This window comes from Gymnoscopelus braueri (assembly GCF_963280865.1).
Source record: "Gymnoscopelus braueri genome assembly, chromosome: 19".
Classification (NCBI taxonomy): domain Eukaryota; kingdom Metazoa; phylum Chordata; class Actinopteri; order Myctophiformes; family Myctophidae; genus Gymnoscopelus; species Gymnoscopelus braueri.
The window spans coordinates 26,774,267-26,899,308 of record NC_137621.1 but is presented as its reverse complement, the minus strand read 5'-3'; the positions used below and the strand labels follow the sequence as shown (position 1 = coordinate 26,899,308).

The following is a 125,042-nucleotide window of genomic DNA, read 5'->3' as shown; positions in this document are numbered from 1 at the left end:
GTGGCAGCTGGGAGATCAGGCAGGGTAGGGCCAGCCCTGCAGTAGCCAGTGAACCCATCAAAGGGAATATCCTGCAGTAACCCCTCCGAAAGCAGGGGACAGCAAAGAGAAAGGGGGAGGAGAAGGAGGTGGTTGAGGGATGATGTCATTTGCCAGAGCATAATCTCATTAAAGTTGTGGTGTCATGACGTAGCAGCATCATTCGATGGCATGGACCAACCATGTTCCAGTGTAGCCACTGGCATGACATGCAACCCCATTGCAAGAGTGATGTACTAGACAAAGGACACAAAGACAGGGCAGCTTTTGTTATTACAATATCCCACGGTTAGGGGTTTGATGTCCTTCAATTGTCTTCCAATGCTATTCGATAATATGGCCACTTCAACATAATATGGCTATTACATGTATGCCGCATGTTAACACACCTTCATGAGCACCATCTGGCTTCTGGCTAGCCTTCCTATGTTTTACATCATGGGATTAAGCAGGTGGACCCTATAGTCTAACAGTATCGTCTCTTTAGGTCAGTTTAATCTTTACTACAGTCTGCCTAATTCCTTCTTTCCCATCTAGTGAGAATAAGGCAACGGCTTCCAGTTCATCCATGTGTGCTGTGTCTAGCCTACTGAACAGTATGACTACAAGTGGCCATTCTTCTCATTTCAACACACTGGCTGCCAAGTTGCTGGCTGCCTTTGAATAGACTGTGGCACAAAAAAACCATGGTAACTGGAGTGGAATTTATTTGGCCTTTGTCCACTGCATTAATTTGAAACAAAATGTGTCTGTGCGTTCCACTAAAAGTATCCCAAAATGACCACTACACTTATTATGCAGCAAAAGCATACCCAGGAAGTGTACAGAAAGGCCACACGATTCATCATTATGTCAATTTATCATGTCAGGAATATGTATTTTGATATTTGTAAGAACGCAACCAAACTAGAGTAGCCGACATTTCAAAAGGTAGAAAGATGAGCTCTCATCATCCCATTAAGGGCTGTTACATTTTTGTATGTCTCCTCAATGTATTGTTACAGTATGTCATTATGGTGCGAGTGCACTTCCCAGGAACGCAACAGGCTTGTACTCTCAGTGTGAAATCTGTGTCAACGGGTCAAGCTGACCTGTAGTAACCTCTCTTTCTGGCCCCATTAGGGAAATGCCAATCTTTATCCCTCTCAACTCAATTATGCCTCTCTCTCCCCCTCTCTCTCTCTCTCTCTCTCTCTCTCTCTCTCTCTCTCTCTCTCTCTCTCTCTCTCTCTCTCTCTCTCTCTCTCTCTCTCTCTCTCTTTCTCTCTCACTCACTCACACACACACACACACACACACACACACACACACACACACACACACACACACACACACACACACACACACACACACACACACACACACACACAAGCAGAAAAACGTTACTTTTCATTTCCAGTCTATAGTCTTTGGGTAACAATGTCATCATGAACCCTGATCATGAATGTACAGATTCAGACAGTCTGTCAGGGAGAGTGTTGTGTGCTGTAGATGTTCATATTTTGACCCTTCAACCTCAAATATAGTATACATCTCATTGATGTGAAAGGCCTGGTGACACAAGATAAATGGAGATGCTTCACAATCTGATGATTGGGGATTTGAATCTTAGACTTTTATTTTGTGAGGTTGTCACATGCTAACTCCAGAAGCCAGGATGCTATTAGGTTGATTGAGAACATGCAGGCTCAGGAATCCTCTTTGATCGTTTGTTGTCTCCGCCAGGCAGAAAGGCGTGGCGAGAGTATGTTTTACCCCCTGTCCGTCCGTCCGCCCGTGTGTGTGTCCGTGTGTGCGTCTGTCTGCGAGCGGCTAATCTCCGACACCGTTGGCCCGCTCGCTCCGAAACTGTGCACACACACTCCCTGGATGGCAATTCAGAACCTCTGCCCCAAATTTTCACATAGCCCTGTTATAGCGCCACCAGGAGGCCGATTTGTGCAAACCCCATTTACTCCTACAGATTTTATCCAAACGTCATGCAAATCGGTACACAGTATCTCTATAGTCATGTGATGAACGCGGATCTGTCCGATTTTCCATATTCCTTCCTCATTGGCTAAGGTTGGCTTCCAAAGTTTGCAGGATTGGTCCGTTTTGAACAAAATTCCTCAAATCATGAACGCAGCTTGCGATTTCCGTGAAATTTCACACGCACATTCCACTAGGCCGAGGAAGAAATGGCACCCTTTTCACATTGGCTTGTTATAGCGCCACCAGCAGGTCTAATTTAGCAAAACACATTTTTGGAACAAAAGCCTCAAATCATGAATGCAGTGTCTGATTGCCGTGAAAGGCCTAAGAAGAAATGACACCCTTTTCACATTGGCCTATTATAGCGCCACCAGGAGGCCACAATAACAAATCTGATTAATATAAATCAGGGAAAAAATGCCTGAAAAAAATAATGTGGAAATAACTTATCTGCAAGCTAACAGCACGTCTAAATGCGACGTGTTATGAGCTTGTAGATAAGCTATTTTCACTATATTAGATCTACTATGTTAATTATATTTGAAATACAGCTTGAGTGGAATTCACAATTCGTGTATTGTTTTCCCCCTTCCTATAAATGTAGTGGAGTCAAAAGCACAATATTTGTCTTGTAATGAATGTAATGGAGTGAAAGTCATAAGTTAATAATTTAAAAAAGGTAAAGTACACATACTCATAAGTTGTGTCAAAAGTTGTGTTTTAAACTTTCAAAAGTATTAAGAAATTGTCAAAGAAATTTTAAGATTCTTCAACATATAGAATATGTAGGATTTGAACACAGAACCTTTGGATCATGTAGAGAGTGTTTTTACACAGTGAGCTATTGAACTTGTTATTCATCAGATGCCAAAAGGATTCATTAAAAAAAAGCCAGAGGCTTGGTTCCATTGTGCAACAAACAACAATATAGGCTATATACAAAATTGAATAAAATCAACTGCATATCTTGATATATTTTGTTTGTATCGTTTGTTGTCAGTTAAAGCAGGAGAAAAACTCATTTGGAGCAGGCAGCATGGTAGGTCACTGTGTTTAGATACTGCCTGTATGAGCCAAATGTCATTGGTTCAAATCCAACTGCTTCTTTGCTATGAAGCATATTTTGAACACTAACACTATGAAGCATTTTTTAACACTAACATCCAGAAACTACACTAAAAGCACTGAAAGAAACATGTGTAAATGTGTGGAGGTGCCGTAGATATTAGTCTGGAATCTCTGTGTGGATTTTCCGAGGGGGCAAATAGAAAAAATGCCTTTGGTGATAAACCCGCCCCATATTTACATTCTGGGCCCTGATTGGTCCCTCACAACTTCGGAGGGAGAGAAATCAGATCTCTATTGAGAGGGGCCAGACCTAATGTGCCAAGGGCAAAACAAATTAAGATTAGTCTGGAACCAGGCTCGTTGTGACCTCATGCAAATGAGTTCATTACGTTGATTGAAAGCAGCCGACTGGGATCAATTCACTGCGGGTTGATTGAGATGTAAACTGTGTGTGTGTGTGTGTGTGTGTGTGTGTGTGTGTGTGTGTGTGTGTGTGTGTGTGTGTGTGTGTGTGTGTGTGTGTGTGTGTGTGTGTGTGTGTGTGTGTGTGTGACTCTGAAGCCAGGAGATGCAAATGGTGCAGGCCGGGGTGGGGGTGGACTGCTCCACTCCTTGTACTCTCTATTCAAAGATGACTTTTAGATGTTTGTCATTACGCACAAACCGTAAGAAGATTTATACATAATTAAAAAAAATCACAACCCATTATCCTCAACTTATGGTGCTTAATTTAAAATGTATGTGACCCCCTTATTCAACCAATTCAACCATAATACAATGTTGAGTTAATGACATATTTTCAACATTTAAGGTTGATCCACCATCAATCTTCTGAGGAATGCTCATTCCTTTCTCTGACTGTCACTGTCAAATAAAGCAGAAAATGCCCCAAGAGAAGTCTTAAAAAAAAAAATGAAATATTTCCTGACTTTGGCCCTAATCCTTAAATGAAGAGCATGTAAGACAATTTGTATCCCTCAGAACACAATGGAGGATTTGAACCCACAACCGTTGGCTCATACAGACAGTGTCTTAACACAGTGACCTACCACACTGCCTGCTTGGAAGTCGTTTTTGTCCTGCTTTAACTCACAACAAACAACGATACAAACAAAATATATGAAGATATGCAGTTTTAAAAAAAAAATATATTGTTGTTTTATAGTTAAAGGTGGGGGGTTATAAGAACTCTTCCCAGCTAAAGTTTTACAGGAAGAAATTCCAAGTGAACATGATGCCAATGCCTGAACTCTTTTGTAAAATGCAATGTCACCCTCTCGGGTATCCAGCAATACAGCAATACAGCAGAAGGACGACAGTCCTGGGACAGCAGCAATGATAACTTAAAATGTCTTTCTGTAAAAATTTAGCTGGGAAGAGTTCTTTCAGACATAGCCCCCCACCTTCAACTATCAGGAAACAGGGGAGGGACGCAGTCCCCCCGATGGTCCTCCGTGTACATTGATGGCATGGGACTTGAACCTGCGAACTGTCTGTAGCAGAGGCAACCGATCAAGCACACCAAACCACTGCGCCAACACACCTTTGGGCCCAACAGGTGTCTCCCAGTGCTTTTGACTTGCTTTTTTGTATTTTGGCCTTGAAAATGTCAAAGTACTACAATATTGAAATATGGGATGACTGGGATTTGAACATAGAACCTATGTGCTGAGAGTCTGATCTTTAGACCACTACATCATATCTCAGCCACTCTCACTATGTCTCTTTGTGGCTTTGTTTTGCTTTTTTGTATTTTGGCCTTGAAAATGTCAAAGTACTACAACATCGAAATATGGGACGACTAGGATTTGAACATGGAACCTCTGTGCTGAGAGTCTGATCTTTAGACCACTACACCATCTCTCAGCCACTCATATTATGTCTCTTCGTGCTTTTGACATACTTTTTTGTATTTTGGCCTTGAAAATTTCAAAGTACTACAACATTGAAATATAGGACGACTAGGATTTGAACATGGAATCTCTGTGCCGAGAGTCTGATCTTTAGACCAATACACCATCTCTCAGCCACTCACATGTCTCTTTGTGCTTTTGACATACTTTTTTGTATTTTGGCCTTGAAAATTTCAAAGTTCCACAACATTGAAATACGGACGAATGGGATTTGAACATGGAATCTCTGTGCCGAGAGTCTACTCTTTAGACCACTACACCATCTCTCAGCCACTCCCATCATATGTCTCTTTGTAATCTTGAAGTGCTCTTTTGTATGTTAGCCTTCAGTTAGGAAAGTAATGCTTTTTTAAATATTTTTCTATTCTATACTTGCACTAGATGCACCCAGATTTCTGTTTATGCTATGGTGTTCATGTCTGTTGTTGTCCTGTACTGTTTGTATGTATGTTTTAAACCACTACCTCTGCTGTAAACCTAATTGCGCTCTTGGGACATTAATAAAGACCTTGAACCTTGAACCTTGAACCTTGAAAGATTGGTATTTGAACCTCTGTACTGGGAGTCAGGGCATCTCTACACCATCACTACACTTGAGTATGTGTACTTTACCTTTTTTGTAAGTATAGGACTAGTAGCCTGCCAAAGTTTGTACCCTTTTCCCTTTAAATGTCCATTGCCATTGACAATGCATTGGGCGCTTAAAGTTAAATATTTCAATATTTATATAATCATATTTCATTTCATTACTTTTTTCCTTTAAATGTCCATTGTCATTGACGTTAAATATTTCAATATGTCTGAGTCATAGTGTCGGAGGCTTTGTCGGAGTACCCGTTGTACCATCTGTCTGTGTCCCTTTGTTTCTGTCAACCAATAAAGAACACCACAACATTGCGCCAAGGCAGCTTTGGGCCCTCAGCATGTGTCTTCTAATGCTTTTGAGTTATTCTTTTGTATTTTAGCCTCGAAAATTCCAAAGTATTCCAACATTGAACTATAGGAGGACAGGGATTTGATCTTGGAACCTCTGTGCTGAAAGTCAGATCATTAGACCACTACACCATCACTCAGGGACTCTCAGCAGAGGTATCTTAGTACTGTTGAAGCATTCTTTTGTATGTTAGCCTTTAGTTAGTAAAGTTGAAATAGTCCAGCATTGAACTATAGGAGGACTGGGACTTGAACATGGAATGGCTGTGCTGAGAGTCTGTTCATTAGACCACTACAACATCACTCAGCAGATGTCTTCTAAAATTCTTGAAGCGTTCTTTTGTAAGTTAACCTTCAGTTAGTAAAGTTTAATTACTTCGGCATTTAAAGCTGCATTATTATAACTACTATTCTATGGCTTTAAAGCGAGCCCACATTGTTTCTTTAGGAACAATATTTTCTAGGTTGAGTTCAAACACCACTCTGTATCCATACATACAAACTACATTTGATTTGAAAGATATAAAGGTAATGTGTTCTTTTTTGTCTCCCCTTCTGTCTTTCATCCTTTTTTTTTCTCTATGTTTGTATGTCTCTAACTCATTGGTGATCACGTATTATCGTGTGTCAGAAAATGTGTTTATGTCAATGTCATTTTATGTGTCTACATTTTTTCTCTATCTATATGTGTTTGTCTATGTCTCTTGCCCAGGTCCTTGCTATGCTGTAAACAATTACTGTTGGGGCAATTGACAGCCAGGGAGAGAGACAACATTTATAATATACAATTATATCATCCAATAAAATATCATCTCTGTTTACATCCTCTCCTGTTGTTCCTACATCTGTCTCATTGCTGATCACATGTTCTATTTAAATGAACAGATCTGCATTGTTGTAGAGTAGAGAGAGAGAGAGAGAGAGAGAGAGAGAGAGAGAGAGAGAGAGAGAGAGAGAGAGAGAGAGAGAGAGAGAGAGAGAGAGAGAGAGAGAGAGAGAGAGAGAGAGAGAGAGAGAGAGAGAGAGAGAAAGTGATCTTAGACAGACCGTTCACAGAATACATACATACCAATGAGGGGAGGCCCGGCATCAAATATTTTTGCGTTTCATTACACTTTTTTCATTAACTCTGCAGTCAAATGAGGCGTGGTTTCTGCAGTTTGTGTAGTTGCACAATTTGATTGGGATGATGATGGATTTTGGCTAGATTTGTAAGTGCTGAATGGGGTCAGAGCTAGATTCCTGAATGGGCATGCCGGTCCCAGGGGCCCAGGGGCCCAAAGGTCATGGGGTCCTCTGGAAAATTGGGCCAACATGAGAGACTGGGGGGCAGACTGGAAACAAAAACCTGCCTGGGAATTCCAATTACAGTGGTCCTCATACAGTATGTGTGATTGTTATACTGTATATAAAAATACAAAAGTAATGAAACATCAATCAGTATATCAGTCAGTCTATCAATTAATTACAAACTAAAGGGCCCCAGCATGACATTCTACAGTACCAGACCAGACCACTACGGTCTAGTATCTGCACAGGCTTATGGAATTAATACATATTTGGACATCTTATTCCCCTATATGGGAGGAAACTGATGACAAAAAGATTAAAGTGACTAAGTTACAGAAGCAGTCAACTTTATCATCAACAGGCCTGGAATGTCATCATTTTAGGGGCAAGGCCACTTGGCCTTTGATGTTGTCACAAAGGCCGAATGCCAGGGCAGCAAGGCCATCAAATAAGTCCACAGAAATAATCATGTTAAATTAAGGTTTATGAAGGAATACATCGTTTTTATACATAGTATAACAGTTAAATAAATACATGCAAAAGCAATATTAATGTATTTACAAATATTTGTACAAAAGTCAAAGGTTCATACACGCTCAGCCCTGGACTCATCAAAGTCACTGGACTCATTTAAAGATGCGGGCATGGGGAGTCATGGGGAGTTAAGATATCAACAAAATGCACTGATGTCCAGAACCATATTAAAAGGAAAGAGGCAGAGGAAAAAACGAGGGCACTGAGGCAGTGTGGGTGGGCATGAAGGCCACTGTGGCCTTAGGGCATATCATGTTTTCAACGGCATAAGGCCAAACTAAGTGGCCTTCATGAATTTCCTGCCCTGTCTCACGCTAAACAAAAATGGTTCTTTGGCTTGTAATCTTAGGGGAAATCTTTTGATGCTATATAGCACCCATGAAATAGTGCTAATGATATAACCATTAGAGGTGTCTAACTGAGCTGAAGAACCAATATTTTTTTGGGTGTGTGAATGGACAAAAAAGCCACATTGTGTGAGTCTCTGTGTGCGAAAAAAGAAGAAGAAATCGATTAGATGTTTTCTAAATATAAGCAACATAATACACAATAAAAAATAAAGCTAACATTTTAATTGGGTGTGTGGGCGGTAAGGGACCTGGATATTGGGTAGGGGGCACTTAATTGCCCCAAAAAGAATGAGAATTCATTATAAAACATACAATGGACACTAATAAGTACATATTTTAAGTTATGTATAGTAAAATAGTACATATATTAAAGGTAGGAGAAATTATATTTTTGGTTAAAACAAAAAGTTTTTTTGTTAAAAGGTTAAAGCGCTAGTTTCTGATAGTAATCATTGCTATGCAGTGGTTGTTCATTAACAGGAGTCTCCCCATCTCCCCAGTTCTTCAATTAACAGAAAATACATTTTCAGGCGGGTTGCAAAATTTCAGCCAATCAGGAGAGAGTAGCCATTTATCAACTTCATTTTTATAGTTTTCCAGTTCTAATTTTGTCTGCTCATTTCTTTGTGTCATCTCTTCCAATTTCACTTGTTTAATCTGTATTCTGTCTGAGTTCTCTGTTATGATTGATAAAAATTGGCATCCTGACCTGAAAATGCATTTTCTGATTAATAAAGAGCTGGAGAGAGAGACTCCTGTTACTGAACAAACACTCTATAGCAATGAGTACTATCAGAATATAGAGCTATTTAACACTTATTTTAACCAAAGAAAATCACTTACCCTACATTTAAGTATTCAAACTGTAAATCACAAAATGTTCTCATTTGTTATTAATTTCATAAGAGGGAGCTTACGAATGTAGAAACAGACACCATATAAGCTACATATTGAAACGTAAATCACGAAATATTCTCATTTGTTATTCATGTTATAACTGCAACTTAACATTTAATCGTAAGATTGTATCCTTGTTCTTATTTTTAAATTAAGTAAAAATGAAAACAAGGAAATAATCTCCAGCCAATTATGTGTGGTTCTGTACCAGAATCTGAAATATTATTGGAAATAGTTTGCATGTACATAAGCTCTAACAATGCCTGCCAGACTGAGGATATGAATACTGTATTGTTACTCAATATTGCCATCAACTGAGAACATGTAACTGTACTACACTTTCTTTCTGGTGTATTTCATAGACACATACGGTATATAACTGATGCATACAAGAAGAATGCAGAAGCATCACTTGCATTCATGTTTATTAATGCCAAAGCACTATTCATACACAAAAAACACTAGTCAAAAATAGCATGGTACATAGTGGGAATTTGATTTGATTACAGTTGAGGACAACAATTTCATTGGTATTTTGTTCAGGGATAAAAAATTAAAAAAATCATTACAGCAATTATGCTTTATGTGTTGGCATCCATTTGACTATTTACACAGTTGCTATGCCAAGTGTATGCTATGGATATTTATACAATTGTAATAATTATTATATTCATCAGTAGCACCTTTTATATCAGAAATATCATCTTCTTGGACAATAGTCGTGCTCAGACTTTCAACTAACACATTTGGTGTTGGTTGCCCAACATGTTTGAGCTTCAGATGGAAAACAAAATATATCCCTGACATCACAATGTTTGATGGCAGAAAACAAAAACACACGTCATGCATAGTAGTTTCAAGCTCAATCAGAGGTCAGACAGACATACAGAGCTTTGACCATAACAATGATCTAAAAATGCTTTCACTGTATGTTTTCCTCGTTAAGGTCACACTGTAGTTAGAATTAAATCAGTGAATATGTCAAAACTCATAATTCAGCCACATGAACACAAAATGTGTTTTGTTACGACAACACAACACAGATAATCAATAATTAAATACAGATTTTATGATTATACTTATTTTGGGACCACCACTTTTAAATAACTAAATCTGGGACAGTGGAACATTAATGTTAACAATCATTATCCACAAAAACCCAGTAGTCGATAATGAAATTACATTTGTTTCTCTTTTTTCCCCCATTGTGACTGTAGCCACAGATCCATTTCAAAATCAATACACCATACAGGTTGGTTATTGAGGAATATAGGGGTCGTTCACCCATTTCACTCAATATATCTATTGCAAACGTAAATTGATTATTTATATGCCAGCAGAGTCGGCTTTAATGCACAATGCTACAAGCTGTTATAACTGTCCTCTACACAGCATATGGAGAAAATTGTAAAGAGCCATATGTAAACAACAGCTGGTGCTACAGACTGAGAAATATGAATGCATATCCCAGATTATTCAGAACTGTCACCTCTTACTATACATAATGATTAAATGACATGCAGAGACCTTTACACTGTTGTGTAAATGTTTTAACATTCATTGTGCTTCGACATCAATATTCAGTCTGTCAAATAAACATTGACAATAGTTGACCACTGTCCACATACTTCTGAATTATCACAGTATTCACAACCTATCTGAAACGACTTTCCCATCTTTTTAGTATTTAGATACACAATTAAGTTCCATGATTATTTTGTCTTTACTTGTATAGTTATAATATATAAGAATATTATATGTTTTTCTAAATAGATATTAATTTTTATACACAGACATTGAATAGTCAAACAAATGTATTTCCTTGACTATTCTTTGAATAGACATACTAACAAATTGCTTCATTAGTAGTAGGTAGTCATTAGTAGTAGGTAGTCAGAAAAAGGTATTCCGTCTTCTTCACTATAATTGAAAAATATTTCTTGGGAACAACATTTTGATACACAGACCCTCATCAGGTTGGTGAAATTCTGTGTACCGAAACGTTCTCAATAAATATTTCCTTTTATTCTACGATAAATTCTACGCCCATGGTCTTCGACGCATCTGTCGATCTACAGGTGCGCTGTTCTGTTCTTTTATAATGTTCTATTCTCTTATAGAAAAGTATTCTTAAATGTACAGATTTGTTTTTGCATTGTGCACATAGACAAATAACCCATGGCTAATGTCCTCAACGAAAACATCTTTGGTCTATCAATGAATAGCTGTTAGCCACAGCAAATATCCATTTTGATTGACAATATTATCAGATGTGCCCTACTTTGCATGTTTCAGTTCCTAAAACACTGTTGATTACAGAATCATAATACAGTGCAAAATAAAGGACTCCATGTGATGTCACATACGTGACATGACCAAAATGGGTTACATCAAATTCAAATAATTTCGGTAAAGCAATTGGCACAGGTTGTAGGAAACCATTTTAAAACAAGTTATGTCTTTTGCGATACGAAGTTAATTTGATGCTTGAAGTTACCCACTAAAAAAATACCTCATTCTGAGAGATCAGACACCATGATGCTTAAAATTAGCACCCTTACCAGAATGAGGAGCTGGTAACTTGAAGAAATGGTACAGACTCATAAGACTTCAACACACCATCTCCTAATCTCTCACACAGAGTGAGGTAGTCAGGTAGTACTGGTCTTGTGTTGTTTGGGAGCTCTCATAGACAGTGCTAGGTCATTCCTTTCAACTTGTAAAACAATAAAATAAAGAAAACGTTGGTACTGTAAGAGGAGGAACAACTTTTTAAAATGACAATGAGTTTTCCTTTGACCAACAGCTCTAATTCCCTGTATTTACAAATACAGACAAAAACAGAAAAATGAATGAATTAAAAGTCGTAGAAATTTACAAAATAACGTTAACAGTAACAATGGAATTATCAGTTATCATTATGAATGCTTAATTTTAACTGAAGGCCATTGAAAGCAGGTATGAAAGCATACTGTAGGTAGTGTGATTCAAGTCTCAGTAAAGTAAAAAGCTAAAAAGACACAAGGTACCACTCTAAACCACCTTTCAAGTAAATCAAAAGTTGGAGGATTCCCATCCTCTACCAACCTTTGTGGTAAAATCTGTCAATTTTTGTATCCCTTCTACAAAATAATGGATGCTATCCTGTTTGTTGGTTGAAATTATGTTCAGATATCAAGAAGATGAATGAATTATGAATGAATTATTATATGCAAGTATACATAGATCCTCATAAATAAATGAAGAAGAAAAAAAAGACAGACATGAAATATAAATTGTTCCATTCAAATACTGATATGCCTGCATAGCATGCATATAAACTTTTTCTCACAACACAAATAAAAAAAAAAGTAAAAATGGAAAGGAATGACACTGGCTGTCTGTTTTAGCTACGAGAGCTCAACCAATGTTGGAAAAAATCAATAACGTGACTGCATACCAAGGTCACCTGTCACACTCCGTCGTCCGGGACAACTGTGGGACAGTAGGCTATACTTCAGCAGCAGACGTCATGACTAGGCCTTGTTGACAGTAATAATCAGACTCAACACTAAAGGTTTCGTCTCAACTTGTCCTGTGGTTCCTCCAGACTGTGTTCTTGTGTGGCCTCACTGTAGCGGTGAGAAAGAGTAGAAGGGAAACTGGCCATCATCCTCGTCCACGAAGAAGCACTGGAAATAGGGCATGTCATCTGTGGAAAGAGCCAGCAGTTAGAGTACTGGTTATAGACATTACTGTGTGTGTGTGTGTGTGTGTGTGTGTGTGTGTGTGTGTGTGTGTGTGTGTGTGTGTGTGTGTGTGTGTGTGTGTGTGTGTGTGTGTGTGTGTGTGTGTCAGTGTGTGTGTGTGTGTGTGTGTGTGTGTGTGTGTGTGTGTGTGTGTGTGTGTGTGTGTGTGTGTGTGTGTGTGTGTGTGTGTGTGTGTGTGTGTGTGTGTGTACACATGAGACTGCAGATTTCTGTGTAAATATTTTCCATGATCAAAAGAAATGTACCTTCCATGATATAGGGGTCTGGTGGAGGTACTGTTGTTAAAAGAAAGAAAGGTTAACAGAAATATTGATATTAAGAGAAGGAAATGTGCCACTTTGTCATTGGGGATTTTTCAAAGAAAGGGTAATTACTTCTTACCTTCTGGTTTCTCTTCTTTAGTTGTTTTCTTTGCAACAGCTTTTTCTGTAACAAACATGGATTTAAATAAAAAAATGTATGTTGGACTCTAGGGCATTTTATAAAATCAATGTCGATATTACTGATTAATTCAGTTTATTATTCAAGGTTCTTTTTCCAGGTGCTTGTTTCTCTTTGAGACCTCTCTCCTCTTAAACAAATCTCCAAACAGTATTATGCCATTTCTCACTTCAAATCTGAATGCAAACTGTGCTTTTCTTTGCTGAAGCAGGTTTAGAAAAGTCTGTTTTGTGTCTTGCACAAGTCTGTTTTCCCTTTTTCTTTTTCTTACCAATTACATGATGAATGAATGAACATTGGATTTGACTTAGGGCTAATCGTTTTATATTATGCAAAACACATGCCTCAGGTATTAGTAGTTGCATGTTGAGACACATTTAGCAGCTAAAAATTTGACAGGACAACATGATGTATTATGTTGGGTTTTATGACAGAGAATGATGAACTGTGATAGTGTTCTTCAATGGTGCTAATTAATTTGGCCGTGACAAAAACCCTGTCCTTTAAAAAAGGGGGAGGAAATATGATTGGCATGACAGAAAAACACCCTACGGTACCTTTCTTCACATAAGTTGTTTTGACTTTCTCTTTTGCAGAATCTGTTGCAGAGTCTGTTATATTGTTAAAATGTTGATGAATTTCAGCAGCAATTAAAGATCATAAACACTTTTTTCAATCTGTGGCTTAAAAAGGCATACCAGGTGTTCATGAAGACTGCTTTGTACAGGTATTATTGCTTACACGGTTTAGTTAATAATAACACAAAATGTTATATTTAAAATCCATTATTAATAGCTCGCCTTTGGGAATGGATTTTTCCGCACATATGCACAGCTCCACAGCTCAGAAACATGATGATAGCAATGATATGCTTTCAAATAAGCAATGCGCAATTTAGGCCATGAGTGACAATGACTATATATTCTGAGCTTAAAGCAGTTTGCAGGCCAAAAAGCAGAGAGCCAAAACCAGTTAATCGGCATTGGAAAATCTAGCTCTTTCACAGTGGCCAAACACATCTGTACCTCTCAGAGTCACTGGTTTGGGCAAGTCTTTATAGCGGTCTGTGCAAGAAATAGTTCAGATTACTACAACATCTGCACATATTAGAATTCTGTTCATCAGCTAGATTGAGATCATTTGCTATTATTTGCATTTTTCTTTTGCATCATTGATGCAAATAAAAAATACCCAACTGACATTTTGTTAAGTAAAATAAGAAGCAGAATACTGAATAATGGATGTGCAGTATTCCATTACTTTTGTACCTTTCATCTTTTTTCTTTCCGGTGCTTTCGTTTTTGGCTTTTCAGCTTCTGTACAAATACATGTATGGATGTATGAAGCCAATTCTTTTACATTTACCAAACAGGCCTTGAACGTTTATCTCTATGAATAGCAGCAGAAGTCATTTACCTTTCTTCTCGGCAGATGGCTTGGCCTCTTTTGAAGCTTCTGGCTCTAAATGATGAACGAAAAATATCAAATATTACATACTCACAAATAAAAATAAGCTAATGATTATGTGAAACATACTATTTTAAACTGTATGCTTTTACCCTTTTTCAAAGCCACAGGTTTGTCCTTCTCTTTGAGCACCTCAGTTACTCGGGGGGGGCCATAGCTGAGTGGTTAGTGAGGTTCGATTCCAGGCCAGACCAGCATATGTGTCGATGACATGAAATTTGTCCCTGAGCAAGACTCTTAACCCCTAATTGCTCACAGGTTCTCATTGGAAACAAGACCGCAAGGACTTTCATGAACAACCTGTTAAAAGGAATTATCCTTATCCTTACTCAAACACAGTAGCAAATATAATACATTGAGCCATTCACTTGAGACATACCAACATGAAAAATCCTACTTTTCTTTGCTGTTTTTATTTTTGAATGTCTCTGTTATCTGTAAGCTTAGGCTCTGAAATAATCACACAAGTAAAGGAGAACATTTTCAACAAATGTCTCGCATCAGTGATGGCAAGTGAGGTCACCCGCACTACGGCCCCTATCCAGCATTATGTCATTCTACAGAGCACTGAGATGCATTGCTTTATCTGTAGTTAAGCAACAAGTTAGTTACTACTCCAACCAGGGATGAGCTGTAGGGGGTGCTATGGGGGTCGGCGACCCCTTAGTTCTGGCGCTATGGGGGCTGGGAGCTCCACATGCACGCGCGAGCACGCACCGTCAGCTGCGGTCTTTAACACCTTAAAGTTTAAACAATAGCCTCTCAAGGTTCGCGCCGTCAGCGGCGAGCCGTTCTCAATAGCGTCTACCTGGCTGCTTTGCATAACATTAGGCTACTCGAGAAAAGCCATGGACTTGAATTGAATGTGTACATTCCTCTCACAATGAGAGACAACAGTCTCTGCACTGCAGAGTCAGAGTGTGAAGGGGATCGCTTAGAAGAGGACCCAGTTCTCTGAGACAAGACAAAGACAAGTTGTCTGATTATTTTAAGTACTTATGTGTGGGTGAGTCTATGTAAAGGGCTTTTATATAAAACTAAAAGGAAAATAAAATAATTAATTAATTGAAACAAAAATAAAAACAACAAATTAAAATGAAAGAATAGCTTGATTATCAATAAAAGAGAAACAATTGTAAGAATCAGTAACATCCTACAGAAACAAACCTTTTGTTGGAGTCACTGGTTTGACCTTCTCCTTAGGAAGCTCAGGCTCTAAAGACATAAAATAAACAAATCGTCAGTTAATATGACAACAATCCTAGTCATTGCATTAGATCATATGAAAGGCATGTACTGTATATCTTCAACATTTTATAATCTAGGATGTCTAAGCAAATTACTACATCAGGCATGTCTTCTCAGTAATGTTGACAGTTTGTGTCATTACTGCATAGTGCATTTGTACAATTTTACAAATTAGCACTAAATATCACACGTGTCATGTACTTTACCCTTATTTTCAACAGCTGCTTTAGGCTTTTCCTTGGAAACCACAGGTGCTAGAATATTATATTAATGAGTGACAAATGTCTTGCATTGGTGATGAGAAGGGAGGCCATCCGCACTACGGCCCCTATCCAGCATTATGTAATTCTACAGAGCACTGAGATGCATTGTTTTATCTCTAGTTAAGCAACAAGTTAGTTACTACTCCAACAGATATGCTCGCATCAGATATGCTTTCTTACTAATGTTATCACACTTTGCATGATTTGCAAATTAACAATGCAACTAAATAATAAGATATAATTACATTAAAAATCACATGTTGAATACAGTATTTCAACAAGCACTGAGCTGATTGGCTATGTGCACATGCGTGCACGTGCGCGTGCACGTGACGTCAGAAAATATAGCCTCTAGTTCAAAAATCCACAGCTCATCACTGACTCCAACAGATATGCTTGCATCAGATATGCTTTCTTACTAATGTTATCACACTTTGCATGACCGTTTGAGTCATTATCATGTAGTGCATTTATACAATATTGCAAATTAGCAATATTACACTTATGTCATTACCTTTTTTCTTTTCAACAGCTGCTTTAGGCTTTTCCTTGGAAACTACAGGTGCTAGAATATTATATTAATGGTTGTTTAACTCCAACGCATAAAGGAAAATGTTGGAAAAAATGCTTGATTAACAATAAAAGAGAAACAATTGTAAGAATCAGTAACATCCTACAGAAACAAACCTTTTGTTGGAGTCACTGGTCTGACCTTCTCCTTAAGAAGCTCAGGCTCTAAAGACATAAAATAAACAAATCGTCAGTTAATTTGACAACAATCCTAGTCATTGCATTAGATAATATGAAAGGCATGTACTGTATATCTTCAACATTTTATAATCTAGGATGTCTGCAGAAAAACAATACAAGTGTTTCCACAATAATGCATCAAGCATCAGACATCACTTTTTAAAATTATATTAAGAAAAACAATACTTAAAGTAAATAAATGAAACCTGCTACAAAATATTTTTTAGCCAAGGGTTTTGTTGCCAACACAGTGTAGCATATATGCAATATACATGACATAATGACATGTACAATAGGTAGGATTTAGGCTTTTAGCATATCACAACTAGCTAATTGTTAGGAAACAAGCTAATTACTACATCAGGCATGTCTTCTCAGTAATGTTGACAGTTTGTGTCATTACTGCATAGTGCATTTGTACAATTTTACAAATTAGCACTAAATATCACACGTGTCATATACTTTACCCTTCTTTTCAACAGCTGCTTTAGGCTTTTCCTTGGAAACCACAGGTGCTAGAATATTATATTAATGAGTGTGTAAACCTGATTGCATACAGTTAAGTAATGATGTCAGATACACCTGATTAACAAGGAAAAATAAAAACATTTGTAAGAATCACATCCTGCTGAAACAAACCTTTAGCTGGAGTCACTGGTTTGACCTTCTCCTTAGGAAGCTCAGGCTCTAAAGATATAAAATAAACAAATCGTCAGTTAATTTGCCAACAGATAATATGAAAGCATGTACTGTATATCTTCAACATTTTATAATCTAGGATGTCTGCAGAAAAATTATACAAGTTTTTCCACAATAATGCATCAAGCATAAGACATCACTCCTTGCATCCAATGTGCAGGTTTTTTCAATTATATTAAGAAAATAAATACTAAAGTAAATAACTGAAACCTGCAAAAAAATATTTTTGAGACAAGGGTTTTGTTGCCAACACAGTGTAGCATATATGCAATATACATGACATACATGACATATATACATAATAGGTAGGATTTAGGCTTTTAGCATATCATAACTAGCTAATTGTTAGGAAACAAGCTAATTACTACATCAGGCATGTCTTCTCAGTAATGTTGACAGTTTGTCATTACTGCATAGTGCATTTGTACAATTTTACAAATTAGCACTAAATATCACACGTGTCATATACTTTACCTTTCTTTTCAACAGCTGCTTTAGGCTTTTCCTTGGAAACCACAGGTGCTAGAATATTAAATTAATGAGTGTGTAAACCTGATTGCATACAGTTAAGTAATGATGTCAGATACACCTGATTAACAAGGAAAAATAAAAACATTTGTAAGAATCACATCCTGCTGAAACAAACCTTTAGCTGGAGTCACTGGTTTGACCTTCTCCTTAGGAAGCTCAGGCTCTAAAGATATAAAATAAACAAATCGTCTGTTAATTTGCCAACAGATAATATGAAAGGCATGTACTGTATATCTTCAACATTTTATAATCTAGGATGTCTGCAGAAAAATGATACAAGTTTTTCCACAATAATGCATCAAGCATAATACATCACTCCTTGCATCCAATGTGCAGGTTTTGTTCAATTATATTAAGAAAATAAATACTAAAGTAAATAACTGAAACCTGCAAAATAAATAATTGAGACAAGGGTTTTGTTGCCAACACAGTCTAGCATATATGCAATATACATGACATACATGACATATATACAATAGGTAGGATTTAGGCTTTTAGCATATCATAACTAGCTAATTGTTAGGAAACAAGCTAATTACTACATCAGGCATGTCTTCTCAGTAATGTTGACAGTTTGTCATTACTAAATAGTGCATTTGTACAATTTTACAAATTAGCACTAAATATCACACGTGTCATATACTTTACCTTTCTTTTCAACAGCTGCTTTAGGCTGTTCCTTGGAAACCACAGGTGCTAGAATATTAAATTAAGGAGTGTGTAAACCGGATTGCATACAGTTAAGTAATGATGTCAGATACACCTGATTAACAAGGAAAAATTAAAACATTTGTAAGAATCACATCCTGCTGAAACAAACCTTTAGCTGGAGTCACTGGTTTGACCTTCTCCTTAGGAAGCTCAGGCTCTAAAGACATAAAATAAACAAATCGTCAGTTAATTTGCCAACAGATAATATGAAAGGCATGTACTGTATATCTTCAACATTTTATAATCTAGGATGTCTGCAGAAAAATGATACAAGTTTTTCCACAATAATGCATCAAGCATAAGACATCACTCCTTGCATTCAATGTGCAGGTTTTGTTCAATTATATTAAGAAAATAAATACGTAAAGTAAATAACTGAAACCTGCAAAAAAATATTTTTGAGCCAAGGGTTTTGTTGCCAACACAGTGTAGCATATATGCAATATACATGACATACATGACATATATACATAATATATGTAGGATTTAGGCTTTTAGCATATCATAACTAGCTAATTGTTAGGAAACAAGCTAATTACTACATCAGGCATGTCTTCTCAGTAATGTTGACAGTTTGTCATTACTGCATAGAGCATTTGTCCAATTTTACAAATTAGCACTAAATATCACACGTGTCATATACTTTACCTTTCTTTTCAACAGCTGCTTTAGGCTTTTCCTTGGAAACCACAGGTGCTAGAATATTAAATTAATGAGTGTGTAAACCGGATTGCATACAGTTAAGTAATGATGTCAGATACACCTGATTAACAAGGAAAAATAAAAACATTTGTAAGAATCACATCCTGCTGAAACAAACCTTTAGCTGGAGTCACTGGTTTGACCTTCTCCTTAGGAAGCTCAGGCTCTAAAGATATAAAATAAACAAATCGTCTGTTAATTTGCCAACAGATAATATGAAAGGCATGTACTGTATATCTTCAACATTTTATAATCTAGGATGTCTGCAGAAAAATGATACAAGTTTTTCCACAATAATGCATCAAGCATAAGACATCACTCCTTGCATCCAATGTGCAGGTTTTGTTCAATTATATTAAGAAAATAAATACTAAAGTAAATAACTGAAACCTGCAAAATAAATAATTGAGACAAGGGTTTTGTTGCCAACACAGTCTAGCATATATGCAATATACATGACATACATGACATATATACAATAGGTAGGATTTAGGCTTTTAGCATATCATAACTAGCTAATTGTTAGGAAACAAGCTAATTACTACATCAGGCATGTCTTCTCAGTAATGTTGACAGTTTGTCATTACTAAATAGTGCATTTGTACAATTTTACAAATTAGCACTAAATATCACACGTGTCATATACTTTACCTTTCTTTTCAACAGCTGCTTTAGGCTGTTCCTTGGAAACCACAGGTGCTAGAATATTAAATTAATGAGTGTGTAAACCGGATTGCATACAATTAAGTAATGATGTCAGATACACCTGATTAACAAGGAAAGATAAAAACATTTGTAAGAATCACATCCTGCTGAAACAAACTTTTAGCTGGAGTCACTGGTTTGACCTTCTCCTTAGGAAGCTCAGGCTCTAAAGACATAAAATAAACAAATCGTCAGTTAATTTGCCAACAGATAATATGAAAGGCATGTACTGTATATCTTCAACATTTTATAATCTAGGATGTCTGCAGAAAAATGATACAAGTTTTTCCACAATAATGCATCAAGCATAAGACATCACTCCTTGCATTCAATGTGCAGGTTTTGTTCAATTATATTAAGAAAATAAATACGTAAAGTAAATAACTGAAACCTGCAAAAAAATATTTTTGAGCCAAGGGTTTTGTTGCCAACACAGTGTAGCATATATGCAATATACATGACATACATGACATATATACATAATATATGTAGGATTTAGGCTTTTAGCATATCATAACTAGCTAATTGTTAGGAAACAAGCTAATTACTACATCAGGCATGTCTTCTCAGTAATGTTGACAGTTTGTCATTACTGCATAGAGCATTTGTCCAATTTTACAAATTAGCACTAAATATCACACGTGTCATATACTTTACCTTTCTTTTCAACAGCTGCTTTAGGCTTTTCCTTGGAAACCACAGGTGCTAGAATATTAAATTAATGAGTGTGTAAACCGGATTGCATACAGTTAAGTAATGATGTCAGATACACCTGATTAACAAGGAAAAATAAAAACATTTGTAAGAATCACATCCTGCTGAAACAAACCTTTAGCTGGAGTCACTGGTTTGACCTTCTCCTTAGGAAGCTCAGGCTCTAAAGATATAAAATAAACAAATCGTCTGTTAATTTGCCAACAGATAATATGAAAGGCATGTACTGTATATCTTCAACATTTTATAATCTAGGATGTCTGCAGAAAAATGATACAAGTTTTTCCACAATAATGCATCAAGCATAAGACATCACTCCTTGCATCCAATGTGCAGGTTTTGTTCAATTATATTAAGAAAATAAATACTAAAGTAAATAACTGAAACCTGCAAAATAAATAATTGAGACAAGGGTTTTGTTGCCAACACAGTCTAGCATATATGCAATATACATGACATACATGACATATATACAATAGGTAGGATTTAGGCTTTTAGCATATCATAACTAGCTAATTGTTAGGAAACAAGCTAATTACTACATCAGGCATGTCTTCTCAGTAATGTTGACAGTTTGTCATTACTAAATAGTGCATTTGTACAATTTTACAAATTAGCACTAAATATCACACGTGTCATATACTTTACCTTTCTTTTCAACAGCTGCTTTAGGCTGTTCCTTGGAAACCACAGGTGCTAGAATATTAAATTAATGAGTGTGTAAACCGGATTGCATACAATTAAGTAATGATGTCAGATACACCTGATTAACAAGGAAAGATAAAAACATTTGTAAGAATCACATCCTGCTGAAACAAACTTTTAGCTGGAGTCACTGGTTTGACCTTCTCCTTAGGAAGCTCAGGCTCTAAAGACATAAAATAAACAAATCGTCAGTTAATTTGCCAACAGATAATATGAAAGGCATGTACTGTATATCTTCAACATTTTATAATCTAGGATGTCTGCAGAAAAATGATACAAGTTTTTCCACAATAATGCATCAAGCATAAGACATCACTCCTTGCATTCAATGTGCAGGTTTTGTTCAATTATATTAAGAAAATAAATACGTAAAGTAAATAACTGAAACCTGCAAAAAAATATTTTTGAGCCAAGGGTTTTGTTGCCAACACAGTGTAGCATATATGCAATATACATGACATACATGACATATATACATAATATATGTAGGATTTAGGCTTTTAGCATATCATAACTAGCTAATTGTTAGGAAACAAGCTAATTACTACATCAGGCATGTCTTCTCAGTAATGTTGACAGTTTGTCATTACTGCATAGAGCATTTGTCCAATTTTACAAATTAGCACTAAATATCACACGTGTCATATACTTTACCTTTCTTTTCAACAGCTGCTTTAGGCTTTTCCTTGGAAACCACAGGTGCTAGAATATTAAATTAATGAGTGTGTAAACCGGATTGCATACAGTTAAGTAATGATGTCAGATACACCTGATTAACAAGAAAAAATTAAAACATTTGTAAGAATCAACATCCTGCTGAAACAAACCTTTTGCTGGGGTCACTGGTTTGACCTTGTCCTTAGGAACCACAGGCTCTAAAGACATAAAATCAACAAATGCTCAGTTCATTTGCTGCAATAATAAGTCTAATCTGGTTTACTATAAATGGTACAGTATATCATGCTTACATGAGAGAAATCATAACTGGAATACTACTACATTGGTGTGCATGTAAACACTGTGAATTTGGTGTCACTATTACACAATAGCTACACATACCTTTTTTCAGTGGCACAACTTTGACCCTCTCCTTTGTTAGACTAGCATTTTTCGGTGGGACTTCAACCTCTGCAAAAACAGACAAAATTATCTCTTGTGCACTTGATGTTTCAGCAAAACAAATTACTTAAAAGTTACTGGATAAAGTTGCCTGTACCTTTAATCACTGGGGTTGGTTTTGTCTTCGCCACTGGTGCCACTAGATAATTGAATTTCAGGTTTATTGTTATTATTATGATAAATCATAGCCTGGTACAGTGAATTCTTGAAGCTGAATTGATTAATTACCTTTCTTTGCTGGAGTTGCCTTGAGCTTCCCTTTTGTGACTTCAGGTTCTAGAGCAAACATGAAATTATGTTTACCTCTGCTCAAGTTTGAAACTATGAATATACAAATATTGTGGGATATATATATATATATATATATATATATATATATATATATATATATTTATTAGTGCCATATACCTTTCTTCTTTTCAACAGCTGCTTTAGGCTTTTCCTTGGAAACCACAGGTGCTAGAATAGTATATGAATGATTGTGTAAACGTGTATGCATACAGTGAAGTAATTATGTCACATATTAGAGGAAAAAAACACCTGATTAACAATAAAATAAAAACAAACAAAAATAGAATAAGCAACATCCTCCAGAAACAAACCTTTTGCTGGAGTCACAGATTTGGGCTTCTCCTTAGGAACCTCAGGCTCTAAAATAATAACATCAACAAATGCTGAGCTCATTTGATGCAACAGTAAAGGTAATTAAATTCAGTTAACATGAAAGGCATTAATTCAAAAGTTCAACATTTTACAATATAGACTTTTTGAAGGAAGTTTGAAAACAATGGAAGTTTTTCACAATCATTTTAAGCATCACAGTTATATTCAATCTTTACATTTAATGTGTAGGTTTTGTGTAGTAAACTAACTTTGCAGTTGGATTTGCATAAGCATTGCATTGTTAGGAAACAGGTTACTAACTACATCGGGCATGTTGACAGTCATCACATTAGTACAATTTAATAAATTAGCGTTATAAATATCACACGTTTCATATACCTTTCTGCTTTTCAGCAGCTGCTTTAGGCTTTTCCTTGGAAACCACAGGTGCTAGAAGAATATTATATTAACGATTGTAACTCATGTAGAGAAGGATTGAAAAAAAAGCTTGCTTAACAATAAAAGAGAGATAAAATGTAGGAATCAATAACATCTTGCAGAATGTTGAAACAAACCTTTTGCAGGAGTCACTGGTTTGACCTTCTCCTTAGGAACCTCAGGCTCTAAAGACATGAAAACAACTAGTGGTCAGTTCATTTGCTGCAAAAAAACCCGTAATGTTTTGTTAATATGAAAGGCTTTCTGACAACGATGGCAGAATGTACAGTATGTATTAACAGGTTTATGTTTTAGTATTGACCTTTTATGGCAGGTGGCGGTTTGGCCTTCTCTTTTGGAGAAACAGGCACTGAAACAGAAATAATCACAGTGTAAATAACTATAAATAAATAAGATCAAACAATTGAAAGATTTTTGTGTAAATAACAAACAAGAATTCATTTGAGGTACAAAAGTACAACATAAATTAAATTCAACAGCATATATGTATTAGGAATGATGCCATACTCATTGTAAGTGTTTACATGATGCACACACTATTCAAGATAATTACTCTAATACCAGATAAGTTATTAGTTAGGAACTGTTTATCTTCATAGCTCAATCCACAAAAATATCAATGTATTACAGACCTTGGCAGTAATTGTGATATTCATCATATTACAGTAGCTAGCCGCCTATTTAAAATCATACTATCAGCAATTATGGCCAAACCGTACCCTGTAGGTTTGTCATTTTTGACAGACCGTTAAAAGTAAATGTTTGAACGAAACGAAGCCTACGCTGGAGAGCAGGCTTGAAATGTATGATGGAAATTGACGTTCTTCTGCGTTTTGCGCCATAAGGTCTTGTACCCATTTAAAAAAAAATATTTTTCTCAAATTTCATTGAATAACACTGCTCTCTGCTCCTGTCACATTTCAGCACACTTGGAGACGAGTTGACTACATGAAAATATATAAACCCAGCTACCTTGAAATAAATATCTAGAGCGACTTGCCAAAAGTCTTCCAGAACCACAAGGGTTTCAGAATTATCATGTGACTGCCAAGGTCTATACAGTACATGAAAGAAATGAATGGCTGTTACGTCATACTCAGGGGGTGGTAAACCCCACTGTGTTGGAGGAATATTATAAAAACAAGCAACGCTATATCAAAAAAAAATTATCAGTATTTAAATCCCTTCAGGGTGATTATCCACCTCCGCTCCGTGTCGGAGGATAATCACCCTTTCGGGATTTCATTTTCAATAATGACCACCGACCCATACATTATCCCTTGAATAACATTTGACCAATATTGGAATATCCCTGCAATGATAGCTGTGATAAAGCCCCTGCAATTGTATATAACACTTACATGAGCGAAATCATAACTGGAATACCACCCCACATATTAAAAGTACATTGGTGTGAATACAAACACTGTCACTATCATAAGGGCTATACCTTTTTTCAGTGGTCCAACTTTGACCCTCTCCTTTGTTAGACTAGCATTTTTCGGTGAGACTTCAGCCTCTGTGAAAAGAGATAAAACGATCACTCATCAAGGTATCAATTATCACTTGTCATGGTATTAATTATCACTTGATGATAAGCAAAACAAGGACTTAAAGTTACTGGATACAGTTGCCCTTACCTTTTATCACTGGGGTTGGCTTTGTCTTCACCACTGGTACCACTAGATAATTACATTTCAGTTTTATTATTGCACACATAAATCATAACCTGGTACAGTGAATTATTGGGCCTGAATAGATTAATTACCTTTTTTTGCTGGAGTTGGTTTGAGCTTCTCTTTTGTGACTTCAGGTTCTAGAGCAAACATTACATTATGATTACTTCTGCTCAAGGTTTAAACTATGAACATATATATGCACATTTTTGGTCCTTGAAATATGAATACAAAGTCAAGTTCTACCTTTCTTCACAGGGACTGCTTTCTCTTTTGGAGCCACAGTTCCTAAAACAACAACATATTCAATTGAGAATTAAATATTTAATTGGGAGAAAAAAAAATCTTTTGTTCAAAGGACTAGTTGCTATGTAACAAAAAGGCATGCAAAATGTAGTTGAAGAACCTTTCAACAGTAGCATAGCAATTAATTTATACTTTGCATAAATTAAGTAAATCAAGTTAAACTGCATAATTGTGGATATAAAAATGAAAATGAATACCCTTCTTCACAGGCACTTCTTTGATCTTCTCTTTCACCAGAGTGGCATTTTTGTGAGTCCCCTCTTGTTCTATGAACGTAAATAAAATCTAAAATCAAAGGTATGTAGTACCACATGTGTTGAGAATAGATAGACATTCACGCACTCTCACCTTTTTCAGAAATGCTTTAACTGACCAAAAACCCCAGTATTTCTTTGACCAGGTAGGATACAGAAGAGATGAACATACCCATATGACTAGACAAGCCAGTTCAGGTGATATGGTAACACTTAAACCAAGAACAGATCTTCTCAAAGCTTCTACTATCTATAGAGCTGTAATAGGATGGAACTCATTGCCTAAGTACATAATTAATACAAACACAAAATTCACCTTTAAGAAAAAGTTAAAAGAACATCTGATGAAAACATGCCTGTACTAATCCCCAGATGCACAAAGTTTAATGTGTAATAAGTGATTTTGTTTTATTTTAAATGTACTACTTGATTGTACTTTTTGTTTTTTATTTTCTTTTTTTATTTAGATTATAGTGATTGTAAAGTTGATGTAAGGAATGTCTCTGTTAAAATGTTTGTCTGTGTCGGATCCCAGGAAGACTAGCTTTTGTCATGGCAAAAGCTAATGGGGATCCTAATAAACAAAACAAAAACATGTATGTAGTATACAGCATACTGAGCTATATTTACTGTGCAGTGTGCACATAATGTTTTAGTCATGTATTATTTCACTATTGCTCTTATTGATGCTCTTTGAATGAATCATTTTACTTTTTGATTGTCATAATGGGCTGTATATTTATCATGTTAGATAATAAAGATCATTTACACTGTCTTACTTTTTTTCAAGGTGACTGGTTGGGTCTTTTCTTTGACAACAACGGCCTCTGTTTAATACACATTGATAATAATAACCTTTATTTGTAAAGCACTTTTGCTGCACAATATGGGAAGAAAATTGGTCAGCTAACATAAAATACAATAAATAAAATAAAATAAACAGGGCTTCAGTTATAACAATGCAACAAATGATTGAAAAACAAACAAAAAAACAGATAGGCGATAAAATACAATGCAGCAAGAATAAATTAATTATCAAATTAACCAAACATGCCAAGTTATGAAAAAGCTTTATGATAAAAAATTGTTTTAAGAGACAACACAGGCATGTCCTTCCAAAGTTGTGGAGTCATGAAGGTGTTTATTCTGCACATTCTCACTCTTACGTTGTAATTGATGAGTTGGGGCAACATTTGACCATGCGTCACCCGTCTGAGACAACGGAATCCCCTGTTGCGTCATTTTACAATGATATTGCTGTTCTCATTCCCAAGTCATAATAGGTTGTCGAGTCTGCTAAGAATACTTAAAACAAGTCAGCTGCGCCTTCAGAAGCGGACTTGAACCCCATGAGGCCCGTGAGGCCTGTAAGGCCATGTCGAGCGATGCACACTTCTGGACACAGCCACTTGCTTGCTTAACGGCCTCATGAACATACGACGTGACAGGGGGTCCCATTGCATCAAACGTCTTGACGAATGGTCAATCTGTGGTCAATCTGTCCCAACTAGTCACCCGTTTGACTGGGTCACCATTCGAATTTGGCTGGAAATAGGTTCAAGACCAATGACTTCTGTTTTGTCTGAATGAAAAAGTACTGTCCCAAGTACTATCTCAGTCAGCCCAAGATCACTTGGGCTGACTGAGACGTACAGCTGGATGTTATCGACGTATCAATGGAAGGAGATGTCATGTCACCTAATCAAGTGCTAAAACCAGAGTAAATATTTCTAAATAAGTCATGATTTTACAAAACTTTTACTTGATACAACCTTCACCAGTACATTAGAAATTAAGGGTAATTTTGAAATCTGATTTTAGATACTGAACACAAGCAGTCAGGCACACAGCCAGAACAGAGACAGTTGTTGATAATTGAGGGTTAACCTAACCGTATGATATTATGGCAATGACATTGCCCTTAGGTAACCTAACTACCTAAGGGCAATGTCATTGCCATAATATTATAAACTACAGTTATCTGTTTTTCTTTTTGGAGAAAACATGCATGGTGTTTTTTTAATATAATACCTTTCTTAGCAGGGGCTGGTTTTGCTTTCTCCTTTGAAACTTCTGTGTCAAGAAATGAGAAGAAGGAAAGGTATTCTGCCATTAGACCCCTTTTCTTCAAGTAAAATATTCAACTACAAGGCTTATTACATTTATTACCCTAACCCAAAAAGCTACTTTTTTTGTGTTATTGGTGGAAATTGGTAACCAAAATAGAACTTTTGACAAAAATAACTGTATAATAATAATTGTCATATGCAACACATCATCTTTCTTTTTTTATTATATCACAATCATAATGGCTGTACTACCTTTCTTAACAGGTGCAGGTTTTGCCTTTTCTTTTGAAACTTCAGGTTCTAAAGGGGAAATAATAGAGAATATATAAGCAACACATTACAGCAATAGTTGAAAAGATATTCAGGAAACGTGTTTGAAATAAGCATACCTTTCTTTGGAGTTGGTTTGGTCTTTTCCTTCAGTTTATCAGTGTCTGTCGAAAAACAATGGTAAAGTACATCTAATCTGAGGTACGTCACTTCACTAATAAGACATCCAGCAGGTGTCGTTGGGTCTTACATGTGAAGAGTTGTACCTCTTTCAGCACCATTCATTGTAATATGCTAACCAATACCTTTCAGTCCTTTCTATATTAGTATTACATTTTGGAACAACAAGACATATTTGTATACTATTACCTTGTGTCTAATAAAATATCATGTTTACTGTACTGGTAGTATTGTACCTTTCTTTTCAGGCTCAGGTTTAGCTTTCTCCTTGGGTTCTTTGGCCTCCTTGGGAGCTGCTACCGCTGAAAAACCAGCATGAAATCATTTTCTTGCCACTATACAACCTTTAGTATCGAATACTATTTATACTGTGACTATACCTTACAGGTCCTGGTGTATAACATTAATGTTATATCCAGGCTTATTCAGACAAGGAATTACCTTTTTTTGCAGGTTCTGGTTTAGCTTTCTCCTTAGGTACCTTTGGAGCCTCTGCCGTTTCTGGTGAGAAACAAAAATGCTCAACACATATAATCATCTGGAATATTAAATGACATGGTAGAATCCTTTTTCTTTCTTTTTTTTTTTTTTACAAGACAAACTAGAGTAAAAGCTATTGGTATCTATTACTTTGTAGCATTTAAAATGTAAATAATGTATATATGGCATTGTCAAATTATTGTCTCCGCCAGGCCGAAAGCAAAGTAACAGAAGTTATGAGCTTGTAGATCGGCAATTATCACTATTTTTGTATGCCACCATTGTACAACAAAGTATAAAACAGGGTTAAGTGGTTAATCTGATTAATCAATTTTGTCAATCATCAAAATCCCTTTTCATGTCGATCGTTGATATACAAGTAATGTAAAATAATTATGAATTGCTTCTCAATTATTTGATTAACCTACATGAGCAAGATTAAGTCAGTTCTAGATGTTGGTTTCGATATATTTTCAGTTAATTGCCCAGCCCTACGGTAAATATATATTTTTTCCTTTTACCTGTTTTTGTAACGTTAAGATGCGTCTTTTTCAGAACTGTAACAGCTTCTTTCTTTTCAGCTTTCACCTCCTTGAGAGGCTCTAAAACAAAAATACAGCATTGTTAAATCAATGACTTCCTGCTGTTTTGTTAGAAAAAAGAAACATCCCTTGCCAATGAAACTAAAACAATGTCTTTGCTTGCAGTATGTCAGAGGTCTTTACATTTCAAGTTACCCTGACCTGCTTTTTTGATGGTTGTTTTTTTCTCAGGAAGCTCAATTTTCTTTTCTTTCTTCACCTCTCCCACATGTTTCTTTTTGGCTTCCACTGTAAAGACAAACAGAATGGACACATTTTAAAGACTTCCATGACATTTTCCAAATGGCAATGGTTACCATCTGAGTTGTTTATTGTTTAAGTGATATTTCACTATAATATGCCTTTTTATTTGCATCTCTTTTCCAACCGTGTGGGGGGGGGGGAATAATTAATTTAAAATGATAGATGAATAAATATGAATATGAATAAATAAACTGCAAATGGCATTGTGATTTGATAACAACTATTTCCCGGGTCATCTAACCTTCTTTTGTAACATTACGATGAGGCCTTTTCAGGACAGAAACAACCTCAACTTTAACCACCGTGTCAGGCTTCTTTGGTACATCGTCTGAAGCAAAGGAAAGTAGGAAATTATTTAACAGTTCTTTTAGTTATAACAAGTGGATTTTATGTTTTTGGTCATCTGTTTCGAAATTACCAGTATAATAATTCCAATATATTTTGTGCAATGAAATAAAGTTAATCTTTAAATAAATATTCAATTATAGATTGATTTTGTTTCATTTCATTTTACCTGGTTTCTTCAAGATTTCAGCCTTCTTTAGTGGTTTTTGCTTTGCTTCATCCTTTTTGACCATCTTTTTGGGTTCCTCCTCAGCTTTTAAGGATAAGAGGATATAATGTTAATATAACAAATATAATATTATGACTTTAGTTAAAATGTCTCAGTCTAATGACACAAACACAATCACTTAAAGAAAGTGGCATTAAAACAGCAGTAAACAATTCAAATGGAATGCCAAATCGATGCCAGAATACCTGTCTTGGTGTCTTTCTTCTTCAGTGGTTCAGTTTTTGGTTCTTTCACTTCTTTCTCTTTAGGAGGCGGTGATGGTTCTTTCCTCTTCAGAGGTTCATCTTCCTTTTTCACTTCTTTTTCAACCTTGGAAGGCTTCTCTAGCTCTTTCTCCACTGCTTTGGGAGGCTTTGTTGGCTCTTTCTCCTCTTTAGAGGACTTCTTTGGTTCTTTCACTTCTTTTGCAGGCTTCTTAACTTCTTTCTCTTCCTTAGGTGTCTCTGTTGGTTCCTTCTCCTCTTTGGGATGTTTCTTCACCTCTTTCTCTTTAGGAGTCTTTGTTACCTCTTTGACGACCTTGGAAGGTTTCTCTTGCTTTTTCTCTTCCTTAGGAGGTTCCTTTGGTTCTGTATCTTCCTTAGAAGGCTTTGTTGGCTGTTTATTTTCTTTGGAAGGCTTTACTTCTTTTGAAGGCTTCTTGTGTTCTTCCTCTTCTTTTTTAGGTGTTTTGCCTTTCTTTTCTTCAGATGGCATTGTTCGTTCCATCTCTTCTTTGACAGGTTTCTTTACTTCTTTCTCCTTAGAAGGCTTTGTCATTTCTTTTACAACCTTGGAAGTCTTATCTGGTTCTTTCTCTTCTTTAGGAGATGCCTTTGGTTTTCTCTCTTCCTTAGAAGGCTTCATTGGTTCCTTCTCTACTTTCAATTGTTTCTTTACTTCTTTCTCCTCTTTAGAAGGCTTCTTTGCATCTATGTCAACCTTTGTGGAAGGCTTCGCTGGTTCTTTCCCTTCTTTAAGAGATTCCTTTGGTTCTTGGGGTTCCTTAGACAGCTTTGTAGGTTCCTTAGACAGCTTTGTAGGTTCCTTCTCTTCTTTGGAAGGTTTTTTCACTTCTTTCTCTTTAGAAAGCTTTGTTACTTCTTTTACAACCATGGAAGGCTTCTCTGGTTCTTTCACTTCTTTAGGAGATTGCTTTGGTTCTTTTTCATCCTTAGACAGCTTTGTTGGTTCTTTCACCTCTTTTGAGGTCTTCTTTACTTCTATTTCAACCCTTGAAGGCTTTTCTGGTTGTTTTTCATCTTTTGGAGGCTTTTTGGCTTCTTTCTCCTGTTTAGGAGGCTTTCCTGGCTCCTTATCTTCTTTGGGATGTTTCTTCACTTCCTCCTTTTTAGAAGGCTTTTTGTCTTCTTTTTCTATCTTGGAAGGCTTCTCTAATTCCTTCTCTTCTTTAGGAGTTTCCATTGGTTCTTTAACTTCCTTCGAAGGTTGTGTTGGTTCTTTCACTTCTTTTGGGATTTTCTTCACTTCTTTCTCTTCTTTAAAAGACTTCACTTCTTTTTCAACCTTGGAAGGTTTCTTTGGTTCTTTCTCGTCTTTAGACGGCTTTGTTGGTTCTTTCCTACCTTTTGAAGACTTCTTTACTTCTTTTTCTTGTTTGTAAGGTTTGTCCTCTATGGGCTTTTCCTCTAAAAAAATTAAATAAAATTCATTTAGTAGATTATTAAAACTTTTTCATGTCGATCTTTGATATATAAGACATTTTTAAAATATATAAAATGTGCATACATGTGCAAGATTAAGCCAAGTTATTGGTTTTGATATGTTTTCGGTTAATTGCCCAGCCCTACTGTAAAGGTATATTTTTTCTTTTACCTGTTTTTGTAATGTTAAGATGTGTCTTTTTCAGGACAGCAATAGCTTCTTTCTTTACAGCTTTCACCTCCTTGAGAGGCTCTAAAACAAAAATACAGCATTGTTAAATCAATGAATTCCCTTGCAAATGAAACTGAACCAAAGTCTTTGCTTGCATTATGTTAGAGGACTTTAAATCTGTAAGTTACCCTGACCTGCTTTTTTGATAGTTTTTTTCTCGGGAAGCTCAATTTTCTTTTCTTTCTTCACCTCTTCCACATGTTTCTTTTTGGCTTCCACTGTAAAGACAAACAAAATGGACACATTTTAAAGACTGTTATATTGTTCCATGAAATTGGCAAACCTACAGTCAACATCTCAGTAGTGTGTTGTTTAAGTGATATTTCACTATAATATGCCTTTTTATTTGCATCTCTAAAGGTTAAATTAATACATTATAATAATAACACTGAGGTATGTAACTTAAAGGTTTACTCAGGAATACACAACACTATCATCTTGTGGGAAAAAAAGATAACAATTAATTGAAAATAATAGATGAAAAAATAAACTGCAGCTGGCATTGTGATTTGATAACTATTTCCCGGGTTATCTAACCTGCTTTTGTAACATTAAGATGAGGCTTTTTCAGGTCAGAAACAACCTCAACTTTAACCACCGTGTCAGGCTTCTTTGGTACATCGTCTGAAACAAAGGAAATTAGGAAATTAATAAACAGTTATTTTAGTTATAAATCCGTTTAGAAATTACCAGTATAATAATTACAATATATTTTGTGCAATGAGAAAAAGTGAATCTTCAAATAGATATTAAATTATAGATTGATTTTGTTTCATTTATTTTACGTGGTTTCTCCACGATGTCAGCCTTCTTTAGTGGTTTTTGCTTCTTTGCTTCATCCTTTTTGACCATCTTCTTTTTGGGTTCCTCCTCAGCTTTTAAGGATAAGAGAATATAATATTCTAATATTAAGACTACTAAATTTACATTTCTCATTCTCCTTCAAATGACACAAACATAATCACTTAAAGCACAGAATGTCAACCAACCCGAACTGTGTAGCATGACTTTACAGGTAAATACAAAAGGTTTCTTTTTTGTTAATCCTAAATGACTGTCCTACCTATCTTTTTAGCCTCTTCAGCCTTTGTGGGCTCTTTCTCCTCCTTGGGAATCTTCTTAAGATCTCTCTCCTTTTTGGGTTCCTCTGCTAAACACATTGATTCAGCATTGTCAGTAAAGTGTTCGTGTGGCTAATGTTTTTATTTTATTTATTTTTTATCTTGTACAATACTGAAAAAAAGATTGGTACCTATCTTTGTAACGTGTGTTTTCTTCTGAGATTTAACCTCTTCTTTCTCTCCCTGTTTCTTCTCTTTGGGCTCCTTTTTGGGTTTTTCTAGAAAAATGAAAGAAACAATATCAAACCAAGCAACAATAGCAATTTGTGTATAACTTGAATTAACATCAGTATCACCACATTGCAATGCAACTGTTCAGTGAGATCAGTGTGTTATGGCAAGGCTTTACAATAGGGCAAGTATAAACTAAAGCTTTTAATGAAGCATTAATAGTCAATAGATGCTTTATAGAGCATTCTAACACAACACAAATGTGAAGAATAGTTCAATCATTTTATTAAATGTTTGTTGTTTACAAAAACCTTTCTGGTTCTTTTGATTTAGAATTGCTCTAGAATGCATTTGCCCTGCATTTAATAATGTATTATCCTGTAATAGATTACAAGCATGTATAGTCAATGTGTCACTTCCAAGGTTATTGGAAAAAAGTTGCATACATGGCACTTGCTTGAAAATGAAGAGATTTGTTCCAAAATGAGAATGCCTCCATTAAAGAGGAAACAATTACCAATTATTATAAAAATTATGCTGCTGACTAAAAGAACTGGCTGTGTGTGGTTCATTGTACCACAGTTAGTTCTAACTTCACATTTTGATTGGCTGAGAGGCATTATCGAGTCATATAACTAGCTCTCTGAACACATCCACCTTGTTTAAAGGAGAATTCCGGACAAATTAAGTGTTATCTTTGATGTCTCGTTACTCACCTACCGATGTTAAAAGTAGCGTTCTTTTTTTTCATATATTCCCCTGTCGTCATTTTTTAAACACCCTCCGTTGTTATAATGGGAGCCGCTGGGTTAGTGAAGTTCGTCTATTATAACCGATGCAATGTTATTTTTTTCTCTACTACGATTCATTGTAGAGTCTCATGATAGTCAAACATGCGCTGAAAATTCCTGCGAGCCTGCCGTTAATGGCGAACGATTTAACACTGGTTGCTTGTTTCTTCCAGAACCTGGCAACTCGTGTTGCCAGAATCTGGAAACAAGCAACCAGTGTTAAATCGTTCGCCATTGACGGCAGCCTCGCAGATAGTTTCAACGCATGTTTGACTATCATGAGACTCTACTATGAATACTAGTAGTGAAAAAAACAACTTTGCGTCGGTTATAATAGACGAACTTCACTAACCCAGCGGCTCCCATTATAACAACGGAGGGTGTTTAAAAAATGACGACAGGGGAATATATGAAAAAAAAGAACGCTACTTTTCACATCGGTAGGTGAGTAACGAGACATCAAAGATAACACTTAATTTGTCCGGAATTCTCCTTTAACTTACCTAGCAACATAGCAATCGTAAATGTTATTGGTGAAACTTTGGTATACTCACAATAATACACTCTACGGCATACTATACCAGGAAATATTGGCACTGGTGTGCTGATCTACAGCACCCAGCGTTCAGGCTTGTGGCTACTACTGCAGCGCACAGTACCGGTGCTAGAACCTCTAGTGTATTGCTGCATAGTGTTTAAGGAAACTATGGCTTCCCTATTATCTCAAACTATGAAATAGCGTCAATTGTGGGTAATGAAATTTGAATTTTACATTATATTTTGGGCACCATTTTGGAATGAAACCCTTCACAGAGCTGACATACAAGTTCACAACATATGGATGCACTGCTGGGGGAGCTCAGTAGGTTATTTTTCTAGCAGGAAACCTTTTTGTTTAATGTCAACAGTGTCTTCCTTCTTCAGCTTGTCAGCCTTTTCCTTCAGTTCTTTCTCTAATGGTTCTGCCTCCCTTTCTTCTTTAGAGGGTTTATGTGGCTTTGTTGGTTCCCTCTCTTCTTTGGGTGGTTTCTTCAATTCTTGCTCCTCAGAGGGTCTCTTTGGTTCTTTTTCCTTTTTAGGAGGTTTTGATGGTTTGATGAGAAGCTTTTTTACTTTATTCTCTTCAAGTGGCTTTGGTGCTTCCTTCTCATGTTTAGGAGGCTTCTTCTCCTCTTTCTCTTCTTTAGAAGTCTTTATTGGTTCTTTATCTTCTTTTGGGGGCTTTGCTGGTTCTTTCTCTTCTTTAGGTGGCTTTGATGGTTCCTTCTCTTCCTTAAGAGGCTTCCTCACCTCTTTCTCTTTAAGAAGCTCTGTTGGTTCTTTCACTTTAGAAGGTTTTGATGGTTCCTTTTCTTCTTCATGGGGCCTCTTGCCTTCTTCCTTTTTAGGTAATTTTACTGGTTCCTTCTCTTCTTTTAGAGGCTTTGTTGGCATTTTCTCCTCTTTAAGAGGCTTTGATGGTTCCTTCTCTTCTTTGGGAGGCTTCTTCACTTCTTTCTCTTCTTTAAAAGGCTTTGTTTGTTCTTTCTCTTTAGAAGGCTGTAATGGTTCGGTTTCTTTTTTGGGAGGCTTTTTGACTTCTTCCTTCTCTTTAGGTGGTTTTGCTGGTTCTTTCTCTTCTTTTGGAGGCTTGGTTGGTTCTTTTTGCTCTTTAAGAGACTTTGATGGTTCCTTCTCTTCTTTGGGAGGTTTCTTCACTTCTTTCTCTTCTTTAAGATGCTTTGTTGGTTCTTTGTCCTCTTTAAGAGGCTTTGATGGTTCCTTCTCTTCTTTGGGAGGCTTCTTCAATTCTTTCTCTTCTTGAATATGTTTTGTTGGTTCTTTTTTCTCTTTAGAAGGTTTTAGTGGTTCTTTTTTGTCTTTTGTAGGCTTTTTGACTTCTTCCTTGTCTTTCGGTAGTTTTGTTGGTTCTTCCTCCTCTTTAAGAGGCTTTAATGGTTCCTTCTCTTCTTTGGAAGGCTTCTTCATTACTTTCTCTTTAAGAGACTTTGCTGGTTCTTTCTCTTTAGATGGCTTTAATGGTTCTTTTTCTTCTTGAGGAAGCTTTTTGACTTCTTCCTTCTCTTTAGGTGGTTTTGCCGGTTCTTTCTCTTCTTTTGGAGGCTTTGTTGGTTCTTTCTCCTCTTTAAGAGCCTTTAATGGTTCCTTCTCTTCTTTTGGAGGCTTTGTTGGTTCTTTCTCCTCTTTAAGAGCCTTTAATGGTTCCTTCTCTTCTTTTGGAGGCTTTGTTGGTTCTTTCTCCTCTTTAAGAGCCTTTAATGGTTCCTTCTCTTCTTTGGAAGGCTTCTTCATTACTTTCTCTTTAAGAGACTTTGTTGGTTCTTTCTCTTTAGATGGCTTTAATGGTTCTTTTTCAACTTTAGGAGGCTTTTTGACCTCCTTCTCTTTAGGTGGTGCCTCCTCTTTCTCTTCTTTTGGAGGTCTTGTTGATTTTTTCTCCTCTTTAAGAGGCTTTAATGGTTTCTTCTCTTCTTTGGGAGGCGTTGTTAGTTCTTTCTCTTTAGAAGGCTTTAATGGTTCATTTTCTTCTTTGGGAGGCTTTTTGACTTCTTCCTTCTCTTGAGGTGGTTTTGCTGGTTCTTTCTCTTCTTTAAGAGGCTTCTTCAGTTCTTTCTCTTCTTTAAGAGGCTTTAATGGTTCCTTCTTTTCTTTCGGAGGCTTTGTTGGTTCTCTTTCCTCTTTAGAAGGCTTTATTGTTTCTTTCTCTTCTTTGGGAGACGTTTTGACTTTTTCTTCCCCTTTAAGTGGTTCTTTCACTGGTTTTGGAGACTTTTCAGGTTCTTCCTCTGCTTTGTGAGGCTTGGTTGGTTTTGTATCTTCTTTTGGGGGCTTTGTTGGCTCTTTCTCTTTTTGAGGTTTTGATGGTTCTTTGCCTTTTTTAGGAGGGGTCACTGGTTCTTTTTCTACTACTTTAGAAGGCTTGGATGGTTCTTTCTCTTCCTTTGGAGGCTTTTTGACTTCTTTATCTTTAGGTGGTTCCTTCTCTACTTTCTGGGGTTTCTTTGCCTCTTTACCTTCATCAAAAGGCTTTGTTGGTTCCTTTCCTTCAATAGAAGGCTTCTTAGATTCCTTTTCTGCTTTTGATGGCTTTGATGGTACTTCGTCGTGTGGAGGTTTCCCTGCCTCTTTGTCCTCTACAGAAGGTTCTTTTGGAGGCTCTTTCTCTTCTTTGGTTGGTATCTTCTCTTCCTTTTCCTTTTCAGAAGGCTCCTTCACCTGTTTCTCTTTAGGAGGCTTTGTTGGATCTTTTTCCTCTTTGGATGGCTTTGGTTCTTCTAAATACAATCACAAATTAGCAATTCTTTGTGCCTAAAATATATATCTTTGATATATTTGACGTCTTTCAGAGGTGTCTGAAAGCTACAGTACCAATTATAAGTTTTGGTGTAATAGTAATCAAGACCTTTATTTTAGTCTAATCAGAAAATTGTTTACAAAATGCTCTAAAGGGATATAAAAACTCATAACATATATTTTATATAAGATAAAAGTACTAATGTTTGTAAGCACAATAATCCAGTTAGAGGCAATCGTATCAGTGTAACAATACATCTTTACTGACATGAGCACTGGTCACATACTGTACAGTATATGAATGCATATAAATAGCACTGTGCCATAGTCATGAAGTTATAAACAGTGATGGAACAGTAACTAACTGTACATTCTGTAGGCATGTCATGACATTCATGATGTTAATGAAATATGAAACATGTATAACCAATGCCAGTGATATTTTCACAGTTGAATGTAATGTCATGCATTAATTTGATAACCAAGCCTTACCTTTGGGTTCTGGCTTCTCCTCATCTTTTTTCTCTGCCGTTTTCTCAGATTTCAGCTGGTCCTCCTTTTTCTCTTTTTTGTCTTCTGTGGCCTTGATGTCTGTAATAGACAATAAAGAAAATAAATCCTCAGCTATATTCAGGGCCGGATACAGAAATTATTAACTGGGGGGGCATTAATAAATGCTGGGGGGGCGGCTTCCTCGGCGCCGCGCGCAGCGCGGCGGCAACATTTTTTTTTGGGGGGCCCAAAACCATTTGGGGGGTTTTCGGGGGCCCCAAACGGTTTTGCTTAATTTTTCTGTGTGTGGGTTTTGCGAGCAGTCGGCCCGTCACAGTCCCCCCACCCCCCGCTTCGGAGAGACACTAAGCGGTGCGTGTTCAGGTGGGTCTAAAATGCTGCCCACGGTGCCCACTTACAGTCTATGGTGCCCACCCAATCAAAATAAATAAATGTTACATAAATATTTTATGATAAAAAAAAAAATTGGCAAAAAAATATTTTTTTTTTTTTTTTTTTTTTTACCCAAATTTTGATTGGGTGGGCAGGATGCACGTTTGGGTGGGCACTGCCCACCCCTGCCCCCCCCTAGAACCGGCCCTGGCTATATTTGAATTCACCAAAACAAATAAATGACAATTTGAAATTATGGAAATACTGTATGTACCGTAATTGGTTAAATAGGAGAGAGTTGTAAAATATTACCTTTGATAAGGGAATCTTTAACTTCTTGGTGTTGTACTTGATTCTCCTCTACGTCTTTGAGAACTATACAGTATGGCATATAGATAGTTTGAGTTTTTGTACTATTCCTACAATATACACAGCACACACAGTAAGTACATAGATAACATGTATAACCACATACTGTATGAAATGCATAAGCATTACAGACAAAGAAACATACCACACATACACTATAAATTAATATTATACTTATAAATAAAACACTTTTTTATAAAGTACAAAATTAATGCAAACATCTATTTGTTATAAAACCACCCCATCCCCTGCCAAAACATTCACTGTGAAGGCCTCAAAAGTACAGTTGTATGTACTATGTATACATGTTGATTCCAAAATCCTTCAGAGTCGTTTCCATGCCACTATGTAAGTCCTGCTGGCACTGCGACACAGTGCGACAGCTTCATCCAGCTGCCCTCTGCACAAATGGCCCAAGTATGTTGTCAAGTGCAATAGCAAAGCAAGTCTTTACTGGATTGTTGAAATATAGTGTGCACATTATAACATGTGCATTCTTGATGCAGTATCATCAGAATGCTCATTCTTTGTAGTCTTGAGAAAACAAACCTGTACTGTATCTATCTACAGTATCTTGTTGAGTATAAGCCTAATGCATGTAAACTGGGAAAGGCCAGACTGGAGTGGAGTGGATTAATAACTGAATTAGATACAGCTCTCCTAAAAAAGATAGAATGTATTTAGGGTGACACAGTGCACTTCATGCATGTGTGCTGAGATCTTATTTCCTCTCAGCTTTTCTCACCGAAGACGGGATGAGTTTCACCTCTAAATAAAATTGGCCAAGGCAAGACAAGTCTCTACTTGACCACATTGTGTCAATCTTAAATTTAGTGCTAAATCTTCCTGTTGTGTCCATTTAATTTATTTCGAGATTATCATAATAACCAGACAATTGAATTGCAAATACTGTATAATATACAGTATATAAATGAATATACGCATATTATGCCTATATTCAGTCAGTTTTAATCAAATTAAATTATGATATGACATTGGATACTCACCACATTATTTTTGTTACATGTTAAAAAGTGGTAAAATATATATATATATATTGAGCATGCTATATCGTGTCATATGAATGATACCTGAAGTCACTTCATAAGCAGCACTACTACTGCAGAGGGCTAATTGAAAAGCAGGCCACAGATCCTTAGAAACCAATGTTAACAATGGATTACAAAAAATGCATGCTTTCTCAGATTATTAACACACGTCATTCAAATACATTCAATATGACAAAAAACTATGAAACATGGAATATGGACTGTCAATAATATACCTTTCTCTAGCTGAATGTCTTGGTCATCTTTGGTCATGAGGTGATCTTCCTCTTTGAGGCTGGCCCTAGTTCCTATTCTCCTGAGCCTCTCATTGGGTATCCGAACCTTCCTCCGTCCCCTTGGTTCAGTTCTGCGGCTCTCATTGTTGTTGTTGTTTTTATCGTCATCATCGTCAAATATTTCAGAGTATTCATCATCTTCATCAGAAACATGAGGTAAGGTCGACAGATCATCCTCATCAGTTTCAGAGATGAAATCAACATGGTCAAGCTTTTCAGTCGTCAGGATTTCAAGATCAAGTTGCTTGACTCTGCTCTGCTTTTTGAGGCTATCCTCCTTGTACCTCTCCATTTTCTCCTCTGGCTTCTCTTCTTCCTTCATAGCCTCCTCCATCTTCTCTTTTTCTTTCTTATTTCTTTTTCCTTCTTCCTTCTCTGCCACCAGAGCCTGATCTTTTTCCATTCCTGCATCTTGAGCTTCTAGATCTTTGACTTCATCATCACTATCAAGATGTTGTTGTTGATCATCATCATCTCTGACCTTGACATCTTCTTTGATGGCAGTGACGGCATCAGATTCTGTCTCTTTGACCTCAAGAACACCGTGCTTTTCCTCCTCATCACTGTCACCTCCAATAAGATGCTTGGCCTCCTCCTCCTCTTCGTCATTAGCATGTTTTCCTCCATCAGTATGATCTCTATCAATGGCTTCAGCATGTTTTCTAGAAAGGTCATCTTCATCCCTCTCCCCTTCTTCCTGCTCTTCTTCTGTGATAGCCTTGTCCTTTTTCATCCCCCCTTCCTCTTCCACCTCCTCTACTGCCTCGTCTTCTGCCACAAACTCCAATGTTTTCACCTCCTCCATCGCTGTGGCAGACTCCTCTATTTTTATCTCCACCTTCTGTGCCACACCCTCCTCCCCCTCTTCAACGCCCTCCTCTTCTTTAACCTCTTCCTCCTTCTCCTTCTCCTCTTCTTCCACAATCTGCTCTTTTTTAACCTCCACTCTCTCCTCCTCCTCCACCTCTTTATGCTCCTGGCCCTCATCTTCTTGTGGTGGTTTGTCCTCTTTCGGCTCCTGGTCCTCCTCTTCCTGTTGTGGTCCGTTCTCCTCACTGTCAGGTATTTTGGAATGGTCCAGCAATGGTTCACGTTTGGTTTCTTCAACGATGGTGCGTTTAGCTAATGATGTGATGACAGCGACAAATTTAGAGCCTGCATTGTTTCTAGTGATCTAGCTGATTAATGACAATCATCACAGAGGAACAAATCATGTAAAAATCTTTTTTTCAAATACCATCGTCTTCTTCTGACTCTTTCACAGTGGCCTCGATGGGCACTTCACCCTCCTCCTCCTCCTTTGTGTCTGGGATGACACCATGCTCTGGATCAAGGTCGGCTTCCTCTTTGGCAGCATTTATGATCTCTGCAACTGCATTACCAAGCCAAGTCATCTCTTTTACAGGGTATTTACATCTTCAGCATTTGTCACAGAGTTGCAGTCATAAAAGCGTTTAAGGCAGTTGGGTTAAGAATTTCGGGATTGGGTGAAATGGCAACTGGATGAACAGTCATAACATTTGTGATGGTGTTAGCATGTGTTGCACACACACACACACACACACACACACACACACACACACACACACACACACACACACACACACACACACACACACACACACACACACACACACACACACACACACACACACACACCCACCCCACTGGATTAAAAGACAAATCTGTCTTATATCCCACAGTTCCCCCACTGACCCCAGTTATGCATTACATTACCCCCAGACCCCAGTTTAGTTCTTATAAACATTATGGATACTACTGTAACACTTGTAAAAAAACACATGTTTGATTCCATGCAACGACAAATCAAGTAAAATTAAGAAAAACACAATACATACAATACATTCAGTTAAAAAAAAAAGAAGTATACAACGGAGATGATTAAATTGTTCAATCACAGTCAGTCATACATAAGATGCTTGGACAATGCAGGAGGGGATGACAATGACTTCGGAAAGGAAGGAATGCACCTCAAAGAACCCACATAAAAGGTAATTTTTCATGCCCAAAACATCAAAAGAAACCTCACAAGTGGTATGGACATGAACAGTAATAAGTGAAACCATGAAAACATAATGTCAAAAGTTCTGAAATGCCATAACAAGTTCAATCTGATCAAAACAGTCACCAAAACCATATCCATATGGTTGCATAGACCAAGGGTTTTCAACTTTTTTTCATTTCATGGACCCCAAATTTGCTTTCAGTAGACCATTTGAAATGGTTCTCTGCTAGGGATCCATTGATAAGGGATGTTTTGGATTTAAATTAAAATTGTCTGAATGTCAAAATTGTACAAGAGAAACAGATTCACAGTGGTGATAGAGTGGTTGCTAGAATAGTCTTAATTATGTTTTTGTTATTTCAAGTGAATTTAATTGAATTATATCTAAATTTAACTACTCATTTGGCTGTGGACCCCCTGGAACACCCCTGGGGGTCCCAGGACCCACTTTGAAAACCCCTGGCATGAGACGTATTGTATAGAAAATATGCAGCATCAATGACACATTCCTGATCATGCAAGTTATCTATAGTTGTGTAACTTGTGTTTATTAAATAAGTGCAAATGTGAATTCATTCAATTGACATTTACATAAAGTTTGACAAATGATATTTTAGAGGTTGTTCTCAAACATTACACATGACACAAGCCCATCTTATGATCAAAATAATATGACAGAAAAGAGTGCTGAGACATGCATGAAAGGTCAGGAGAAGTAACAGTCAGTGTGTGACAAGTGAGTGTAATCAACAAGTCTATGCACACTAATGCTGGACAGCGATATTGTAACATACTTACGTTTTTCTATGGGTGGCAAGAATTCTCCTGAAAGTCAATAAAGAAACATGACAATCAATACAATACAATTTCACACGCAAATATGAAATTTGTGTGTGACATATGTAAAATAATACCTAGATGCTTACCTTTCCTTCTCACCAAGTTTAGGTCTGATAATGATGGAGCTGCAGCTTCATCTAAGCAACGAGAAGAGAAGAAAAAGTTTAACATTCTGTTTGTATTCATGCTAGAACATGAGCAGCCTTTACTGTACCATTGTCTTTAGAAAGAAACCTAAACCATGATTAAACATTCTCTACAGTACATATTTGTGCAGTGTATGCACCTTTTTCTCAATTAGGATTCTTAGAAATATCATATTAAATATTGAAGTGCAATTGATACTTTAGGACACCAGTTATGATAAACAAACCTTGATCACCGATGAGCATGCCTGCCATATAACCCAACACTTCCTTCTTGTCTGTCAACTCGACTACAGCATCTGTGACAATTTTCATGGGGTCAACCGTAACTTCTGGAATTAAAAAAACAGAACAATGTTAATAATAATAATTATGTTAAATAATGTTTGTAAATGAGTAAATGAGTAAACAAAGAAAAATCAATTTGCAATGATTCACAGCTAGCTGCCATGGTAAAAGAAGGGAATACAGTACCTTCTTCATCAAACAGCAGATCGGAGAAGTAGCCCACAAGCATGTTGATCTGTTCAGTGATGATTTCAATAACCCTACTGAGAACACCCATAGGATAGAATCCCAAAGCGTCCTGAAAACCTGATCAACACAAGAAGGCCATCATCAGCTTATACTGTTCACTCAGGAACACATCATATCTAATCATAGATTTAAGCATTTATTGCAACAAAGTACAGTACAGTACTTGGCATTGATGGCTCCACTCATAAGATGCTCCCTGAATTAACAAAGCAGTAAGCAACTAAAACAGGGAGCATGATGTAGAAACCCCCATGAGCATAAAGAGCAGGCCCAAAGCAAGACATTGCATTTCAGTTTAACCAAACCTAGCGTCCCTATTCTGGGACAAACATTCAGCGAAAACAGCTGATCTACAAGCTCACAAGGTGTCGCAACGTGATGCATTGTGAGCTTTTAGATCAGCTATTTTCGGCAAAGATATTTAGTGTAGAGCAAAAACTGAAGTAAAGAGCCCTGGTATAGAGCCCTATAGGGGACTCCGGTCAACTATGTGGTTAAACTTTGAGCCATGCAAGACTCTAAACTAAAATGGTCGAGGCAAAGCTTTGCGAGCAGCAGCAGCATGCGTGGCAGCTTTGGTGTAGCAGGGGAGATTAGCTTTCATCTGATTACAGCTGGGGTGTATGACTTCCATGTAACCATGTCCTGCATGAACTAATGTGCTGTTTCATTTCAATATTGGGTAGTCATGGTTGTGACACAGCCAGGCAGAGTTGGTATGTTGGGTACAAGCTATGTGTGATAAATTATCTACAGGTATGCACCACAAATTTAAACCTTGCGGTTTCAGGATGGTATTTAGAAATGTTGTGTCAAGGAAGGTACATGTACTGTAATCTTTCCTCCCAAAATGACAGATTGCTGTGTGAGCATTCTAGCCTGGCTCCAGACCATAGACCCCACCCACTCCACAGTCTGATAATCAGGCTATGAGCATTTAGCGTTGGTCATTTTAAAAAGCAAGCATAAGACCTTAAAGTTCATTCTTGTTATGCCACTTGGTTATGTGCGTAAGCCTACTAGTTAGCCTGTGACCGATATTAATGTTAAAGAGAATCTAGCATGTAACCACAGGAGCTAAGATCATGTTAAAGCTATGGGCATATACCTTTTAATGTATCCAGTACTGTGTCCAAGACAACACAGATCACATCCCGGATGTAGCCAACTATTGCACCCACATTGTCATTAGTAACACTGAAGATACTTCTGCCTATGACCACAGGGTCCATGAAGCTAATGTCAGTGGTTCCTGAGAGAATCAAATAGATTTAGTAAAAATCTACAGTATAATAAAGTGGTTAATTACACATCATGTTACACATTAAATCATACAACATAACCCATAATGGAAATAGCCTTCATTAGTGACTACTATAACCAAATATGAGATTTACATGAGACATTAGGACGAGTCACTGTCATCGTTATTGCATACATTACGCCAATCAATTTCAAACTTTTTCAAAGTCAACTTCTTATAGGCATAAGAAGTAATAGCTCTTGTTCAGCATTCGGAAATACATGACGCTAATAATGAGAAAATGAATCTGTTACTTAGTTTCACACAATAGTTATTAATAGAATTGAACAGAAACAGATTGTTACATATTAGACAAAGATTAAAAAAAAAGAAGAGTTGATACCTTTTTCTACACCCAGTATAGTATCCATGATGGAACACAGAACATCTTGGATGTAGCTCACGATTCCATTCACAAAGTCATTTGCTTGATTAAAGCCACTCCTGCCAACAACCACAGGGTCCATGAAGCTTATGTCAGTGGTTCCTGAGAAGAGTAGATGTAGTTAGGGCAAAATACAATTTGATTTAATAGGTAAACACATTGTAATGTATAAATAATAATTGTATGTCAGATATTACAGCCAAACTCAAAAGAAGATAATAACTACTGATGTTGTATTTTACTCAAAATAGCAATTTTCGTTTTAACCACATTAACCCTGTGTCCCTATGTTGGGCAGGTCATTATAGGCTAAAATTGTCAAAGATTTTCAGAACTTTTCAAAAATGTTCACAAATAGTGAACATACAATAGCAGATCATAAATAAAAACAGGGCTTAAGTGGTCAAACTTTTAACTTTTTACAGAATAAATGAACTATGGGAAATAAGAGTTAACATATGCAGATTTTCTTGACAGAATTTAACCACTTAAACCTTATACTGTATACTTTATTTACAGGGACCCCCAGGACTCTATCCTTGGCCGCCTAATTGATCCCCTCTACACCATATCTCTTGAAAATAGCTGATTTACAAGCTCACAAGCTCTACAAGTTGTGAGCTTGTAGAATTGCTATTTTTGCCGAATGTTCCCCTATGTATGACGTGCCCAGATGCTGTATAGGGATGCTGTATTTTTAAGCAGTTGTCAGTTATAGATTTCTGATTCTGATTCTTCTGATTAACTATATAATTAAAATGGTGTTTAGTTTGTGAGATAATATAACAGCATGGTGTCATTTCATCCAAGCGTGGCAGATTAATTAAGATGGAGTGGGAGTAAATACCTGTAGTAACACTCAGAAGGGTATCCAAGATGGCACAAAGCACACCCTGGACGAAGCCCCCCACAGCACCCACCACGTCATTAGCAACACTAAAGACATGTCTGCCATTGACCACAGGGTCAATGAATGAAAGGTCAATTTTTCCTGGGAAAAACAAAGACATATTTAGGACATCAAAACATAAATGTATGGATTATTGTATATTATTAACCACATGAACGAATGAATCTAAAAGCTCACAACGCATTGCAACGCAACACATTGTGAGCTTGTAGATTTGCTATTTTCACGGAAGAGATTTTGTGTCGAGGGAAAAAGGAGGGCACCACAGACCCCTCGGGTACCCCATTCAACAAAGCATACAAGGTTTAAGCAGTTAATATAGAAAGTGTTTATTTATTTCATGTAGTGTGTATGCTTGCTACTAGCAGACCACAACACGTTTTACCACTTCATTGTGGATTAAATAAATGGATCAAGAGAAGAGTAATCAGATAAATACTAAAGATTGGTAGATACCTTTTCTTATGTCCAAGCTCGTATCCAATATTGTTTCAAATACAGCACAAAGCTGGTCCCTGAAAGAGCCTAACAATTCAGTGATGAAGTCATCGGTAGAATGGAAGAGACTTCTGCCTATGACCACGGGGTCCACGTAGCTGAAATAGAAGTTTCCTGACAAAAACAAAACAGTGTGAAATTATGGTTGTATTATGAGTTTACACACAACAAATTCCCCAGTGATAATTTAAGTGTAAATGAATCAACCCTTTATGGGTCCATACCATATTTTTTAAATGTAAGTATTATTTGCTGCAGAAACTCCATACAAGGGGTGAAACAGTTTTTTTTTTTTATATTTAAATACAATAGCAAAAACAGCTAAAATAGCAGGTCTGCTAGCTCAAACAATACTCAGTTTTGGGAGCTTGTAGATCGGCTATTTTTACATGGCACCATTGTAACAAAGTATAAAACAGGGCTTAAGTGGTTAATCAGAGGAATGGATTTTGTTGATTTTTTTATAAATTCGATTTTTGTTTCTATTCAATTAATCAAAAAACGAATTGATAGATTAATTGCAAAGAAATTGCAGCCCTACTCCATACCTTCTTCATCTGAATAGTAGTCGACCAATCCATCTCGTACGTGTTTTATTTCATCAGCTGCGTAAGTGGCTGCAGCCATCGGGTCACTTAAACCTTGAAACTTTTGGTATAGTTCAGTTACATCATCAACAACATCATTTAGAGCTTGGACCGGATCCAAAATTATTTCCTGGATATCTGAGGGCAGCATAAGCAGACATATTAAAGGACTATGTAGACCTTAACTGTAAAGGACACATGACACAGATTAAAAATACAAAAATAGAAAATAAGAAGAGACGAAAATGAGAAGACTAACCTGGGACCCCTTTGTGTTCTACAAAATCAAACATCCATACACCAACAATGACCCAGGACAAGAGAGCAGCCAGTGCTACCATCAGCTCTACAGAGAGTTTCAACTTGCTGAGTAGCCCCAAACTGGAGGACTTTGGAGAGGATGTCGGAGGTGGTGCTGGTGCTCCATTGATCCCACTGGGTGCAGAAGTGGAAGGGGCTTTCACCCCTGTCCCTGGAAAAGTGGACAGAGATGGCTGAGTAACAGTACAGGTAACTGTAACAGTACAACATACACACACTGGTCCACGTATCCATGTTGACGAGCCTATGGCAAAATATTCATGCTGCAAAACAATATATCGTAAATGTACTGTATTGTGTAATAGCATGATAGGCTACAGTGGTTCTCAAACTTTTTCCATCCGAAATGGTTTCGTGCCAGGGACCCCCATACAAGATTTGTGTTGTTAAATAGCTCGCAACACGTCATTCTGAGCTTGTAGATCGGCTATTTTAAAATAGTCAATGTATATACGTAGGGTTTAAAGTGGTTAAACTGATTTTGATGTTACATTAACAAATTTTACTGGGGACCCCCTGAAACCCCCTCAAGGACCCCAGGGGGTTCCCACCCCTCTTTGAGAACCACTGTGTACCATTGTACCAATGTCTTTGACAAAATGGGCCTTTACTCATAGTAAATGAGAAATGACCTCATAGAAGATATTTGAAATTTTCTGTGTTTCACTCAAAGGTAATTTAAATCAAATGATTTAATATCTAAATATAGGCATACATTCACAATATCTAAAGCATCGCCGCTAACTGTAGTTCATGTTTTTACCCGATTATATTAAATGTAATTGTGATTCAGCTTTGATTTTCAGTGAACACCATATTGATGAAAGTACAAAGTACTGTATGCCGTTTCAAGTCATTGGTCAAGAGGTTACAATTAGTGTTAATCATGTGTGGAAAATTGTTATATTTCCACAATCATCATCTATAGACAGGTAACTAATCCATGGCAGCTGAGGGATATTTCCCTTGTGACTGAGGGATTTGAATATTACAATGGATCATCATCCTGTAAATCCATTGTATTCCATTTCATTGTATAACTTATAGGATGTACCATTCACACTTCATACATTCCCTCCTTGTGATAAGGATTCATATCCTTGATGTCAAGGGATTTTTAGAATAATTGTAAAGACAGAATAATAATCTGTAAAAATGCAAATGTATATTAATATCAAACATCACAGGGCAATATTAGATTGCAATACATAAACACCAAAAGACATAACAGCATTGCAGGTGTCATCTCACAGGACCATTCTAAGACACAAGTAACCCAATAACATATGCGCATGATTCTTGTTTATTTATTACACTGGAAAATGCTGATCATGGCATTTAGTGACGCTCATGCCATCATCAACGATGTTGTGGTGAGGCAGGAGTGAAGCAGTAGCCTACATGGTGCCAACTAAGAAGGAGTTTGTGACACCTGCAAATGAGTTTTGGGTGTTCCTGTGCGTCACATAAATAACTTCCTCACAAACAAACCACAGATGATAAAATACATTTAAAAAACAGGCAGACATTCCTAATATTCAGCTTAATTATTCCGTCTCCACAGATGGTGTCACTATTTTACCATAATGTGTGCTGTCACTGGAAGACAAATTATGTTTCAGTTACACAATATATTGAAATATTATTTTATGCCCTGTGGCTCTGTTAAATAAATAAATGAATCCTGAATTATAAAACTGATTTGTATTTTGGATTGTTTACATATATTACATAATACGCCAGATGGAGATTTAAATGCCATGGAAAGTTTTTGAGTGCTTGTAGAGCCCAGTGGTCTGTCCCAGTGGCAATCAGGTTACAGGAGACCAATGCTAATGCTCTGGCTACATGATATCCTGTATTTATAGCAACAAACTTTCACCACCTTTCACAAAGGGAGGGTATCTCAAACAACATGGACATTTATTTATTGGAATTCATTCAATAGTTTATGTTGGTGCATTAAGTTATTCCGTCCATCAATAACTGCTGTTAATCTCATAAAAAGTGAGCAAATAGACTGGTTGAATGTCCTACCTTCAGCCATGATGGTATGAAGACTTTATGTCAGGTATAATCCTTCTGCTTGGAGGCAATGCCGCAACATACAGAGGCTACTGTAGGAAATACACAAAGCCTTTGGAAGTCCAATCAGCATCCGCTACTTAGTAAAACAAGGACCTGTTCAATAAATTATTCCAATTCTTCTTGGCGAATGCAGTGAATTGTCTTCTTTCCCGACCCACATAATCCACAGGTTGAACTTCTCCCAGCAAACGTAGAAATTGGGAAATTAAACAAAGATCCTGTGTTCATAGGGTGCGGGTAATTTGGAGCTGCTGTTGCGGCATTGCCGGCGGGGGTCTGGGAATGGTGGGGCAACGAAGAGCAAAATAGCAGGGGAAAAGGCCAAGCGAAGCTAGAGCTGGGTATGGCAGAGGGGGATATAGACCAAGCTGATCCCACACAGTGTTTTTGGTGCCTCACATGGGTATAGGTCAGAGCCATGCGCAGGGAGGCTTCAAGGTAACCTTATCCTCCAGAACCTCTAGGTTATTCTTAGCTGGGATTTCTGCACACCAGCCACTCTGTCAGGCCCTTTTTTGGCGGTTGAGAGTGGGTGTGTTGAGATCACTTGGCCTTATGACGACCCCTATGGTGGTCCACTGTATTATTGAAGATGGGCTACCATTATGTAGAGGCCCCCCATGATAGAGAAAAGACACGTTTCCTCCCGTTATGCTTAATATCCACTGAAATCAGTCTCTTTGACCAATGTTTTGATGTAATCACTAAAGGTCACTTTGATAGATGCAAATTATGTGACATGACTTGTTATTTTGCCCTTTTCCAAGAGTCTGACTTGAAAACAACTGTTTCTCTTTAATTAAATGTGAGAAGGTGTTCTAATTTGTGGGTTCACATGACAGCTTCAAAATAAACACGCCTTCTAAAACTATAAATAACGTCGCTGGAGTTGAGCCAGATTCACGTCGGGGGGAGAAGCGAGGTACATTGAGTACCCTGAAACATTGCATTCTCTCCCTGGTACCCAACAATACCTTTGGTCCATTTGGTTTTATAGTATGTCACAAAATGTCTGTTCAGCTATAGGCTACAGATTAACTTAAAGGTAGGGTAAGTGATATCTTTTGGTTAAAACAAAAGGTTTTTGTCAAAAGGTTAAAGCACTATATTGTGATAGTATAGTAATCATTGATATAAAGTGTTTGTTCAGTAACAGGAGTCTCCCTGTCTCTCCAGATCTTTAATAAACAGAAAATACATTTTCAGGTAGGTGAAAAAATTCTCAGACAATCAGGAGAGAGTACCCATTTATCAGCTTCATTTTTATAGCGTTCCAGTTCCAATTGTATCTACTCATTTCTTTGTGTCATCACTTCCAATTTCACTTGTTTAATCTGTATCCTGACTGAGTTCTCTATCCTGATTGGATAAAAATTGGTATCCCGACCTGAAAATGATTTTTTTTGTTTAATAAAGAGGTGGAGAGACATGGAGACTCCAGTTACTGAACAAACACTCTATAGCAATGAGTACTACCAGAATATAGAGCTATTTAACACTTATTTTAACCAAAGAAAATCACTTACCTTACCTTTAAATAGTTGATTTTCTCTCAGGAAAATGTGTCAAACAATTACATGGCACCAGACATAATTACTTAATAACAGTATGTGTGAACTTGGGAGTGTAGTCAACTACAGCTTTAACAGTGCCTTCCCATACTACAAGCATGCATTGTACTCCAGGCATTGCAATGTTTTATCACCAATATAGATAAGTCAAATTTAATTAATTAGTATGATGATATTTTCTTTCAAATGTAAATAATACAATACTTACACCTGGACCCTGGAATGAGTATAGCAGTCAGATCCTCTGTAGAGGAAGGCCATATGATAGAAATCCAACTGACAGGAGCAACAAGACAGAAATAACAATAATGGGTCAATTAAGCAGGAGGTAAAGAGTGGGATAAATATGAATTAGGAGACCATGAGCTTCTGGCAGCCCGAGGTTGGGTTGGGAAGGGTCTTCCACTGATCATACATCTCTGATCATTCAGAGGATCGGTGGAGAAAGGCGTACAGTGTTGGATGATACGACCAGAAAATGTGATTGGGTCAAAACTGTTCAACATTTTAAATAAGGGTCATTTATGGTGTTTTGGGGTTGTGCATAATGTATGAAAACAGACATGGTAGTCAGTGGGGTAAAGGGATATAATAACATTAATAAGGTGTAACTGGAATAGACAGGCTATAGGAGACAAATCTATGGGCAGAGGTCTAGAGGTCAGACACCCTGTGATTGGCTGAGAATCACAGGGTCGGGAGGCAGATGGTGCTAGTTTTGGTTCATGTGACAACCTATTCTGCAGCGGCTTACCTTCTCGGACAACGCACTCGTCAATGGGCGAGGTCATCGGTTGTTCGGCGCGGGCAATCGCTCACCTAGTGGCTCGCTCATCCACGCCTCGCGAGCCTCAAGGCCTCACTGTCGGTGCACCTCCCATATCAAGGCAAGAGTTCCTCTTCTTCTGCCATCCTAGAAAAGAACATACTGCAAACTGCACACCTCGTAACTTGCTAAACATACTGTAGCTACTAGCTACAGATTGCATGCGGAAGCCACATCATTATTAGACCCTGTGTAGTTTTTGTTAAAAGACATCATTTGGTCCAATATGGTATGTCATTTGGTGCAGAATTCCTCTACTGTATGTACTGTACAATTCCTGGACCCCACATTGAGAACTTATACCCACTCGTATATATTTTTTTCTAAAATTCCCATACCATAATAGCTAATATATTTATTATTAAGCATTCACAAACTATTGCCTCTGTGAGCAAATAAATTGACAAAATCCATGAATGCCATTTTTGGTGTTTTATTTTTTTCCCAAAACACCATCTTCACCACCGTCTTGTGCAGCGTATGTACAGTGTAGGCCTGAGACAACAGGCTATATACCCTTCCATGAAGGGCCCTGGCAGCTCTACCCTAGGTGTTACCTGCTTGCTAGCTCCAACTACAAGCCTAACTGAACCCACAGCTTTTCCAACCTGCCATTTGATATCAAGTGGAACGTACCAATCAACATCAATTAGTAATTGGTGAAGCATTAACTCATATGAAGCTAACTCCTGGCCCATGAGTCATTTATCCAATTACATAACATTTTACCAACCAATTCAAAGACATTTCCGAGCACCCATTTACTCACAAGACAAGATTTCTCTTAAACATGAAACAGAACACCCCTCCTCCTCTACAGTACTTGGTACTTTCCCCTAATCTAACAGAGGATCACCATACTGCAGGAGAGACAGGTGACAAACAATTATGATTAACTTCAACACAGTTTCCAATAAATAGAAATGCATTGTAGTACAAATGATGATAAAACATAGGATGCAACTCTAATGTCCATGAACTAACACTTCAAAGCCGGCTTGATGTTATGTGGAAGCATAATGTGGTATGCATATGAGTTCCTCTTTAGTCTATAGGGCACGGGCTATCCCTGTGATAGCCTCTACTAATTTCATTGCTCATAATAATTCTTGAAAAAATTCTAGCGTTTTGGGGCGGAGTTTGTGTGTGTGTGTGCGTGCGTGCGTGTGTGCGTGCGTGCGTGTGTGTGTGTGTGTGTGTAATCAATGTCAAACTTTTTATAGACACTACTGTAGGCCAAGAAAGACACACCACATCCCCAACATTTTCAAATCAGCCTCATGGTGGTGCTACACCACTTTTTGCTACTACTACAGCTTTTGTCCAAAAAGCTCAAAAGAACTCACACAAATCGGTACACATTATTTCTGGACTGGAGTAATGTGATAAACATGTATCATTCAAAATTTTCATATTCCATTCTGATTGGCTTTAATTGCCTTCCAAAATTTGCAGATAGGGCCAAATGCCAAAAAAAACTGCTGACAGTTTACTCAGAGTTTAGTACATGAATCACTGACTCAGATAAGATGATGATGTCATTTTTTTTAGGTGCATAATGGGATGCCGCAAAAATCTGTTGTTTGTTTTCCACACACACCTTCTGTATCAGCTTTCACACCTGACCAAACCACACAAATATGGCTTTCTGTCACTCACACACCTGCATGCACAAAGACACACAAATAGATTTTATAGAATTATAAACAGACTCAAAGGCACATACAAGTAGTAACAGTTAAATACTCAATACCAAACAAGCACACATACATTTACATACACAAACCCAGACACTGTGGTCAGTGTATTGTAGGCTACACAGTAAAATACTCATGCTAATTTATCCATCTAGATCTAGGTGATTTGTACACTCAAATCAACAGTTTTTACAGTGTATTTGCAGCATTAGAGGCCACAGGTCTGATAATGAGGGTGAGCTCCATGGGTACAGGTGGGGCGATGTATCTCTCCTCTCCCAGTAGTCTGAGTAACAGATCCTCCCTGTCCTGGGGCCAGCGGTACACACGCGTGTTCTGGAGCCAGCCTGGAACGTGCCTCTGCAAGGGGTGAATGTGCAAGAGAAAGTAGACAGGGAACTGTAGACAGGGAGACAATTTTCTGGCACTGCACCATTTTTGGCTTCTCTCACCTGAGTTGCATTGAGGAAGAGAACAGGAACAAATCTGAAGTTCAAGCTCCCTTGTTGAATGAACTCATTCTGCATCTGGCCAAAATGCACAGTAAAATCCTCAGTGTTAATTATTTTAAATGGATCAATTAGCACTGTGCATTGTATATTCCAAAGCACACATTAACTGTCACCAAATCTGTTATCTGTAATTATATATATTATTGTTTCTTACCATCGAGTAGATGTATTTGGTGTGTAGACCATGTTTGTCCTGTCCAGATCCTTCAATGTCCAGCTTATACTGGGGACTGATGGCAAAGATAATCAGGACAGATTGCTGTAACAAAACAACAGGATCACACACCACAGAATATTTAACATTGAAACAAAGGTTTGGAAAACATTTAGGAAAAATAAACATCATCTGAAATTAATTCATTATGTATCCAGTGATTGCTAGGTGTTTATTTATTTGTGAGATATTTGTACACATTCAATCTTGTTTGACTGAAGCACTCTACATTACATATAGAGGTCCACTTTAACAAAACTGCTGACAACGATTAAGAAATAATAATTACCAAAAAAGGGTGCTCTGTGGAGCACATAACTCCACCAGGCCGATCTGTGCAGTATACTTACATCTTTTAGATAGCTGTCCATCCATTTGTTGACATCCATACGTCTAATGGCGTTATCGAATATGTCAATCTGTGGAAACAGACAGGCCCAGGGGCTTAAGTAGACTGTTACTGCTCCTCTTAAAATGTCAATGAATATAATATTTGTAGTATGTTGTAGTAACTCACTGCTGGTCGAAATCCTTGCTTTGAAAGAAATTCTGCAAAAGGAACCATTTCTGAGGCTATTTCCGTAGAATAGGTCACAAATATGTTTCCTAAAATAAATAGCATAAAGAATGAATCCAATATTTTGTCTTTCTCTCTCCAAATGTGTGACAACTAGTTTATGCAAGCCCAACCTTAATTTCAGAGATAACAAATATTCTAGGCATTAACTGTTTTATGGCACTCCCTACCACAGATTAAGCAGTCCTTGATATTAAGAGTTCAGTAAATGTCTCACAGGTACAAGAAGCTTTGAACTGAAGGATCTTTGGAAGGGTACAGTAAGCTCAATTTTCAGGTGTGGGCTAGATCAGGGTGTTTCAAACTGTCATGGATCCCCAAATGGACTTTGATTATGCCATGGGCCCCAATTTAAATTTATTTTGTCCAAGGGGACCTGATATGAAATGATGTTTTGGGGTAAATTATTGTACATGAGAAATAGATTTATAGCGTTGATATAAAAAAAAGGTACTGTAATAATTTTAACCACTTAGACCCTAGCATCCGTATTCTGCGGAAAACCTTTGCAGAAAATAGCAGATTTACAAGCTTGAGCTTGTCGAGCTATTTCCAGGGAAAATATTTAATTTTAATGGTATTAAGTTTACTAGTATAGAGCCCTGACTCCAGGTAAACCAAGTGCTTCAGGGTTTAAAAAATATATATATTATTTTTATTTCGAACATATAAACAATATAAATGAGAAAAAGACAAAGGAGAAAAAGGGGAAAATTAGATAAGAAAACAGTGCCAAAGTTATTTTAAGTGGTTAACTGAGTTATATTGACATTAGTCTCGCATAGCCAGACAACTATTCCACAATCTCTGGAACATCTGAAAATTATGGGAGGCAACAGTCTGGTAACGCCAGACTATATTGACATTAAACCACTACACTCATTTGGCTGGCAACTCCCTGGATCTCCCAAGGACCCCTGTAGTCCCTGGTCTGAATCCCATTTTAAAACCACTGGGCTAGGAGGCGGATTTGCGTGATTAGGGTAAAGCATTGAAAATCTCCAGACAAAAAGTGATAAAAGAGGGCAACTCACGGCATTCATCAGGTAGACTGATAGTTTTCCTCTTTTCATGTGGATCTGAATTAGCCCCTGCTCCTGGTGGGCCGGTCATACCTTGCATACACAGGTTCATCACACTAAACTGAGACACGCCCTCTACAGGGGCTACGGAGAACTGTGGCTCATTAACGGTAATGTTGAAAAGTTGGCTTGAGTTGTTGGCTCTAGGCAAGACTTCACTTATTAACTTGCTATGAGGTGGATCCCTGGAAGAGAGACGAAAAATATGAAATGGAAGAATCAACCAAGCTATTCCTTTGTTTTGAGTTCAGTACAGTTAAGGTAAAATGCAAATAAGGCTTGTGTTAGTGTTGTTTACATTCCAGTGTGTATTTACCAATTTTGCAAGTCAGGCCATGGCCTAGCATCTTGACAGGGAGTAGGGAAGTGATATGAATGGGGTGGGTTCCCATAGGCTGGATTAATGTAGCACATACAATCTCTGCACTGACCCTTCCCTGCAGAGTGGTAATACCTGACATCCCATTCCCTGCCATGAAGATAGTCTGTGGAAACAGTGTAAGAATGAATGTGTGCAAATTCTCAAGGTAGTCATTTCATGGTAAGTGAGTGAAGTGCTATTGACTAACTATTAATTAAGTGATTCATGAGTATTCTGTAACTGTTGCACTACAGTTTCACAGTCACCAGCATGGAGACTGTGTTTGCAATGAGTAGCTGTGCGAGTATATTGCCTATAGTGCCTCAGTCAGTCCCTGCAAAAACTTTCTTCTCCCTCAGTTCAACACTCTTTACTCATTTTCCATCTCTAAATAATCAAACACAAATTTTATTTAGGCTATTTTCCTTACTGTATGGGTGCATGTAGTGGTGGTGGGGAGGAGTGGGGCTGTATTGTTGCCATTCCAAATCAGATCTCAGTGGCAAGGGTGGCTCCAGTTCCTCCACCTCTCTCTCAAGCCTGAGTATTAAGAAATGGATAGATAAGCTTTGTATACAATATCTTTAAAATAAAAAATATACATACTTTTTATCTGTGTCATTCATCCTAAATAAAGTGTTCAGCTTATTCTGCTCATTTACTGCACCTAGTTGTGTCTCTCCTGGCCAGCTCTCTTGGGGTACACTGGTTTGGGCCACAATCACCACAGCTGCAATGCCCTCTCGTACCCTGCTCTCGTGGCCTTGCAGCAGCAAAAGCATGATGGTCTTTAGTGGGGTGTAGTTGAAAGTGTATTGAGTTAGGACTCATTCCTCCTGGTGGGGGTTTTCTGTGCTGTGCTGCTGGGTCTACATGCCACAGAGCATGAGTGAACGGGTTATGAAGTCCTCTGTCAATATGTGGCCCATGCTGAGCATGTTCACCTTTATTTCTACTTTGAGAAAAGTCTTCAACATCTCTCCACTGGCTTGGTACTGCTGCGTTATTATACAGACTAGTTTGTGAGATTTGGTTTACTGTCATTCCAAGGACTGCAGGTGGGACACCATTATAAGGCTTCTTTATGTTGTAACAAATGTCCAATTCTGGTGCTATGTCAGATTCCTCCATTCCAGTCAAGTTACTTCCTGAGGCCAGGCACCTTTGTATAAAGAAATAATACAATTACACATTGTCACTACATACATACATATATATATACACACACACAGTACATACATACACACACACACACACACACACACACACACACACACACACACACACACACACACACACACACACACACACACACACACACACACACACACACACACACACACACACACACACACACACACTTCAATTCAATTCAATTCAAAGGGCTTTATTGGCATGAGAAAACATACGTTTACATTGCCAAAGCAGACACCTCTCTCTCTCTCGCTCTCTCTCTCTCTCTCTCTCGCTCTCTCTCTCTCTCTCTCTCTCTCTCTATATATATATATATATATATAAAATAAATGTATTAAATACATTTTATTAGAAAATGTTTTGGTTTATAGATGATTGATTTAATTTACTGTAAATACATCATTCAGCATAACTTTCTGGAACTCAAGTGTATTCTCTAGATATGTAATTTAGATTTCTTAACTTGTCTTTGACATCTTTTGTTTGTACACTCAGTTGTAAGCCAGCCCAAAGTTTTGGTGAGCAATTTGTCTTGCTGCAAGACATTAAACAAAACAATGCAATAGATTCGTTTTCTCTTGAAAACTATGGATTTACAAACATTTCACATGAATATTTTGCATGAACATTCACAAGAACATACCTTACTGTAAATAAATATATTAATAGTAACAATAACCTACCTGTTGTTCCGTGTTGAATTCTTCTGAACTGATGTGGGTGGTTAGGCTTGCGCTGTAGCTTATGTTACAACCCGTTACCCACTGTATGCAAATTCTCCACTGGTTCTAGGCATCCAATCAGGGATGAGAGCACACTCCTTTCCAGGAGGTTTTGTAGGCCAGTGGTCAGTCAAGGTCAATACGCTATCTCACAAAACATATGCTAAAATGTGGAAGCAGTGTTCCATTGTGTTTTAATTTTTGAAGAGCAGACTTAAAGCTTAAAAAGGTTCATCACAGAGCTTACAGTTTCTGACACTGCCTGCTGTCAGTATGTGGGTCAAAGTTGAATTGTAATCAATCATCATACCGCGCACAAGTGAAGTGATTTGCATATATCCCTTGTACGGAAGTGATTTGCATGTATCCTGTGTTCGGTCATGCTGTCTTCTTTATGTCAAGTTTTAAGCCTGAGGCAACAACCTCAGGGACTGGTTCCACCCTCAAATTATCATAAACACAGCAAAGACATTTATCCTGACGATGGATTTACACTGACCATGAAATAATAATCAATATTTTTAGCACCTTTCAAAACTGGATTTAAAAGAATGCAGAAAACAATGCAGATAAATGAGTGTATACTACTTTCATACTAGTGAAAGACCAGTGCAGATAGATCAGAATCAGGAGAAATAGGGATTAAAAGCTAATAGAAGTGAGTTTTAAGGAGGGGTTTAAAACGGGAGACGGACTCAGCGAGCTTGATCTCCAGGGGCAGGGCATTCCAAAGAGTAGGGGCTCTGATAGCAAAGGCCTTGCCTCCTATTGTTTTTAACCGACATTTTGGAATGTCCAGGAGTGCGTTGTTCAAGGATCTCAGTCTACGTGCTGGCACAGTAGGTCCGAGATATAGGCTGGGGAAAGACCCAGCCTGGCCTTACATGAAGTGAGTTAGATTTTAAAATTAATCCTAAACTCAATTGGCAGCCAGTGCAGGGATGGTAAAATAGGTGTGATATCAATATATATTTTTAACCAGTTAAAAGATGGGCTGCAGCATTCTGAACCTATTGGAGACTGTGGATGGACTTTTTTGAGAGACAAGTGAACAAAGAGTTGCAGTTGTCTAGGCGCGAGAAGAAAAAAATCAAGGATTTATTTTCTCTTTTAATGTAATTCCATTTAGTACAGATAACGGGGCTGGTTGTCACACTGCTTATATCTTGCTTCCCACTGTTCAACAAAGTTCGTATCATAATTTTCTGTTTTGGGTGTCAGAGAAAATCTGTTTGGTTATTTCGTGAATAAGCCATGCATCATTAAATTGAGATGAGAGGGTTTTTAATGTCCTCATGTCTACTCCAGGTATAGTTAGTTTACATCCTTAAAGAAATCATATATAAATCAATACGTCCATACGGGACTTTAAGGCCTATTTGTGCACATTTATATAGTCCCAGAATTCAAGCAATTCAAGTAAGCTAATGTGGCACACCCCTGCAATCCCATTCAGGTAATCAATAATAATAATCATCCCTAAACCTGTAATCCCCTAGCATTCCCCCTGTTCATATCAAAAGGTACATTAAAAAGGTACTTCCATGCTATTAGGTTGTCTTTGAATTTAAAACTCTAAAGGGAGAGCTATAGTTTAGTCTCTTTGTGGGCATAAATACTGGTGTAATTGGGTATATCTGCCACAGTAAAGGTCAGGCTGAAATTTGGCAATGTGTATTTTGGTGTATTTTGATTTCATAGATAGATGATGAACCCTTGGCTAGTGTTCAGTACAAGAAAATTGTAGCTGGATTACATGTGCATTAAGCTGTTATTTATCTGTTCCTTTCTGTCTTTTTACATAGCAATATCATATGGGCTGGATCTTTGACAGAAATATATAAAGAGCCCAGACTACAGACTTCAGCTGACGTAATGCTCAAGAGTAGTCAGGCAGGTCAAACTGGAGCACAAAATAAAACAGCTGAAGTCTTTAACATAAACTACCACACTTTAGTGAGATATTGTCAGTTAGCTGAGCCAGTAGGGTGCATGAAGAGCACGATGGTGTTCGGCAAAGAACAGGAAAAGCAGCTGGCTGATGTGATCCATGCTTCTGATATCTACTTTGGCCATGTTGAGGTCTGTAAGCTGGCATGCACTTAAGCAATGAGCAATAAAGTTACTGTGCCATCGTGGCTGAGAAAGAGATGGTCGGAGGAGATTGGTTTGCTGGTTTCCTTAAGAGGCACCTGAGGTAACAAACCTGGCATGTGCTAGTGGTTTCAGTTTTGAAAATGTTGGATTGTTCTTTGACAACTTGGAAGAGGTAAGGGGCTGGGGTTTGATACTTCAGCAGAGGTGAAACCTCTCTTCTGTCTTGTGCTGTTTCTGTCACTGGGAACAGCATCCCACTGTTCTTCTCATTGTCTCCGCCAGGCAGAAGGCGTGGCCGAGACTATGCTTCCAAAGTTTGCAGGATTGGTCTGTTTTGAACAAAATGCCTCAAATCATGAATGTAGCGTGCGATTTCCGTGACATTTTGCACGCACATTCCCACTAGGCCGAGGAAGAAATGCCACCCTTTTCACATTGGCCTGTTATAGCGCCACCAGCAGATCGATTTTTGCAAAACACATGTTTTAAACAAAATGCCTCAAATCATGAACGTAGCGTCCAATTGCCGTGAAAGGCCGAGGAAGAAATGGCACCTTTTTCTCATTGGTCTATTATAGCGCCACCAGGAGGCCACAATAACCTACCTGACCTGGCGGAGACCTGTGCTCCGAGGAGCACTTTTTCTAGTTCCAAATGTCATGGACCATTTCCTGATTTTCGCCCCCACAGGCAGAAATTAAGTAGCTAATCCTAGTTGGTGGATGAAGGAGGAACAGCTCCTGGACTTTCCTGAAACAACAACATTGCATTGTGATGCTGTAAGTGGGAGGGAGAGCCTATCACAGCTCAGGATTTGTATCTGTGTTAAATGTGTTGATTGACTGGTATGTGTCACAGTCTAAGGGTGTGTGATTGATTGAGCTGCGCTGGACATTGTCCCTGTCTCTGTAGTCTCTAACCCAGAGTAACCCCAGGAGAGCTGGCCATAGAAGACTAAACCCAGAGTGGAGTCAAGACTGTACTTGATCGTCACACCCACAGATACCACATTGGCCACTGCTGTTCATCAGAGTGATATGAGTCATATGGGTAGGCTAGGGGCAAGCTGTGCCTCCTAATGCATGTATGTATCTCCACTATTAAAATCATCATCGCTGAATTTTCAACAGATTTTCAAGAGGTTTGATTTGTTGCAAATATCATGTAGTTACAGTATATTATACAGGATACTTGGTTAAAGGTAATGTGGGTTTTCATACCAAATGGTTATATAACAGAAAAATACCTGAGACGTGGTCTCAGGTATTTACATACAACTCAGGCATAATCATTTCTCACTTTCTCAGACCAGTTGTGTTACATGTATGAAATTGGCTATGCCAAGTTGCCAACACCAAATAGACCCAAAGACATGATGGGGGCAACCCCAGTCCAGTGTTGCCATGTCTGCTTACAGTATTATAAGTGACTTTGGGCTTGTTTTTCTATAAAGTCGCTTGTAAATATTGATATTGTGTTTGGGCTTGCTTCCTAAATGTTGAACATTTAGTTTAAACACTGGTTTAAACACTTTCATGTCAAGGATCCCCAAATTAATATGTATTTGTCCACGACTCCTCGATCTAAAAATATTTGGTGCCACCGTGCCAGGGACCAGATTTGTGTTGTTAAACTGTTGCGGTAGTAGTTACTACGTTGTTGACATTTTAATGAGCCTATTGTTGTTGTTCATTGCTTTAAACGTACTCTTACCTTTAAAGCGCACCACATCTGCTGCTAACTCTACTGTGCTGTAGTGTTTAGCCTACTGCTGACTTCCGGGAACTGAAAAGAAGTTCCATGATCCGGAAATTGCCGTGCAAATATTGGTCCAATGGATCATTCAGTTCCAGTTGTCGCCAGTGCGTGCCTATCCATGCCCTTCTACCCATGCTTCAATCACAACCGGCTACATGTTGCTTGTAGGCCTACAGTAGCCCATGGGGGAGAAAAAAACCCCGGCTACATGTTGATTGTAGGCCTACAGACTACAGTGTTATGACATTTGTGAGTTTCTTTTAGGGTTCTAGTTCACATCAGTTTTAGGATTTGATATAACACGCATGCTTGTGTGGAATAATTGCGAATCTTATAACCTGTCTTTCTTAATCTCTAATTTTGTTCAAATATCCTATCGAGCCTGAGGTCACTATTCAAAGTAATAGGGTGACAGAAAAGAACAGGGCGACCACGTCCATTGAGTTCAATGGAGAAGTGCCGCCATGTTCTAATGTTCCAACATAATCCTATCGCATTATGCAATTCCTATAAGAATCCTATAGGATTTTTTGACTAGACTAGGGTATATAAATGATCACACCCGACATGACATCAGCTTGTGATTGCAACTTCTTCCTGTTCGTGGATGATTCGGCTCTGCTGGTCTCGGACAGGGACAAGTTGCAGGTTGAAAAAGCCCTTAGCTCTGAACACCTGGAAGATCATAACACCTGGAAAAAACTGAATCCATTCTCTTTGGGTCTAAATTTACCCGCGGCAAGGCAGACGACTTCACAATCAAAGTGGGTGACAATGTTATTACAAGAAAAGAGGAAATTACCTACCTAGATTCCATTTTAAAGGCATATCTTTCCAGTGATAAAATGGCAACAAGAGTAATCAAAAAAGTCAACCAAATAATACGTTTTTTTTGTATAGGATCTCCTCTCTGGTCAGTAAGAATACTTGGACTAACAGGAGCACTCATCCAAGGTTACTTCGACTATGCACGCATTTTTTCACTCTTCATACCAGTAACCTGTAAGCTGATTGTATGACATTCTGTATAGTAGTGTGTACATCTGTCTGTCTCTTATATGTCATCATGATTTGTGTGCATGGGGTTCTCATCTTAAACAAGCTCAGTGCTTAATGAGTCTTCCAGTTTAGTAGACCTTGTATTGTGAATTTGTACTTCCATGTACTGTTATTCTCATGTCTTACTAAATAAAAGTACATCAATCAATCAATCAATCAATCAAACCTCATGGTATCACAACACCATAAAGGCCTTAAAAACAAGGCTCCAGACATCCCAAAACAAACTGGTAAGGCTACTTCTTGGCCTTACATCTACGACTCATCTAACCCTTGCTCACTTTGCTAGGGTCGGATGGTTCAGGGTTGAGGACAGAGTAGAGCAACTTGCAATGTGCCTGGTCTACAAGATACACTACACCGATAAGACACGCATGTACCTGTCAAAGTACTTCAAAAACGTAAATGAAGTCCACAATCATAACACCAGAGGTAGCACTAGGTAACACTAGAGGTAGCTCCACTGATCACATTCAACCCAGATTTGGCACTAAGGGTTTGAATTTGTTCTCCAAAATGTGGAATGCCCTACCAAAAGCTGTGAAGGAGTGTAAAACCCTACTCTCCTTCAAAACCGCTCTAAAAGAGTACCTACCAGGTGACTGCAATTCAAAACTGGCCCCTGTAAAAGCCAAAGCCTTCTTATAAAGTATTCAATCAATCAATCAATCACCCATTGTTGATACATCTGACGGCCTGACCATACATTGTTCCTCCATGTAAATGTGAATTGTTTTACTCCCCATTGACTAAAATGGGAACTTAATGAGATTGATTTTACGAGAGATTCAAATTAAGTAAAGTGTGACAACCAACCACAGTCTCCACCTAATTCAGGTAAACAGGTTGGTTGGGTCACAAAAATTATGATACTAAGATTGTTTATTTCAAAACCAGTCGTGTACAATTAACAGACAGACAATAAATAATGTAGAGACCAGAAGAAAAAAAATACATTTCCTGTATATGTACTGAATGAGGTTAAACAAATTGATACAAAACATAATTATTTCACTTTCTTTCCTCAACAAGTAACACAGACAAAACAAAAACAAAATAAAACTAAATACTGAGTCCTGTCCTGGAATGTACCATCTCATCCAGAGAGGAAATGTTCAGTACTTCAGGATAATAAGGGGTTGATAAGAGCCACACAGTTCCCTGGAAAAGCCACCATGTACTGTATGTTAAATAACATAAGCATGGCAGAGAATGTTGAGCAAATAAATATTGTGAAATAAACATGTATGTTCTAATTTTAAACATGTTATTTCTAAATACACATTATGGAGGGACAAATACAGGTATGCATCCTTCATTCCAGTCATGAAAATGGCAGTTAGTTTGTTTGGCCTTAGAAGTAAAAAGATGACCTGTATGTTCAAAGCATAATTCTTATTAAACACAGCCCGCTGCCATACAATAATGTAACATACATTTTAACATATCATTATAATAAGCAGTCAGCCTAACAACGGTTGCGGTTTCGTGGGGCTTGTCATCCCGCTTTACAACTTCAAGAAGCCATAATGAACTAAAAGTTATACTTTAAGCTGATTTTAAAAAAAAATCATTGGCTGAAGCACAAATACAATGAATGCACTTGGTTATCAGTGCAGATGCCATACAAGTCTGGTGAGGAATCCATGATGCAGTAGGCGTTTAGTTAAGTGTATAGAAAGCATGAAGGCATTCCTTTACATTGTAAGAATATTACATAAAAAGGCAAGAACGGGTGCTATAATACAGCTAGGTTCCTTGAGGATAGCAATATCATTATATTAACCTTGTAAAAAAGGTCAGTGGACTCCCAGAGAAATGTCTGAGATATTCTGGTCCACAATTTCTACTATTACCATTCCTACAATTATGTCACGATTTGTTACCAACTGTGAGCTTTCTACAAGCCTTAATTCTCAAATAATCTTGACCTTGGATTAAAAAAAATCCACACATTTCCAAAATATCAAAAGTAATATAAAACAAAACAAACTAAACAAAAAAAAAACAGGGATAAGTAAACAAGCAATTTGTATTTACACTACGTACAGTTTGCACAACACATTTCAACTCTTTCATCCACAGCAGTCATTTTAAATTCCTCTGTCATCATTAAAGCCTAATTTATACTTTGTGCGCTGGTGTTGTACACTGAAAATAGTAGATCTACAAGCTCACATGCCGCGCTGCGACAGGTTGTGAGCTTGTACATCGGCTATGTTCTGCACAGACACCAGAGTGCAACAAATTATAACAGGGCTTTAACCCATCCCACCTCCTTCCACAGACCATCCATTGAATTCACTATCAATGAAAATCATCAAGATGGTACTAATGAAGTACTCTGCGCCAACCGTTTAAGTAAACTGGGAGCAAAAACATCCCAAAGGAGAACTGGAAGTGTGGAAAATGACACAGAGTCTGTCTTCTTGCACAGCAGTCATCATCACGGTACCCCCCATACAAAGCATGGCAAGTCAATCAGTCCTTGAATCATCTCACCAATGCAGGATGACACTGAATTTGTGATGTATGGCCCCCTCTGGTGGCCTGCATATGAATAACAATAACAATAATAATCATAGAGATGCCAGCGGAGCTCAGAGATTGTCGCCTGGCTGGTACTGAGGCTCTGTGGCAGTGAAGTAGTCCTCTAAGAAGGCCTGCAGATATTCAAATGTGGGCCTCTCCTCTGGGTCTTTCTTCCAGCACTGTACCATCAGCTCATGAAGGGAAATAGGGCAGTCCTGAGGGCAGGGCATCCTGTATCCTCGCTCCACCTGCTCCAGCACTTCACGGTTGTTCATTCCTGTCCAGGTTAACAAAAACGTGAAGCAGTAAGATGGAAGGCAGATAACAGAGAAAAAGCTAACAGAAAAGACTTCTCCTCACAATGCATAATACATGCACACATTAGATAGCACAATGCAGCGTATTATACCAGTTATTCTTTCACAGGTTTTATTGAATTTGAATAAAAAGCTGTTAAGACTGTTGACAGTGGACACACACCCACATATTGACTTTTGGGGACATTGCTTTGACTGGAATACATTCAATATCTCCATACTTGAACCTTTGCCATAACTGATCTAACCCTAACAGATGCATAACGCCAAGTAAAATCAAAATGGGGCCACCACTTTATCCCCAATTAGAGAGACACACACACACACACACACACACACACACACACACACACACACACACACACACACACACACACACACACACACACACACACACACACACACACACACACACACACACACACACACACACACACACACACACACACACACACACACGTGTAGTGTGTTATTATTTGCAGTAATAAAGCCTTCTCACCTGGGTAGGGCACTCTGCCCTTGGTCACCAGCTCTGTCAGCAGGATACCAAATGACCACACATCAGACTTGATGGTGAACTTCCCGTACAGCGCTGCCTCAGGGGCAGTCCATTTAATGGGAAACTTTGCACCTGAGAACACATTTAGAATAATCACATGACCTTGTAAGCATATCGGGTTGAAGAATTGACAGCAGCGGGTCTGAAATGCTTATCCAGGCCAAAAACAGAAAGTCAAATAATTGCCTGGATAAGTAGGTCAGTCTCCACTGTGTCCTATGTTTCTTTGACATCTGCAATTTCATCAGCCCACTGACATGAGGAAATAATTACAACCCATGGGGGGAAAAGGAACAATTGCATTATCTTTTTCCTCCAACTCAGTTTGGACTCAGAGCAGGGCAAAGCAGTAAACATTTCAAATCCTAACAAAAGAGTGACTCAACATGTTGACAGAATAACAGAGTCTGGACGTTCTCCGGTGTACTCCTAACTTAGCCTCGCGTAGCCAGACTATGTCACTGCGTGGATAGGAGTCTGGTCTGGTGCCTCTATGAGGACTTTTTTTCCCCAAAGGGGCAGGATCAAAACAATGGCTCTGGACGCAATTGGTTAGACCTATAAGCAACTACCAATCACAGTCTCCTATATTTGAATACTGGACCCTGATTGGTCACCCCAGACCAATGGAGCAGGAAATGGATTCACAATAGAGCGGCACCAGACCCAAATCGCTGAGGGGAATTTTTTCTTTGCACTGGCAGAGTCGTCTGGTCCCAGGCTACTCCCAACTCATTGTCATGGGAGGACCAGTCCAATCACCTTCCTTCCTACAAGAAGATTTCAGTGTGCGTCTACGTATATATGAGTCTGTGTTCACTGTTCATGAATGAATGCATGTGTGTGATAATTGAATGAATGCATGTGTGTGATAATTGATTGTCATTTTAAGACTCTACCAACTTCTTCCTCGGCTGTTCAAATTGGCAGTAGAAATTGGCATCAATCAACATTCAACAGCACTGCCATTAACTCAGATAATTGACATACACTATGTCACAAGATGGCCTATATGCTGAGTTTTAAGTTATTGATACTCCCTGCACTGCACAAAGCTCTACAGACAGTACAGAGTTGAGATTTGTTAAAACACTAAGTAATTTAATCATGCAACAATCTGATTTCTTCTTGAAAGAAGAGGCGGAAAGTGTGCCAGTGAGGATACTGGATTCCAAGAATCAGAGGTGTTTTATATTCAAAGGTAAATTAAATTACCGGTTAAGGTGGACATTTTCTTCAGTAAATACAAAACAAACCCAGCGGAGTGTAATGACATCTATCATTCAGTCAAAACAATAAATGAAATAAAACTAGTCCATTACCTTGTCTTGCTGTGTATTCGTTGTCCTCTATCAGCCTGGCCAGACCAAAGTCAGCAATTTTACACACCAGACTGTCTCCTACCAGGATGTTGGCAGAACGCAGGTCTCTGTGGATGTAGTTCATCCTCTCAATGTATGCCATGCCTGCTGCCACCTAGATAATGGAGTTGGTATCATTTCAGCATAATTCACATAGATGAAAATATCAGGATTGGACACGACTGTAGATATGCATAGCTCAACTCAAAATGGCAGGCTCTTATGAAATGCATCTCTTGCCAGAGACACTGGACATTAATTTTCAGTGTTAAGGAACTTCAATGTACCTGAGCTGCCATGTCCACTAGATTTGGAAGCTTAAGACCCCGTCCTTCTCCGTCCTTCAGGAAATCAAGCAAACTCCCTAAGAAAGAAAATGGAGAAAATGAGAAAGGGGTTTACTCAACCAGATGGTCAAACCTCCTCTTCCACTGCCAGATTTTAACTCTGAATTCATCAAAGCTGACAGCAACTCTAATACATCCATGCAGCAACTACCTTGTAGCCAACATGACATCAATTCTGGGATGTCAACAATTACATTATAGCCTGGATATACATTTTTGAGTTATTGCTGTGGTAACTCTACCATATGTTTAAGATAGATGACTTCTGTCTTGACCACAATATGTGGGTGTGAATCACTACATAATGAATTGTGTTTCCATTAGTCATGCAGTAAGTGGGAATGAGCACCACAATGTAATGCAAAATGCAGTGTGTATACTCTGGTCGCATTCATGGCTATGTATGCATTGCTGTATTGCACATTATGCACAGAGTGAAATAGAGGCTGGCTTGCGAGACTACATTATGCATAATACTTGCCGTGAGTTAGTGTGTACGCTACATATACTGTATAACATGCAATATGCTTCCAATGTACTCTACCTTTGTTCATATACTCAGTGACGATATAGATGGGTTCTTCCGACACCACAGCGTATAGCTGGACCAGTTTATCATGTCGAAGTTTCTTCATAATCTGGGCCTCCTCCAGGAAGGACTCAGGAGACATGGTACCTGGTTTCAGTGTCTTCACTGCTACCTTGGTGGTGCCATTCCATGTGCCTGAAAACACCACAACAGGGCAGGAAGCTTTAGGGACAAATGCCCAAATTTAAGCTAGGCCTAATATTCCTATAGTAGTCCAACTAGAATAGACTAAAAGTCCCTATTGAGGACTGCAACAGGAATGTTGAAAAACTACAACACAGCTAAAATAGTCAATCTACAAGTTCACAATGCATTGCTCACAACACGTGGGTGACCTTGTAGATCTGCTAGTTTAGCCGTTTTTGAAAGATTTTGAGGATTTGTGAAAATGTCCTATAATGACATGCCCAAAATAGGGACACCAGGTTGAAAGAGATAAATATGAAAATAAGGTAGCCTATATACAATTTGTTTTAACCATAAAGCCAACCACTATAGCACATGTAACTAATAACCAACATGTAAATACATTTGACTTGCCAAAACCGATCAAAAAACGGTCTAATTTCTGACCACAAAAACATAAGCCAGTGATTTAATGTTGCATAGCTAGCCAGCCAGACCTCCGTCTCGTTATGTTCACGTCTCCATCTCGTCTCTGAGTTTGATGAGACGGAGGTCTGGTGATGCGAGGTAGCCAGTCATTTGATGTTTAGGTGGGATGGGAGCAGACAGATTTAAAACAAAACAAAATAGCGTTGCGGGCAGGAGTGATCAGAATCTCTGCAGGAGCGGGCAGGAGTGCAATGGAACGTCCGCAGGAGTGGTCAGTGGTCATGTGGTAGCGGAAGGGTGTGGGATAGAGAAGGAGGAAAAAAAAAAGAGAAAAAAAAGAGTCCTCTAGTCCCATATCGCTGAATGGTTGCACAGGTCTGATCCACGTGATGGAAACTATGTTCCTTCACCATATTGCAAAAGTTTATTTAAACTTATTTTGGTTAAATTCACAGACATGGGAACCACGACTTAACAGTTCCATTTGAAATCACATGGAAAAGTAAATCTATCCAAGAAACTGTCCCTTAAAAAAGTTCACAGTAGACCAGAAATGATTAAATTCTCCACACATCGGAAACGTAATTAAATTATGAAAAGCTGTGTTTGGATAAAAAAAATAAAAAAAGTTTCTGAATTGAATTATGATAAGCTGTGGTACAGAGAACATTAAACATAAAAATATTCCTACTTTATTCAACCCATATTAACAGTCATGACAGATCCAACATTTGAGACCCATGAGCCACCAGAACGGTTTTCCAATCAGAGTTGTAAAATCTTTATCAGGTCAAAATAAGCCTTGGATTAAGCAAAACATTTTTTTTAGACATATGAAGTCCACATTAGCCATTAGAAAGGTTAGATTAACATATAAACCTTTTAACCTACATTTCAAAACAAATAAATTGGGCCCACCCATTTTTATTCAGGCTCAGGCAAAACTTCTGGCTACCTACGCTACTGCCCCTCGCGATTCTCGGGATCCGCAAATCGGACCCAAAATCAGTGTGGCCAGCTTAAGACTTGCACGGAAGAAGGTTCTGATTCTTCCAGCAGATTTGTTTTCCAACATTGCTCACAACTGTCCATTCCCTAGTTGGTTCCAAAGCACCACTGATACATACCCATCCAAACCTCTCCAAACTGCCCATTGCCCAGACGCTTGATAAGCTGCAGCGACTCTCGCGGGATCTCCCACACGTCTTTGGTTTTGACAGACAGGTCAGCCAGACGTGGCATGCCTTTGTGGCATGGGACTAACAGCCTGCAACACAGTCCTGCAGCCCTGGCTAAATTGGAACACAAGGTTTGGATCAACTTGTAGTATGACGCAAGAGCAAAATAGCTGTGAATATGGTCAATTGCAGTGTCACAAAATAGTACAGTACTTGTTAAAGCTGCAATCCTTGATTTATGTCCTTCCCAGGATCCGAACTCGGAGACACAGTTTCTACCACTAAGCTAAGACACATGCCCGTTTGGGCAGAGGGAGATATTGTGATTTGAGCTTCAGGCAATACCACTTGTCAACCAGTAGTGGTCCTACCCAACCACATGGTCTACATTTTTAAATAGAAAAGCAGGAAGACCACCTCCAACCACTTTAGATGTGTTATATTGTATTAACATACACTCTACCAAACAGATTGGTCAACATTACCGTATATTTTATTCACTGAAAAGTTCTGGATTGCAGCTTTAAATGTTCTATGACATTCATTTTCACTTTTTTTTATGTTTTTTGGGGGGTTTTATGACCTAAAGTACCCCCAAAAAAATCTGAACTTTGAACATTCAGTGGATTTTCTGTGGTCTGGGGTTTTCTGAATAATTAGGCTGAAAAGTAATCTTGGCCCTTGGAGTGTGAAGTCATAGGCCATTAATCCCGCCCACTCTCCTCCTCGCCCCTCCCCTCCCCTATCCTTTCCTTTGGGGGGGGCGGAGCAGAGGCGATGATTGACAGGCAAAATCCCTCAACAGCGACACCCGCAGGCAAAGATTTATTTTTTCATTGCAGTTGACAAGGCTTTAGAAATGTGAGAGAAAAACACCTGCCATGGATCACTGGAGTGGAATTTTCAGTTAAAACTTTTTATACACGTTTGAAGGACCATGACAAAGACTTTTAATGTGTGGTAAAACTGCATGTCATGACACCTTTGAGTTATTCTAAAATTGATGATCTATTCTCTCTTTGAAATAAACACAATCTATCTGGACATGTTTCAGTAATAAGTACAACAGAACCAAAATTTTTTTTTTTGGGGGGGGGGGGGGGGGGGGTTTCTTTCCAAGCAGAAAATTATTGAGCAATCCTAACAATTGCTGTGGAATCTCACCGGAGTAGTGCTGTACAAGCTGCTGTAATGTCTCAAACTGTGCTCGGGTAGTGATGTAATAGCCTCCGCTGTCCAATTTGCGAATCTTGTAGTGTTTCACGTGGTCACCTTTGACATCATCCCAGTCCTGGATGGACAGGGAGAAGGCCCCTAACACATCAAAGAGACACATAATTACACTGAGAGGAAAAGAAACTCCCAAGTATTTATCATTTAAAAACATTGTTTTTAAAAAAGCAATCGACTTGCCAGTGTGTTAAGACACTAGTGTGTCTAAGTACCTTTGGTTGTTTCACTCTCACGAATGAGGAACGTGCCTCTGGGGTTCCCATTGGAGAGGAGTTGCCTCTCCGCATCCTTTCGGCCTAGTTTACCAAAATACCAGCTGCAGGAAGGGATGGGAATGATCAAACTTTGCTGTTTAGAGTGTTTTGGAAAATGTTGCTCTTTACTATTGTGCCACATTTTACAAGAGGCTGCACGACGGGTTCTCAAACATAATGACATCTTTGCCAGTGATCTTGAGAGCACAGAGCTTGTTGAAATTATTCTGAAGCTAGAAGCTTAGGCACACACACACACACACACACACACACACACACACACACACACACACACACACACACACACACACACACACACACACACACACACACACACACACACACACACACACACACACACACACACACACACACACACACACACACACACACACACACACACACACACACACACACACACACACACACACACACACACACACATACATTACTTTTACTCACTCCTCAGCTTGGATAGAGTCCACTGGAGCCACGTAATTACTGGGAATGTAACCAGTTCCTCCCGTAGTGAGAGAACGAGCCTCCCACCAGTCACCCTCACTGCCGGAGGCGAAATGGAACGAGGAGAAAAGGGGGGAGCATAAACAAAGTCAGATATACATAAATAAACACATTTTACAGACTGATAAATATGCACATATAGTACAGATATAGAGGACAAAATCAATGGATGTCCTCTGCAGAAGACGACTAGTTAAAAAAAGGTTGCAAAATATATACAGTGACTTTCCTATGCATGACTTCGCAGTGTAATCCGTATGAGATATAGGAGCACAAGAATCAGGGGGGGCCTGGAAAGCTGACAGCACGCAGCACTTTTTTAATGGGAATCACAATGGAAAATGGTTTAGCTTGAGAACAGGCATTATCTAATATAGATGTATGGCAGGAAGACATGCTGTGTTCACAAGAACGGCGACAAAAGCTACAAAACAACCAAGCGTGGCCAGCTACATTGCTGCCGAGTTGCCGCTGAAGTTTTGCTCAAGCCACATTGCGTAAATGAAAAGGGTAGGTTTAAATATCGCAGGAAACTGGTTAAAAGTTATTCTGCCTTTTACAGAATGGAGCAGGAATTGTAATGAGAAGGGGGTGGAAATGGTGAAACAAAAGCATGCTTGATTGACACTTCACAGCGTCGTTAGAATGCTGAAAACAATTGAAGCCAGCTCAGCTTTTTTTGTGTAGGGCATCACACCCGTCATGCAGCGCCAAGTGTCAGGCATCAGTTTGTAACTTCATGTTCCTGGCTTCTACTGAAAATGACTTTTAGCAAATGTTCCCTAAAATTAATCAAACCCCCTGAGCATCACTTGAGCAATTACTGAGTAACATCTCACGTGTACACTGTGTGCACTGTGAGCCTAGACCATAAGATAAATGTCTTATAATAAGAAACTAATTACAGAAGTAACTGCAGTTAGATTACTTTTAATAAATAGTACTATATCTAGGTCAGTTACAAAATAAATGTGCATGTCCATTCATTGGAATTATATCTGAACACGGGTAGATGAATAAATGTTGACAAACATTAGCTACTTGAAATTGATTTTGACACATGTGGTATTCACACAAACATTAAAAAATGTTTATGCCTACATAGAGCAATGCCTACAAGAGCAAAATCAACTAGACGCGTCGCAATTCAGGGCAATTGCAAAGTGTGGTTGCGCCGACGCGAGTCGCGGGTCGCTGCCGCCGGGACTCGGGGAATACGCTGGGAGGAATACCGTCGGAGGCCGCGTGACGTGCCATTCGAATCGGGTGTCGATCGAGCCGTTTTGATTTTAGGAAATAGGCCCCTCCCACAAATGTAACGGGCCAATCATATTGTCACGTCACTCCTGATATCACTTTTATTTCATTTTGAGAGGATTGATCCCCCCAAAAATCATATTTTTGCATCAAACGGTTACGTTTTGTGCATTTGTGGCGCCCCCTATGGGTCAAAGTGGAAATACTTTTGGGGATTCGTTGAGTAAACCACCCTCGACATGTGACTCAAATTTGGAATTGACTGGACGTTTCGTTAGTGATTTGTGGCCTTTATGGTAAAACGGGCCCCTCCCTCTAACTTTGGAAGCCATTTACGGACGAACGGTATGGACTATCAAAATTCTGTTTCACTCCAGATTATCGCATGGGTCCAGAGATCATGTGTACCGATTTCTGTGAAATTTGACCAAAATATGTGGGAGGAGGAGCTAAAAGTGTGTTTTGAAGAAAATTCAAAATGGCGGAAAATCTATCCTGACGCAAATGGGCGTGGCCTATATGGGGAGTTAAGTCATGACCCAAGGAATCTAGGGGGAAAAAGATTTCTATTCTACGACCTACGGTTCAAGAGTTATAGGCCAAAACGTAAAGGGGGCTGTTATAGCGCCACCATGAGGCCCAATGATATAATTTTTATTTCAATAATTTCAAACAATATTATAAACCTCCCCTTAAAGTCTTGTAACTCTAGCGCTTACGGGTTTTGAGAAAAAAATACTTGAATTTTATTTTTTTAATTTTCCCATTAAAGTGGATGGGGACATTTAATGCACTAATAAATCAATATCAATAAAACTATGTAACCAATCTCTTAGCAAAGTACAAGCGCACGATTCCCGATGAAGCCGGTCATTTTGACATATGGCACGAAATTGGGGAAAAAAAACTGTGTGAGGAGTAGCAGCCTGAAATAAAGTTTATCTATAAAGTCAGTAGAGTACTATAGTCTGGTTGCCCATTCTGGGCAACCACACTAATAAATAACCATGCAGTGACATACTGGTATATGGCATTGTCACAGATTTGAGAAACGAGTGACAACTGTTGGCGCATAAACTTACAATGATGGACTACAGAAGCAATTCACTGACAGCAACGCGTCGCAGCCCGACTACTTTTTTTTAGATCTTCTAAGTACAAACAACCATTATTGCTGTTATCGTGTTACTATGCTGCTGGAATGTCTAAGGAGACAAAAAAAAATATTTTTTACTCTTATGTACCTGTACACAAGACCTAACAATGAAGAACCTTGAACGTGACCAGCGCTCAACTCAGTATAAACCACTCTTAGCTGTTGATTCAGCAAAATTAGTTCATTCAAACAATTCAAAATCATCTTTCTGGCATGAAATTCAGACGGGGAAAAGTGGTTTACTTCACTGAATGGATGTGTATTCTATGATTCTACTCCAGCGGACATTCCTACTCCGTTCTGCAAGCTGGTGTGTTTTTGTTGGGGAAGGTCCGAAGGTCATATTTTTCCCCAAACTGTACCCGTAAGGCAGCCACCACTTTACATTGCTTAAAGGACAACTTTGTTTTTTTACAACCAAGGTTTATGTCTTAGCTTGTAATTAAAGTAAATAAAAGATGAGTGTACATTTTTTTTCATTTACTGCTTTCTATAGTTTTAGCAATTTTGGGATCTCTTTTACAGTGGGCGGGGGCATTCGGGCAGGTGGCTAAATATGTATTTTTTAAAACAATAACCCGGTGATTTCTTTATTATTATTTACAGTAGCTCTTCTAGCCCCCAATAACTCACATCCGGCCATCAAAGCCCACAAGACCTTTTTTTATTGTGTAAAAAATACATATTTAGCCACCAGCCCAAATGCCCCCGCCCACTGTAAAAAAAAGATCACAAAAATTGCTAAAACTATAGAAAGCAGTATATGATTTTTTTTTTTACTTTTATTTACTTTATATTACAAGCTAAAACATAAACCTTGGTTGTAAAAAAAGTTGTCCTTTAAAACCGTATGGCTGCTCAAAGAAACACAGGGAAAGAGTTACCTTGAGATCTTTAGCGAGTTGAAAGAGATGCTGCAAATGACTGCGACGACAGCTGTGGGATTTTTTGTGGATTACTGTTGACTAGGCGGCAACTACAATACAGCCTGGAAACCAGACGAATATGCCAGTGCAAAAAACAAAATAGCCCTCGGCAGTGATATATGTCTGGCCATGCCAGGCTAACTACAATACGCAAACCCGGGTATTGTGCCATGGATTTTAGTTGTGTGCGACATGTGAGCACGCAGCCGCGCACCTTACAGGGAACATTGCATAGCCCAGGGGTCTTCAACAGGGGGTCCTGGACCCCTAGGGGGTCCTCAGAGTTACTACAGGGGGTCCGCCAAATCTTTGTGTGATGTGATTTTTTTTTTTTACCTTAACCAGCATCCCTTTTCTGAGGAGAACTTTAGCCAAAAAATAGCAGATCTACAAGCTCACAACGCCTCGCGCTGCGAGGCGTTGTGAGCTTGTAGATCGGCTATTTTTTGGCAAAGAGGTGTTTGGTGTAGAGGGAAAAAAGAGCAGACCAAGTAAACAAAAAAAGGTTCAATCTTAAACACAATTTGTATACAATATAGAGGGGGTCCCTGCTTCATCTCTCTCTCAGCTAGGGGGTCCTTGGCTTGAAAACGTTGAAGACCCCTGGCATAGCCTGTTGCTTTGTTGCTCCTAGTATGAACGCGGAGCACAAAAACAAGGCATGCATCCTGGGAACAGCTCATTGTCAAAGCACCGGAATCTTAACCACTTGAACCCCGGCATGCCTATTCTGGGCGGAACATTCACCCAAAATAACAGATCTACAATATTTTTTGGCAAAGACATTTGGTGGAAGTGGTTGAGACTACCTCCACCTCTGTTCAAGGAGACCTTGTTTCTCCTTGTTCGCAAAATGAAACCGGTCAATCATTATTACTGAGAACAGTGGTGTAAAGTAACTAAGTACATTTACTCAAGTACTGTACTTAAGTACAATTTTGAGGTATTTTTGCTTTACTGGAGTATTTCCAATTTTCTATACTTTTACTTCTACTCCACTACATCTCAGAGGCAATTATTGTACTTTTTACTCCACTACAATTATTTGAAAACTTTAGTTGCTAATTACTTTGTAGATTTTTATTTGATTTTGATTTTTGTCTGTCTGGGGTCTACAACCAACTGATCCATCCCCTCTCTTTGGTTATTTCTGTGAAGTAACAGTCATTCCAAATGCAGCTCCCCTCAACATTCATGAAACATTTAAAATAGGGGAAAAAAGAAAAAGAAAAGCAAAAAGCCCCCACCCTTCATGTTGTCATACAGATGCTTTCATACATACGTGCTATTGAGGATCTGGAACTTCTCCCCCTTTCTGAAGCTGAGGTCATCTTCAGTCCTGGCTTCATAGTCGTACAGAGCCACAAACAGAGTCACCCCTGCAGGATGCAAATTACAAATGGCTGATAAGCTCTGTGTACTTCAAAGCCAATGTTGAAATATATTGAGGATGTGTGCCATCAAGTTTTTTTGTTTGTCTTTTGTAGTTTTTTTAATAAAAATATATAGATAAATAAAAATAGCATCACGCTTTGTTGTTTTCATCTTTGTTTCACTAATTCATCCTTTTTCTTCTAGTTCATTTCAATGTCAGTTGATTATTATTTTAGCATTCTTTTTGCCTGCTTGGTTGATTTACATTAGATTTAATAAGCCTGTTGTTTTTAATCTCACCTGCATGATTAGTTTCACTTTCACACTTCAAAGTGCAAGTAAACTTGAACTCAACTTAAAATGTTGTTATTGATAGATGCTTCATTGTGCCAAATGTAATCCATCCTTGTGTGCATCAAAGCCTACTGTATGTGTAGATCACTCCATAAGACAGAACTTATCTTTGAGCTCAGTCAGCAAGGAGTTAATACTGTCAACGGTCTAGATCCCAGAGGCCAATCACATCTGTCAGATGTGATTGGCCGTGACCTTGAAACCTCTGTATCTGTTAATAAGCCTGAAATGTTAGTTAATTAGTTCATTTCCTGGTCTGATCAGAAGCATCTCTGTACAGTCAAGCGCTCCAGTGCCTCTTGACAAAGGCCTGGATCTTTCCTGCTAATTTCAATGTCTTCTCAAGGACACCTCAAGCAAACATGCACGTTAAAAGAGTTCGGTTTATAGTACCCTTCCAGATGACCTTACTGTGAGTGTGAGTTTTTTGTTACTACAGTCATCTGGACTTGGATATGAATGCTGCTTCTGACTGTCCTCCTGGAGTTAGGTTATATTTTATTCATCCAAGCTGAATACTGACTCCACACATGAGACGCATGTACTGTATCTATGCTAGGATCTACCTCCTTCCGAAAAGGCGTAGTTTACATTAATGCCGCCGATGTTAATTTATGCGCTGCATACACATCTTTGAAATCTGAGAAGGGAACAAAAAAAGAAACAACCTGCCTGATCCTTATGGTCGTCAGATGTGGCTTGCTGAAGACCGACAATAATCTAGGTCACTCTGTTTTCCATTAACTTGCAGCTAGTGGACATTCATCCTGTTTAGCTCCTAGAGCTAGACCATGGATGCATTCATATACTGCTACGCTCATCTCACACAAGAGAAGATATAAACACCCATGTTTCATAATAATTGAAAAGAAAATAAGGCTTTTTTAGGTATCAATGCCAACCACACAGTAAGATGTGGAAGAAAGGTGTTACTGTTACTTTATCCATTTGTAACTCTGAGAGCGTACACATGGAACCATATGGATCCTCCTGGCTCTCAAGAGTTAAATTAACACTGACTTTACTGTGTATATCATAAATCCACAATTCACAAATTCACAACCACAGAGTTGGCTCTAAAGAAAGCACACAAACCTGTTCCTCCTCGGGATCGAAGTGTCCCAGACTGCGAAGATGTGTGGACTCCCCCAAACACAGTCACCCCCTGTGTGGCCGCGCTGTGGAAGTTGTTGTAGTTGGGGATGGCGGTGACTCCAAAGCTTGGGTATTGCTGCGGTGTGGGATCAGCGCCATAGCGGTACCCCGTATTTTGTGTAAGACTGGTCTCTCGTTCATCAGTGAGTTTTGCTGCTTCTTTATCCTTACATTGGACACAGCCCATTCTCTACTGTCTGTGGGCAAGAAGAGAGAGTAGAGAGACAGCGAAAGAGAGAGAGACAGAGCGAGAGATGGAGAGAGAGACAATATGGAATGAGTAGGTACTGTAGCTTGAAAGCCTAACCTGATTCAAAATTCCATTATTGCTGAATTTCCTTTGAGACTTCTGGTGAGCTTCTGGAAAATTATATCAATTAGAATTAATTAAAATATGCCATGTTATTAAACTCCTATTGCTAACTGTACAGAGGAACACTTTATAAAATAGAATGACCGCTGCAGAGTAATGAGTTGTCACTTGGTATATTCATGTCTCCTGAGATCTATGTTGAGAATATCATCCAGGATACCATGCCATATAAAGTCTTAAACAACATTATTTATAATGTTCCCATCTACTTACAACACAAGCCTTGTGAAAATAAGTTAACTGTTTTTTTTGTTTATTGATTATTCAGATCCCCATTAGCTGTTGGCACAGATACTCTAACTGGGATCCACAACATTAAAAAGAAAAAGAAAAATGTGGAATATAGGTAAACGTCGTCCATCCTAACATATACTAATATATAAATAAAATGTACAAGGTTTAATGCTAACACGCATAAAGCAGCATCTCCAAATTCCCATTCATCCCACTACCCTCTCCTACTCATAACCCTTACTAACAAGTTACACACAGTAGTTTTGTTTATGAGCTGGCATGCACTTTATTTTTGTTTGTTTTACAAGGAGCCACACACCCGTCTATACATTCACAACACAGACCCTAAATTAAAATGCACAGAGAGACCCATAACAACAAACCACTCCCTGGCAGTGTGCTTAATCTCATGAGGGAGGACTACATGTACATTTGATCAAAAATACTTTCTATAATGACCGAGGCAATCGGTTTGGCCAATTAAAAGAGCCTTACCATTTTAAAGATCCAGTTAGATTAATGGACACATTCCAGCACACATCCCCTTTAAAGCCTGGAAGCCAGTGTAGCCGGGTAACATGGCTATTAGGAAGAGGCGGCTCATGGCACTGTTGTCTTTAATCGGCATTAGCAGCCAACTGAATTTTCAGACTGGTAATTGAAAACACACTTGTTTACACTGTGACTGTAGACTGCAGACAGCCACCACTGAGGGCAAACTCTGGCATCGTTGTAGATGAACCCGGAGGGAAATCATCACACTGTTCTTGACCCCTGCTACACGATGTGTCAGGTTTTTCAGTTGAAAATCTGTTATTTTCGTACAGCCAAGTATAAATAAGGTTTGAGAGACCCAGTGAGAGCCACATGAGTCTAGGTTGGCTTGTCTGTGCTGGCACATCTGTGTCAAAGCTGTTTAATATGTGAGGTGATAATCTAGAATTAATCTGTTTCAGCACCATGCACATAATCTCAGAGAATTCTCGTTTCGTCTCGTTAAGCCTGACCATCATCTCCATTCTTGTACTGTGAATATTTACGTTGATACTTTTCAGCTTCACAAAAAGAGCGTGGGAAAGTATGTTATATGATAAAATAAATAAAAAAGAAGAAAATATAATATGCTTCTGAACACAATATGAGGATCCTGTTTCTATTTTTATCTTTTCAAAATGAAATCCATTCCATAGTGCTGCTGCATCTCAGTGGAGAGAAGGGACAGTATATGCCTGAATTCCTTCAGGTCTGCTCTGTATTTCATTTACTAGCAAGGAACTCGAAACGCCCACACAGAAAAGAGTGCAAACAGATGTGTCATTTGCTACGTACAGTGGCTTACACAACAAGGGACAAGCAATATGTATGTGGACTAAAGACTATCACTTTCCATGCTCTTGCAAAAGGAACATAATTTCCTGGAGCAATTGCAGATCGAAATTAGCTTTTCAGTCTCCCTGTGCATAAAAAGTTGGCTTGCATCAAATTTGCCTGCAGTCATTTTTGTGTCCATTTACTGTTGAAACAGTGCCTTCTCTCTTCTTGAGTAACTGACCAACCGTGCTCGGTGGCAGAAAACAGCACTGAAATGTAATGTATTTCTTTACTAATGGCTCAATTTATGGACCAATGACAAAGCCTCAATGAACTTTAATGTCTCCTCTTCAGAATAGAATACATACAGAGGAGCCAGCACTGCAGCCAGTTTTCCATCAAAACCACGCATTTTTAAATCTTGGTGAGCCACATCTAAATATCTCTCTTATGTCAGCTTGTCACAAAGTCAGCTGTAGCAACATTTGCATGGTAAGCCATCAACAAACAAAATGACAATGATAATTTGGCAAGAGAGACAGGTGGCTTACAAGTGAGTTAGCTGTAGCCCACCAAATTGTTAGTTGGCCCCTGTCTGTGATAGTAACTATAGGAACATTAACCACTTAAACCATATACTTCATTGACCGGAGTCCCCCCAACATGTTGTGAACTTGTAGATTGTCCATTTTCTCTGAATGTTTACACATGGTTAAATCAACAATCGATGTAGTACTCACCTACTGTTTGCTGTGGTTTTGGTGATTCCAGATCTTTATTTGTTCCACATTGCTTAGCAAACAGTGCAATGGAGCCACTGTGGAGGGAAAGAAGATATTGTAATTCATTACATACATTCACAAGAGTAAAACATCCATGACAGTAAATGAACCAAGTGATAGCATTAGCCTACTGCTTATACCAAAGTACAGATAGATATATGGGATAAAAGAAGGCTACTTCGCTGGCATTCCATAGGCTAATGGGCTAAGCGATCAGTGAGCATTTGTTGCACCATATGTAATAGCAGGTATTGGGTAGTGTATTAACTATCGATTTTCTTAATCGAATAAATCAGTGTTAGATTATATATATATATATATATATATATATATATATATATATATATAAGTGACACTTTATGTAGACAGCAGCCACAAAGAACAATGAACAAGACACTGACTTTATGAACAGTGTAACAGTGTTTTGGGGTAGATACCCATTCAGTAGGTAAGTTACATTTTCTGGTTCATATCGGAGTAGCATCGAGAAAGAAATTACTGGCAAATGGTGTTCAAATAGTAGCATAATAGGAGTTACAGATTTCAAGAGCCACATTGTAATCAATGATGATTACATTACACACAGTAATTTATCTGTGAAAATGTACAAATGTAACCACTCTCAGAATTACAAATGGACAAATGAACACTGAGGATGTTACTGTGCAGTGGTTCCTGAAAGCTGTTTTCTAATCATTCACAGATTTCAACTGTCTAAGATCACAGAAATAACATTGGTGAATGAATTTTATGGTGGATTTACACTTAAGCTATAGTATCGGGAATTGCACTGCATCTAGGGCTATTCCTAGAGGAAATAGAGACTAAATGACTGGAGATGTGACATCACCATGTTGCCTGTGGGGATTATGAAAAGCTTTCTGCTCTAAAGTAACATGGCCTGGCACTGATGAAGCTTAGAATTATACCCATAGCCTTTTTGCTGCATAGAATCTGGGGCATGTAGGCACTGTTTACTACATGTACCCATTGTGGTATTGTTGTGTTGAAGCAGGGTATTAGCTTAATATATATTTGCATATGAATCATGTCTCTTTTTGGTTTTAGTACTTGTCTCCGTCAGGCCGAAAGAGTGGCTGAGTTTTCACCCCTGCCCACCAGTCCGTCCGCCCGCCCGTTTGTCCGTCCGTCTGATTTTCACATTGGCCTGTTATAGAGTTTTTGTCCAAAACTCGCAACAATTGGTACACATTATCTCTGGGGTCATGTGATCAAGATGTATGAGTCAGGCACAGCAAAGATTAAACATTTCTGGATGCCAGACACAACAGCCATTCAGAGGAATGCCTGTTTTCCAATCATATTCAATGGCAGTGAACTAATGAGACCATCAGTAATTTGTAATAGATTGGCAGAGTATCAATTCCATAGATATACTCTCAAGAGTTTAAGCTCAACCCCATATACTCTCATATAAACTCGAGATCAATCACTTCCAATCCCTGGAGATGTACTAGTTACAGTATACCAGAGGTCTTCAACAGGGGGTCCGCGGAGGTACTGCAGGGGGTCCGCGAAATTGCTGTTTGATTAAACAATATTTTAGTTTGAAAAAAAAAATGTTTTTTCTTTTTTATGTCAAATTGTCTTTAAACATAACATGAATCCATAGCAAACAGATAAATGGAGGCACAATGCACAATAACATGGTATGTTTGTACATATTTTGTAGAGAATTTTTTGTTTTGCACACAGGTGCGTATAGGAGCAGGCAATATAAAACACAATTGTATACATAAATATACAATATATGTGGTAGTCCCCCTACCCTACGAGGTAGGGGGTCCCTGCTCCATCTCCCCATCAGTTTGGGGGTCCCTGGCCTGAAAAGGTTGAAGACCCCTGCAGTATACAGTATATTACTATTAACATACTCCACCATACAGATTGGTGAAAATAATAACGAATGCTATGGACAATATGAAATAGTAAAGGTCAATAACAAAGACAGGTAACTTAACCACTTAAAGCCTCTATACTTAGTAAACTAATACTTTTCACCCCCTGTACACCAAATCTCTTCGCCGAAAATAGAAGATTTTCAATGCACCGCATTGTGATGCGTTGTGAGCTTGTAGATCTGCTATTTTCACCAACTGTTCCCCCCAGAATAGGGATGCTAGGGTTCAAGTGGTTAACAGCCTTGTGGCTAATTATCTCCGCCAGGGTGAAGCAGGGCAGAGATTATTGTTTTGTGTTCTATTTAATTCAATATTAATTTTATAACTGAATAGCTGAAAATCAGTTCTTTTCGGCTACCAAGAGAACACAGTTGCATAATAGATTTTAAGCAGTTATTTTACTGCCACATACCAAGACAGACAACTATGGAGAAGAGTAGAAGGACCACTCGACATACAGTACTGACATTGACAGACATGCTGTCGTGCTCAGTGGCTCAGTGCCTGACCCAAGGCTTTCCCAAAAAAGATGATGGAATCAGAGCCTGTGGGGGCGAGACTCCTCAATGGCAGTCTGGGTATCGCATAACGACCACCTCGTCCTGCAAGAACACTTGTCATGCTATTTTCAGACCCAAATGAACAGCTTGCCTGCGAGAGGACCATGCTGGCGTGATGAACTGTACAATGGGGACACTATTGTAACTACATGATGTGGTGTAAAAGTTAATAGCATGAGGCAGAGAGAGAGAGAGAGAGAGAGAGAGAGACACTTGAATTTCACACACAAACACAGTCAGGCAAGGCAAACAGGCTTTGCCATAAACAGGGAGACACAACAATCATATCCAAATTCAATCCCCACAGATGCTTTTTGAAGATCTTCCACTGACTCAAGTCCCTTGAGCAACATTCTTAGATCCCTTGATGGTGGGAAGTTATTGCAGGAAGTGAGAAGATTTAAACCACTGCACTAATACTCTCCTAAAGTAATTGGATGGGTTTAGATCCACATCAGTCACAGTGAGCACAATAGCAAATTAATTTCATGAAATGGAAGGCTTTCCTCATAATGCTGGAACAGCATATGCCTTAATCATCCACAACAACACAGTCCAGGGAGGCATAATGAGACCCCCCCCCCCCATAGCACAATCAGGAGATCAATATGTTGAATTAAAAGGACAAACATGTCAGGGTCATGCAGTGTCACACACACACACACAGAGACAAGTATAACGTGGGAGCAAAATGGCCGCCATGTGAATATGGTCAACAGAATCTTTGGAACTTCTAATCTTTCCAGAATATATTCATTTTGTTAATTCTATGATCTACAACAAAGCACTACATATTAAACTGAAGCGAGCAATTCCTTTGCCTTAATTCATTGGCATTGTAAACCAAGGTCAAAACTCCTACAGCCCTCCTACTTAACATGGTGTTGCAACAAATTGCAAAATGTGACCCACTATACAGTACATTAACCACTTTCACTCTGGTGTCCCTGTTTTGAGCATGTCATTATAGGCAAGGGAAAAAGAAAAGTCACAAATAGCGGATCTTCAAGCTCACAATGCTTCGCATCATGATGCATTAGGAACTTGTAGATCCACTATTTTGGATTTTAAAGTGGTTAAACTTGCCAATAAAGGGTTGTTTTCAGCTGTGTGCCATTTAAATTACTGTGAAATCCAGTGTGCTTACTAGTTTCTGTACAGCACTGACAGATAAACTGTTCCTTGTGTCCCATTCTAGATAGTTACAATATTTGCTTGTCTTCAACAACTGAGTTCATTCAGTGTATCTACAAGACAATAACCACATTTCACTGGCCCACAAGATTATCTAACAATAAAATGTAGTGTTAGCCTTTCAAAGCATTCTCTGAGTAGTGAATGCAGAGGTAGTTAGAAATCCCGCAGCTGGGCCTCAGGTTTGAGTGTGGGTTTAAACTGTGTTGCGGTGTCACACTGTTCCCCATTAAGTGAGTTGAGTCATGTTAGCTGTTAAATCACTAAGTCCATTCTATGGTATTAGCCTAAGTCTGTTCTATGAGGCTTGTGACCAGGAGTTGAACATTGTTTAAAAGGGAGAAAGACATTTCAAAACAACATTGACTAAGTTGTTCTTTCCAAACTGCTACAGGCTACAGCACGGTAGCAAATCAGTTCCTTATTAGTGATGATTCTGGATGTTAGTCGCCAGTGGGGTGAGATTGTTATTTCCAGATCTCTTGCCAGTGCAGGGTAATGGTCAAAGTAAGAATCCACTGGAAATTATGATGTGCTAGTCCTGCAGTATGTGAGGCTGGAGAGTTTTTGGTGAAACCAAAGAATAATGCTTAGGTTGATGGAAAAGTGTAAACAGAGGCATGGGCTACATGACGAATAAACGCTGGGGCTCTGCACCAGATTTGGTTAGTGTGGTATTTGTAATCTGAAACAATAACAAGCTGACACTCCCCTGACATTAATCAAAAACATAATTACAAATTGAAAGAATGTTAAGTCTGTGACTATAGTGGATTACAAAATTGATATGGGTCATACAAATATCAACAAAACCCTTATACTGAGAAAAATATTCAACTGTTATCAAAACATATTTTGTAACCTTGTCCTGAATGTACAAGTCTCCTATGTGTCTCTCAGAAAGGTTTAACTCTAGAGGCCCAAGACGAGAGTATATGGGGTAAATGCTTGGTTCATGGAGCATAATATGCAATGAACTCCTCTCCATTCATCCAAACGTGATACACATCACGCACAGCAAATGTGCTGTCATTCACATAGCAGAATGGAACTATGAGCTTGTGGAGGATAATGTGGTAGGCCTATATATTGGCAAACCAACACTACGTCTAATGTAAACTTTATGGTACAGACTTACACAGCAATACACTGCAAACCTACAGGATGCTGCAACATATAGCTGAGTGTGGACAACTGTATGTTTTTTTAATCCTTGTCAATCCTTCTTTTCTTTTACATTTTTTATATTTTTGTGCTCTCATAATGTGCATGTATATTTGTATATGGTTGCGTTTGTTTGTGTTTTTTTTTTTTGTGTGTACATTTTCTTACTTTGAATATAAATGCTATTACATGTTTATTTGTTTTATTATTTGTTCTGCTAAGGTAATACTCAAATAAAGTGTTGATCATAAAAATTTAAAAATTAAATAGCCTACAGTGGGGTTTTTCTTTTTTTTTTACAAGATGGATGCTCACGTACATATCCAGACACATTAACGGACTACTGCAACTTAGATAATGAACTGCTGCAGTGCCATTAGCTAAGGGGACATATCAAAATTATTGTTTGAACTAATCAATAGCAAGCATTGTAGGCCCTCGCAGCGTTCAGTTTTGTGCATAATATCACAACACACTGGAAAGCTGTTCTGCAGCGCCTACATCCCTGCTGCTGCAACAGAGGAGCTCCAATCAGTGTTGCCATATTTAGTAACAGAAATAAGCAACCAGGTGAAGGAAAAGAAGCCCAAAAGAAGAAACTATAGGCCATATGAGCACTTTAAACCTATTATGCATCAGCTATTTGAAAATGGCCAATCTACAAGCTCACAACGGTGAGCTTGTAGATCTGCTATTTTCAAAAACTCTTGCAATAAAATTTGGAAATGCTCCCTGGCACAAAACAATTTCATAAAAACATTTGAGAACCAATTTTAAAATATTGGAAGCAAGCCTAATAAGCAAGTACACTTTAAAAACAAGCCCAAAAAACTGCAAACACCAATTTTTACAAGCAACTTTACAGAAAAAGAAGCCAAAAGTCGCTTATAATAAGCCGACATGGCAACACTACTACCAATCACAGCAATGCAAAACATCATCCAGAATTACGAGTTCCTTTCTTTTCTCCTTGACTAGACTACTCCACTGACCAAGGCATGTGTAACCCTAAAATACATTAGATCGATAGAGCATGTGAAGAAGACACCGGCTTGGAGCGCAGCGCCACATAAAACTGTTATTTATCACCTTTCCCGACATGAATTCATCTCGCAGGGACGAGGTGGGTGCACCAATGCAATCCAATACACAAAACGTGCTTACCATGGATAAACCTGACTAATCCATCGGATTTCCCAGGACTGACGCAGGAGGAAAGTACCGATATTGTTCTACTTTCTGTGGGTATTTTTTCTTACATTGAGAAAATAACAGCGGCATTGATACCAGTCCAGTCCTACTCGCGATTCACGAGCCCGAGTCGCCGTACGATGATGATGGCCATGTTGCCAGGTTCTGCGAGATAAATAAGCAACCAGGTCTATGAGAAGCAAAAAAAAAGCAAGCCCTTCGCCCTTTTAAACATGCTGTTTGAAAATAGCCGATCTACAAGCTAACAACACAAGCCCTAAACAGCCCAAAAGAAGCGAGCCCTTCGCCCTTTAAACATAATACATTAGCTGTTTGAAAATAGCCGATCTGCAAGCTCACAACACATCTCGATGCTTTTTTTTGTACATAGTGGTATTTTTTCTGTATTATCTGTATTTTCATGTTGATTTTTGAACTGTTTGGTTGCTACTATATGTCTATGAAATTAACTCAAGGACCCCAACGGAAACAAGTCCGCAAGGACTTTTTTGGCCGGACCTTTTAGACAAAAGCATTATAAATGTAACTGTGTTGTTTTACATTCTTTTACCTAATAAAAATTTCAATCAATCAATCAATCAAACACGTTGTGAGCTTGTAGATCTGATATTTTAAAAAAAAACATATTGAAAAAAAGTGCTAAATGTGGAATATTTTTTAAACATGATTCTAACACAATCCACAAATCTGGTATGGGTGTCCCTAGAAATATTTCCAGATGGGGGGGTCTGCAGACAAATACATATTAACTTTGGGGTCCTTCACATGAGAAATGTTTGAGAACCATAACCATAATAAAAAATAAAAAAAAACTACAACTACTAACTATAAGCAACTACACGTTAGAAACAAGCCCCAAAAAAACGCAACCCGCAACCACCAATATTTACAAGCAACTTACCAGAAAAACAAGCCCAAAGTCGCTTATAATAAGCGGACATGGCAACCCTGATGATGGCGTAGAGTTGATGCGGATTGTGCACAGAACGGAGCTTTGATTGGCACCAGTTTCGGCCAATCAGATGTTACAATGTTTAGCGGTCACATCCTCTTCTTGGAGTCTTCTGGAGTGAGTGAAAAACACAACAGGCCGGCTGCACCCATTCCCCGCATGGCAATAACAGCAGCCTTGATTTTTAACGTCTACAGCTAGGGTCTTCAACGTCTTTCAGGCCAAGGACCTCTTGGCTGAGAGAGAGAGATGAAGCAGGGACCCCCATTATATATTGTATAAAATATAAAAAATCACACCCAGTGTGAAGTGGGCGGTGTGGTCATCACAGTGGTCATCATAGTGATGGAAGCTCACTTTTTTTTTTAAATGATTTTTTTGAAGTGCATAATCCTATTTATAGGTTATTAATGTCATCATGTGTCTCGCTAGCCAATCACAGTGCTGAATAGAGTCAGCCAATAGAGTAAGCCAATCACAGTACAGCTAGGGGTGTACTAATGAGCCAATCACAATACAGCTAATGAGGTGTCCCAACCATAGAGTTAAAAATCACACCCAGTGTGAAGTGGGGCGGTGTGGTCATCACAGTGGTCATCATAGTGATGGAAGCTCACTTAAAAAATAAATAGAATTTACCATGGATAAACCTGACTTAAAATAAATAGAATTTTTGAAGTGCATAATCCTATTTATAGGTTATTAATGTCATCATGTGTCTCGCTAGCCAATCACAGTGCTGAATAGAGTCAGCCAATAGAGTCAGCCAATCACAGTACAGCTAGGGGTGTACTAATGAGCCAATCACAATACAGCTAATGAGGTGTCCCAACCCCACTTATAGGGGCGGCTACACCGCCCAAAAATGTTCATAGATTTCATAGATAGCTTCATAGACTGTCATGTCATCAGTGTATGTTGGATTCATGTTAATGTGGATTTTCAGACATTCAACCACTTAAACCCTCAATACTAAGTAAACTTGACCTTTCACTCTGTACTTGGTCTGCTCTTTTTTCCCTCTACACCAAACCTCTTTGCCGAAAATAGCCGATCTACAAAGTTCTCCTCAGAATGGGGATCCTAGGGTTCAAGGGGTTCATGTGTAAACCCTGTTGAAGACCCCTGGTCTACAGTATATCTTTCCCTGATGTCTAATTCTCTGATTTATGGAGTAGTCGATTGAATGTAGCCTTTTAAACTTTATTGTTCAAAATATTGTTATTATATATATTGTACACTTTTGATCATCCATCGCCATTATTGAACGCCCTAGGACAGGCCCAAGTGGCCCTATCATTATTACACACATGGGCCTATTGGAAATGTGTGTGGTTGGCTTACTTGTTAGGGACCAGAGCCATTGAGTTTGGGATATTATTTTAAATGTGAATCTCTTAATAAAAATAGCATTGCACATATTTGGTCATAACAACCATAAGAGCAATTGCTAAATTTTGCCAAAAAAGGACCAACCACTTCGAGCAGTATATTCCTGAATTGGATGAAATTGTTTCAAGTAGCCTTCATGTCATGAGCTGAGTGTATGGTTAGTGGGATTGTAGTATAGTCATCCCCATACTGTCCTCTGTGTGGTGATTTGGTTAACAATTAATTTTGGTTCCAGCTCCTCCTGACAAAGATGGGATTAAGTCAATAGCCCAAAATGTTGAATTTGTGCCCTATAAACAGACGTTGATTGGCCTGTGCAAAAACCAAAATGTATAAACTTTTGAAGTTTAAAATAACCTATAAAGAATGAAAAAGACTGAGGAACCTTGACTGATAAGGTTGGTTGCTGAAATCTCATGGAAAACAATCATTCCAATATTCCATTGATTCCACTGATCATCTCTGTAGTTGACTAAATATTTAGCAAAAATTCAATATTGTGAAACGCCACTAAGGATAGAATGGATCACTGATTTATCACAAGCCCATAACGCCATGTTTGACCATTTATTATTATGAATTCAGACAGACCTAAGCATGATACTCATTTGCTGAGAGGGGTGTGTAGGAGGGGGAGGGCATACACTGAAGTAACACTATAAGCACTTCTATCAATACTGCGATAATGTCATGGGCTCTCCTTGCAGGGAACATTTTGTATGAATCATTCCAAATGATATTTTGACTTGTGCCTCTCATCCAACTGTGCATGCTAATACACATACAGTATCCAAAATAATCAGATCCTGAATCATATTTATACAATATCCGGCTATTTTACTGATATCTCAATGTCTGAGCAAATTATTTTTCTTCTTCTTCTTTTTAATGGGAAAATGTCACTAGTTAAACTGCTGGGAGATCAGCATAATAGCAAAAGCCTTAATAAGTAACAATTAGCATGGCCTAGTTAGAAAACAGTTAGTAGGATGGGTTAAAGATGTCAACCTGTGTACGTGGTATAGTTCCAAACTAAGTCTCATTATAATCCACTTTACATAGTCACAGGAGTAATCATCAATCTCGGCATTAAAGGCCTAATTGTAGTGATGTATCTCAAAGCCATTTTGTAACGGTAACCATGGAGATGTGTGTCATGTGATGTGAGAGTGTGTAAGACTTGTGGCTGCTGGTGGAATAAGAGTACTGCAGGCTGGAACAGCCATCAGCAAGGCTGTAAACTTCATTATATAGGTCACTGGGATGCTTCACTAGCAACAAGGCAGACAGTCTCTGTTATGCAAGACGGGATAACAGGGAACTTCTTTGGAGGGGGCTTGTGTAGACTTTAGTTTTTCTGGGCTGCACATATGTTGGGAGGCTGCATGGCACAATGGGCCTGGCTGATCCCTCTGTCAGCTGTCTATAATGATGTTGTGTTTTCTCTTTTCTGTGGGCCTACAAATAGCCTACTTATGAATAATTATGTAGGCTAAACTATACGTTTTGCTGACTTTAGTGGGTTTTTTTTTGTCTCATTCTCGCACACACTTTTTAAAAACAAATTAAACACCTTTCAGATGAGCCAGTATCCAATTCTGCTATTACGCCTGAAAAATGCCCAGCTGACAAATTAAAAACTTTATACATAATACATCTAGTTTGATCGTTTATGCTATCATTCTTTATAATATCAAAGTTTCTTGAGTTTTAAGGGTGAAGTTGATCCCATGTTGTTTCTCTGTCCTATTGTCCATAGCACCCTCTCCAGTTCACGAAAATAGCCAATCTACAAGCTCACAGCGCGGCGCATCGCGACGCGCTGTGAGCTTGTAGATCTGCCATTTTCGGTGGGCGACACCGCCGTACGACGAAGTTAGGCTTAACTCTCCGCCCCCCCCCCTTTTAGTGAGACTTGTGATTGGTGGAGCCAGGATTGCTGTGTCGTCATAGCCTGGAATGCCCATTCATCAGTGGACTGGGGCGTTGTACTCCGCATCTCATTAGCGGCGGGGGCAATTTCTCCATTTACAAATTCTGTCCGACCAAAAAATTGAAAGAATTCGCGTTCCTTCAATTACATCTTGCGGGATTTTTGCAAGCTTTTATCGGTTCGCTGTGGCACATTTGTTCTCAAGTTGATTCCTTGGCCAATTTGAGAAAGAAGTGTCGGCGTTCGAGTTGAATTTTTGGAAGGAAGCTTGCGGTCTTTGTTCATTCATTTCATCGGTTGGGTTCCTTTGTTGAACCAAAAGCATGGGAGCACAAATCTCCAAAACCGCTGGAAAAGAAGAAGTGGCTGCAGAAGGCGCAGCTGTTGCAGCGAAGTCAAACGGACAGGTAAATCGTTTTCAATATAAATACACTAACATGTATCACTTAAAATATCAAATTGTTTGAATTTTGCGATGTGTTGCGTCAATGGCGTGCTCCATGTTCAATTTAGCGCATCCCCACGCTCACCGGCTTCAGGGAAAGTGGCCACATGCATCCATTTTCACTAGCCAGTAGCCACTTTTGCAGTCAGAATCTGAAATATTTGGGAACGAAACGTGGTTTTAGAGCTTGATTCATTGACGACACTCGGAATAATTTGATTTAAACATTTTCGTCTTTGTGCCAGTGCATTTAATTCCGCAAAAATAGTATAATGGTAGCTCTAATTGGCATCACAAATTCAATTTCTCTGTTGTGCTGTTGGATTTGTGATATATATAACTTAATAAACGTTATGACTTTTTTTTTTAAATGAGTGATGAAGGGAAGGTTTGGAGCAGCTCACTATGGCATGGCCATTTTAATCACGATACCACGCCTTTGTTGCCAGGTTGAAGAAAAGCAATATGCTCAGTGTTCCCAGAGTTCTGAGATGGGGCCGTTTCAAGCAGCATGTTGATTGGGAAGATGCAGAAATATTTTAAATGTGAAATGGAATTTGATGTTTTGACAATAAGGGACAGTCAAAATTCCCCAAATTCCTGTGTCCTTGTTACACATTATGCCAGAACGCCGCCTGGTGGACTATGGTAAATGATGAAGTCTGACTAGCCTACTGGTGGATGCCAGCGATCTGTCGTCACTCTCCTAGTAACAGATGTTGCTGCAGTTTTAGGACTATTTTCTGATTGGCTACCACTCTAATAATTTGAATAAAGGTGCACAGTATACCAGGTTTTGCAGGGGGCAGGCTTGTGTACAATGTTTCATAAACAGGCCTCATGGTGGGCATTGATTGCATCATGATCATGATAACAGCCATTATCTACAGATGGTAGACACTTATGTGTATTTCGGATTGATATTTATGCATGGGTGTAGTATTAAAATTGTCCTGCCCTTTCCCTTAATAGGAGAACGGCCATGCTAAGTCCAATGGAGATGCCTCTCCGGCCGCTGAGGAAGCCAACCATGCCAATGGCGGCACTCCTGGTGATGAGGTACCCAAAGAGGCAGTGGAGAAGGTAGAAGTTGCAGAGGCCAATGGAGACAAGGAGCCAGCCGCCACAAATGGAGAGGCCTCCGCCAAGCCAGAAGAGGAGGGCACTCCCACCACCAGTGAGGATGGCAAACAGAAGAAAAAGCGCTTCTCCTTCAAGAAACCTTCTTTCAAGCTGAGCGGCTTCTCCTTCAGGAAGACCAAGAAAGATTCTGAGGAGGGGGCCGACGAGGGAGCAGCAGCCCCTGCTGAAGGAGAGCAGGCCGCTTCGGAGGAGGAGGCTCCTGCTGCTGCAGCTGCTGAAGAAGAGGCCAAACCAACCGAAGCAGCCGAGGAGACCGCCAAGGAGGCCCCAGCTGAGGAGCCCAAACCCGAGGAGGTGAAGGCAGAAGAGAAGCCAGCTGAAGCTTCACCTGCGGAGCCAGAGAGTGCAGCTAGTCCAGAGGCCCCTGCCGCTGCTGAGTAATCTTGGAACAAGATGCCAGAACAGAGGATGAGGAGAAGTCAAAGAACCTGTCTGACTGAAGAAGGATGTGAGGACTTGTCTAAAACCAGGGATTCTTTTTGTTGTTTTTGTTGATGTTTGTTTACTGTTCTACAACCATTTCATCCATAATGACTGCAATGTCCTTGGTAGTGATGGACAGATCTGTGGAGGTGTTACAGAGGGTGACCTGCTTCGTCACTGATCCATCGGTGTTTGCATCTGTTGTGTGTGTGTGTGTGTGTGTGTGTGCGTGCGTGCGCGCGTGCGAGTGTATGTTTTATACATGAAACCATTACTAACTGTATTGGACAGGTTGCCGAATTTGACTATTTAAATGAAGTATTTGGTGCTGGGCAATTGGATGTAGCAGCTAAAGCTGTGTCTGCAAGATTTGACACATTGTGATATTTAAAGGGAAGTCCTAAACAAAGTCTTAAATGTTGTCTTTTGCAGTGCAGTTGTTTACAACTCAAGATGCTCCTGTGGACACACTACCATTCCTGAACTAGATTTAGCTAATTGTCAAAAGAAAAAAAGGTGCTCATCACTCATTAGTTTCCACCATTTCAAGATTCTGTAGTAATGCACGTTGTATAGACTTTGATATTACTGGTTTTATGACTGAGATGTACCTAAATGACTGATGTTTTTAACAGATTACCCATTGTAAATGAAGTTTTCTTGTTTTTCACCATTTGTAAGATTGAATAAAATTGGGAGATGTTTTAAGCAACATTTGCATCAAGCTGTGCTGACTACAAAATGAAATCATAGTGTGGTTTTGATTAGACTATGAAAGGCACTGGGAAACTAGGCAAAAGGCCAGTGCAATCTTAGAAATCATCTTTGCTTTTTTGTGTGTAATGAAGCTTCACCCTATTTGAGAAGGAATGTAACTTTGCCTACAAACGGTAGAGGATTTTTCTCTGGTGTTCGGCTTTTCCCGTGAGCACTGTGAAATAAAGGAATAACGTTGCAATTGGCACTCTGCTCATTTATTAAGACGTGTTAGCCTATTTTCATTCTGTAACTCAGATGTTCGATGGTATAGTTGCCTATGATTGGGATCTGTATCCATTTAGAAGTAAATACCCATTTATTCGTTTTATTATAGCACCCTCGTGTGGTCACTTGTGAAATCAGGTTTGCATGAGGTGAAGCAAGGTAGGGCTTCCTAACATGTTTGCTTATTTAAAGGTAACTGGGGATGGGGTTAGTAGTCAAAAAGTCCATGGGGGTTTTGCAGCTTAAATCTGTTTTAGTAAAGTTAATATGCTACAACAAACCAAGCTGTATCTCATACTTTTTGAAGTATAATAGATACCATATATATTTGTTTGTATAACAAAGCAAATCTAAGCGTAACTTAAAGCTTAAGTGAAAAATTATCAATCCATGTTACGGCTGTAATCACAAAGATTTAGCTGTGCTGTTCATTTATCTGTCACCACATTCCACAAGTAGGGACAAAGCAAGCTGTGCCTGTGGCACTTAAAATCATTGTTCCTCTGAAAGTAGCTTGGATTCTTTGGGTGACAACCACTACATAATTATGCAATAAAACCCAGAGTTTGTTGTGTGTGTTTTATTCACAGCTCCAGCATTTGCCCTGCAAATAGCAGTGCTCAAATTTTTTACGATGCCTCAAACTGCTATCATTTCAGTATCTACAGCAAAACAACTGCAGGCACTGATCTTAATTGACGGTTGTGCTTGCCATTGACACTTTGGGAATCCTTCTAGGATATCCCCAAAACCATCAGAAAAACACCAAAGTCTCTTTAGGAATAAAAGATGTCAGCATACTCTTCTTCTCTGGGGTGTTTTTAGACTCCCACATCTATACCAGAGCCCATTTTAAACTGTCTATTTGCTTTCCTCCCAGATTAACCCTCTGCACTGCAACACCAGCCACCGCAGGAAGGGTGTGTTTTACACATAATATTTTGGTCCCTGCTCTCTAGACTTCATGTCCTTTATGGACAGAATCTTGAGGTTAAAGTCTGACCACCGCTGGCCAAGTCTGTATGTTTCTCACGTGGAGGCACTCACTGTGTAATGGCCATGCCACTTACTACTGTTATATATCCTTTCTTTTTAGAGAGACACAAAAGATCTAGTTTAATTACTCATGTATTTATTCTCCTGAGCTTCTGAGTTGTATTTCATTCATTTATTCATGGGTAGATGATAGCCTACATTATTTAAATAATACAATTTTACGTTATCTTTAAATGGTCACATAAAAGGTATATACAAACTATAGAGGACAGGGGCCACATAATGTTGAATGTTGAACTTGAATTGAATGAACCTCTCACCAGGTGTGTATAATTGAAAAATAAAAATGTCAAATTTAAATAAAATACTCCTACAGATGATGATTTAAGAGGGTGTTGACATGGTCAGGGTGCCTTAACCACTGTCCACCACCACGCTATGGGCACTGCCCTTTCTGTCCTCCCGTCTACCCCACCTCCGCTCCACCTCTTACCCCAAACCTCAGGCCAGTCTCTGAAAGGCTGTCCCCTAAACTGCTTGTGGCTTGTGGCTGTAAATCCGCAGTAGCTTTGCCCCAACCAGCTTGCACTCTGTTCTGTTCTGTCATACAACTCTCCCCTCTCCTACCGCTGCTCTCTGGAAGAGAAGATAAAACAGCTTCTAGCTGTGCCACAGGATCCTCCCTGTTCCTCATACCGCTAGCTATATTCAGAATACACCTTCAGTCTCACTGGGGGAAAATAACTACTGTAGACTGTGGCTGCCACCAGCAAGCAGGCAGTCATGTGGGAACGGATTTGGTCTTTGGAAGCTCACCCATGTCTACAGTGATCCTTACCAATCTATATTGAGCCATTAGGTTGAATGACTGTATGACACAACAGACTAATAGTGAATGGAGTTGATATATTGTACTATACTGTAAATAGTAAGTACTGCATGCTCTACATCTACATAATGCATATTGGCAATCTCCAGCTGCATATTCTATCATGCTAGGTGATGTTTCAAGAATTGCATGTTTTAGTGTATTTAGGAGCACTTGTAACATGCTGTTGAAAGTTAAGTCCTTTCCTTATTAATTAGAGCAGTGGTTCCCAAACCTTTTAGCTCAAGACCCAAAAGAGAAATTAGATGTTTGCCCGGGAACCAAACTAGTGGAAATAGCAGATCTACAAGCTCACAATGAGCATGCAGAGCTGCTATTTTCACTACTTCTTAAACATTTGTTTTCTAATTTAGGGAATTGCATTGATTTATTTATCTTTATTCATGAAAAATGCTTGAATTTGTTTTCAACTGATGAAGATTCGTGATTTTTTGTGGAAATCTTTAGAAAATATTTTAAAATAATAATAATTAATGACAAACTTTAGGAAACAAAAAACAAAGGGATATTCGACCCACTGTTTGGGAAACAGTGCCTTAGAGGATGTGTTATCTGGTATTTTGCATGGAATGGATTGAAATTTGGCTTGTGCTGTATGCCACACAAAATACCTTGCTTTCAATTGTCACTGGACATCATCAGACAAATGTGTTGACAAAGTAATGCACTTTTCCAATACAACATTCAACTTTGAAGTGATTTGTCAATAACAATGAATATTTTCAGGACTAATACAGTAATCTTTAGGGAAAACTCAGACAAAAAAATATATTTGGTTGGACATGTTTTATTTTGGTCATTATACTTTACATGGCATAGTTGGGTATAACAATGTTGGTAAACAGTTTGTATTGGCATAACAGTATTGTTGGTGCCTTGTATCCTTAAAATGGTCAATTTGACCATTACTGTTTCACAATATTCAAGTCACATACAACGACAACAGGTACAACATGTTGCACAGAAAGTATTTGTGTACTTTTAATAAGATTATTGGTCACCAAAACAAGGTTGTACAAAAAACAGACAAACACAAAAATAAGAATCACCAGTTGAAATCAGTAAAAAAAAGAGTGGAAAATATTTTTTCCGGACACAACACAGTTATAACACCTCAAATTTCACATGCTGTCTCCATTACTGGTAACTTTGTGGATTGCTTTCCCATCCCTGATAACCTGTTTTCATAAATTAGATTTCCTTCCTCTAAGCACCCATTTCCTGTATTTTTCAAGTCGAGATGCTATCATTCCTCAAAGAAGATAGTGAACTGCCTGTCTGTGTTTGACTGAGGAAAAACTAACAGGGAGTTTACTGTCGTTTGAGAAATAGATGGCAAATTTTGTTGTGTGGGTTTTGAGTTTTCTGACACCCTATCACGTTGAGGCAATAAGGAAGCCAGAGAAAGAGCAGTGGACATTCTCGGCAGCGAAGACGCCATTGGCCTCCTCGTCAGGGATCTGGAGGTAGACTGTGTCCTGCTCATCAAGCTGAAGGACAGCGCTACCGGACATCTGGTCCAGGAAGCCCTTGTTGTACTCATCATAGCTGAACATAACGGGCTGGCCGTTCTTGTACAGAGCCACCAGAGCGTGAGCTCCATTTACGTGGATGCTGTATGCAAAGTAGTAGACTCCAGGAACCTGGCAAGTGAACATGCCGGACTCAGTATCATAGTGATTCTCAGCGTTGTACACAACCTGGTCGAACTTAATGGGAGAACCAGCAGCAGGGTAGGGGGTGGCCAGGGAGACGGTGAAAGCAGACATGGGTGATTTGACCATGACCTCACCAACCCCCATGCTCTTCTCAAAAACGACCTCACCTGGGGCACCGGGTGGTCCTGGGGGACCGACTGGGCCGTGGGCTCCATCATTGCCATTGTCACCGGGCAGACCAGGGGGCCCCTGAGGTCCAGGGATGCCCTTGGCAGCCAAACCGCCAGGGCCGGGAGTTCCAGGAAGACCTGGGTGTCCCTTCAGGCCAGGAGCACCGGCGGAGCCAGATGGACCACCAGGTCCTCTGGGACCAGGTGCGCCATCAGAGCCAGAAGTACCGGGCTCACCTGCACGGCCGGTAAGTCCCTTAGGCCCAGCGGGGCCGGGGATTCCTGAGGCACCTGGGATGCCATTGGCACCACCGTCACCTTTGTTGCCTGTAGCACCAGTGGCTCCTCTGGGGCCACTGGGACCAGCTGCACCTGGATAACCCTGCTTTCCTGGGAATCCCTGAGCTCCCTGATCTCCCTTGTATCCCTTAGGTCCCTGAGGTCCACTGGCACCTGCGTCACCCTTATCGCCAACAGGGCCGGTCGCACCTGTGAAACCTCTATGACCCTGAGGACCACCGGGACCACCGGGGCCAGTGGCACCAGTGGCGCCAGTGTGTCCTGTCGCACCTTGCTCTCCCTTAATACCCGTGGCCCCTGGGGCACCTGTAAACCCTCTATCTCCCTTCTCTCCATTTGCACCTGGCTTGCCATATCCGGGGACTCCAGGGGCACCGGTGGCACCAGTTGGTCCCTGGTGGCCCTTGGGGCCAGATGGACCTGGCAGACCTGGGGCTCCATTCTCACCTGGCTTGCCTGACATACCTACACCTGGGGCACCAGTGTGACCCTTGAGCCCCTGTGGTCCCATGGCGCCAGTGGCACCATCCCTACCTGGGCTTCCTGACTTTCCTGGCTCACCTGGCATACCTGACTTTCCTGGCTTTCCTACTCCAGCCTGACCTGGGGCTCCAGTGGAGCCCATGGGTCCACCGGGTCCTGTCGCGCCCTGAGCTCCGGGAATTCCCACCCCTCTATCACCCTTAGCCCCTGGCAGGCCTGGCACACCTGGATGTCCCTTCAGACCGGTCTCGCCCCTGGATCCCATTGCTCCGGGCAGACCAGAAGCTCCGGGCTTGCCAGTTGCAGAGAGGCCAGCAGGTCCGGGGCTTCCAGAAGATCCGGGCATTCCCCTGGGTCCCTGGTGGCCAGTGGCGCCAGTGTCTCCCTTGTCACCGTGGGCTCCGGGGATGCCGGGTTTGCCAGGTCCACCTGGTCCGCCGGGCTTGCCAGCAATAGAGTGGCCAGGAGATCCTGGTTGTCCGGCGGGGCCCTGGGCTCCAGGTTGTCCAACAGCATCCTCACCTGGGGCACCAGGAGGGCCAGCGGGGCCCTCAGGGCCAGGCTCACCTGGGGCACCAGGCTCGCCAGCAACTGAAACCACTGTGAAGAATAAAGCAAGAAGCTTCATCAGTACCTAACAAACATCCTGCATGTGTTTAAAATAATACTGAAACTGATTAATAAGAAAGGAGCCTAAAGATAATTAATTGCATTTTTGTTATTACTATGAAGGTACCATTGTATTAGATGATAATACATATTAAAATCTGATAATTGCATAGTACAGTAGCAGTGTTAAAACTAAACTAAACTACAATAAATAATTGCTACAAAGCTATAATTTCATAACAGTACATTATAATAGTATTGCATAACAGTAATGTAAGTAAAGTAATGTTTTTGCATTTGCATAATAACAGAGTTAAACAGATGACCCAAGTACATGTTTCCATCTCTGATGTATAATAGTCTCTTGTTTGACAACCAGTGATATATATTTTAAACAGTGCAATTAAAAATGGAGGGCAGTACACAGTGTACAAACACTCACAATTACAAAGCTGACTGAAGAAAAAGAGAGTGTGTGTGTGTGTGTGTGTGTGTGTGTGTGTGTGTGTGTGTGTGCGTGTGCGTGTGCGTGTGCGTGTGCGTGTGCGTGTGCGTGTGCGTGTGTGTGTGTGTGTGTGTGTGTGTGTGTGTGTGTGTGCGTGTGTGTGTGTGTGTGTGTGCGTGCGTGCGTGCGCGTGCGTGTGTGTGTGTGTGTGTGTGTGCACGAATGTGTTTGTGTGTGGGGGGTGTATATGTGTGTAAAGCAGGATGATGTATGCTGAGTTTTTGCTACTGGAAATATAAACTAGCTCTGTCTGTTTTAATAACCAATTAATGTTTTAATAGGTGTTGGATTAAAGTCAGACATATTGTTGAGTACTTGATCAAAGTTATGCTGCTACTAATCCACTGACATTTCATCAATTGCTTCAATATTTTGAAATGTGTAATTTTGTCTGCTGTTAACTGTAGTATCATATTTAATTTTAATATTGTTTTATAATATGGTGGTCAATGTTGTTTCAAGGAAACATCCAGGGTACTTGTTTGTAAAATACAGTCCAAATGAGAGGGAGACTTCTTTTATTTGCTGCTTTAATGTGGTCATACGCCTCGGAGTGTAAAAAGGCACTCCTTGGCCAACCAAAGCCTAGTTTGGATACAGCCAAACAGATGTTTCTACTTCAGAGTGAGGCAGGCACACCCAAACAAACCACACTTCTTGGGTGACTGACCTGTAATTGTCAGTATTATACTAAAAATAATTCAGCGAGAGGTACACATACACTGTGAAATCCTGAGTGTTCATTAAATATGAGAGTGTACAAATGGAAGTAAATGGTCCATTTGGTTCCCTTTGTACACATTCTGGATTACAAAAGGATGAATGAACACAGAGGATGTTACTGGGTATTTCTTTTCAAATACAAAATGACATTAACTACATGTGCATGAAAGCAAGGCATGCACATTGGTACTGCATGCACCCTACACTGAAAAATGGAAAGTAAAGCTTTTGAATTCACATGCGGAGAATTGAAAACACATGCAACACTGGTGTGCTTTTCCAGAGAGTCTCTATTTCAATGTTATTATAGGATGCCATCTATATTGCATTGAATTGCATCTATTTTATTACATAATATATATAGCTAATGTGAGAGAATGCAAATGAAACATGCTGTTTTAAAAGTCAAAGTCAAAATATACACTTAAATTAAGAATGTACTCCCTACAGTATCAATATGAAAATAAGCTACTAAAATAATAAACTCAATGACAGTTAAATTAAAAAAGACAATTGTTTAAACAGGATCTATAATATTATATGATATATATAATTAATCATATAATATTAATCATTTCACGATCCCAGACTGAAATGAGTGAATGTACAGTAAATCAGAATATTTAGTTTTAAAGAAAGAAATGACTGCAAGGTTGCATCTTCTATATTAAATAAAAGTTCCCTACACTGTAACACTGTTTTATGTTAATCTGCAGCCTAAAGCACTGTGTAATTGGACAAGTAGCCACACCCCTTTAGCCAATCAGAACACTGGATGGTTCAGGAGCAATTAAGAGCTCAAGTTTCAGAGTAGTAGGTTGCAGTGACCTGCCTCCATCTGGGTGTCTGCAGTGTTCCTAAATGCTAGAATAGAGATGCTAAAACACTCAGCTGAAGATCCAAAGGTAAGAGGCAAGATTGAGAAAGGTAGTGAATGAAATGCTTATCGCAAGTATGAAATATTGGAAAGGGGGCGGGGTAGAATGCTCAGCGGAAGTTCCATAGAAACGTTGAAAGAAAGTTTGGTGTTTCTTACCATGGCTTTTGACAGAGTAGGGCTGGTACTGGGGGGCGGCCTTCATAACCTTCTTCACCACATATCTCTCTCCATGAGCAGCAGTCAAGGCCACCAAGAGGAGGAGGATGCTTGCAACACGTACGTCCATTTTGAAAAGTCAAATCTGGAAAAAAAAAAAGAGTTTTGAAGACATTCAGAATAACCAGTGGCTTAGAATGAGACATGGGGAAAGTTTGTTTTAATTGTTGTACTTCTGAACACTGATCTACAGTTAATGCTGTTGTTCTTCAGTTCTTTAAAGCAATAATACATTCTGATGTTCCAAGCTAGAAAAGTTTCTCAACATAAAAAGCTGAACATGCAAATACGTCATTGTGTGTTTTTTGTACAGTGCAAGTTCAAGAAGACCCAGCTGAGCTAGAGTAACAGGATTTCAATTTCAATGTTAGTTTTCTGTTGGAGCATCCTGGATCCTCTACAGGCACTTCAGCCTCTCCCAGCATCACCCACGCTGCTCAGTTGCTAACTGAGCAGCATGGGAGATGCTGGGAGAGAGAGAGCTGAACAGTTCCACTAACTGTTAGTGGAACTGTTCAGCTCTTGAGTTAGAACAAGTCAAAATCAGCCCCACATCCCTGGCCTGAACGCTCTCCCATGGAACAGGAGCCAATCAAGGCCTAGGCAAGAGCCTGAATGTTGTCTATATTCCCCCAGAGATGGAGATGGTAGAGAGGAAGAGAAAAGGCAAACATACCAGCATCCAAGGGAGGGAAAAAAATGTCTTCTAGGCACCAGTGAGCTCCTGGTGCTTCTGTATATCCTTAGGGTAGGAGCAATACTTGGGATGTGCTGCCTCTTGGTACAATGATCTGGGTATTTATACTATATCTTCCCCTCGCATCATTAAAAAAAGCCCCCACCACACAAGTACCTCCCTCCTCAAGAGCTCCAGTAGGCTGTAATTAGCAGACAGATCTGCCCAATGCAGGCATGTCACATCAGGGTGCCTCCATGCCTTGAATATCCAGACACATGATTAGCACTTTTTTCAGTCTTCTTCTGAAGTGCAAAAAAAATTACGTACATTTCACACCAAACTAGGTTACAAAAATAAAAACTTTGTTTAGCGGAGGAACATAAACTGAATATTTCCCTTCAAAAATACATTACTCTTACTATATTTGGTCATATGTTTACTTTTTCATTCATTTATCATGCATAAATGTATGAATATTTATTCAAACCCTCTATGTACCCGTATATCAACGGCAACAATATACAGAAAACAGGTCTAAATAAATAACAGAGATTTTCTAGGGGCGCCTATAGTGCTTTACAAAGCTGCCATTGAGGATGTACAGGAATAGACTCATCTCCAAATCTCCTTTTAGCCTGCTGGCGTAGACCTGGTCTTAACCTTTCCTGACTGTCTGGACACCTTCCCCCCTGCCATGATAAGGTAAACAAGGGAAACTGTAGAGGCAAAAGCTGGTTATGGTCAGACAGTAGTGTAGTAGTTCTCTTCCCCTCACAGGAGACTGTGTAAATCTATATCAAGTTTTAATCATTATGATGATTTTTCATCATTATTATATCTAGTGTTGGGTATCTACTGGAAGGTAAACACATTAATCATATTTAAGTGTGTTTTTAATCCTTAGTACTGTAGGTGCTAGTTGGTGTGCTTGTGTTTTGTGGTTGATCAAGGACAGAGAAGCCTTGGATTTCAGTTGCTATTTCAGGGCGAACAATTTATGGTCCTTTAGTTGTGTATTTTTTTTAAGTGCTTCACCCTCGAAACAACTAATAAAGCTATATAAAAAGACTGCTGGAAAAGACATTTGGACCTTGTTTCTGTCTCGGCCTTGTGAATGCAGGGCAGTGTGTGATGCCATGCACATGGATGCAGTACCCTTGTTTGGACACCGGAGGGCAGGTTTTACTGCTGTACAGTGCACAGGACTGTACCTCACCAGAGTTAAGTGGGATGATGCTGCTGCTGAGGAGAGGCCATGCCCCTGTGGTCACTTGTTGTTATTTTTGGCCCCCACAGCACATATACATCATCAGAGGTTTTCGGGCCTATTCCTACAATTACAGCTGGTGTCTCTCATGATGTTGTATTTCCTCAATCAACTCTATCCTCCAGTATTATCCTCCCTCACCCTCCACCTTGCCCTGCTTACTTTGGGATCCTTCAGCTGTAATTTCTCAATTTCACCCCAGCCGCATAGGAAATGCATACACCCAAATAATCATATGTTCTACAACACACGAGTAGCCATAAGTGATGTGTAGGGTACTCTATATTCCATCCTAATCCTTTTAGAAAATACTATAGGACCATTTATGGATACATATCCTTCCTGTGTTCTCATAACATATACTGAATGCTGTTGAATGGTGTTTGAATTTGTATGCATATTTGTATAAAGGATAGTGCTGGGGCAGATGATAAAGGGGTTCAGCAGGTTTCTGCGAAAGCGCCTATATCATAAGTGACACATACAGCACAGGCTGTTTCACCACAGGTATAATTAAAGATTCTACTGGGTGGAATTTGTTTGAACCTTTTTTTTCAGAATTAGACCAAATTATCTGTAATTTTCCAAAGTGCTACCTGGCAGAGCTTACAGTAGTTAATCATGGTTTGACATGCATTGTTTGTACATGATGCCAATCAAAGAAGACACAATTTAATTTGGTATTCCCACTTCCCAATGTATGCAATTCTCTCCATGACTAAGCACAGGCTGGCTTAAAAAGGTAAATGTAATACCACGTGCAACTAGTGCAGTTAAGATGTTAGCAGAATCACATACAGACGACTGTCATAAATGCCAGGCATGTTTTACATTTTGATCATACAAGTTCACTCTTGCCATCAGTAGAACAAAATCACGATTGTTCCAGATTTTGCAATATTGTGAAGCTGTGCTGTGGCGCTGCTGTATTTGTTACACCATGTGTTTCTTATGCCACCTATTCTGATATATATTTTAGTCACAGTATATTATTTACAAGCTCTGTTTGTTTTTATGACCCCCAGAAACAGTCCCCACCATGGCAGCTTTAGTTAGCTTTAGCTGAAATGACAGAGCAACAGAGGGTGGGGTCAGGAATTTTATAAGTTTCTACATTCAGATAATTTTAGTTTATTTATGTTTTTTAAACGGGGCAAAACCACTGCAAAATACATTTTCTGTTTTCAGTTAGATTTTCGGAGGACAACGATTCATCTCTGCATCTAAGAGAAACATCAACAACCTGTGTTGGCCTATGAACCCGGGTGGCAGCAACACGGTTCATGTTGTGCCCCTGGAACAACAGTGTACCTTGGCATGGGGTAGGTACAAATTAACAGGACCATTTGGATGTTGTTTATATCTCCACAGCGTATATTTTTTATTTTCTAAACACACCACTGCATTCGTCTGAGAGGGACCCAATGTTTGTTGGTAATTTGAGGCTCTGTTCATGGCATTTTCTTCCCTCTTCTCTGCACAACTCATTACCACCCCCCAGTAGCTTGATGTGGTCACTGTGCCTCATTGTAATAAACATTAGGGATTAAGCTAAATGCCCTATAATTGAAAGTCGATGACGCAGTTGTTCTTGTATTGTTTAAGGCAGCTCGCTGTAAAATACACATGCATTCAATCACTTCATAGACTTCATATATGGCACTTTCTTTTACTGAATTCAGAAAATTCAGAAAATGGTTAATTAGGACTATAACACACCCAAAGTAACTGAGGGCATGTTAAAGCCACAGGTTCTCTCACTTAATTTCCACAGATGTCGTATTGTGTGTGTGTGTGTGTGTGTGTGTGTGTGTGTGTGTGTGTGTGTGTGTGTGTGTGTGTGTGTGTGTGTGTGTGTGTGTGTGTGTGTGTGTGTGTGTGTGTGTGTGTGTGTGTGTGTGTGTGTGTGTGTGTGTGTGTGTGTGTGTGTGTGTGTGTGTGTGTGTGTGCGCATGCGTGCATATTTATACTCTTACATGAAACACAAACTTTCATTCTCAGCCAGAGGATAAGTGACTAGAAGGACTATAACAGAGAGGTCTGGGAAGCGTGGGAAATCATGACTGGACAAGTTTTCCTCATGATCCTAGCACAGAGCTCTGAACCCAGCGCCCTGTGATGTTGATGCTTATTCTGGCCTTCCCATGTCTCTAACAGCAAACCAAGATATCCAGGACCACTACAAGGTCCCTGGAGAGCACTACTGGACAGCACCACCAGTAGTGTTGATCATGTCTGTGCTTGTACTATAGTACTATGATAACAGTGTCTGAAGAAAGGTTTTCCCATTTTGTCTGTTTTTGCTTGCTAGTGCCCAGGAATTGATGTTTCTGGTTTCCCCCCTTGCTGACCGGGCCTCAGCCCACACCCAAGAGGAGAACATAATTGGCGGTTGATGTAAGGGAGACCTAACCAAGCACGTGAGTTAAGCAACAGCTAAAGATACACCATCATGCCTGGGATACGAATTTAATGTTTCAATAAACTCCCCGCACCACTAAGAGCTACTTTGAGCTTTATGAATGGCAGGCTTGACGGGGGCCCTTGTGACTGATTGATGGGGAAATTACAGGGTCCTGAAAACAAGCATGGCCCAAATAGAGCCGGAAGTGGAACAGCACTCATACGGATGAGGGCAGCCTTAAGATTAGAGAAAAGACCTGGCAACAGGAAGCTTGCAGGTTAAAATCCCTAGTATAGCAGGAGGGAAATAACTGGTGTAAAACTAGTCAATGTCAATTCTGACTCTGAGTGAGCATACTCAACATTCAGTGTAGTTGTCCTGTGGAGGTGTCCAGTGGAGGTGTCCAGTACAGTTGTTCAGTGCAGTTCAGTGGAGTTGTTCGTTCGTACAGTTGTTCAGTACAGTTGTTCAGTGGCCGCCAGTGGTGGGTGCTGAGCAACTGCCAGGTATGAAAGAGTGTAAATAAATGAATGTTAAGCAGGGGAAGGTAACACTTTACTCCACAGTCGCATTTTCCTGTGTATAAAACAATGATTAATCCATTGAGTCTTTTGTAACAACAGAGGTTCGGGCCGCTCACATCTAGAGTTCGGGCCGCTATGCGGCCCTCAGGTCACACTGCCAATCTGACTGATATGCCTAATATAGGATTATTTTTAAGTATAATGTGTCATTAAAGGAGCACTTCATACATTTTAAACCTGATCTTCATATAAATGGGCCTCACTTCTCACTAAAGCGCATTAAGATGGCACAATTTCCGTCTACTCACTCGAGTCTACATCTCATTGGTGGGCTATGGACAGTTCAGAAACCTGCCTACCAATGACATCATCGATGGGGATTCCAAGCAAATACAAACTACAGCATTTCTCTTACTGTAAAGTTAGCATGCTGAAATTGAAGCCATTGTTCTTGAATGGAGGAAATTACCCCAAACCTGCCTACCAAGTGACCTTACATCCTCAGTAAGTCTTCCCATGATGACAACAATAATATCCAAACACCAAGCCCAGTTGTACACGGATCAAATTGTAAACGGATCAAATATACAGCATTTGTAAATAAGTTGAAAAGATGAAAGTAGTTGGAAATGTAAGCTCTCTGTCCAGTTTATTGTTGTTTGCACATGTAATGCTATACTCGGGTTGTTGAGTTGGATATGAGGTTACCTCCGCACTGTTCAATGTCAATCAACAAACCAAGCAAGACAACCAAATCAAGCAATGCTTTATCTCACAATTGAAATTTGATCTTAAACTCCGTTGCCAGGGTGCACTTTGGCTTAAGTTTATTTCTGTGAAAGCCTGACTCAGCTGTTGGTTTGAGGCAGCTTTCTAAAGCATTGTTTGGGCAAAGAAACCATAGTGGCAGCGGCCAGAAGTTGTGCCTGTAAGCACTTGGGCAGACGCTTTACGAGGTGTTTCAGGAACAGCACTTTGGTGCACACTACACTACAAAGGTAAAAAGTTCAAAACAAGCTTTTTAGACTTAGATTTTCTTTGTGCTCTTGTTCTGTGCTTGAGTGCAATTGGTACGGAATGTAATTTTTTATAATCCAGCCTTGTCATTCATTATGTTGTAAAATAAGAATGCCATTATAAGTGTTCTTTGGATTTTCCGGCCTTTTTTTATTGTCCTTCCCAACTTGTCTAAAAAAATCCCAATCAAATAGAAGACTGCCTAAATGACGCAAAGGGTGCCAGAGGTCTGTGCTTATTGTGGCATCATTTAAGGATATCAAAGTTAAATAAAGCCACCTTAATGGGATTTTCAGCACTTAAGTGTTGGTGGTGGAGTCCTGTATTTAAGGATAATAACTAATCTGAGACATCAAGCCTGTGAAAATTGTAGGCTTCACTGTCTGAATCAGGCAATGTCAGCCATTTCACAACATACAGTAGGTCTAACTTGAAAATCCTGTCAATGTGTAGAAAAGCCTTTGTCAGAGTACTTTATATCTGCAGTCATTATCAGCTTTACCTCAGTGTCAATTCATAGTTTAGCACAGAGTTGGAATGTGAGGGGGGAAACAGACGTTTCTGTGCCTCGAAACATGAGTGACGACCTAGACAGGAAGTTTACAAAACACAGTGTCACCTCACTCGTCAGAGTACATACTTACCACAGTACCATAATGACTTCTGGAGAGACAAGGCCAGGGTTGTTATATATACAGATATTTGGATCCAGCCATGTCTGTCCCAAAATAAAAAGTTAGCTTTAAAATGCTAACCAGAGCCCACACAATTCACATATCTCCCTTATACTGTACATATAGAGACATGGTCTCAGGAAACCAGGCGGCACATAACGTATGTCTTAAACAATACTGAGGTCAAGGCTGACTCGAGTGTGGTTTGGCGGCCATGTTGGCTGGCTTCTAGAAACTGTGTGGGAGTTGACACCCCGACTGGTGCCAGAAACAGCAGTCCTTAGTGACAATTTCTAAAATAGAATGAGTTATATAATGGTATCAACTAGAGGATGTGGGTTATTTTCGAGTAACAACATAGTAATAACACTACAGCAAGAACGGCATATAATGTAGATAAGTAGAATTCAGTAATGCCTTAAATTTTGCAACTAGTAACATGCTCACTTGGTCATTCCAGTGTCTGGTGCTACTGTTGAATAGATTTGAACTCTTTACATTTTGCAGCATGGCTGTTGTGAAGTTTAAATTTGCAGTGGTTACAGAGAGCTAAGTTGTCTTTTGCTTTGTTCCCAATTTTTTTATTTTGATTGATTGATTGATGTACTTTATTTAGTAAGACATGAGAAAAACAGTACATGGAAGTACAGATTCACAATACAAGGTCTACTAAACTGGAAGGCTCATAAAGCACTAAGCTTGTTTAAAATGAGATCCCCACGCACACAAATCATGATGACATATAAGAGACAGACAGATATACACACTACTATACATAACGTCATACAATCAGCTTACAGGTTACTGGTATGAAAAATAAGAAATATGTACAAGAGGAAAAAAATCACACCCTGTGTGAAGTGGGCGGTGTCTTGCTAGCTAATCACAATACTGAATGGAGTCAACCAATCATGTACAAATAATAAATACATTTATTGAAACACTCTTTATGATGGAAGAAACCATAACTTAAAAAAAACCACATTTATGGTTTTTTTAAAGTTATGGTTTCTTATATAGGGCTATGCACATGCAGGGCCGCATTAACCGCGGAACTTAGTGGAACTTGTGTTCCACGGCCTGCAGCCTGCAGGGGCCCTGTGTGAATTATGTATTTTAAAAATATATATATTGTTGTAATTTTTTTTTAATTTATATTATTTTATTATAATATTATATATATTCTTATTATTATTATTCATAAAAATGTATACATTCGGGCCCTGCTGTGTGAATTATATATATTTTGAAACATATGTTGCTTTAGTTTTAATGTTGCGCGGCAGAACAGATGCAAACCTCTTGCATACCGTCGCTGGTACTGATGTGTCACTTCTACTTCCTGTAAGTAGACAAAAAAATAAAACTACTGTCGACTAATCTTTACTAGCAGCTCTTATTTTGAAATCCTCCGCTTTTAGGGTAAGTTTGTTTCTGTTAACGAGTATGGCTCTGCTATCATGGTCTGTGACAGCAACACAAATAAACAAGAACCATGTGGATTAAACGCAAGATTTGGGCCAACGTTCATATTTACGATATGAAAACCAGCTCCTGTGACTTAAACATTGTACAAACTTTGGAAGTGCCGTGTGTTAAACTCTTTGAACCTCCACAGCATGGTGAGTTAATCTTACAATGAAGATGTGTGCGTGTGTGTGTTTGTTAGAAGTAGGCTTAGACTGTATCTCACGTGCTGTGTTTGAATAATGTAGCTCACGGTTGTTAATGTCATCTCTGTCTGTCTGTCTGTCTGTCTGTCCGTCTGTCTTAGTGCTACCATAATGTACACTGTGAAAATCTAAATGACATATTCTAAATACATTTGTACTGTGCAAATAGCTGAATAGGATGGGGTATAGGTCTACGCTACTGTATTTTAACATCAGTCAGTCATAATGGTGAGCCATAATATTATTTTCTGAGGTGGTAAAAAGGTTGAGAACCACTGCGGTAGACTTCAAGAGGTCTTTTTACTTTAACTTTTCAAGTACATTTCAGAGCCTGTACTTTTGTACTTTTACTTGAGTAAATTAGTTGAATGAGTACTTTTACTAAAGTCGCTTTTCCTGAGGCTACTTCTACTTTAAGTAATGAAAGTGAGTAGTACTTTTCCCATCTCTGCTGAGTATTGTTTTCTCAATTCTAAACTTGATCGTTGAATTTCTTATGAAGAATAAGAAAATAAATATGAAACATTTGTTACCCATCTCATCACCATATGTCTAGTAGCCTACGACTAGTGACCATAAAGTAACCTCCTTAATAATAAATGTAATTTGTAATGATAGACACTGTAGTTATAGCATAGACTGAAGTTGGAAAGGCTCTGCCCAGTGCCTGTGTCAGCACCGATCCTGCTGGCGGTGGCACGTGCACCAAACGCACGTGCGCGTGAACGCACCCAATATTGTCCGATTAATGTTGAGGGGGGGCCTTTGATTTGGTGTAGTTCCACGGCCCTGAGGGGCCTTAATGCGGCCCTGTGCACATGTGTCATGTGACACTGGCCAATCACAGTCCTGAATAGACTGTGATTGGCCAATCACGGTGCAGGGTTAGGCGGGGTACTTTTTGGCCAATCACAGCGCAGGATAATTGTACAAATTTCCAAACCTCACTTATAGGGGCGGTTTCACCGCCCAAAAATAGTTCAGGGAGGGGGGTGGGGGGTGGGGGGGGTTGTTGAGACTTTGACAGGGGCCAGTTTGGAATTGCAGCCTCCTGAAGGTGTTTCTTTAGGGCAGTTTTGAAAGTAGGGAGTAGAGTTTTACACTCCTTTACTCCTTTTGGTAGGGCATTCCACATTTTTGTTGAATAGCATGAGAACGAGTTCATTCCCTTTGTTGAGCCAAATCTGGGTTGAACATGAGCTGTGGAGCTGCCTCTGGTGTTGTGATCGTGGACTTCATTTACGTTTTGGAAGTATTTCGACAAATACAGGGGGATCCCAATGTTGTGGTGTATCTTGTAGACCAGGCCCATTGTAAGTTGCTGTACTCTGTCCTCAACAATAAGCCATCCAATCCTAGCAAAATTAGCAGGGGTTAGATGGGTTTTGTGTTTGAGGCCAAGAAGTAGCCTTACTAGTTTGTTTTGGGATGTTTGGAGCCTTGTTTTTAAGGCCTTGGTGGTGTTGTGATACCATGAGGAGCATGCATAATCGAAATGACCTTGTATGAGGGCCCCTGCAAGAATCATTAAGGTATTCTTACTGACTAGAGAGGAAATCCTATACAAAAATCGTGTTCTTTGGTTGACCTTTTTCTCTCTTTCGGCCATTTTGTCACCGGAGAGGTTTGCCTCCAAGATGGAACCCAGGTAGGTAATTTCTTGTGATAACATCATCAACCGCTTTGTTTGTGAAGCTCTCAGCCTTGCTAAGGTTAGTACTACACCCAAAGAGGAAGGATTCAGTTTTACCCAGGTGTAATGATAGTTTGTTGTCAGCGAGACAGATGCAGATCGTGTCGAGTTCAGAGCTGAGAGTTTTCTCAACCTGCAGCCTGCCACTGTCCGAGACCAGCAGAGCCATCATCTGCGAACAGGAACCTTTGCAGTCGCAAGCTGAAGACATATCGTTCACATATATCAGGAACAGTAAAGGTCCTAGTATGCTTCCTTGCTGAACGCCACAAGTCACTAGGAGGGGAGGGGACTGGGTACCGTTTACTTCCACCACTTGTTCCCTCACTTCCAGATAGGATCTCATCCAGCTCACCGACATATCATCAAAACCTATTGCTTTTAGCTTATCGATCATAATTGGGTGATTAACGGTGTCGAAGGCCTTCTGGAGGTCCAGCATGACCGTGCCGCAAAACTTGTCGACCCCTTGTTTGATATCGTCGTTCAAATAGAGAAGGTACGTGTCAGTGGAGTGGGATTTTCTGAAACCAGATTGGAATTTGTAAATTAGATTTTTTTCTGCAAGATACTTATCGACCTGTTTTTTTCCATGACTTTTGAGATGGAGCTAAGAATAGAAATAGGGCGGTAGTTGCCGGGGTCTAATTGTTTTTTTTGTACAGAGGGGTCACTCTTGCTTTTTTGAAGTCACTATAGGGACCCGTCCCTGTTTGATGGAGAGGTTTATTATGTGAGTAATGATTGGAGCAATGCAGGCGGCTGAGTCATATATTTGTTTTTGCAACCACTATCTTTAACCACTTAAGTCATAAACCCTATATACTTCACTGACCGGGGTCCCACAGGGGCCTGTACTGGGCCCCTTCCTTTTTTTCTCCCTACATCAAATGTATTTACCAAAAATAGCCAATCTAGCTGATTATTTATATCTGTTATTTTCGCTGAATGGTTAATTATAACGTGGCCAGAATTATAAATGACATATGTTGCTGACTACAGTATACAGTATGTTGGACCTTTATCTCTCGACAGACATTTTTGATTGTACCTTATTAAGTGTCATTTCCAAGTGTCTCTGCAATGTGGGGAAAAATTTTTATTATCTCACATGCAGCAATAAAGTGTACATGATATCTGCAAAGATGCAAAAAAACACCTCTACAATTGTTCAAACAAGTGGCTTGCCACAGATGTTTTTGAATCTACTGTTGGTCATGCACACACAGAAAAACACCAGAATAAATCATGAAAATACACAAATGGAAAGATTTATTCCACATGGTTCAAATGTTGGGCAGGCTTTTCAGTGTGTTTGTTTTGGGGTTTTAGTGAACCAAACTCTTCATATTTGTAGGATATTTTGAAAAGTGGTACTAAAAGGTGGCCCTTGAGAGCAATAACAGTCATGTTCTGAGTTTTTCAAGTGCCTCACGTGTCTTCTGCTTGTGGTGCTGCCTGACGGAGCATGTCTCCACCAGTGTGTTTCTATCTTCTGAACAGCCACTGTGAAGAAACCACAGAATGTTAAAGTTGTTTTAGCCACTGGTCATCTTTGTGAACGAGACTGTCTCTACCATTCAGACACAACAAAATTCAATTTCAGAAGTCCTCTGAAAAGGCCTGTGTCTGAGCCCCGCCTAGCATTTCATAAGGTTAGGAGGTGGACATTCACTCAGAAATGCAACATTAAACCACATAAGTGAATTTTTATGTTGCCATCTCAACTTTGCAGGATGTTGGATAATGGCAAGTGATTTAAGTCTTTTTCACAATGTAAAGTCATGGCTGAGTAGGCCATGTTTCAAAAGCGGCCATTAGACCTGCATTTGAATGAAATGAGCTGTTCAAACCCCTATTTTTAACTCAATCTGAAGAATGAAGTACTTCAAATGTGTACGGTTAGTGCCTGGCTTTTAACATTACATGCACATGCTTGAAAAAAGACCAAAGCAGCTAATGGGACAAATCCTGGGTTATGATAAATCATGTATAAGAGACCGAAAGCCATCTACACTATAGATTAAAGCTATGGAAATGCTATTTCACAAATGAAAATTATAATAGTATTTTTATTGCCAGTGGGAGGTCTGGGAAATTATTTTGGATAAAGTTAACCCTAAAGGTCCTTACACACCGGGGCGATTTTTTTCATGCGAATAATACGTTTTATTTTTAAACCTTATAAAGTCAATGCAAGCTTCCACACCAGTTTCGCGGAGCGAAAAAAGCGTATATTCGCATATTCGCCGGTGTGTAACCGCCTTAACCCTATAAATATACCAAATAGAATGTGCAATTATTTTCTGTGTGAATAACTCAAACTGTGCCATAAGAGTCGATCACTATACAAGGACAGAAATAATACATCTTTGCGGGTGGTCTGGAAGGGCCAGCATTATAGAAGGCAAGACAAAGAGTTGTTTGTTATTTTGATGAGCCAACAGAATCTCTGTGGAAGGCCTGCTTCTTTGTGAAGGCTTGTCCCATCCTAAAACAAGCCAAGTGGTCTCGAACAGAGAGAGTGAGGAGAATGAGTCAGCGTGCTCTGTAATTTCAGTGCACAGCAGCTGTTTTAACTGACCACCGCTGAAGACCTGTGTAGTCCACATGTAAGACTTTCCTTCCTTTTAACATAATAATTATAGCATCACTTCCCAAGGCGCTTTCCCTCAGTGACAGTATGTATAGGTTTAACTACAATGACAGTTTACTGGAAGACCTTTCTAGGACATGCCTGATGCTTATTTTGGGTCCCTATAACCCTCTTTCCCGACAAAGCGCCTCTGTTAATTTCTCCCTTAATTCCTCGAACAAATCTTTTTTTCGCCCCTCTCAACTCAGATGTTTTACAGCTTGGTCTTTTATCTACAGTACAAGCCCTACAAATTCACATTTTTAAAAGTGCAAGGTGATTTGATAATTCCAATGAAAGGGACACATATAAGACTTTAAAGGGGGTTCCAGTTGACATTTTTCTTGGCTGTTTGCAAAGCACTATTTCAAACAAAATCTCCAAATGTAGCAGTCTGAGGTCTTGTGGTAAAGGAAGAGAGAATTACCGTACTAATATTGGCATAGCTAAGCTGCTCTTTTTCCCTAGAGTATTTACATTGGTCATCACATTTTGGTCAAATTGCAACTGCTAGTGGTTGAATAAAATTGTGGCAGTAGCCATTGCTTAAATCCAATCTTGTACCAGACAGGTGGACACCAAGTATGTCTGGAAATGCAGGAGTATTTAAATGGCGTTAGCTTTCTGAATTGGCTGTCAAATAAAGGGGCAGAAAATTGGATCAAATAATCCCAAGATGGCAGCAGTCTTCACCAACAAAGGGTGCAGCTGTGCACAACTCTTTAAATAAGCCAAACCAGCCATTTCCAAGAGCCTTCAACTGTTTAGGTTGTGGCAATGAGCAAACCCCTTGTTTCTTAGAACCAGTACAACTAGTTCAATTAATCATGTTGTATTTTTAGCATCTCAGAATCATTCGTCAAGTGTTCCATTTTCTGCCTTGATTACATTCAGCATGCATTTCGTTTGTCATTATTGATTAAGAGCTTGATTGTGCACTTTGGCTTCCAATAAATATATCACTGATTAAGTTTTATTTTTGGCTGTCCAGTAATGCTTCCCTGTGGTGTCGGAGGATAAACAGTAGTCACAAGGCCACACCAAGGCGGCGTTAGCTTTCATAACAGCTTAAAAGACACTAATAAATACACTAAATAAAGCTCTTCCAAAATTACGATAATTGTAATTATAATCAGTTGCGATTTTAGCATGAAAATGTTGGTGGCCACACCAATTGGCTCAGGCGTGCACACAACAGGCAGACAGAGACATGATGATGATGGCTGATAGTGGCATCATGTAAGTAATGCCAAAGCTATGCCAACAACTCAGGACATCAACATGACCATGAAATATCATGTAACATAAACATAAAGTCCCTGCACACACACTGATAATCTGATAAACTGACTCACCACTGATTCTTAAATGAAGGTTAAACTGTGTGTTTTCAAGTGGGTAAACCTCTTAATATGCATGCACCGTCAAGATGAGCTGCTCACAGACAGATGGACGGACGGACACATGGACACACACACAGACGGACGGACAGGGGGTAAAACATACTCTCTCGCCATGCCTTTTGGCCTGGCGGAGACAATTATACTAGGGTATCTAGTATAGATATGGGGGACCCCGGTCAACTAAGTATATAGGTTTAAGTAGTTAGGTTTCAGTTGTAGTTAGGTTTAACTTGATCTTTAACCAGTTATAATCCTACTTCCTTCATTTCTACTTGTCCTATACAGTATGAGTCCTGGGAGGAACATTGAGAATGTACTGTATCTAATTCTGCGCTACTTACATTTAGTTTTTAACCATGGTGTCAACGTTGATGACCTGATACTTCCCCATAACCATACTGTACAATGTGGAGTGGAACCACTATCACATGTCAACCCCAGGTTTTTGGTGTTATGGTGTGTTAAAGGGGTGTTGAGGGCCCTGTGGCTCTGAGAAGATCAAGGCATCACACCTCACACTCACACATAACTAAACTTTTAATACAGCATCATTTGGTCCAGCAAAACACTGGACTTTATTCACTTCATTATGTTATTTTGCTATTGTAGCAGAGTCACTCTGCCTGAAGTACATAAGGCTAAAATGTCCATTGATAAGACGAGATGCCCCTTTGGATGAGCAGTAAATGTGGTATTACTGCATTGGAGACCATTGGAATCCAGGTAATTACATTCTGATGAGGCAATAAAATGTATTTGCATCAGCCATCTGCCCCTAATGCAGAAACTCCACTAATTATAATACTTTAGATTTAGAATATCAGAATTCTTTATAGCCGAGCAATCATTTACATACAGCAAATTATTTTCAATGGATTTTTGATGGATGCTAAATTATTGCAGGCACGAGGCATAACATTTCTGGTGGGTGGTTGGGTGCATGCGTGCGTGTGTGTGAGGGGGGTATGCCTTCTTCTATACTGTACATACATCATGTTCATTTTAAGCAGGCCTAAAACAATGTTTTCAAAAAACGTGGATTTTAATATTATCTTTGTTTTACTGTTTGAGATCCTGTCGCTTTTTATTTCCACACATTGTGGAGCCTCCCTGTTGACTGCAGAATTTGATCCTATCTACTGTATACCTCACAGACAAGTGGCTTGCTCCATTGAAATTAAGCTAATTATATTCCATGCCTGTACACTTGCAGTCACTGTAAGCTATACTTTTACCCACCATTATCTTTCTAAGGTTCCGTGACTTCTCTGAAACACCCTCTCCAAATTAAAGGTCGGAAATGTGCCAAGGCCTGACATTATGAGCTGGTAGCTTTGTGGAGTGAAAAGGCATCCAATCGCTCCAGTCAGTCAGTCAGCACGTGTATCTCAATGTGAGATCAGCTGCACAGCTTTAGCATATAATGCTTTAGCTTGTGCAAATTAACCTTCATTCAAGACCATTGGGTAGGAGAGGCGAGGTGAGCTGTGCTGTTGTACATGTTTTACACTCTCTGGGCTCTGTTGAATTATCATGAAATATAAATGTCAATAATCACCTGAGAGCATATGGAACAGACAAGTGCACTCATGCAACAATGCAGAGAAAGGTTGGTAACCACAAATGAAAAATCTCGCCTACTTAAGCTTGCAAGAGGCACTTTCACAGTACTTTCAAATCACTATCAATGCAGCACATTATCATCTATGTTTCATGAGCGTAATATGTACTTCATATTATTATTCATATACTCAACCCTGTACCCATGTTTTATTCATAGAAAATCAGTTGAGTAGTATTTGAAATCCAGAAACAGTGGAGCAAAAACTATCTATGTAAGTTTTCAAGTTTGATTACATATAAGAGATCATGGGAGAGAGTGACCTTTCAAAATATTTTATTTAACTTCTTGCCCCAGGTTTGGAAGTTGGAACATAACCTGCGCATCATTTCTTAGAAATGTATTTTCACAAGGGTTTTATGGCTTTGAAGAGCATGTCTACACAGGTTTACACATTCAGCATAGTGACTGTTTCCATGGTTTTGTTGCTGTGTTAAGTAACATGTTAAAGTGGCACCAGATCACATTAATAGAGCTTGGTGGTTTTGGTGATTAGACAATGGAAGGCAGAGATGCTTTGTTTAGAGCAATGTGGTCCACTGTGTTCTCCCTTGACTACAATGTAAAATCCAGAGTGTTCATTTAATTCTGAGCACAAATGTAACAAAATGGACCCTATTTGTACACTCTACGTTACAAATGGATACATTAACACTGAGGATTTTATTGTGCAAAATCCTCATTGATTTACAACCCTGCTCTGGTCTCACAAGGTCTATAATGTTGAAAATGTAATGAATATCTCATTCAGCCAACAATTAATCATACTGGTTGGGGCTCGTGTTTTAGTAGCATGCTGGAGCAAATTAATCACCAATGAGGGATGCTGATGAGTGTTTGATGAAAATCTAGAGCCTCAGCATCACCAGTTTAGGAAATTTAACCGAACATTCAGCAAAAAATAGCAGAACCACAAGCTCTACAACTTGAAGATTGGCTATTGTTGAAGAGATTTTGGTGTAGAGTGGAAAAAGGAGCGGACAGAGTGGTTTTTAGTTTTTCAGCCCGAGCCAATGTTAGAACATCTATTTTGCAGTGGTGTAAAGTAACTAAGTACATTTACTCAAGTACTGTACTTAAGTACAATTTTGAGGTATTTGTACTTTACTTGAGTATTTCCAATTTCCAATACTTTTACTTCTACTCCACTACATCTCAGAGGCAAATATTGTACTTTTACTCCACTACAATTATTTGAAAACTTTAGTTACTAGTTACTTTTCAGATATAAATTATGATATTATGAAACACATATTAACCACTTTAGCCCTATTCTATACCTAGGCTATTTGAAAATAGCAGATCTACAAGCTCACAACGCGTCGCGATGCGACGCGTTGTGAGCTTGTAGATCTGCTATTTTCAAAAATTTTAGTACTTTTACTTTTGGTACTTTAAGTACATTTTGATGCCAATACTTTTTTACTTTTACTCAAGTAAATTTTTAATTCCAGACTTTTACTTGTAACAGAGTACTTCTGCATTGCAGTATTGATACTTTTACTTAAGTAAAACATTTGAATGCTTTTTCCACCACTGCTAGTTTGTCTAACGCAGTGGTTTCCCAACCTTTTCTGGATCAGGGCCCACTTGAAAATGTGAAAAGCATTCAAGGCCCATCCATCTGATTCCCAACCTGTGTGCAGAGACCACTTAAAGTGGTCAGATATGTCAGATGGGTGGGCTGCACGCATTTTCAAAACATGTTCAATGATCAATCAATCGATTGGGTTGGGCGGCTTGGGTCGATGGAGCTAACATTGTATACTTTACAGTAAGGTCCTATTTATTGCTATCACAATGAAAACACATTTTAGTTATAAAGAAGAAAATACAGTGTCATTTCTTTTTACGTTATTGTCTTCTTAGTTTAATCTTAGTGTTTTGCCAATTATTTGGGGCAATATCCTTACAAACCACCAGACAGTGGGCCCCGGCCCAAAGGTTGGGGGACCGCTGGTCTAACGGATTGTTCCTTGCAGCGTTTTAGATGCAGAACTATGCCCGAACACTCCTGAAATACTCTCAAGTATGGGTATGTGTAGGGGCGTAAAACCACAAAGTGCAGCGTTGTCGTGCAGCCTCACATCAGCTGAGAATGGGTCTATTCTTTCGCCCTCCATGATAGTTATGTTTCGCGACAGAGCTTATGAGAGGCCTGCGATGCCGTTGACATGTCCTTTCAGAGATACTCAATCCAATCTATAGAAATAGCATTGTAATTCTATACTTCTAAACACACATTATACCTCTAATTTGCCTGTACTTTGACGACTTGATTAGGGCTTTGATCACTATATAAAACTTTATGATAGGTCAGGGGACTTTTTGGTCATGAAGTTCCGTATACATAGATTTCTGCATCTCTTGCGAGACTGAGTGAAGCTCATGTGAAATTTGTGTTGGACTTATTGGCCCCCTGTGGCCTTTAGTATGGGTTACTGCAGGTTGACTCCTAGATAGCAGAGGCAGGCAGGGTGTATTTTAAAACCCCAGTGGTTGATATCAGGGGGCTTTGGGACATTTTTAACTCCCTGGCCTCTCTATTGTGGTGATGGGTGTGTTCATCTGTGGTTACAATTGGCGCTAAATGTCTAATTATGCGTGATCCTACAGAACGTTCTTGACTTTCTCAGGGTACAGTAACAGTAACTTAAGGCGGCGTTTGCTCTGTAATCAGTGATGTCAAACACCATATGAGGCACGGTTTCGGAGATAAAGCTTAGAGTTGAGCCAAGATCTAGTGGTGAGGAACACACGTCCCTCCTGGTGACAGAGCTTTAATTATGCTACTTTCACACGGGACTCACTGTAAAAACCATTTTCTGTGGCAGTATACTGGTCTGCGGGAGTTTGATGACTTCTCATCTCTTATTGTCAGCCACAGAAGGCAGAAAATTAAGACGTGCCATGGTAGAAATCCTGGAAATCAGGGTAAATTAACTGAATGGTCCTATCATTAACGAGCATATAGAGGAGTGTTGTTTTAACTATCAAACTTGAAAAGATCTAATTTAGGCTATATCAAAACCAACATGGATTATCATGATACAAAGATCAAACAAACATTTACATCGGCTTTTTGAACAGGCTCACTTGAGCATTCTGTTCCGTTCGGTGCTTTGTGTGATTGGGGAGAACGATCTACCTCATGGAGGTAATGCTGGCATATATGGTAGGCTGAGTTGTGAATCACTAAAGCGCTCGCAGCCCACCCATCTGCGAGCGCTTTAGTGATTTTCTGACCACTTTAACACGGCAGCCACGGTTGCATGTGGACAGAGGGGTGGGCTGCGTGCGTTTTCATAGCACATTAGTAGCTAGTATATTTTAAGTTCCTATTTAGCAGTATTCCAATGAAAACTCAATGAAGGTTTTAAAGAAACATAATTTCATATATTTAAATATTAAATATATGAAAATATATGAAACTGGTGGGCCCTCCCGGGCCCACCAGTTGGCCCCCGCCCATATGTTGAGAACTGCTGCATTATGTGAATCAATCAATCTCATGGAGTTAACAGGCTGGTAAATAAGGTCAGCTGTGAGATACATTCCTTACTAAGACCAAATATCTTCCCAGCTTTCCATTAGTCAGCAGCAGTGTTTGGATCTACTCCCAGAATTCCAAATGAACCACAGATTATAGGTGATGGACTTAAAATCAAATATGTCTCCAGATCCAGGACCCAGATGGACAACCACAAACAGACCCTCTGGGAAAGGTACATTACTCTCCTCCTGAAATTTGCCCATTAATTGCCACTGATAAAAGTAATCGCTGAAGCTTCTGCGAAAAACATGTCGGTCACCAAGAAGGCTTATTTTTCCATTTTCTATGAAAGGAACACTCATTCTTCATCTAAAATGGTACCATTAGCCAGGTGGACTACAGATCATTAAGCTAATATCAGTTGTAGCTGAGGAATATTTATTATGTGGTTGATTTCAGGTCACTGAAAGTTTATGTGTACGTATTGTATGTTAAGTTGTTTCAGTGAGATTTACTCAAGCAAATGTATTGAAAAGATACTGGAACACTGACCTCCAGTGTCGTGGTGCAAGGCAGGAGTGAAGGACCCAAGTGCAGACAGTGAAGCAGAGGCAGGAGCAAGGGGATTTACAGAAAATCGAAGGAATCATTAGGAAACCAACACTTGGAACTCAAGTTCTAGGAAAAGATACAATGAAAACAAGATTAAACACAGTGAGTACATTCAACAAACCAGTAATGGAATAAAAACAGGGGAGTATATAAATAGACAAGGACTAGGTACTAAGTAAAACACTAACTATAACTAAGAAACAAGGAACACAAGAAGACAGCAGGGAGACAATGACATGGATCATGACAGTCATACATAGATTTGTTACAAAATGTGCACTGCACAGATGATATAATGGACATTACTACTGGCCTATCTAGTGCTTTTCTAGTTTTCTAGTTATGACCACTCAAAGCAATTTACAGTGTATGCCTCACACACACACACACACACACACACACACACACACACACACACACACACACACACACACACACACACACACGCACACGCACGCGCGCGCACGCACGCACACGCACACACACACACACACACACACACACACACACACACACACACACACACACACACACACACACACACACACCAACAGAAGAGGCAGCCATGCAGGGTGTCAACCTGCTCCTTGTGTCTCGCTGAAAGGCACCTCGACACAATCTGTCAGGGAGAGCCGAGATTGAACTGAGAACCTTTTGATTCACAGACAACTCTACCTCCTTAGCCTGTCAATCATTTGTTGGTAAATCTTAAGTACCAGCTCAAAACAGTGAACTTGGGCATGGACAGAGGGGGATAAAATAGATCTCAATGAGCTGCACAGAATCAGCCCTCTAGAAATTGTATTATGACTTTATGCCATATGTCTTGGTGCCGGATCACTGGGTGAGTGTACAGTATGTGGTCACTGTCATCTCCTTCAGTGTCTCCAGTAGGCCCACCTACACATTTCCCCCTGTGGTAAAGAAAGCCATGAAAATGAGTGTCAAAAAATAGATACGTTTTGATCATCCTCTTCTGCTATTTATTCCCATACATGTTCTGTTACAGCTATAGCATTAGCTTTGCCAGGGAAAGTAGAAATTAAAGAAAGTTCAATCGTTTTAGGTTTTCTGCTACCTTACCATTATTGCTACCAAAAAGGGCTGCAAATTGAGATTCCCCTTGTCTCTCAGCAACCACTAAGAGACTGAAAAATGCGTCATAGGCGACATGATGCAGTAATTTGTGGCTGTGACTCTATAAATATCGGCAATGCACAGCAGAGCATTGTGCATTTATTTTTTCCATGGGCTTTATTCATCAAGCTACCTGCTGATTGTAGATTATGTGGTCAGAACATTCATTTTTCCCTTTCAGCAACATACCAGTCAGTGCATACAACTCACAGGAATAAGAAAATCATGCTGTGACAGCTTGCAAGTTGCAGAATTACAGCACTTTGTACAGTGGTGACTTTTCTTTTTAGCACCGGTCGCAATGGCCTTTTAGTTTTAACCTATAACACACAAGAGATTAACCACATGAAACGGCCTCATTCTGGGGTGAACATTTGGTGATATACTGTAGATCTACAAGCCCACAATGTGTCGCAACATGAGTTTGTAGATCAGCTATTTTCAGCGAAGAGATTTGGTGTAGAGGGAAAAAAGTAGGGGGTCTTGGGGGACTCATATTATCATGCCGGTCAATGGGTTAAGTGATTATGTTCTTTTCACAGTATCAAACAGGTGACTTTTAATACAAAAAACAACACAAACAAAAGTCTCAGCTTATATACCTGTGAAGAAAACCAGACAACCAAGGTCTGTGCAACTCTCTCAAGTAGTCTTCACTTGCTACTCTAAAACTGTTATAGCATTCACATGTAAACAGTAACATTCTGCAATCCAGACAGCCGACTTCATTTTAAATTTAGACAAGTGCAAGAAGAAAATGTTCTCCCCCTCTTCCGCTGAGCCTGTGGTGGTGCGGATATTTATAATGGGAGACCAATGTCTGGATACCCACCATACTTTCTTCCAAAGCTGTTGATTTTTGCATCCATCCCATTCCCTCGTGTGTGAAATGGCCATCTGGCTAGAGCCCTATAGAGATCCAAGGCTGCACTCCAGGGAAGCTGTCGCCTGCCCGGACCAAGCCTACCCACTCACAGAACACCAGATTGCAAGAGCATGACATTCACATGATGTGCAGAACCTGATGGCTTTTTCTGCTGTAGATTTCTACTTCATATGCAGTACATGTCTATTCAAAATTAGGAAAACTGATTAGAGATGCATAAATGGGTATAGGGGTTGTATGTATACAGTGTGTTTACCATCCATACCAAATGTCTGAGTCTGTGTTTATCCTGTGCATGTGCAGTCAGTGCAGTGAGAAATTCAATTTAGGATTTCCTCTATTTTGAATTAAGTATCTTGGTCAAATTATGTGGAAGATGGAAGTTACATTACAGTAGCTGCTTCCACATTTGACCATGACCAGAGGAACCATCGGCACGTGTTTTGTTTCTATTTGTGTTTCTGTTTACAGCTGGTCAACATCAAAGATGAGAAAAACATTTTTGGGGGCTGTTAAGGCCGC

The 125,042-nt window shown here is 39.2% G+C and overlaps 5 protein-coding genes across 6 annotated transcripts; 1 reads left to right on the top strand and 4 right to left on the bottom strand.

The window, feature by feature from the left end:
- Positions 1–9,406: 9,406 nt before the first annotated feature.
- Positions 9,407–50,389, bottom strand: LOC308074529 (uncharacterized protein). The gene is made up of 68 exons (XM_080414003.1): positions 49,960–50,389; positions 47,861–48,073; positions 47,563–47,739; positions 46,973–47,128; positions 46,454–46,597; positions 45,565–45,708; positions 45,027–45,170; positions 43,856–43,975; positions 43,609–43,713; positions 43,322–43,372; positions 43,194–43,220; positions 41,607–41,741; positions 40,310–41,491; positions 38,968–39,030; positions 38,263–38,361; positions 35,364–37,751; positions 33,646–33,732; positions 33,457–33,543; positions 33,179–33,268; positions 32,931–33,017; positions 32,528–32,611; positions 32,334–32,414; positions 30,704–32,146; positions 30,459–30,542; positions 30,186–30,272; positions 29,843–29,929; positions 29,621–29,701; positions 29,061–29,120; positions 28,856–28,921; positions 28,559–28,603; positions 28,422–28,469; positions 28,132–28,173; positions 26,880–26,927; positions 26,044–26,112; positions 25,787–25,828; positions 25,633–25,680; positions 25,505–25,546; positions 25,315–25,383; positions 24,166–24,213; positions 23,981–24,028; positions 23,805–23,855; positions 23,405–23,452; positions 23,211–23,261; positions 23,031–23,078; positions 22,900–22,941; positions 22,743–22,811; positions 22,511–22,558; positions 22,338–22,385; positions 21,799–21,846; positions 21,627–21,674; positions 21,094–21,141; positions 19,678–19,725; positions 19,506–19,553; positions 18,967–19,014; positions 18,795–18,842; positions 18,262–18,309; positions 18,090–18,137; positions 17,556–17,603; positions 17,384–17,431; positions 16,854–16,901; positions 16,681–16,731; positions 15,823–15,870; positions 14,605–14,649; positions 14,457–14,504; positions 14,214–14,252; positions 13,129–13,173; positions 12,993–13,022; positions 9,407–12,689 (listed from the first exon to the last, which is right to left on the bottom strand). The coding sequence occupies exons 1-68, from the start codon at positions 49,967–49,969 to the stop codon at positions 12,607–12,609; spliced, it is 9,501 nt and encodes a 3,166-aa protein (XP_080270129.1). The 5' UTR covers positions 49,970–50,389; the 3' UTR covers positions 9,407–12,606.
- A 3,524-nt stretch (positions 50,390–53,913) lies between these two features.
- On the bottom strand, positions 53,914–58,745 carry LOC308074219 (uncharacterized protein). The gene is made up of 10 exons (XM_080413571.1): positions 58,728–58,745; positions 57,518–58,012; positions 57,281–57,390; positions 56,806–56,974; positions 56,442–56,674; positions 55,348–55,436; positions 55,181–55,249; positions 54,771–54,875; positions 54,557–54,631; positions 53,914–54,464 (listed from the first exon to the last, which is right to left on the bottom strand). Exons 2-10 carry the CDS (start codon positions 57,979–57,981, stop codon positions 54,294–54,296), a joined length of 1,485 nt encoding a protein of 494 aa, XP_080269697.1. The 5' UTR covers positions 57,982–58,012; positions 58,728–58,745; the 3' UTR covers positions 53,914–54,293.
- A 5,840-nt stretch (positions 58,746–64,585) lies between these two features.
- fyna (FYN proto-oncogene, Src family tyrosine kinase a) lies at positions 64,586–88,210 on the bottom strand. 2 transcript variants are annotated; one of them, XM_080415157.1, is made up of 13 exons: positions 88,054–88,210; positions 82,008–82,084; positions 79,290–79,546; positions 77,749–77,845; positions 73,068–73,166; positions 72,564–72,667; positions 72,283–72,432; positions 71,068–71,232; positions 69,341–69,520; positions 68,737–68,813; positions 68,411–68,564; positions 67,029–67,160; positions 64,586–66,489 (listed from the first exon to the last, which is right to left on the bottom strand). In XM_080415157.1, the coding sequence occupies exons 3-13, from the start codon at positions 79,534–79,536 to the stop codon at positions 66,281–66,283; spliced, it is 1,614 nt and encodes a 537-aa protein (XP_080271283.1). In that variant the 5' UTR covers positions 79,537–79,546; positions 82,008–82,084; positions 88,054–88,210; the 3' UTR covers positions 64,586–66,280. The 2 variants fall into 2 exon arrangements, with proteins under 2 accessions (XP_080271283.1, XP_080271284.1); XM_080415158.1 differs by having other exon boundaries at positions 82,012–82,084.
- Positions 88,211–92,460: 4,250 nt separating this feature from the next.
- Positions 92,461–95,341, top strand: marcksb (myristoylated alanine-rich protein kinase C substrate b). The gene is made up of 2 exons (XM_080413925.1): positions 92,461–92,785; positions 93,796–95,341. Exons 1-2 carry the CDS (start codon positions 92,702–92,704, stop codon positions 94,345–94,347), a joined length of 636 nt encoding a protein of 211 aa, XP_080270051.1. The 5' UTR covers positions 92,461–92,701; the 3' UTR covers positions 94,348–95,341.
- Positions 95,342–98,632: 3,291 nt separating this feature from the next.
- col10a1a (collagen, type X, alpha 1a) lies at positions 98,633–103,617 on the bottom strand. The gene is made up of 3 exons (XM_080414730.1): positions 103,479–103,617; positions 102,743–102,887; positions 98,633–100,469 (listed from the first exon to the last, which is right to left on the bottom strand). Exons 2-3 carry the CDS (start codon positions 102,870–102,872, stop codon positions 98,635–98,637), a joined length of 1,965 nt encoding a protein of 654 aa, XP_080270856.1. The 5' UTR covers positions 102,873–102,887; positions 103,479–103,617; the 3' UTR covers positions 98,633–98,634.
- Positions 103,618–125,042: the final 21,425 nt, after the last annotated feature.

Coding starts and splice junctions, on each gene's coding strand:
- LOC308074529 (XM_080414003.1), bottom strand. Junction 24,029..24,165: donor ACCGCCACCTGCCATAAAAG/GTCAATACTAAA, acceptor TCATGTCTTTAG/AGCCTGAGGTTCCTAAGGAG. Junction 16,732..16,853: donor ACCAGTGACTCCAACAAAAG/GTTTGTTTCTGT, acceptor ATAATATTCTAG/CACCTGTAGTTTCCAAGGAA.
- LOC308074219 (XM_080413571.1), bottom strand. CDS start 57,981: ATGGAGGAATCTGACATAGCACCAGAATTGGACATTTGTTACAACATA. Junction 56,675..56,805: donor TGGCCTGACTTGCAAAATTG/GTAAATACACAC, acceptor TCTCTCTTCCAG/GGATCCACCTCATAGCAAGT. Junction 54,632..54,770: donor CCAAATACATCTACTCGATG/GTAAGAAACAAT, acceptor CATTTTGGCCAG/ATGCAGAATGAGTTCATTCA.
- fyna (XM_080415157.1), bottom strand. CDS start 79,536: ATGGGCTGTGTCCAATGTAAGGATAAAGAAGCAGCAAAACTCACTGAT. Junction 72,433..72,563: donor TGAGAGTGAAACAACCAAAG/GTACTTAGACAC, acceptor TTGATGTGTTAG/GGGCCTTCTCCCTGTCCATC. Junction 67,161..68,410: donor CGAATACACAGCAAGACAAG/GTAATGGACTAG, acceptor ATGTGTTCTCAG/GTGCAAAGTTTCCCATTAAA.
- marcksb (XM_080413925.1), top strand. CDS start 92,702: ATGGGAGCACAAATCTCCAAAACCGCTGGAAAAGAAGAAGTGGCTGCA. Junction 92,786..93,795: donor CAGCGAAGTCAAACGGACAG/GTAAATCGTTTT, acceptor TTCCCTTAATAG/GAGAACGGCCATGCTAAGTC.
- col10a1a (XM_080414730.1), bottom strand. CDS start 102,872: ATGGACGTACGTGTTGCAAGCATCCTCCTCCTCTTGGTGGCCTTGACT. Junction 100,470..102,742: donor CTACTCTGTCAAAAGCCATG/GTAAGAAACACC, acceptor TATTCTTCACAG/TGGTTTCAGTTGCTGGCGAG.